Source organism: Dendrobates tinctorius, unplaced genomic scaffold (genome assembly GCF_039654945.1).
Source record: "Dendrobates tinctorius isolate UK_male_01 unplaced genomic scaffold, ASM3965494v1 ptg000173l, whole genome shotgun sequence".
Lineage (NCBI taxonomy): Eukaryota > Metazoa > Chordata > Amphibia > Anura > Dendrobatidae > Dendrobates > Dendrobates tinctorius.
The window spans coordinates 10206798-10314145 of record NW_027361840.1 but is presented as its reverse complement, the minus strand read 5'-3'; the positions used below and the strand labels follow the sequence as shown (position 1 = coordinate 10314145).

The 107348-nt window shown below is 45.6% G+C and overlaps 2 protein-coding genes across 9 annotated transcripts; both read left to right on the top strand.

The window, feature by feature from the left end:
• Window positions 1-13337: 13337 nt before the first annotated feature.
• Window positions 13338-29200, top strand: LOC141054053 (zinc finger BED domain-containing protein 6-like). Of its 2 annotated transcripts, none has more exons than XM_073551222.1 (2): window positions 13338-13516; window positions 25668-29200. In XM_073551222.1, the coding sequence occupies exon 2, from the start codon at window positions 25852-25854 to the stop codon at window positions 29104-29106; it is 3255 nt and encodes a 1084-aa protein (XP_073407323.1). In that variant the 5' UTR covers window positions 13338-13516; window positions 25668-25851; the 3' UTR covers window positions 29107-29200. The 2 variants fall into 2 exon arrangements, with proteins under 2 accessions (XP_073407323.1, XP_073407325.1); XM_073551224.1 differs by lacking the exon at window positions 13338-13516 and adding an exon at window positions 13518-13560.
• A 150-nt stretch (window positions 29201-29350) lies between these two features.
• Window positions 29351-80729, top strand: LRRC61 (leucine rich repeat containing 61). 7 transcript variants are annotated; one of them, XR_012221336.1, is made up of 4 exons: window positions 29351-36041; window positions 38007-48099; window positions 49017-53197; window positions 74551-74724. XR_012221336.1 is itself a non-coding variant. In XM_073551218.1 (2 exons), the coding sequence occupies exon 2, from the start codon at window positions 74720-74722 to the stop codon at window positions 75500-75502; it is 783 nt and encodes a 260-aa protein (XP_073407319.1). In that variant the 5' UTR covers window positions 40969-53197; window positions 74551-74719; the 3' UTR covers window positions 75503-80729. The 7 variants fall into 7 exon arrangements, 4 of the variants coding, with proteins under 4 accessions (XP_073407319.1, XP_073407322.1, XP_073407321.1 ...); XR_012221335.1 differs by having other exon boundaries at window positions 29351-48099; XR_012221337.1 differs by having other exon boundaries at window positions 29351-53197.
• The last annotated feature ends 26619 nt before the right edge of the window (window positions 80730-107348 follow it).

Genomic DNA, 107348 nt, shown 5'->3' with positions numbered 1-107348 from the left:
CAGAGATACATGGTAAGATTCTGTCTGCAGCCACCACTAGGAGGAGCTCCCTGTATACAGAGATACATGATAAGATCCTGTCTGCAGCCACCACTAGGAGGAGCGCCCTGTATACAAAGATACATGATAAGATCCTGTCTGCAGCCACCACTAGGGGGAGCTCCCTGTATACAGAGATACATGATAAGATGCTGTCTGCAGCCACCACTAGGGGGAGCTCCCTGTATACAGAGATACATGATAAGATCCTGTCTGCAGCCACCACTAGGTGGAGCTCCCTGTGTACAGAGATACATGATAAGATCCTGTCTGCAGCCACCACTAGGTGGAGCTCCCTGTATACAGAGATACATGATAAGATCCTGTCTTCAGCCACCACTAGGGGGCTGTATTCATATAGGCAGATTCTATATTAACCCCTTCATGACCCAGCCTATTTTGACCTTAATGACCTGGCCATTTTTTGCAATTCTGACCAGTGTCCCTTTATGAGGTAATAACTCTGAAACGCTTCAACGCATCCTAGCGATTCTGAGATTGTTTTTTCGTGACATATTGGGCTTCATGTTAGTGGTAAATTTAGGTCGATAATTTTTGCGTTTATTTTTGAAAAAATCAGAAATTTGGCAAAAATTTTGAAAATTTCGCAATTTTGAAATTTTGAATTTTTATTCTGTTAAACTAGAGAGTTATGTGACACAAAATAGTTACTAAATAACATTTCCCACATGTCTACTTTACATCAGCACAATTTTGGAAGCAAAATATTTTTTTGTTAGGAAGTTATAAGGGTTAAAAGTTGACCAGCGATTTCTCATTTTTACAACAAAATTTACAAAACCATTTTTTTTAGGGACCACCTCACATTTAAAGTCACTTTGAGGGGTCTATATGGCAGAAAATACCCAAAAGTGACACCATTCTAAAAACTGCACCCCTCAAGCTACTCAAAACCACATTCAAGAAGATTATTAACCCTTCAGGTGTTTCACAACAGCTAAGGCAATGTGGAAGGAAAAAATGGACATTTTAACTTTTCCAAAACAAATTTCCTTTCAGGATCAATTTTTTCATTTTCACATGGGCAACAGGATAAAATGGATCCTAAAATTTGTTGGGCAATTTCCCCTGAGTACACCGATACCTCATATGTGGTCATAAACCACTGTTTGGGCGCACGGCAGGGCTCAGAAGGGAAGGAGCACCATTTGACTTTTTGAATGGAAAATATGCTGGAATCTTTAACGGTTGCCATGTCGCGTTTGGAGAGTCGCTGTGTGCCTAATCACTGGAGCTCCCCCACAAGTGACCCCATTTTGGAAACTAGACCCCCCAAGGAACTTATCTAGATACATAGTGATCACTTTGAACCCCCAGGTGCTTCTCAAATTGATCTGTAAAAAAAAAAAAGTACTTTTTTTTCACAAAAATTATCTTTTAGCCTCAGTTTTTTCATTTTCACATGGGCAACAGGATAAAATTGATCCTAAAATTTGTTGGGCAATTTCTCCTGAGCACACCAATACCTCATATGTGGTCATAAACCACTGTTTGGGTGCAGGGCAGGGCCCGGAAGGGAAGGAGCGCCATTTGACTTTTTGAATGGAAAATTAGCTCCAATCGTTATCGGACACCATGTCGCGTTTGGAGAGCCCCTGTGTGCCTAAACATTGGAGCTCCCCCACAAGTGACACCATTTTGGTAACTAGACCCCTTAAGGAACTTATCTAGATGTGTAGTGAGCACTTTGAACCCCCAAGTGCCTCACAAAAGTTTATAACATAGAGCAGTGAAAATAAAAAATCATTTTTTTTCCCTCAAAAATGATTTTTTAGCATGCTATTTTTTATTTTCACAAGGGTAACAGGAGAAATTGGACCACAAAAGTTGTTGTCCAGATTGTCCTGAGTACGCTGGTACCCCATATGTGGGGGGGGGGCACTGTTTGGGTGCACGGCAGGGCGCAGAAGGGAATGAGCGCCATTTGATTGTTTGAAATGAAAATTAGCTCCAATCGTTAGCGGACACCATGTCGTGCTTGGAGATCCCCAGTGTGCCTAAACTTTGGAGCTCCCCCACAAATGACCCCATTTTGGAAACTAGACCCCCTAAGGAACTTATCTAGATGCATAGTGAGCACTTTGAACCCCCAGGTGATTCACAGAAGTTTATAAGGCAGAGCAGTGAAAATAAAAAATCTTTTTTTTTTCCTAAAAAAAAATTTTTTAGTCTGCAATTTTTTATTTTCACAAAGGTACCAGGATAAATTGGCCCCCAAAAGTTGTTTTCCAGTTTGTCCTGAGTACGCTGATACCTCATATGTGGGGGGAGACCACTGTTTGGGTGCACATCGGGGCTCGGAAGGGAAGTAGTGACATTTTGAAATGCTGACTTTGATGGAATAGTCTGCGGGCATCATGTTACATTTGCTGAGCCCCTGTGTGCCTAAACAGTAGAAACCCCCCACAAGGGACCCCATTTTGGAAACAAGACCCCCCAAGGAACTTATCTAGATGTGTGGTGAGCACCTTGAACCCCCAAGTGCTTCACAGAAGATTGTAACGCAGAGCCGTGAAAATAAAAAATCATTTTTTTCCCTCAAAAAAAATGATTTTTAGCCCGCAATTTTTTTTTTCACAAGGGTAACAGGAGAAATTGGACCCCAAAAGTTGTTGTCTAGTTTGTCCTGAGTACGCTGATACCCCATATGTGGGGGATGACCACTGTATGGGCACACGTCAGGGCTCGGAAGGGAAGAAGTGACGTTTTGGTATGCTGACTTTGATGGAATGGTCTGCGGGCATCATGTTACATTTCCAGAGCCCTTGACAGGCCCGGATTGGCAATATAACCAACCGGGCATATTCCCGCTGGGCCGCTGTCACGTGGGCCGCGGGCGGCAGGGCCGCTTGCCAGCTGCTGCGGCCACTGTTGCTCCTGCCGCCGGCCCTCTGCGGGCATGGCGGTGATAGTTTCCAAGTTCCTCCCGCACTGCAGGGAGATAAGCCGCCACGCCCCCCATCCTCGCCTTAGCATGAGACCCCCTCCCCCCCGCAGCCACTCACAGCGTCGCACTCGCTTGCCTGCTCGCTCTGTTCGCAGGACCTGTGATGAGGTCACAGGAGGGGAGGAGTCAGGGGGGTCACATGATCAGGAGCCTTTGTCCAGACCCCCGATCATGTCACCCCCTGACTCCGCCCCTCCTGTGACCTCATCACAGGTCCTGTGCGCTCAGCCTTGCCTCTACAGTCTGCAAGACTCTGCTTTGCTGTTGTCATGGTGCTGGTTGAGGTAAGTATGTGTGGGGTCAGGATTTACAGTGTGGATGTAGCAGAGCTGTGTGTGTACGAGGTGTACGGAGCGGAGCTGTGTGTGTACGAGGTGTACGGAGCGGAGCCGCGTGTGTGCGAGGTGTACGGAGCGGAGCCGTATGTACGAGGTGAACGGAGCGGAGCCGTGTGTGCGAGGTGTACGGAGCGGAGCCGCGTGTGTACGAGGTGAACGGAGCGGAGCCGCGTGTGTGCGAGGTGTACGGAGCGGAGCCGCGTGTGTACGAGGTGTACGGAGCGGAGCCGTGTGTACGAGGTGTACGGAGCGGAGCCGCGGGTGTACGAGGTGTACGGAGCGGAGCCGCGGGTGTACGAGGTGTACGGAGCGGAGCCGCGCGTGTGCGAGGTGTACGGAGAGGAGCCGCGCGTGTGCGAGGTGTACGGAGCGGAGCCGCGCGTGTGCGAGGTGTACGGAGAGGAGCCGCGCGTGTGCGAGGTGTACGGAGAGGAGCCGCGCGTGTGCGAGGTGTACGGAGCGGAGCCGCGTGTGTGCGAGGTGTACGGAGCGGAGCCGCGTGTGTGCGAGGTGTACGGAGCGGAGCCGCGTGTGTGCGAGGTGTACGGAGCGGAGCCGTGTGTACGAGGTGTACGGAGCGGAGCCGCGCGTGTGCGAGGTGTACAGAGAGGAGCCGCGCGTGTGCGAGGTGTACGGAGCGGAGCCGCGCGTGTGCGAGGTGTACGGAGAGGAGCCGCGCGTGTGCGAGGTGTACGGAGAGGAGCCGCGCGTGTGCGAGGTGTACGGAGAGGAGCCGCGTGTGTGCGAGGTGTACGGAGAGGAGCCGCGTGTGTGCGAGGTGTACGGAGAGGAGCCGCGTGTGTGCGAGGTGTACGGAGAGGAGCCGCGTGTGTGCGAGGTGTACGGAGAGGAGCCGCGCGTGTGCGAGGTGTACGGAGCGGAGCCGCGCGTGTGCGAGGTGTACGGAGAGGAGCCGCGTGTGTGCGAGGTGTACAGAGAGGAGCCGCGTGTGTACGAGGTGTACAGAGAGGAGCCGCGTGTGTGCGAGGTGTACGGAGCGGAGCCGCGTGTGTGTGAGGTGTACGGAGAGGAGCCGCGTGTGTGCGAGGTGTACGGAGAGGAGCCGCGTGTGTATGAGGTGTACCGAGCGGTGCCGCGTGTGTACGAGGTGAGCGGAGCCGTGTGTACGAGGTGTACGGAGCGGAGCCATGTGTGTACGATGTGTACGGAGAGGAGCCGCGCGTGTACGAGGTGTACGGAGAGGAGCCGCGCGTGTACGGAGAGGAGCCGTGTGTACGAGGTGTACGGAGCGGAGCCGTGTGTACGAGGTGTATGGAGCGGAGCCGTGTGTGTGTACGAGGTGGAGCCGCGCGTGTACGAGGTGTACGGAGCGGAGCCGTGTGTGTGTGTACGAGGTGGAGCCGCGTGTGTACGAGGTGTACGGAGAGGAGCCACACGTGTACAAGGTGGACAGAGTGGAGCCGTGTGTGTATGGAGTGGAGCCATATGTGTACGGGATGTACGGAGCGGAGCCAAGTGTGTACAAAGCATACAAAGCGGGCTTTTCCCACGGACACAGGAGTACACGGCAGAGCCCCGAGGAGCATTTTAAAACACACACATGACGTTCCACCTGAAGTGATGTGCTGGAAGCTGACCGGAAATGAGATAATTTCTTGAGGAGATTGTGACGGAACCAGGAATGCTTCAGATCCATCACCGTGTCCTCCTCCGACAGCGCAGACATCAGGATCGCCTTGGAATCGGGGATGCCGGCCATGTGAGCGGATCATGATAGGTCCTGCATCGGGAGGCTCAGGTGGGCACTACAATGGGAGCCGGGCTGCTATAGTATCTTTGTAGAATCTTTCTTTATTTCTTTCTCTCTGTTCTTTCTTTCTCTCTCTGTTCTTTCTTCCCCTCTTTCTTTCCTCTCTTTCTCTCTGTTCTTTCTTTCTTTTCTTTACTTCTTTCTTTCTCTCTCTGTTCTTTCTCTGTCTCTCACTGTTCTTTCTTTGTCTCTCACTGTTCTTTCTTTCTTTCCCCTTTCTTTCTCGCTCTCTCTGTTTTCTTTTTTCTCTCTCTCTCTGTTTTCTCTCTTCCTTAGTGCCAGTCAGTGTGCCCATAATGCCAGCCACTGTGCCGTCAGTACCAGTCAGTGTGATCAGCAGTGCTAAATGGGTGCGATTAGGTGTGGACATGGGTGTGACTAGTTGTGAAATGGGTGTGGCTGGGCGTGGCCAAAATTTGCAGCGGCGCGCTGTGCGCGCCGCAGTCTTTGTCCGTCTTTCCCTTCTTCAAAAGTTGGGGGGTATGATAGGGGCAGCTATGACCAGGGGGTCTGGTTGCCCAATAGAGAGCAGTTCTGCCAGGAATTCTGTCACCGTGCATACAAAAGGGGACAGAGATTTGGGAGGAGTACTGTACCTAAAAGCAATAAATAGGACTGAGCTGAAATACTGGGCACAGCTGTGACTACATGTTATATAGTCGTGTTAATCTCCTCTCACTTCTTGTAGCCTACAAGTGTACAAAGATATATAGTCACCATGTGACTAGTGGGCCTGCGTAACTTCAAATGCCAGGGCTGAATTTTAGTCCCAGTCCGGCCCTGGCCCTTGATGTTCCTAAACTGTGGAAACCCCCCACAAGTGACCCCATTTTGGAAACTAGACCCCATAAGGAACTTGCCTAGATGTGTGGTGAGCACCTTGAACCCCGAAGTGCTTCACAGAAGATTGTAACGCAGAGCCATGAAAATAAAAAATCTTTTTTTTTCCTCAAAAAATGAATTTTTAGCTCGCAATTTTTTATTTTCACAAGGGTAACAGGAGAAATTGGACCCCAAAAGTTGTTGTCCAGTTTGTCCTGAGTACGCTGGTACCCCATATATGGGGGGAACCACTGTTTGGGCACACGTTGGGTCTCAGCAGGGAAGTAGTGACATTTTGAAATGCTGACTTTGATGGAATGGTCTGCAGGCGTCATGTTACATTTGCTGAGCCCCTGTGTGCCTAAACAGTAGAAACCTCCCACAAGTGACCCCATTTTGGAAACTAGACCCCCCAGGGAACTTATCTAGATGTATGGTGAGCACCTTGAACCCCCAAGTGCTTCACAGAAGTTTATAACGCAGAGCCGTGAAAATAAAAAATCATTTTTTTCCCTCAAAAAAAATGATTTTTAGCCCGCAATTTTTTTTTTCACAAGGGTAACAGGATAAATTGAACCCCAAAAGTTGTTGTCCAGTTTGTCCTGAGTACGCTGATACCCCATATGTGTGGGGGAACCATCGTTTGGGCACACGTCAGGGCTCGGAATGGAAGTAGTGACGTTTTGAAATGCAGACTTTGATGGAATAGTCTGCAGTCGTCATTACGCTTGCAGAGCCCCTGATGTGCCTAAACAGTGGAAACCCCCCACAAGTGACCCCATTTTGGAAACTAGACCTTCCAAGGAACTTATGTAGATGTATGGTGAGCACTTTCAACCCCCAAGTGCTTCACAGAAGTTTATAATGCAGAGACATGAAAATGAAAAAAAAACATTTTTTTTCCACAAAAATAATTTTTTAGCCCCCAATTTTTTATTTTCCCAAGGGTAACAGGAGAAATTAGACCCCAAAAGTTGTTGTGCAATTTTTCCTGAGTACGCTGATACCCCATATGTGGGGGTAAACCACTGTTTGGGCACACGTCGGGGCTTGGAAGGGAGTGAGCACCATTTGACTTTTTGAACGCAAAATTGGCTGGAATCAAAGGTTGCACCATGTCGCGTTTGGAGACCCCCTGATGTGGCTAAACAGTGGAAACCCCTCAATTCTAACTCCAACCCTAACCCCAACACACCCCTAACCACAACCCTAACCCCAACACACCCCTAGCCCTAATCCCAACCCTAACCCTAACCCCAACACACCCCTAACCCCAACACTAACCATAACACTAACCACAAGCCTAACCCTAATTCTAACCCTAACCCTCTTTTCAACCCTAACCCTCTTTTCAACCCTAACCCTCTTTTCAACCCTAACCCTCTTTCCAACCCTAACCCTCTTTCCAACCCTAACCCTAATTCCAACCCTAACCCTCTTTCCAACCCTAACCCTCTTTCCAACCCTAACCCTAACCCTCTTTCCAACCCTAACCCTAACCCTCTTTCCAACCCTAACCCTCTTTCCAACCCTAACCCTAACCCTCTTTCCAACCCTAACCCTCTTTCCAACCCTAACCCTAACCCTCTTTCCAACCCTAACCCTAATGGAAAAATAAAAATAAAAATATTTTCTTTATTTTATTAGTTCTGCCTACCTATGGGGGTGATAATCGGGGGGTTCATTTACTTTTCATTTCATTTTGATCACTCTGAGAGTGATCAAAATGAAATAATGGAATCTGCAGCCGGCAGATTCGGGCGGGCGCACTGCGCATGCGCCCGTCATTTTCTAAGATGGCGGCGCCCATGAACCGGACCCGCCGGACACCGGGAGCGACGGGGGGACTTGGAAGGTGCCGGGGGCCGTGAGAGTGGGTGAGGGGAGAATCGGAAGCTGGCGGGGAGCGAAGGGAATGGGAGGGGGGGCAGATGATGACAGCGGCGGCAGATCGCCGCTGTCATTCAGTGGCAGGGGGGGCGATCGCCGGTGGGGGGGTCAAATCGGTGTCTCCAGCCATGTCCGATGCTACTGCAGCATCGGCCATGGCTGGATTGTAATATTTCATCAATTTTCATTGATGAAATATTACTATCGCTCTGATTGGCTGTTTCAGTTTTAACAGCCAATCAGAGCGATCGTAGCCACGTGGGGCGAAGCCACGCCCCCTGTGGTGAATTACAAAGCCCCCTGTATCTGCGGGTCAGGTGACCTTTCATTGACCCCGGTCACCCGACCCGCAGGGGGGCTTTGAATTCATGACACAGGGTATGCGTCATAGGTCGGATTGGCACCGACTTTCATGACGCATACGCTGTGTCACAGGTCGGGAAGGGGTTAAAGGGAACCTGTCACCAAAAATAACTGACACTCCAGGTATGTTGTGGCTGTCAGTCGGGGTCGCGGGTGCGGTTACAGTGGCTGATCTGTATTCTAAGGGCTCATACCCATTTGCAAGAATTACGGACGAGTGCAATCCGATAAAAAATCGTATTGCACTCTGACCAATGTTATTCAATGGGTGTCACCTCATCTGCGATTTTTTTTCCCAGCTGAAATCGGACTGCTGTGTATCTCGGACGAGACGAACGCAAGTCAATGGGTGCGAGAAAAAAATCAGACAGCACTCAGACTATGCGAGTGCTGTCTGATTTTTACGCACCGGTGTCCTTTGAAAAGTCGGCAATTCATGTCCGGCTACTGTAAAATCACACTGACAGGTTAGAAAACAATAGATAGAATAGATATATACACATAGAATACAGAGACACAGTATATATACACATACATGTCAGTGACACACACATATATACACTGCTCAAAAAACTAAAGGGGACACTTAAACAACAGAATATAACTCCCAAGTAAATCAAACTTCTGTGAAATCAAACTGTCCACTTAGGGTCTGTGCACACGCTGCGGATTCTGCTGCGGATCCGTACCATGTAAGTCTATGGGATTTACAATCCGCTGTGCACATGCTGCATTTTTTTCCCTGTGGAAAAGCTGCAGTTTTAAATCCGCAGAAAGAATTGACATGTCAATTATTTCTGCGGATTCCGCTGCGGTTTGACACCTATTCCATTGTCCAGGTGTCAAACCGCAGGGGAAAACCGCTGGGCAATCCACAGGTAAAACCGCAGGTCACTTTACCTGCGGCTTTACCTGTGGATCCGCACAAGAAAATCCGCTGGTGAATCTGCAGCGTGTGCACATAGCCTTAGGCCCTGTGCACACGTTGCGGATTCTGCTGCGGATCCGCAGTGGACTTGGCCCTGCGGATCCGCAGAAGATTCTCCTGTGGTGTACAGTACCAGTCTATCCTATGTAAAATAAACGCTGTGCGCATGCTGCGGAAAAATCCGCAGCAGATACATTACAGGTTCATTTCCGCAGCATGTCAATTCTTTGTGCGGATTCCGCAGCGTTTTACACCTGCTCCATTATAGGAATCCGCAGATGTAAAAATGCAGGGGAAATCCGCAGGAAATCTGCACTAAATCCGCAGGTAAAACGCAGGTCATTTTACCTGCGGATTTAGCAGAATCCGCAACATGTGCACATACACTTAGGAAGCAACACTGACTGACAATCAATTTCACATGCTGTTGTGCAAATGGAGTAGACAACAGATGGAAATTATTGGCAATTATCAAGACACCCTCAATAAAGGAGTGGTTCTGCAGGTGGGGAACACAGACCACATCTCAGTACCAATGATTTCTGGCTGATGTTTTGGTCACTTTTGAATGTTGGTTGTGCTTTCACACTCGTGGTCGCATGAGACGGACTCTACAACCCACACACAAGTGGCTCAGGTGGTGCAGCTCATCCAGGATGGCACATCAATGCGAGCTGTGGCAAGAAGGTTTGCTGTGTCTTGTCAGCGTAGTGTCCAGAGGCTGAAGGCGCTACCAGGAGCCAGGCCAGTACACCAGGCAACGTGGAGGGGGCCATAGGAGGGCAACAACCCAGCAGCAGGACCGCTACCTCCGCCTATGTGCAAGGAGGAACAGTAAGAGCACTGCCAGATCCCTGGAAAATGACCTCCAACAGGCCACAAATGTCCATGTGTCTGCACAAACGGTTAGAAACCGACACCATGAGGATAGTCTGAGGGTCTGACGTCCCCAGATGGGGGTTGGGCTCACAGCTCAATACCGTGGAGGACGCTTGGCATTTGCCACAGAACACCAGGATTGGCAAATTCGCCAATGGCGCCCTGTGCTCTTCACAGATGAAAGCAGGTTCACACTGAGCACATGTGACAGAGTCTGGAGACACCATGGAGGGTGATCTGCTGCCTGCAACATCGGTTTGGCAGTGGGTCAGTAATGGTATGGGGTGGCATTTCTTTGGAGGGCCGCACAGCCCTCCATGTGCTCGCCAGAGGTAGCCTGACTGCCAATAGGTACCGAGATGAGATCCTCAGACCCCTTGTGAGACCATATGCTGCTGCAGTTGTCCCTGGGTTCCTCCTAATGCAGGACAATGCCAGACCTCATGTGGCTGGAGTGTGTCAGCAGTTCCTGCAAGATGAAGGTATTGAAGCTATAGACTGTCCCGGCCGTTCCCCAGATCTGAATTCGATTGAGCACATCTGGGACATCATGTCTCGCTCCATCCACCAACGTCACGTTGCACCACAGACTGTCCAGGAGTTGGCGGATGCTTTAGCCAAGGTCTAGGAGGAGATCCCTCAGTAGACCATCCACCGCCTCATCAGGAGCATGCCCAGGTGTTGTAGGGAGGTCATACAGGCACGTGGAGGCCACACACAATACTGAGCATCTTTTCCTTGTCATGAGGCATTTCCACTGAAGTTGGTTTTCCACTTTGATTTTGAGTATAATTCCAAATCCAGACGCCCATGAAATATTAATTTTGATTTAAATTGATCATTTTTCTGTTTTATTGTTCTCAACGCATTCTACTATGTAATGAATAAAGATTTGCAACTGGAATATTTCATTCAGTGATATCTAGCACGTGGTATTTTAGTGTTCCCTTTATTTTTTTGAGCAGTGTATATGTATTTATATTACATAGACAGATAGATAAATAGAAGAAAAGCCGGTAATTCATGTTTGGTGTACAGTAAAATCACACTGACAGGTTAAAAAAGAATAGAAATATACACATAGAATACATGTATATAGCTAGATGTCAGTGAGACACACACATATATATATATATATATGTATTTATATTGTAGTAAAATCACTGCAGGATCCGACAGGACAGGAGACAAGGATTACATACAGTAAATACACATAGAATAGGTTGATATATACATGTCAGTGACAAATACAATTAGTACAGTGTGTGTGCAAATTACTGGACATGTATTTAATGGAGTGAGCTCCCCCTATAATTAATAGCTATGCAGACAGCTGAGGGCTGATATTAACAGCCTAAGAAGGGGCCATGGATACCGCCCTCCCTACAAACATCAGCTGTCAGCCGCCCCAGAAAAGGTGCATCTCTAAGATATGCCAGTTCTGGCACATAGCCTCTCTATTCCCACTGCCCTGTAGCGGTGACATATGGGGTAATAGTTGGGGGGGTTGATGTCACCTTTCAGGTGACATCAAGCTCCGAGGTTAGTAATGGAGAGGCATCATCTCCCGCCTCGACTACTGCAACCTCCTACTCTCTGGCCTCCCCTCTAGCACTCTGGCTCAGCTCCAGTCCATCCTACACTCTGCTGCCCGACTAATCCACCTGTCTCCCCGCTATTCCTCAGCCTCCCCCCTATGCCAGGCCCTTCACTGGCTTCCTATCGCCCAGAGGCTCCAATTCAAAACTCTAACCATGACATACAAAGCCATCCACAACCTGTCTCCTCCATACATCTGTGACATGGTCTCCAGGTTCCTACCCGCACGCAACCTTCGATCATCTCAAGATCTCCTTCTCCACCCCCCCCTTATCTCTTCTTCCCACAACCGCATACAAGACTTCTCCCGTGCTTCCCCCATACTCTGGAACTCTCTGCCGCAACACATCAGACTCTCACCATCAACGGAAACCTTCAAGAAGAACCTGAAGACCCACCTGTTCCGACAAGCCTACAGCCTGCAATGATCCTCTGTCTACTGAACCACAGCACGACCTGCTCTACCCTCGCCTACTGTGTCCTCACCCATCCCTGTAGACTGTGAGCCCTCGCGGGCAGGGTCCCCTCTCCTTATGTACTTGTGTGTCCCTTGTCTTACACATGTTTATTATACTTGTCTATATTTCCCCTTTTCACATGTAAAGCGCCATGGAATAAATGGCGCTATATAAATGCATAATAATAATAAGACGCCCCTATTACTAACCCCATAGTCAATTTGTAAAGAAAACACAGACACCCAGGAAAAAATCCTTTATTTGAAATAAAGACACAGACTCCTTTATTATTCTTAATTAAGCTACACTTACAACCGCACCTAATCCGTGCGAAGCCCTCGATCTCCTGTAATAAAAATAAAGCAGCAATATACCACACCTGTCCGTCATTGTGTCCCACACCGTAATCCATATCTAGGGATTTACATTTTTCAACCTGGACGGTGCTAAGATGCGACTGCCCCGGCTGTAAACCACTGGTGAATGAGGAGACGCTGGGAGCACAGCCGCAGTGATCAGCGGTGACGTCCCTGATGCTGCGCGCCCTGACTCCCTCACAGCCTGACCCGCGCTCATCTCTGGAGCGTGGGAAAATGCACTGGCATTCAGTTCACGGTTTCTTCGCGCCATTGTTTTTCTGCCTATGGGTCTGTACCCTCAGAGCGATCCCTGTATCGGCAGCGCCCCGACCCCATGATAATGTTATGCGCCTTCACATTCCCAGCACGTGATCATTGGTCGGGGACAAATACCGACAATACAAGGTCAGACGGTGTATTAGGGGTGAAGCCGCCGTGACTGAGGCCGCGCACAGGCAGAGTCACCGCATAGCTGCGGCTCATTCCTGGTGACAGGGTCCCATTAAGAACGCTGAGTGACAACCAGTACGGCGTCATCAGAGTCCTGTGCTGCAGCTCACACTGATGAGAAGTCAGTACACCCGCCTCATCAGCTCACACTGTATTATCACTGTGCAGGTTTACCAGTCAGGATCTAGGAAAGCTGGGTGACAGCCCCATGGTGGTGGTGGCCACATTACTCATCTGCGCGTCTACAGACACCAACTTCCCAAATACAAGCTTTATCCCAATTCTCTGCTGGGGAGAAACTGGTTAATATGAGAATGGTGGAATGTGCCATTATACCAAGATATGGGGGGGACGGAAGACTAGGATCACTGCCACTAATGAGGCTGCTGGACTGTACTATTACTGCCATCAGACAGTATAGGAGGAGGGTGAAGGACCGTACCATTACTGCCAACAGGGAGGAGAGGGAAGGGCTATACCATTACACAGAACAGCAAGGGGGGAATAGGAAACGCCGATTTCTCCTCTGTGAGACCAGGACACACAAACCTTTATGAAAACCTCTGTCATCTCACGGAAAATAGTACACTCCACCGGAGGGCGTGGCCTGAGCGAAGAAAGATGGCTCCACACTGACACTGAGCCTTCCCAGGTAACAACAAGCACCGGAACATCACATCATACACCAGCAGAATAGTGAGTGCAGCTCTGGAGTATAAGGCTGTGTGCACACGCTGCGGAAAAGGCGCGGATTTTGTACAATCCGCAGGTGAAACCGCAGGTCAAAAGACCTGCGGTTTTACCTGCGGATTGCTCTGCGGTTTTGCCCTGTGGTTTTTCATCTCCTCAATGGAGGAGATGGCAAACCGCAGGAGAATCCGCAGAAAGAATTGACATGTCAATTCTTTCTGCGGATTGAAAACCGCAGATAATCCGCGCGGAAAATTCCGCACCGTCTGCACTGCGGTTTTTGATTCCCATAGGGAATCATGGTACTGTACACCGCAGCAGAATCCGCAGCGTGCGCACACAGCCTTAGGGTATGTTCCCACGTAGTTTTTAGTCTCTGCGGATTTTGTAGAGAAAACCGCAGGAAATCCGCAGGACAAAGTGCTGCGGTTTTTCTGCGGTTTATCTGCGGATTATCTGCGGTTTTACACCTCATAATGGATGAGGTGTAAAACCGCAGCGTTTCTGCACCAAACAATTGACATGCTGCGGATTGTAAACCGCGCGGAAAAAAACGCAGCATGTGCACAGCTTTTTTTTATTTCCATAGGAAATAAAGGTACTGTACAACGCAGCAGAAACCGCAAAGTGTGCACATACCCTAATACAGGATGTAACTCAGGATCAGTAATGTAATGTATGTGCACAGTGACTGCACCAGCAGAATAGTGAGTGCAGCTCTGGAGTATAGTACAGGATGTAACTCAGGATCAGTAATGTAATGTATGTGCACAGTGACTGCACCAGCAGAATAGTGAGTGCAGCTCAGGAGTATAATACAGGAGGTAACTCAGGATCAGTAATGTAATGTATGTACACAGTGACTGCACCAGCAGAATAGTGAGTGCAGCTCTGGGGTATAATACAGGATGTAACTCAGGATCAGTAATGTAATGTAAGTACACAGTGACTGCACCAGCAGAATAGTGAGTGCAGCTCTGGAGTATAATACAGGATGTAACTCAGGATCAGTAATGTAATGTATGTACACAGTGACTGCACCAGCAGTATAGTGAGTGCAGCTCTGGAGTATAATTACAGGATGTAACTCAGGATCAGTAATGTAATGTATGTACACAGTGACTGCACCAGCAGAATAGTGAGTGCAGCTCTGGGGTATAATACAGGAGGTAACTCAGGATCAGTAATGTAATGTATGTACACAGTGACTGCACCAGCAGAATAGTGAGTGCAGCTCTGGGGTATAATACAGGATGTAACTCAGGATCAGTAATGTAATGTATGTACACAGTGACTGCACCAGCAGAATAGTGAGTGCAGCTCTGGAGTATAATACAGGAGGTAACTCAGGATCAGTAATGTAATGTATGTACACAGTGACTGCACCAGCAGAATAGTGAGTGCAGCTCTGGAGTATAATACAGGATGTAACTGAGGATCAGTAATGTAATGTATGTACACAGTGACCGCACCAGCAGAATAGTGAGTGCAGCTCTGAAGTATAATACAGGATGTAACTCAGGATCAGTAATGTAATGTATGTACACAGTGACTGCACCAGCAGAATAGTGAGTGCAGCTCTGGGGTATAATACAGGAGGTAACTCAGGATCAGTAATGTATGTACATAGAGGCTGCAGCAGCAGAATAGTGAGTGCAGCTCTGGGGTATAATACAGGAGGTAACTCAGAATCAGTAATGTATGCACACAGTGACTGCACCAGCAGAATAGTGAGTGCAGCTCTGAAGTATAATACAGGATGTAACTCAGGATCAGTAATGTAATGTATGTACACAGTGACTGCACCAGCAGAATAGTGAGTGCAGCTCTGAAGTATAATACAGGATGTAACTCAGGATCAGTAATGAAATGTGTGTACACAGTGACTACACCAGCAGAATAGTGAGTGCAGCTCCGGGGTATAATACAGGAGGTAACTCAGGATCAGTAATGTAATGTATGCACACAGTGACTGCACCAGCAGAATAGTGAGTGCAGCTCTGAAGTATAATACAGGATGTAACTCAGGATCAGTAATGTAATGTGTGTACACAGTAACTGCACCAGCAGAATAGTGAGTGCAGCTCTGGAGTATAATACAGGAGGTAACTCAGGATCAGTAATGTAATGTATGTACACAGTGACTACACCAGCAGAATAGTGAGTGCAGCTCTGGAGTATAATACAGGATGTAACTCAGGATCAGTAATGAAATGTGTGTACACAGTGACTACACCAGCAGAATAGTGAGTGCAGCTCCGGGGTATAATACAGGAGGTAACTCAGGATCAGTAATGTAATGTATGTACACAGTGACTACACCAGCAGAATAGTGAGTGCAGCTCTGGAGTATAATACAGGAGGTAACTCAGGATCAGTAATGTAATGTATGTACACAGTGACTACACCAGCAGAATAGTGAGTGCAGCTCTGGAGTATAATACAGGATGTAACTCAGGATCAGTAATATAATGTGTGTACACAGTGACTGCACCAGCAGAATAGTGAGTGCAGCTCTGGGGTATAATACAGGATGTAACTCAGGATCAGTAATATAATGTGTGTACACAGTGACTGCACCAGCAGAATACCCTCCATTTTGATACAGGAAAGATGTATATCTTTGTACCGTGTTAGCCAGTAGATAGAAAAATATTCAGGATTGAGAGTCCTCAGTGATTGATACCTTTTAATGGCTAACTGAAAAGATGGTAACACATTGCAAGCTCTCGAGACTACTCAGGTCTCTTCATCAGGCATTGACTAATACAAAATCTGAAGTCACATATTTATGCACAATACAGCCTAGAAAAAATGCAATAGATAAGACAAGTGACGTGAAGCAGAACTATCAATATGGGAGAGGGAGAAACATAAATATAAACATTGGACCAGTTCATAGATAAGGAGTCCGGATGTTTTATAGTCCTCTGATTGGGGTCTCCTAATGTGTTGTGATGCCCCCACACGGTTTTAAAAGGAAATTCCTTAATTGATGTAAAAAGACATAAATCCATACGACACATTCATTCCAGCACTGAGAGTGTCAAAGGCGTCATAAATTTGTACTCCCAAACTCGTCTCTCTCTCTGAGATGTGAAGTTACCTTTCAATACCAGTAATTTCATATCCACGCTGCTGTGATCAGGGATACAGAAATGTTTTGCAATGTTTATCCCTGATAATTATCCCTTGTTCTAAGCTTTTGCCCTGTTTTGCCTTAATCTCAGTACTGGAGTAGTTGAGTGTTAAATTGATGGTGGGATGAAATTGATTAAACTGTTCGTGGAACGTCTTTAGCTGTTGCTCAGACTCCGTCCAGATGATTAGAATATCATTAATGAAGCGGTAGTAGGCCAGGGGCCTGATGGGGCATGAGGACAAAAAGTCGCTTTCAAGCTTTGCCATGAAAAGATTTGCATACTGTGGAGCCATTTTACTTCCCATAGCTGTGCCAGTCTCCTGTAGATAGATCCTGTTGTCAAATTCAAAGTAATTGTGGGTGAGGATGAATTTTATAAGTTTCACCACAGCATCAGCATCAGTCCCTGTGTTTTCCATGAAGAATTTGCAGGCATTTAAACCATCTTGGTGTGGGATATTAGAGTACAAAGATTCCACATCCATGGTGGCCAGCATGGTTCCTTCTGGTAGAGGACCTATTGCTGCTAGTTTATTCAATAGGTCAGTTGTGCCCTGAATGTAGCAGGATGTATCCTTCACCAGTGGTTTAAGAATACCCTCTACCCATCCAGATACCTGCTCAGTGAGGGTGCCCACACATGAAATAATTGGTCTTCCTGGATTTCCAGATTTGTGGATTTTGGGAAGCATGTAGAATGTCCCTATTCTTGGAGTCTCTGGTATCAGGTCATCGCCAGCTCTTATGGACTGGTCAGGCAGACAAGAAACCAACTTGTTTAGTTCCTTGTAATAGTCCTGTGTAGGATCCGACTCCAATTTTCTATAGTAGTGTGTGTCCATAAGATGCCTGTTTGCTTCCTTCATGTAGTCTGACGTATTCATCATGACTATTGCACCTCCCTTGTCAGCAGGTTTAATGATGGTTTCTTTGTTGGTTTTTAAAGACTGTATGGCCTTTCTCTCCTGGGCACTGATGTTGGATGCTTGTCTCCTGTTAGTGTCTATGATTGTGGATTTTATCAAATGTCTGAAGGAGTCTATATTTTTATCCAAATGAGGGTTGCGTCCAGGTGGAGGTGTCCAGTCTGACCTTTTCCTAGTTGTTACGATCACTTTTCCTTCGGTCTGAGTGTTTTCTGAATCTTCTGTATCATTGAAATATTCCCTCAGGCGCAGTCTCCTGAAATACTGTTCCATATCACTGCAGAGTTCAGTTTTATCTAGGGCCTTAGTGGGACAAAATGAGAGTCCTCGAGAAAGCACGGCAAGCTCCACTGTGTTGGGTTTATAATCTGAGAGATTGATGACACAGTTAGACGCTTTTGTGTCTGGAATGGAGTGGTTGTCCAAGTTGTCAGGTTTTGTATTTGTTTTGTATCTGTTTGTATAGAGTCCTGAATTGAGACGCAGTCTGTGTAGTTTCTTTTCCTTGTTATGAACCAGAAAGGTCCGTAGTCTGTTGTAGTATTGTTGTAATTTTTGCTCTGTGCTTTCTGTAAGTGTTTTCCTCAGAGTTTCAAATTGCCCCTGGACTTTACTCCTTATGCTGTAGCAGACATGTGTGGTTCCTTAGTTTCTCAGAAGTCCTGTGACAAAGGTTTTGTGCATAATGGGTATTGTAGGTATGAAGAATTGGGTTTGTAATCCAGAGTCCTTTGGGAATTAGATTCTCCTTTTTGCATTTAGATAAGAAAAAAATGTCGCTGTCCATTTGTGCACGTTTCTTCAGAAGTGGTTTTAGTTCCATAAAGATGCGGTACATTCTGGTACCCTCCATTTTGATACAGGAAAGATGTATATATTTGTACCGTGTTAGCCAGTAGATAGAAAAATATTCAGGATTGAGAGTCCTCAGTGGTTGATACCTTTTAATGGCTAACTGAGAAGATGGTAATACATTACAAGCTTTCCAGACTACTCAGGTCTCTTCATCAGGCTAGACTAATACAAAATCTGAAGAATCACATAATTATACGCAACACAGCACAGAAAAAATGCAATAGATAAGACAAGTGATGTGAAGCAGAACTATCAATATGGGAGAGGGAGAAACATAAATATAAACATTGGACCAGTTGATAGATAAGGAGTCTGGATGTTTTATGGTCCTCTGATTGGGGTCTAGTTCTGTGTTGTGATGCCCCCACACGGTTTTAAAAGGAAATTCCTTAATTGATGTAAAAAGACATAAATCCATGCGACACATTCATTCCAGCACTGAGAGTGTCAAAGGCGTCATAAATTTGTACTCCCAAACTCGTCTCTCTCTCTGAGATGTGAAGTTACCTTTCAATACCAGTAATTTCATATCCACGCTGCTGTGATCAGGGATACAGAAATGTTTGGCCACAGGTAGATCCATTCTTATTTCTCTTATTGTGTGACGATGAGCATTCATCCTTGTTCTAAGCTTTTGCCCTGTCTCCCCCACATACAGACACCCAGTTGGACATTTAGTACAAATAATTAAGTACACCCCATTAGATGTAATGCAGCTGAAAGTACCTGGGATCTTGTAGTCCTGATGTGAGTTGGGGATCTTTATCGTGTCCGTGGTCATTATATATGGACAGGTTTTACATTTTTTCTTGTTGCAAGGAAAGGTTACTGCAGCTGTTGGGGAGGACAGGGAGCTTCTGACAATGATGCTTCTTAAGTTTGGGGGCTGCCTAAAACACAGTAGTGGGGGGCCTGGAAATATGGATTGTAACTGGTCATCTTTCTGTAGTAAAGGTTGTCATTTCCGTGCAGCTCCCCTTAGCACCTCCAGATTTGGGTTGTAGGTGACTACTAGAGGCACTCGGTTATTTTCTTCTTTAGCTTTGTAATGTAGCCGGTGATTCCTTGACAATCTGGTGGCTCTTGTAATTTGGTTTTCAATTGTTCTTGGATGGTAACCCTGATTCAAAAAGGTCTTTTTGAGGCGACCAAGGTGTTTGTCTCTATCAATGGGGTTGGAACATATACGATTGTATCTGATGGCTTGGCTATAGATAATAGAGTTCTTTATGTGTTTTGGATGGAAACTGTCCCATTTAAGGTATGTTGGACGGTCGATTGGCTTCTGATACAGGGATGTCTCTATTTCATTGTTTTTTAGCTTAATGATGGTGTCCAAAAAATTAATCTCAGTACTGGAGTAGTTGAGTGTTAAATTGATGGTGGGATGAAATTGATTAAACTGTTCGTGGAACGTCTTTAGCTGTTGCTCAGACTCCGTCCAGATGATTAGAATATCATTAATGAAGCGGTAGTAGGCCAGGGGCCTGATGGGGCATGAGGACAAAAAGTCGCTTTCAAGCTTTGCCATGAAAAGATTTGCATACTGTGGAGCCATTTTACTTCCCATAGCTGTGCCAGTCTCCTGTAGATAGATCCTGTTGTCAAATTCAAAGTAATTGTGGGTGAGGATGAATTTTATAAGTTTCACCACAGCATCAGCATCAGTCCCTGTGTTTTCCATGAAGAATTTGCAGGCATTTAAACCATCTTGGTGTGGGATATTAGAGTACAAAGATTCCACATCCATGGTGGCCAGCATGGTTCCTTCTGGTAGAGGACCTATTGCTGCTAGTTTATTCAATAGGTCAGTTGTGTCCTGAATGTAGCAGGATGTATCCTTCACCAGTGGTTTAAGAATACCCTCTACCCATCCAGATACCTGCTCAGTGAGGGTGCCCACACATGAAATAATTGGTCTTCCTGGATTTCCAGATTTGTGGATTTTGGGAAGCATGTAGAATGTCCCTATTCTTGGAGTCTCTGGTATCAGGTCATCGCCAGCTCTTATGGACTGGTCAGGCAGACAAGAAACCAACTTGTTTAGTTCCTTGTAATAGTCCTGTGTAGGATCCGACTCCAATTTTCTATAGTAGTGTGTGTCCATAAGATGCCTGTTTGCTTCCTTCATGTAGTCTGACGTATTCATCATGACTATTGCACCTCCCTTGTCAGCAGGTTTAATGATGGTTTCTTTGTTGGTTTTTAAAGACTGTATGGCCTTTCTCTCCTGGGCACTGATGTTGGATGCTTGTCTCCTGTTAGTGTCTATGATTGTGGATTTTATCAAATGTCTGAAGGAGTCTATATTTTTATCCAAATGAGGGTTGCGTCCAGGTGGAGGTGTCCAGTCTGACCTTTTCCTAGTTGTTACGATCACTTTTCCTTCGGTCTGAGTGTTTTCTGAATCTTCTGTATCATTGAAATATTCCCTCAGGCGCCGTCTCCTGAAATACTGTTCCATATCACTGCAGAGTTCAGTTTTATCTAGGGCCTTAGTGGGACAAAATGAGAGTCCTCGAGAAAGCACGGCCAGCTCCACTGTGTTGGGTTTATAATCTGAGAGATTGATGACACAGTTAGACGCTTTTGTGTCTGGAATGGAGTGGTTGTCCAAGTTGTCAGGTTTTGTATTTGTTTTGTATCTGTTTGTATAGAGTCCTGAATTGAGACGCAGTCTGTGTAGTTTCTTTTCCTTGTTATGAACCAGAAAGGTCCGTAGTCTGTTGTAGTATTGTTGTAATTTTTGCTCTGTGCTTTCTGTAAGTGTTTTCCTCAGAGTTTCAAATTGCCCCTGGACTTTACTCCTTATGCTGTAGCAGACATGTGTGGTTCCTTAGTTTCTCAGAAGTCCTGTGACAAAGGTTTTGTGCATAATGGGTATTGTAGGTATGAAGAACTGGGTTTGTAATCCAGAGTCCTTTGGGAATTAGATTCTCCTTTTTGCATTTAGATAAGAAAAAAATGTCGCTGTCCATTTGTGCACGTTTCTTCAGAAGTGGTTTTAGTTCCATAAAGATGCGGTACATTCTGGTACCCTCCATTTTGATACAGGAAAGATGTATATCTCTGTACCGTGTTAGCCAGTAGATAGAAGAATATTTAGAATTGAGAGTCCTCAGTGGTTGATACCTTTTAATGGCTAACTGAAAAGATGGTAATACATTGCAGCTTCCCAGACTACTCAGGTCTCTTCATCAGGCTAGACTAATACAAAATCTGAAGAATCACATAATTATACGCAACACAGCACAGAAAAAATGCAATAGATAAGACAAGTGACGTGAAGCAGAACTATCAATATGGGAGAGGGAGAAACATAAATATAAACATTGGACCAGTTGATAGATAAGGAGTCCGGATGTTTTATGGTCCTCTGATTGGGGTCTAGTTCTGTGTTGTGATGCCCCCACACGGTTTTAAAAGGAAATTCCTTAATTGATGTAAAAAGACATAAATCCATGCGACACATTCATTCCAGCACTGAGAGTGTCAAAGGTCGTCATAAATTTGTACTCCCAAACTCGTCTCTCTCTATGAGAATTGAAGTTACCTTTCAATACCAGTAATTTCATATCCACGCTGCTGTGATCAGGGATACAGAAATGTTTGGCCACAGGTAGATCCATTCTTTTTTCTCTTATTGTGTGACGATGAGAATTCATCCTTCTTCTCAGTTTTTGCCCCATCTCCCCCACATACAGACCCCCAGTTGGACATTTAGTACAAATAATTAAGTACACCCCATTAGATGCAATGCAGGTGAAAGTACCTGGGATCTTGTAGTCCTGATGTGAGTTGGGGATCAATGTCCAACTGGGGGTCTGTATGTGGGGGGGACAGGGCAAAAGCTTAGAACAAGGATGAATGCTCATCGTCACACAATAAGAGAAAAAAGAATAGATCTACCTGTGGCCAAACATTTCTGTATCCCTGATCACAGCAGCGTGGATATGAAATTACTGGTATTGAAAGGTAACTTCAATTCTCATAGAGAGAGACGAGTTTGGGAGTACAAATTTATGACGAACTTTGACACTCTCAGTGCTGGAATGAATGTGTCGCATGGATTTATGTCTTTTTACATCAATTAAGGAATTTCCTTTTAAAACCGTGTGGGGGCATCACAACACAGAACTAGACCCTAATCAGAGGACCATAAAACATCCGGACTCCTTATCTATGAACTGGTCCAATGTTTATATTTATGTTTCTCCCTCTCCCATATTGATAGTTCTGCTTCACGTCACTTGTCTTATCTATTGCATTTTTTCTAGGCTGCATTGTGCATAAATATGTGACTTTAGATTTTGTATTAGTCTAGCCTGATGAAGAGACCTGAGTAGTCTTGAAAGCTTGTAATGTGTTACCATCTTTTCAGTTAGCCATTAAAAGGTATCAACTACTGAGGACTCTGAATTCTGAATATTTTACCAGCAGAATAGTGAGAGTGCAGCTCTGGAGTATAATACAGGATGTAACTCAGGATCAGTAATGTATGTACACAGTGACTGCACCAGCAGAATAGTGAGTGCAGCTCTGGGGTATAATACTGGATGTAACTCAGGATCAGTAATGTAATGTATGTACACAGTGACTGCACCAGCAGAATAGTGAGTGCAGCTCTGGAGTATAATACACGATGTAACTCTGGATCAGTAATGTAATGTATGTACACAGTGACTGAACCAGCAGAATAGTGAGTGCAGCTCTGGGGTATAATACAGGATGTAACTCAGGATCGGTAATGTAATGTATGTACACAGTGACTGCACCAGCAGAATAGTGAGTGCAGCTCTGGGGTATAATACTGGATGTAACTCAGGATCAGTAATGTAATGTACAGTCATGGCCAAAAGTATTGACACCCCTGCAATTCTGTCAGATAATATTCAGTTTCTTCCTGAAAATGATTGCAAACACAAATTCTTTGGTATTATTATCTTCATTTAATTTGTCTTAAATGAAAAAACACAAAAGAGAATGAAGCAAAAAGCAAAACATTGATCATTTCACACAGAACTTCAAAAATGGGCCGGACAAAAGTATTGGCACCCTCAGCCTAATACTTGGTTGCACAACCTTTAGCCAAAATAACTGCGACCAACTGCTTCCGGTAACCATCAATGAGTTTCTTACAATGCTCTGCTGGAATTTTAGACCATTCTTCTTCGGCAAACTGCTCCAGGTCCCTGATATTTGAAGGGTGCCTTCTCCAAACTGCCATTTTTAGATCTCTCCACAGGTGTTCTATGGGATTCAGGTCTGGACTCATTGCTGGCCACCTTAGAAGTCTCCAGTGCTTTCTCTCAAACCATTTTCTAGTGCTTTTTGAAGTGTGTTTTGGGTTATTGTCCTGCTGGAAGACCCATGACCTCTGAGGGAGACCCAGCTTTCTCACACTGGGCCCTATATTATGCTGCAAAATTTGTTGGTAGTCTTCTGACTTCATAATGCCATGCACACGGTCAAGCAGTCCAGTGCCAGAGGCAGCAAAGCAACCCCAAAACATCAGGGAACCTCCGCCATGTTTGACTGTAGGAACCGTGTACTTTTCTTTGAATGCCTCTTTTTTCTCCTGTAAACTCTATGTTGATGCTTTTGCCCTAAAAGCTCTACTTTTGTCTCATCTGACCAGAGAACATTCTTCCAAAATGTTTTAGGCTTTTTCAGGTAAGTTTTGGCAAACTCCAGCCTGGCTTTTTTATGTCTCGGGGTAAGAAGTGGAGTCTTCCTGGGTCTCCTACCATACAGTCCCTTTTCATTCAGATGCCGACGGATAGTACGGGTTGACACCGTTGTACCCTTGGACTGCAGGGCAGCTTGAACTTGTTTGGATGTTAGTGGAGGTTCTTTATCCAACATCCGCACAATCTTGCATTGAAATCTCTTGTCAATTTTTCTTTTCCGGCCACATCTAGGGAGGCTAGCCACAGTGCCATGGGCTTTACACTTCTTGATGACACTGCGCACGGTAGACACAGGAACATTCTGGTCTTTGGAGATGGACTTGTAGCCTTGATATTGCTCATGCTTCCTCACAATTTGGTTTCTCAAGTCCTCAGACAGTTCTTTGGTCTTCTTTCTTTTCTCCATGCTCAATGTGGTACCCACAAGGACACAGGACAGAGGTTGAGTCAACTTTAATCCATGTCACCTGGCTGCAAGTGTGATTTAGTTATTGCCAACACCTGTTAGGTGCCACAGGTAAGTTACAGGTGCTGTTAATTACACAAATTAGAGAAGCATCACATGATTTTTCGAACAGTGCCAATACTTTTGTCCACCCTCTTTGTTATGTTTGGTGTGGAATTATATCCAATTTGGCTTTAGGACAATTCTTTTTGTGTTTTTTCATTTAAGACAAATTAAATGAAGATAATAATACCAAAGAATTTGTGTTTGCAATCATTTTCAGGAAGAAACTGAGTATTATCTGACAGAATTGCAGGGGTGTCAATACTTTTGGCCATGACTGTATGTGCACAGTGACTGCACCAGCAGAATAGTGAGTGCAGCTCTGGGGTATAATACAGGATGTAACTCTGGATCAGTAATGTAATGTATGTACACAGTGACTGCACCAGCAGAATAGTGAGTGCAGCTCTGGAGTATAATACTGAATGTAACTCAGGATCAGTAATGTATGTACACAGTGACTGCACCAGCAGAGTAGTGAGTGCAGCTTTGGGGTATAACACAGGATGTAACTCAGGATCAGTAATGTAATGTATGTGCACAGTGACTGCACCAGCAGAATGGTGAGCGCAGCTCTGGAGTATAATACAGGAGGCAACTCAGGATCAGTAATGTAATGTATGTACACAGTGACTGCACCAGCAGAATGGTGAGCGCAGCTCTGGAGTATAATACAGGATGTAACTCAGGATCAGTAATGTAATGTATGTACACAGTGACTGCACCAGCAGAATAGTGAGTGCAGCTCTGGAGTATAATACAAGATGTAACTCAGGATCAGTAATGTAATGTATGTACACAGTGACTGCACCAGCAGAATAGTGAGTGCAGCTCTGGAGTATAACACAGGAGGTAACTCAGGATCAGTAATGTATGTTTGTAGTGGCCGTCTCTTTATATAGATAAATTGTCTGTATAGAACTGATTGTGCCTTTAAGTTATAACATTAGTGGTATTTATTACATTTATTACAGTTTCCTCTCTTTTTACAGGTTTGTTCGTCTAAACATTACATGAAAATAATTCTGAAAATTCCAGTTCCCGTCTTAGTTTGAAGAATCAGCTTCCAGAATAATCATTAAGATCGAATGTTTGAACTTACAAAAACCAGAATGATGCCCCAAGAAACCTGCAGTCCACATAGCGTTGTATAGTGGATCCACTGTTCGTGTCGTCATGTCAGAAGACCTTAGTGGACACCTTGTAGGGAGTGACTCAGTCCAAGAGCCGCTCCCTCAAGCAATGGATGCAGACAATGTTGAGTTTTTGGATAAAGATTATTCAGAGTGTGAAATAAGTGAAATGAAAAAATCACAAACAGAAACGGTTTCCGAAATCGAAATCAAGTTAGAATCCAGCGATGATGATGTTTCTTCATGGTCAATATCTTTTCCGAGGAAAAGAAAAGGAGCAAACCTAAATGCCTTGGTTTTGGGGGCTCATCCAGAAAAATGTCAAGGTGACGATGAAAGGTCTCTGAATATGATCAGTGGTTCTCAGTACGCTACTCCTTTAGTTGTCCGGCCAACCAGGAAGAGAAAGTCCACATCTGAAGTCTGGCAATTTTTCTGCCGCGACCCTACCATTATCTCCAGGGCTATTTGTAGCCTCTGTCGAATGAGTGTCAGCCGGGGTAAGCTAGGGGGCAGGTTTGGCACCACTGCTCTAAAACGCCACTTGGAGAGTAAACATCCCCAACAATGGGCACAACGAAGGTCTATGAAAATCCAAAAGTTGGATGGAGAAGAGGAAGAAGAGGAAGTTTATGAGGATGAAGATGAAAAAGAAGAGTCTTACCAAAACCTGTTCAGTGTGGGCATTGCGCAGTTACTTTATCAAAGGCGTATGTCAAGTAGGAAAAATCCTCTAGTGTGGCCTGAAGCTCATGGCTCCCCCAAAACATATGAGATCATTGACTCTAGCGATGAGGAAGAGGAGAAAGAAAGAGGAGAAAGCACTATGGTGGAATTTGGAGAAGAGATGAACATTAAAAAGAGGAAGGGTGAGCAGGTTACCAGCTTTGACAATTTTGACTCCGACTCCAATTTTCTCATTGATACCAGAAATCCTTCCAACCCCTCACCTGAGCTAGAGAAGACACAACGCCTAGTCTCACAGACCTTCAGCTCTACAGAATATTCTCCTGTCCCAGCAGGAGCTCGTCGACGAAAGTCCGCTTCTGCTGTATGGCGGTTCTTCTCCCTTGACCGTACAAACATTTGCCGAGCTATTTGCAATATGTGCCAAGCAAGTGTTGGTCGTGGAAAACTAGGAGGTCATTTTGGAACTTCAGCTCTTATGAGACATCTTGAAGGAAAACATCCGTTAGAGTGGAGCAGAGGGAAAATTAGTAAGCCTAAGAGCTTCAGTGTGATTGAAGACGAGGATGAAGAGGCGGATGATCCAGTTGTGTATCCTCAACCATCTTTTGGTCAGTTTGGGTCATCTAGTTTCAGTATGTATCCTCCTGAGATGTCAGGAGACCTTAACCCAATGCTCCACACTGTGCCTATAGAGTTTGACAATGAGAACGAAGATGCCGAGAGGTCAAGTAGTAATGGCATTTCTTTTAAGGAAACTATTCTGGAACCAACTAGCATTATTCTGAAAGCAAATGGAAAATACCCTTCCGATCACCCCAAGGCTCAATCCTGGAACCGGAATATCACTGAACTAATGTGTGAGATGACCCTCCCCTACTCGTTCATTACCTCTAAAGCATTTCAGAAGTTTATGGCACAGGCAGACCCACACTACTCAGTTCCTACAAGATCCTTCTTGTCTGGAAAGGCCGTTCCTCAGCTTTATGAGGCAGTGTGTGAGAGGATAGTTAGTGATTTAAAGATGTCAGGATGTCCTCAAGTCCACATCACGGCCCATGTGTGGTCCAGTGACTTTACCATGAATTATTTAGCCTTAACAGCCCACTGGGTGATTTTAAGACCAGATGCCGATCAGTCTACAGAGAGGATGTATGCTGTCATATGCATTAAACGCTTTCCCAAAGAATATACAGAGGGCAATATCCAACAGGAATTAGTTCGACAAGTTAGTTTGTGGCTTGCGCCCAATGCTCTCTGCCCCGGTTTCTTTGTCTCCAGCAGAGATTCCAGTCTTATCCATGCAATTAGAGGAGCAAATTACACATATGTACCTTGCTTTACCAATTCACTAAACCTGCTGGTTATGGATTTCCTACAAAATAATCGCTACATTGCAGGAATGCTCACCATGGCCAGAAAAGTGTGCAGCCACTTTAGCATCTCATCCAGAGCGAGAAGAATCCTTAGTGATCTCCAGTTCCAAAATAATCTGCCCAAGCATTCTCTAAAATTTGAAACTCTGTCTAATTGGACCTCGACTTTCTACATGTTGCAGCGACTCCTAGAGCAGCAGAGAACTGTCCAGGAATACTTAGTGATGCATAAAGTGGAGACTGTTGACATTCATCTAAGTTCTTGTCACTGGAACCTCATGGCATCACTGGTGGATCTTTTACAACCCTTCGAGATGGCCATACGAGAGGTCAATGCCAGTCATTCGTCAATAAGTCAGGTGTTGCCAGAACTTCGGTATCTTCATATCTTTCTGAAACAAATTAGAGGACATTTTGAAAGCAGAGGAGATGCTAACGGGGTTGTTCTTGCTGATAGTTTTGCTTTTAAACTCTCTACGGACTATGGTATCAATGAAATGTTCCAAAAGGAAGAGTTTGTTTTGGCCACCTTGCTGGATCCACGTTTCAAAGGAAGAATTGAAGCGATATTGCCTCCTGACTCAGATATTGACCATTGGAAGCAAGTTCTTGTTAAGAAAGTAAAAGAGGTCATGTCTTCATCTTCTATTTACTCGTCCTCCCAGGTAAATCACTCGGCCTCTCAAAGTAGAGAGGAGACTCAGTCTCATGTATTAACCAGTAAACATTTTGACTTGGAGTCCAGTGGGATGACTATGGCTCCACAATGGAGGAAAAACATGGGGTCTCCACCTTTAATCCACAAGGAGAAATCATTAATTGAACATTTGGAGAGTGTTGGCCTCTTGGCCTCCAAGTCAACTGGGGCTTCCTTGTCAACGGAGAGCCATTCTGCATGCGTCATGGTGGAGAGATATTTCCAAGACAATAAAACCATTGGAGCAAAGGTTGACCCTTTAATCTACTGGCAAAAACGGTCATGTCTTTGGCCATCACTAACGAAATTGGCCATTATGTACCTGACATGTCCTCCTTCAAGTGTGTTTGCAGAATCAGTCTTTAAAGCTCCACGGACCTTCATGGATGCCCAACGTCGACCAGACGTCATGGAGGGGATGGAACACATTGTATTCCTGAAGGTCAATCTGGAGAATTTCCCCAATTATAATCCACCACCTCTTATCTTCTCCTCTGACATCGAGATGGAGCAAAGTGACAGTGATGAGGGATTCTAGACTTGTGTATCATATGCTCAAAAGTCTAAGATTATGAAAATACAAGATATAATAAAGTCCTGAATCTCATGTCTGTGGTAAAGGAATAACGTGATATGTTTGAAAACTACTTTGTTCTCTGGATCACAGCTTGTGTCTATGAGAGGAGCGTTTGTGTCCCTATGACAGTACTTCTCGTGAGTTTGGCACCTTAGTGTTATCATAGTGTTTCCAGCTTTCATTTGATTTGCATGGTTGTATTTGGGCTGTCGTGTTTGATAACACTGAGATGCCATAGTACAGGACAGGGAGTGGTACTGTGCAGTGTATATATACAGGACAGGAGGAGTGGTACTGAGCAGTGTATATATACAGGAGAAGTGGTACTGTGCACTGTATATATACAGGACATGAGGAGTGGTACTGAGCAGTGTATACACTCACTGGCCACTTTATTAGGTACACCATGCTAGTAAGGGGTTGGACACCCTTTTGCCTTCAGAACTGCCTCAATTCTTCGTGGCAGAGATTCAACAAGGTGCTGGAAGCATTCCTCAGAGATTTTGGACCATATTGACATGATGGCATCACACAGTTGGCGCAGATTTGTCGGCTGCACATCCCTGATGCGAATCTCCCGTTCCACCACATCCCAAAGATGCTCTATTGGATTGAGATCTGGTGACTGAGGAGGCCATTTGAGTACAGTAAACTCATTGTCATGTTCAAGAAACCAATCTGAGATGATTCGAGCTTTATGACATGGCGCATTATCCTGCTGAAAGTAGCCATCAGATGTTGGGTACATTGTGGTCATAAAGGGATGGACATGGTCAGCAACAATACTCAGGTAGGCTGTGGCGTTGCAACGATGCTCAATTGGTACCAAGGGGCCCAAAGAGTGCCCAGAAAAAATTACCCACACCATGACACCACCACCACCAGCCTGAACCGTTGATACAAGGCAGGATGGATCCATGCTTTCATGTTGTTTACGCCAAATTCTGACCCTACCATCCGAATGTCGCAGCAGAAATCGAGACTCATCAGACCAGGCAACGTTTTTCCAATCTTCTACTGTCCAATTTCGATGAGCTTGTGCAAATTGTAGCCTCAGTTTCCTGTTCTTAGCTGAGAGGAGTGGTACCCAGTGTGGTCTTCTGCTGCTGTAGCCCATCTGCCTCAAAGTTCGACGCACTGTGCGTTCAGAGATGCTCTTCTGCCTACCTTGGTTGTAACGGGTGGCAATTTGAGTCACTGTTGCCTTTCTATCAGCTCGAACCAGTCTGCCCATTCTCCTCTGACCTCTGGCATCAACAAGGCATTTCCGGCCACAGAACTGCCGCTCACTGGATTTTTTTTCTTTTTTGGACCATTCTCTGTAAACCCTAGAGATGGTTGTGCGTGAAAATCCCAGTAGATCAGCAGTTTCTGAAATTCTCAGACCAGCCCTTCTGGCACCAACAATCATGCCACGTTCAAAGGCACTCAAATCACCTTTCTTCCCCATACTGATGCTCGGTTTGAACTGCAGGAGATTGTCTTGACCATGTCTACATGCCTAAATGCACTGAGTTGCCGCCATGTGATTGGCTGATTAGAAATTAAGTCTTAACACACAGTTGGACAGGTGTACCTAATAAAGTGGCCAGTGAGTGTATATACAGGATAAATGGTACTGTGCAGTGTGTATATACAGGAGAAGTGGTACTGTGCAGTATATATATACAGGAAGAGTGGTACTGTGCAGTGTATATATATATATATACAGGAGAAGTGGTACTGTGCAGTGTATATATACAGGAGGAGTGGTACTGAGCAGTGTATATATACAGGACAGGAGGAGTGGTACTGAGCAGTGTATATATACAGGACAGGAGGAGTGGTACTGTGCACTGTATATATACAGGACATGAGGAGTGGTACTGTGCACTGTATATATACAGGACATGAGCGGTACTGTGCAGTGTATATACTGTATACAGGACAGGAGGAGTGGTACTGTGCAGTGTATATACAGGACAGGAGGAGTGGTACTGTGCAGTGTATATATACAGGACGAGTGGTACTGTGCAGTGTATATATACAGGACGAGTGGTACTGTGCAGTGTATATATACAGGACGAGTGGTACTGTGCAGTGTATATATGCAGGAGGAGAGGTACTGTGCAGTGTATATACAGGAGGAGTGGTACTGTGCAGTGTATATATGCAGGAGGAGTGGTACTGTGCAGTGTATATATACAGGAGGAGGGGTACTGTGCAGTGTATATATACAGGACAGGAGGAGTGGTACTGTGCAGTGTATATATACAGGAGGAGTGGTACTGTGCAGTGTATATATATACAGGACGAGTGGTACTGTGCAGTGTATATACACAGGACGAGTGGTACTGTGCAGTGTATATATGCAGGAGGAGGTACTGTGCAGTATATATACAGGAGGAGTGGTACTATGCAGTGTATATATGCAGGAGGAGTGGTACTGTGCAGTGTATATATATACAGGAGGAGTGGTACTGTGCAGTGTATATATACAGGAGGAGTGGTACTGTGCAGTGTATATATACAGGAGGAGGGGTACTGTGCAGTGTATATACAGTATACAGGAGGAGGGGTACTGTGCAGTGTATATATACAGGAGGAGTGGTACTATGCAGTGTATATATACAGGACAGGAGGAGTGGTACTGTGCAGTGTATATATACATGAGGAGTGGTACTGTGCAGTGTATATATACAGGGCAAGAGGAGTGGTACTGTGCAGTGTATTACAGGAGGAGTGGTACTGTGCAGTGTGTATATATACAGGACAGGAGGAGTGGTACTGTGCAGTGTATATATAAAGGACAGGAGGAGTGGTGCTGTGCAGTGTATATATACAGGAGGAGTGGTACTGTGCAGTATATACACAGGACAGGAGGAGTGGTACTGGGCAGTGTATATACTGTATACAGGACAGGAGGAGTGGTACTGTGCAGTGTATATACAGGAGGAGTGGTACTGTGCAGTGTATATATACAGGAGGAGTGGTACTGTGCAGTGTATATATACAGGAGGAGTGGTACTGTGCAGTGTATATATACAGGAGGAGTGGTACTGTGCAGTGTATATATACAGAACAGGAGGAGTGGTACTGCACAGTGTATATATACAGGAGGAGTGGTACTGTGCAGTGTATATATACAGGAGGAGTGGTACTGTGCAGTGTATATATACAGGACAGGAGGAGCGGTACTGTGAAGTGTATATATACAGGACAGGAGGAGCGGTACTGTGCAGTGTATATATACAGAACAGGAGGAGTGGTACTGTGCAGTGTATATATACAGGAGGAGTGGTACTGTGCAGTGTATATATACAGAACAGGAGGAGTGGTACTGTGCAGTGTGTATATACAGGAGGAGTGGTACTGTGCAGTGTATATACAGGAGGAGTGGTGCTGTGCAGTGTATATATACAGGAGGAGTGGTACTGTGCAGTGTATATATACAGAACAGGAGGAGTGGTACTGTACAGTGTATACAGTGCCTACAAGTAGTATTCAACCCCCTGCAGATTTAGCAGGTTTACACATTCGGAATTAACTTGGCATTGTGACATTTGGACTGTAGATCAGCCTGGAAGTGTGAAATGCACTGCAGCAAAAAAGAATGTTATTTCTTTGTTTAATTTTTTTTTAAATTGTGAAAAGTTTATTCAGAGGGTCATTTATTATTCAACCCCTCAAACCACCAGAATTCTGTTTGGTTCCCCTAAAGTATTAAGAAGTATTTCAGGCACAAAGAACAATGAGCTTCACATGTTTGGATTAATTATCTCTTTTTCCAGCCTTTTCTGACTATTTAAGACCCTCCCCAAACTTGTGAACAGCACTCATACATGGTCAACATGGGAAAGACAAAGGAGCATTCCAAGGCCATCAGAGACAAGATCGTGGAGGGTCACAAGGCTGGCAAGGGGTACAAAACCCTTTCCAAGGAGTTGGGCCTACCTGTCTCCACTGTTGGGAGCATCATCCGGAAGTGGAAGGCTTATGGAACTACTGTTAGCCTTCTACGACCTGGACCGCCTTTGAAAGTTTCCTCCTGTGCCGAGGCCAGGCTTGTCCGAAGAGTCAAGGCTAACCCAAGGACAACAAGGAAGGAGCTCCGGGAAGATCTCATGGCAGTGGGGACATTGGTTTCAGTCAATACCATAAGTAACGTACTCCACCGCAATGGTCTCCGTTCCAGACGAGCCCGTAAGGTACCTTTACTTTCAAAGCGTCATGTCAAGGCTCGTCTACAGTTTGCTCATGATCACTTGGAGGACTCTGAGACAGACTGTTTCAAGGTTCTCTGGTCTGATGAGACCAAGATCGAGATCTTTGGTGCCAACCACACACGTGACGTTTGGAGACTGGATGGCACTGCATACGACCCCAAGAATACCATCCCTACAGTCAAGCATGGTGGTGGCAGCATCATGCTGTGGGGCTGTTTCTCAGCCAAGGGGCCTGGCCATCTGGTCCGCATCCATGGGAAGATGGATAGCACGGCCTACCTGGAGATTTTGGCCAAGAACCTCCGCTCCTTCATCAAGGATCTTAAGATGGGTCGTCATTTCATCTTCCAACAAGACAACGACCCAAAGCACACAGCCAAGAAAACCAAGGCCTGGTTCAAGAGGGAAAAAATCAAGGTGTTGGAGTGGCCTAGTCAGTCTCCTGACCTTAACCCAATTGAAAACTTGTGGAAGGAGCTCAAGATTAAAGTCCACATGAGACACCCAAAGAACCTAGATAACTTGGAGAAGATCTGCATGGAGGAGTGGGCCAAGATAACTCCAGAGACCTGTGCCGGCCTGATCAGGTCTTATAAAAGACGATTATTAGCTGTAATTGCAAACAAGGGTTATTCCACAAAATATTAAACCTAGGGGTTGAATAATAATTGACCCACACTTTTATGTTTAAAATTTATTAAAATTTAACTGAGCAACATAACTTTTTGGTTTGTAAGATTTATGCATCTGTTAATAAATCCTGCTCTTGTGTGAAGTTTGAAGGCTCTAACTTATTTGCATCTTATCAAACCTGCTAAATCTGCAGGGGGTTGAATACTACTTGTAGGCACTGTATATACAGGAGGAGTGGTACTGTACAGTGTATATATACAGGACAGGAGGAGTGGTACTGTGCAGTGTGTATACAGGACAGGAGGAGCGGTACTGTTCAGTGTGTATACAGGACAGGAGGAGTGGTACTGTGCAGTGTATATACAGGACAGGAGGAGTGGTACTGTGCAGTGTATATATACAGGACAGGAGGAGTGGTACTGTGCAGTGTATAGATACAGGACAGGAGGAGCGGTACTGTGCAGTGTATATATACAGAACAGAAGGAGTAGTACTGTGCAGTGTGTATATACAGGACAGGAGGAGTGTTACTGTGCAGTGTATATATACAGGAGGAGTGGTACTGTGCAGTGTATATATACAGGACAGGAGGAGTGGTACTGTGCAGTATATATACAGGAGGAGTGGTACTGTGCAGTGTATATATACAGGACAGGAGGAGAGGTACTGTGCAGTGTATCTATACAGGAGGAGTGGTACTGTGCAGTGTATCTATACAGGACAGGAGGAGAGGTACTGTGCAGTGTATATATACATGAGAAGTTATACTGTGCAGTGCATTTATAAAGGACAGGAGGAGTGGTACTGTACAGTGTATCTATACAGGACAGGAGGAGAGTTACTGTACAGTGTATATATACAGGAGAAGTGATACTGTGCAGTGCATATATATGGGACAGGAGGAGCGGTACTGTGCAGTGTATATATAATAATAATATAATAAATACATGGCACATGCACAGGAGGAGTGGTGCTGTGCAGTGTATATATACAGGAGGAGTGGTACTGTGCAGTGTATATATACAGGAGGAGTGGTACTGTACAGTGTATATATACAGAACAGGAGGAGTGGTACTGTACAGTGTATATATACAGGAGGAGTGGTACTGTGCAGTGTATATATACAGGACAGGAGGAGTGGTACTGTACAGTGTATATATACAGGAGAAGTGATACTGTGCAGTGCATATATATGGGACAGGAGGAGCGGTACTGTGCAGTGTATATATAATAATAATATAATAAATACATGGCACATGCACAGGAGGAGTGGTGCTGTGCAGTGTATATATACAGGAGGAGTGGTACTGTGCAGTGTATATATACAGGAGGAGTGGTACTGTACAGTGTATATATACAGAACAGGAGGAGTGGTACTGTACAGTGTATATATACAGGAGGAGTGGTACTGTGCAGTGTATATATACAGGACAGGAGGAGTGGTACTGTGCAGTGTATATATACAGGAGGAGTGGTACTGTGCAGTGTATATACAGGAGGAGCAGTACTGTGCAGTGTGTATACAGGACAGGAGGAGCGGTACTGTGCAGTGTGTATACAGGACAGGAGGAGTGGTACTGTGCAGTGTATATACAGGACAGGAGGAGTGGTACTGTGCAGTGTATATACAGGACAGGAGGAGTGGTACTGTGCAGTGTATATATACAGGAGGAGTGGTACTGTGCAGTGTATATATACAGGACAGGAGGAGTGGTACTGTGCAGTATATATATATATACAGGACAGGAGGAGTGGTACTGTGCAGTGTATATATACAGGACAGGAGGAGAGGTACAGTGCAGTGTATATATACAGGAGGAGTGGTACTGTGCAGTGTATAGGACAGGAGGAGTGGTACTGTGCAGTGTATATATACAGGAGGAGTGGTACTGTGCAGTGTTATCTATACAGGACAGGAGGAGAGGTACTGTGCAGTGTTATCTATACAGGAGAAGTGATACTGTGCATATATACGGGACAGGAGGAGTGGTACTGTGCAGTGTATATATACAGGAGAAGTGATACTGTGCAGTGCATATATACAGGACAGGAGGAGTGGTACTGTGCAGTGTATATATACAGGACAGGAGGAGTGGTACTGTGCAGTGTATATACAGGAGTGGTACTGTGCAGTGTATATATACACAGGACAGGAGGAGTGGTACTGTGCAGTGTATATACAGGAGGAGTGGTACTGTGCATTGTATATATACAGGACAGGAGGCGTGGTACTGTGCAGTGCATATATACAGGAGGAGTGGTACTGTGCAGTGTATATATACAGGACAGGAGGAGTGGTACTGTGCAGTGTATATATACAGGACAGGAGCAGTGGTACTGTGCAGTGTATATACAGGACAGGAGGAGTGGTACTGTGCAGTGTGTATATATACAGGACAGGAGGAGTGGTACTGTGCAGTGTATATATATGGGAGGGGTGGTACTGTGCAGTATATATATATACACAGGAGGAGCGGTACTGTGCAGTGTATATACAGGAGGAGTGGTACTGTGCAGTGTATATATGAAGGACAGGAGGCGTGGTACTGTGCAGTATATATATATATATATATATACAGGAGGAGGGGTACTGTGCAGTGTGTATATATACAGGAGGAGTGGTACTGTGCAGTGTATATATACAGGAGGAGTGGTACTGTGCAGTGTATATACAGGAGGAGTGGTACTGTGCAGTGTATATATACACAGGACGAGTGGTACTGTGCAGTGTATATATACACAGGACGAGTGGTACTGTGCAGTGTATATATGCAGGAGGAGTGGTACTGTGCAGTGTATATATGCAGGAGGAGTGGTACTATGCAGTGTATATATACAGGAGGAGAGGTACTGTGCAGTGTATATATACAGGAGGAGTGGTACTGTGCAGTGTATATATACAGGACAGGAGGAGTGGTACTGTGCAGTGTATATATACAGGAGGAGTGGTACTGTGCAGTGTATATATACACAGGAGGAGGGGTACTGTGCAGTGTATATATACAGGAGGGGTACTGTGCAGTGTATATACAGTATACAGGAGGAGGGGTACTGTGCAGTGTATATATACAGGACAGGAGGAGTGGTACTGTGCAGTGTATATATACAGGAGGAGTGGTACTGTGCAGTATATATACAGGACAGGAGGAGTGGTACTAGGCAGTGTATATACTGTATACAGGACAGGAGGAGTGGTACTGTGCAGTGTATATACAGGAGGAGTGGTGCTGTGCAGTGTATATATACAGGACAGGAGGAGTGGTACTGTGCAGTGTATATATACAGGAGGAGTGGTACTGTGCAGTGTATATATACAGAACAGGAGGAGTGGTACTGCACAGTGTATATATACAGGAGGAGTGGTACTGTGCAGTGTATATATACAGGAGGAGTGGTACTGTGCAGTGTATATATACAGGACAGGAGGAGCGGTACTGTGAATTGTATATATACAGGACAGGAGGAGCGGTACTGTGCAGTGTATATATACAGAACAGGAGGAGTGGTACTGTACAGTGTATATATACAGGAGGAGTGGTACTGTGCAGTGTATATATACAGAACAGGAGGAGTGGTACTGTGCAGTGTACATACAGGAGGAGTGGTGCTGTGCAGTGTATATATACAGGAGGAGTGGTGCTGTGCAGTGTATATATACAGGACAGGAGGAGCGGTACTGTGCAGTGTATATATACAGAACAGAAGGAGTGGTACTGTGCAGTGTGTATATACAGGACAGGAGGAGTGTTACTGTGCAGTGTATATATATACAGGAGGAGAGGTACTGTGCAGTGTATATATACAGGAGGAGTGGTACTGTGCAGTGTATATATACAGGACAGGAGGAGTGGTACTGTGCAATGTATATATACAGGAGGAGTGGTACTGTGCAGTGTATATATACAGGACAGGAGGAGAGGTACTGTGCAGTGTATATACAGGAGGAGTGGTACTGTGCAGTGTATCTATACAGGACAGGAGGAGTGGTACTGTGCAGTGTATCTATACAGGACAGGAGGAGAGGTACTGTGCAGTGTATATATACAGGAGAAGTGATACTGTGCAGTGCATATATACGGGACAGGAGGAGTGGTACTGTGCAGTGTATATATACAGGAGAAGTGATACTGTGCAGTGCATATATACAGGACAGGAGGAGTGGTACTGTTCAGTGTATATATACAGGACAGGAGGAGTGGTACTGTGCAGTGTATATATACATGAGGAGTGGTACTGTGCAGTGTATATACAGGAGTGGTACTGTGCATTGTATATATACAGGACAGGAGGAGTGGTACTGTGCAGTGCATATATACAGGAGGAGTGGTACTGTGCAGTGTATATATACAGGACAGGAGGAGTGGTACTGTGCAGTGTATATATACAGGACAGGAGCAGTGGTACTGTGCAGTGTATATATACACAGGACAGGAGGAGTGGTACTGTGCAGTGTATATATACAGGACAGGAGGAGTGGTACTGTGCAGTGTATATATATGGGAGGGGTGGTACTGTGCAGTATATATATACAGGAGGAGCGGTACTGTGCAGTGTATATACAGGAGGAGTGGTACTGTGCAGTGTATATATGAAGGACAGGAGGCGTACTGTGCAGTATATATATACAGGAGGAGGGGTACTGTGCAGTGTGTATATATACAGGAGGAGTGGTACTGTGCAGTGTATATATACAGGAGGAGTGGTACTGTGCAGTGTATATACACAGGACAGGAGGAGTGGTACTGTGCAGTGCATATATACAGGAGGAGTGGTACTGTGCAGTGTATATATACAGGACAGGAGGAGTGGTACTGTGCAGTGTATATATACAGGAAGAGTGGTCCTGTGCAGTGTATATATACAGGAGGAGTGGTACTGTGCAGTGTATATATACAGGAGGAGTGGTACTGTGCAGTGTATATATACAGGAGTGGTACTGTGCAGTGTATATACAGGAGGAGTGGTACTGTGCAGTATATATACAGGACAGGAGGAGTGGTACTGTGCAGTGTATATATACAGGAGGAGTGGTACTGTGCAGTGTATATACAGGAGGAGTGGTTCTGTGCAATGTATATACAGGAGGAGTGGTACTGTGCAGTGTATATACAGGAGGAGTTGTACTGTGCAGTATATATACAGGACAGGAGGAGTGGTACTGTGCAGTGTATATATATATATATATATACAGGACAGGAGGAGTGGTACTGTGCAATGTATATATACAGGACAGGAGGATTGGTACTGTGCAGTATATATACAGGAGAAGTGGTACTGTGCAGTGTATATATACAGGACAGGAGGAGTGGTACTGTGCAGTGTATATATATATACAGGAGGAGTGGTACTGTGCAGTGTATATATACAGGACAGGAGGAGTGGTACTGTGCAGTGTATATATACAGGAGGAGTGGTACTGTGCAGTATATATACAGGAGGAGTGGTACTGTGCAGTGTATATATACAGGACAGGAGGAGTGGTACTGTGCAGTGTATCTATACAGGAGGAGTGGTACTGTGCAGTGTATCTATACAGGAGGAGTGGTACTGTGCAGTATATATACAGGAGGAGTGGTACTGTGCAGTGTATATATACAGGAGGAGTGGTACTGTGCAGTGTATATATACAGGAGGAGTGGTACTGTGCAGTGTATATACAGGAGGAGTGGTACTGTGCAGTGTATATATACAGGAGGAGTGGTACTGTGCAGTGTATATACAGGAGGAGTGGTACTGTGCAGTGTATATACAGGAGGAGTGGTACTGTGCAGTGTATATATACATGAGGAGTGGTACTGTGCAGTGTATGTACAGGAGGAGTGGTACTGTGCAGTGTATATATACAGGACAGGAGGAGTGGTACTGTGCAGTGTATATATACAGGAGGAGCGATACTGTGCAGTATATATACAGGACAGGAGGAGTGGTACTGTGCAGTGTATTTATAAAGGAGTGGGACTGTGCAGTGTATATACAGGAGGAGTGGTACTGTGCAATGTATATACAGGAGGAGTGGTACTGTGCAGTGTATATATACAGGAGGAGTGGTACTGTGCAGTGTATATACAGGAGGAGTGATACTGTGCAGTGTATTTATACAGGAGGAGTGGTACTGTGCAATGTATATACAGGAGGAGTGGTACTGTGCAGTGTATATATACAGGAGGAGTGGTACTGTGCAGTGTATATACACAGGACAGGAGGAGTGGTATTGTGCAGTGTATATACACAGGACAGGAGGAGTGGTACTGTGCAGTGTATATACACAGGACAGGAGGAGTGGTACTGTGCAGTGTATATATACAGGAGGAGTGGTGCTGTGCAGTGTATATATACAGGAGTAGTACTGTGCAGTGTATATACACAGGACAGGAGGAGTACTGTGCAGTGTATACAGGAGGAGTGGTACTGTGCAGTGTATATATACAGGACAAGAGGAGTGGTACTGTGCAGTGTATATATACAGGAGGAGTGGTACTGTGCAATGTATATACAGGAGGAGTGGTACTGTGCAGTGTATATATACAGGAGGAGTGGTACTGTGCAGTGTATATACACAGGACAGGAGGAGTGGTATTGTGCAGTGTATATACACAGGACAGGAGGAGTGGTACTGTGCAGTGTATATACACAGGACAGGAGGAGTGGTACTGTGCAGTGTATATATACAGGAGGAGTGGTGCTGTGCAGTGTATATATACAGGAGTAGTACTGTGCAGTGTATATACACAGGACAGGAGGAGTGGTACTGTGCAGTGTATACAGGAGGAGTGGTACTGTGCAGTGTATATATACAGGACAAGAGGAGTGGTACTGTGCAGTGTATATATACAGGAGGAGTGGTACTGTGCAGTGTATATATACAGGAGGAGTGGTACTGTGCAGTGTATATACACAGGACAGGAGGAGTGGTACTGTGCAGTATATACAGGACAGGAGGAGTGGTACTGTGTAGTATATATATATATATATATATATATATATATATACACAGGACAGGAGGAGTGGTACTGTGCAGTATATATATACAGGACAGGAGGAGTGGTACTGTGCAGTATATATATATACAGGACAGGAGGAGTGGTACTGTGCAATGTATATATACAGGAGGAGTGGTACTGTGCAGTGTATATACAGGAGGAGTGGTACTGTGCAGTATATATACAGGACAGGAGGAGTGGTACTGTGCAGTATATATATATACAGGACAGGAGGAGTGGTACTGTGCAATGTATATATACAGGACAGGAGGAGTGGTACTGTGCAGTATATATACAGGACAGGAGGAGTGGTACTGTGCAGTGTATATATACAGGGGGAGTGGTACTGTGCAGTGTATATACAGGAGGAGTGGTTCTGTGCAATGTATATACAGGAGGAGTGGTACTGTGCAGTGTATATACAGGAGGAGTTGTACTGTGCAGTATATATACAGGACAGGAGGAGTGGTACTGTGCAGTATATATATATATACAGGACAGGAGGAGTGGGACTGTGCAGTGTATATACAGGAGGAGTGGTACTGTGCAATGTATATACAGGAGGAGTGGTACTGTGCAGTGTATATATACAGGAGGAGTGGTACTGTGCAGTGTATATACAGGAGGAGTGATACTGTGCAGTGTATTTATACAGGAGGAGTGGTACTGTGCAATGTATATACAGGAGGAGTGGTACTGTGCAGTGTATATATATACAGGAGGAGTGGTACTGTGCAGTGTATATACACAGGACAGGAGGAGTGGTATTGTGCAGTGTATATACACAGGACAGGAGGAGTGGTACTGTGCAGTGTATATACACAGGACAGGAGGAGTGGTACTGTGCAGTGTATATATACAGGAGGAGTGGTACTGTGCAGTGTATATATACAGGAGGAGTGGTACTGTGCAATGTATATATACAGGAGGAGTGGTACTGTGCAATATATATATACAGGAGGAGTGGTACTGTGCAATGTATATATACAGGAGGAGTGGTACTGTGCAATGTATATACAGGAGGAGTGGTACTGTACAAGGTATATACAGGAGGAGTGGTACTGTGCAGTGTATATATACACAGGAGGAGTGGTACTGTGCAATGTATATACAGGAGGAGTGGTACTGTGCAGTGTATATACACAGGACAGGAGGAGTGGTACTGTGCAGTGTATATACACAGGACAGGAGGAGTGGTACTGTGCAGTGTATATATACAGGAGGAGTGGTACTGTGCAATGTATATACACAGGAGGAGTGGTACTGTGCAGTGTATATACAGGAGGAGTGGTACTGTGCAGTGTATATACAAGAGGAGTGGTACTGTGCAAGGTATATACAGGAGGAGTGGTACTGTGCAGTGTATATATACTTCCCTCGTACCTGGAACCAAGGCCTCATCACACCCATCCACAAGAATGGGGACAGGTATGACCCAGCCAAGTACAGAGGAATATGTGTCAGCAGCAACCTGGGAAAACTGTTCAACAGCATCCTGAACAAGAGGATCCTCAGTTTCCTCACCGAGCACAACGTCCTCAGCAAGAGCCAAGTAGGGTTCATGCCAAACCACCGCACTACCGACCACATCCACACCCTGCACAGCCTCATTCAGAGCCACGTCCACAATACAAAGAACGGGAAGATATACGCCTGTTTCGTGGACTTTAAAAAGGCCATTGATTCGGTGTGGCACCCAGGCTTATTCCTGAAACTGCTGGAGAGCGGAATAGGAGGAAAGACCTATGATGTCATCAAAAGCTCCTACACCGAGAACCTCTGCAGTGTGAGTGTGAACGGCAGAAGAACGGCCTATTTCCAGCAGAGCCGGGGAGTCAGACAAGGCTGCAGCTTAAGCCCAACGCTCTTCAACATTTACATCAACGAGCTGGCCACCGCTCTGGAATCTTCCACAGCACCAGGTCTCACCCTCCACGACGCGCAGGTGAAATTCCTGCTGTATGCAGGTGACCTGCTGCCAGGGCCGGCTCCAGGTTTTCATGGGCCCCGGGCGAAAGAGTCTCAGAGGGCCCTTTAACATATACCACAATTCATGATGCACAGATACAGCAGAGAAAAATAGGTATAGTACAATGCCAAAGATTTCACTTGTTACATTACATGAGTGATATCTATTGTAAATTCTACAATAGCTCAGAAACCCAACAGTATAGTCCTTCATACAGTATAATGAGCCCCATATAATGGTCCATACAGTATAATGAGCTCCATATAATGCTCCATACAGAATAATGAGCCCCATATATTGCTCCATACAGAATAATGAGCCCCATATATTGCTCCATACAGAATAATGGACCCCATATACTTAGAGAACAATGAGCCCCATATATTGCTTCATACAGTACAATGGTCCCCATATATTGCTCCATACATAATGGGCCCCATATAATGCTCCATAAATGATGGGCCCCATATAATAATCTTTAAATAATCTTTATTTTTATATAGCGCTAATATATTCCACAGCACTTTACAGTTTGCACATATTTTCATCACTGTCCCTGATGGGGCTCACAATCTAATTTCCCTATCAATATGTCTTTGGAGTGTGGTAAGAAACCGGAGTGCCTGGAGGAAACCCACGCAAACACAGGGAGAACATACAAACTCCTTGCAGATGTTGTCCTTGGTGGGATTCGAACCACTGAGCCACCGTGCTGCCCGTATATATTGCTACATATATAATGGACAGTGCAGTGTATATATACAGGAGGAGTGGTACTATGCAGTGTATATATACAGGACAGGAGGAGTGGTACTGTGCAGTGTATATATACATGAGGAGTGGTACTGTGCAGTGTATATATACAGGGCAAGAGGAGTGGTACTGTGCAGTGTATTACAGGAGGAGTGGTACTGTGCAGTGTATATATAAAGGACAGGAGGAGTGGTGCTGTGCAGTGTATATATACAGGAGGAGTGGTACTGGGCAGTGTATATACTGTATACAGGACAGGAGGAGTGGTACTGTGCAGTGTATATACAGGATGAGTGGTGCTGTGCAGTGTATATATACAGGCCAGGAGGAGTGGTACTGTGCAGTGTATATATACAGGAGGAGTGGTACTGTGCAGTGTATATATACAGGAGGAGTGGTACTGTGCAGTGTATATATACAGAACAGGAGGAGTGGTACTGCACAGTGTATATATACAGGAGGAGTGGTACTGTGCAGTGTATATATACAGGAGGAGTGGTACTGTGCAGTGTATATATACAGGAGGAGCGGTACTGTGAAGTGTATATATACAGGACAGGAGGAGCGGTACTGTGAAGTGTATATATACAGGACAGGAGGAGCGGTACTGTGAAGTGTATATATACAGGACAGGAGGAGCGGTACTGTGCAGTGTATATATACAGAACAGGAGGAGTGGTACTGTGCAGTGTATATATACAGGAGGAGTGGTACTGTGCAGTGTATATATACAGAACAGGAGGAGTGGTACTGTGCAGTGTGTATATACAGGAGGAGTGGTACTGTGCAGTGTATATACAGGAGGAGTGGTGCTGTGCAGTGTATATATACAGGAGGAGTGGTACTGTGCAGTGTATATATACAGAACAGGAGGAGTGGTACTGTACAGTGTATATATACAGGAGGAGTGGTACTGTACAGTGTATATATACAGGACAGGAGGAGTGGTAATGTGCAGTGTGTATACAGGACAGGAGGAGCGGTACTGTGAAGTGTGTATACAGGACAGGAGGAGCGGTACTGTGCAGTGTGTATACAGGACAGGAGGAGTGGTACTGTGCAGTGTATATACAGGACAGGAGGAGTGGTACTGTGCAGTGTATAGATACAGGACAGGAGGAGCGGTACTGTGCAGTGTATATATACAGAACAGAAGGAGTAGTACTGTGCAGTGTGTATATACAGGACAGGAGGAGTGGTACTGTGCAGTGTATATATACAGGAGGAGTGGTACTGTGCAGTGTATATATACAGGACAGGAGGAGTGGTACTGTGCAGTATATATACAGGAGGAGTGGTACTGTGCAGTGTATATATACAGGACAGGAGGAGAGGTACTGTGCAGTGTATCTATACAGGAGGAGTGGTACTGTGCAGTGTATCTATACAGGACAGGAGGAGAGGTACTGTGCAGTGTATATATACATGAGAAGTTATACTGTGCAGTGCATTTATAAAGGACAGGAGGAGTGGTACTGTACAGTGTATCTATACAGGACAGGAGGAGAGTTACTGTACAGTGTATATATACAGGAGAAGTGATACTGTGCAGTGCATATATATGGGACAGGAGGAGCGGTACTGTGCAGTGTATATATAATAATATAATAAATACATGGCACATGCACAGGAGGAGTGGTGCTGTGCAGTGTATATATACAGGAGGAGTGGTACTGTACAGTGTATATATACAGAACAGGAGGAGTGGTACTGTACAGTGTATATATACAGGAGGAGTGGTACTGTGCAGTGTGTATACAGGACAGGAGGAGTGGTACTGTGAAGTGTGTATACAGGACAGGAGGAGCGGTACTGTGCAGTGTGTATACAGGACAGGAGGAGTGGTACTGTGCAGTGTATATACAGGACAGGAGGAGTGGTACTGTGCAGTGTATATACAGGACAGGAGGAGTGGTACTGTGCAGTGTATATATACAGGAGGAGTGGTACTGTGCAGTGTATATATACAGGACAGGAGGAGTGGTACTGTGCAGTGTATATATACAGGACAGGAGGAGTGGTACTGTGCAGTGTATATATACAGGACAGGAGGAGCGGTACTGTGCAGTGTATATATACAGAACAGAAGGAGTGGTACTGTGCAGTGTGTATATACAGGACAGGAGGAGTGTTACTGTGCAGTGTATATATACAGGAGGAGTGGTACTGTGCAGTATATATATATATATATATATACACAGGACAGGAGGAGTGGTACTGTGCAGTGTATATATACAGGACAGGAGGAGAGGTACAGTGCAGTGTATATATACAGGAGGAGTGGTACTGTGCAGTGTATATATAGGACAGGAGGAGTGGTACTGTGCAGTGTATATATACAGGAGGAGTGGTACTGTGCAGTGTTATCTATACAGGACAGGAGGAGAGGTACTGTGCAGTGTTATCTATACAGGAGAAGTGATACTGTGCAGTGCATATATACGGGACAGGAGGAGTGGTACTGTGCAGTGTATATATACAGGAGAAGTGATACTGTGCAGTGCATATATACAGGACAGGAGGAGTGGTACTGTGCAGTGTATATACAGGAGGAGTGGTACTGTGCATTGTATATATACAGGACAGGAGGCGTGGTACTGTGCAGTGCATATATACAGGAGGAGTGGTACTGTGCAGTGTATATATACAGGACAGGAGGAGTGGTACTGTGCAGTGTATATATACAGGACAGGAGCAGTGGTACTGTGCAGTGTATATACAGGACAGGAGGAGTGGTACTGTGCAGTGTATATACAGGAGGAGTGGTACTGTGCATTGTATATATACAGGACAGGAGGCGTGGTACTGTGCAGTGCATATATACAGGAGGAGTGGTACTGTGCAGTGTATATATACAGGACAGGAGGAGTGGTACTGTGCAGTGTATATATACAGGACAGGAGCAGTGGTACTGTGCAGTGTATATACAGGACAGGAGGAGTGGTACTGTGCAGTGTATATACAGGACAGGAGGAGTGGTACTGTGCAGTGTATATATATGGGAGGGGTGGTACTGTGCAGTATATATATACAGGAGGAGCGGTACTGTGCAGTGTATATACAGGAGGAGTGGTACTGTGCAGTGTATATATGAAGGACAGGAGGCGTGGTACTGTGCAGTATATATATATACAGGAGGAGGGGTACTGTGCAGTGTGTATATATACAGGAGGAGTGGTACTGTGCAGTGTATATATACAGGAGGAGTGGTACTGTGCAGTGTATATACAGGAGGAGTGGTACTGTGCAGTGTATATATACACAGGACGAGTGGTACTGTGCAGTGTATATATACACAGGACGAGTGGTACTGTGCAGTGTATATATGCAGGAGGAGTGGTACTGTGCAGTGTATATATGCAGGAGGAGTGGTACTATGCAGTGTATATATACAGGAGGAGAGGTACTGTGCAGTGTATATATACAGGACAGGAGGAGTGGTACTGTGCAGTGTATATATACAGGAGGAGTGGTACTGTGCAGTGTATATATACACAGGAGGAGTGGTACTGTGCAGTGTATATATACACAGGAGGAGTGGTACTGTGCAGTGTATATATACAGGAGGAGGGGTACTGTGCAGTGTATATACAGTATACAGGAGGAGGGGTACTGTGCAGTGTATATATACAGGACAGGAGGAGTGGTACTGTGCAGTGTATATATACAGGAGGAGTGGTACTGTGCAGTATATATACAGGACAGGAGGAGTGGTACTAGGCAGTGTATATACTGTATACAGGACAGGAGGAGTGGTACTGTGCAGTGTATATACAGGAGGAGTGGTGCTGTGCAGTGTATATATACAGGACAGGAGGAGTGGTACTGTGCAGTGTATATATACAGGAGGAGTGGTACTGTGCAGTGTATATATACAGAACAGGAGGAGTGGTACTGCACAGTGTATATATACAGGAGGAGTGGTACTGTGCAGTGTATATATACAGGACAGGAGGAGCGGTACTGTGAAGTGTATATATACAGGACAGGAGGAGCGGTACTGTGCAGTGTATATATACAGAACAGGAGGAGTGGTACTGTACAGTGTATATATACAGGAGGAGTGGTACTGTGCAGTGTATATATACAGAACAGGAGGAGTGGTACTGTGCAGTGTACATACAGGAGGAGTGGTGCTGTGCAGTGTATATATACAGGAGGAGTGGTGCTGTGCAGTGTATATATACAGGACAGGAGGAGCGGTACTGTGCAGTGTATATATACAGAACAGAAGGAGTGGTACTGTGCAGTGTATCTATACAGGACAGGAGGAGAGGTACTGTGCAGTGTATATATACAGGAGAAGTGATACTGTGCAGTGCATATATACGGGACAGGAGGAGTGGTACTGTGCAGTGTATATATACAGGAGAAGTGATACTGTGCAGTGCATATATACAGGACAGGAGGAGTGGTACTGTTCAGTGTATATATACAGGACAGGAGTGGTACTGTGCAGTGTATATATACATGAGGAGTGGTACTGTGCAGTGTATATACAGGAGTGGTACTGTGCATTGTATATATACAGGACAGGAGGAGTGGTACTGTGCAGTGCATATATACAGGAGGAGTGGTACTGTGCAGTGTATATATACAGGACAGGAGCAGTGGTACTGTGCAGTGTATATATACAGGACAGGAGCAGTGGTACTGTGCAGTGTATATATACACAGGACAGGAGGAGTGGTACTGTGCAGTGTATATATACAGGACAGGAGGAGTGGTACTGTGCAGTGTATATATATGGGAGGGGTGGTACTGTGCAGTATATATATACAGGAGGAGCGGTACTGTGCAGTGTATATACAGGAGGAGTGGTACTGTGCAGTGTATATATGAAGGACAGGAGGCGTACTGTGCAGTATATATATATACAGGAGGAGGGGTACTGTGCAGTGTGTATATATACAGGAGGAGTGGTACTGTGCAGTGTATATATACAGGAGGAGTGGTACTGTGCAGTGTATATACACAGGACAGGAGGAGTGGTACTGTGCAGTGCATATATACAGGAGGAGTGGTACTGTGCAGTGTATATATACAGGACAGGAGGAGTGGTACTGTGCAGTGTATATATACAGGACCAGTGGTACTGTGCAGTGTATATATACAGGAGGAGTGGTACTGTGCAGTGTATATATACAGGACAGGAGGAGAGGTACTGTGCAGTGTATATATACAGGAGGAGTGGTACTGTGCAGTGTATATATACAGGAGAAGTTATACTGTGCAGTGCATATATAAAGGACAGGAGGAGTGGTACTGTGCAGTATATATATACAGGAGGAGTGGTACTGTGCAGTGTATCTATACAGGACAGGAGGAGAGGTACTGTGCAGTGTATATATACAGGAGAAGTGATACTGTGCAGTGCATATATACGGGACAGGAGGAGTGGTACTGTGCAGTGTATATATACAGGAGAAGTGATACTGTGCAGTGCATATATACAGGACAGGAGGAGTGGTACTGTGCAGTGTATATATACAGGAGAAGTTATACTGTGCAGTGCATATATAAAGGACAGGAGGAGTGGTACTGTACAGTGTATATATACAGGAGGAGTGGTACTGTGCAGTGTATCTATACAGGACAGGAGGAGAGGTACTGTGCAGTGTATATATACACAGGAGAAGTGATACTGTGCAGTGCATATATACGGGACAGGAGGAGTGGTACTGTGCAGTGCATATATACAGGAGGAGTGGTACTGTGCAGTGTATATGGGAGGGGTGGTACTGTGCAGTATATATATACAGGAGGAGCGGTACTGTGCAGTGTATATACAGGAGGAGTGGTACTGTGCAGTGTATATATGAAGGACAGGAGGCGTGGTACTGTGAAGTATATATATATACACAGGAGGAGGAGTACTGTGCAGTGTATATACACAGGACAGGAGGAGAGGTACTGTGCAGTGTATATATACAGGAGGTGTGGTACTGTGCAGTGTATATATACAGGAGGAGTGGTACTGTGCAGTGTATATATACAGGACAGGAGGAGTGGTACTGCGCAGTGTATATATACAGGACAGGAGGAGTGGTACTGCGCAGTGTATATATTCAGGAGGAGTGGTACTGTGCATTATATATATACAGGAGGAGCGTTACTGTGCAGTGTATATACAGGAGGAGTGGTACTGTGCAGTGTATATACACAGGACAGGAGGAGTGGTACTGTGCAGTGTATACAGGAGGAGTGGTACTGTGCAGTGTATACAGGACAAGAGGAGTGGTACTGTGCAGTGTATATATACAGGAGGAGTGGTACTGTGCAGTGTATATATACAGGAGGAGTGGTACTGTGCAGTGTATATATATATATATATATATATATATATATATATATACACAGGACAGGAGGAGTGGTACTGTGCAGTATATACAGGACAGGAGGAGTGGTACTGTGCAGTATATATATATATACAGGACAGGAGGAGTGGTACTGTGCAGTGTATATATACAGGAAGAGTGGTCCTGTGCAGTGTATATATACAGGAGGAGTGGTACTGTGCAGTGTATATATACAGGAGGAGCGATACTGTGCAGTATATATACAGGACAGGAGGAGTGGTACTGTGCAGTGTATTTATAAAGGAGTGGGACTGTGCAGTGTATATACAGGAGGAGTGGTACTGTGCAATGTATATACAGGAGGAGTGGTACTGTGCAGTGTATATATACAGGAGGAGTGGTACTGCGCAGTGTATATACAGGAGGAGTGATACTGTGCAGTGTATTTATACAGGAGGAGTGGTACTGTGCAATGTATATACAGGAGGAGTGGTACTGTGCAGTGTATATATACAGGAGGAGTGGTACTGTGCAGTGTATATACACAGGACAAGAGGAGTGGTATTGTGCAGTGTATATACACAGGACAGGAGGAGTGGTACTGTGCAGTGTATATACACAGGACAGGAGGAGTGGTACTGTGCAGTGTATATATACAGGAGGAGTGGTGCTGTGCAGTGTATATATACAGGAGTAGTACTGTGCAGTGTATATACACAGGACAGGAGGAGTGGTACTGTGCAGTGTATACAGGAGGAGTGGTACTGTGCAGTGTATATATACAGGACAAGAGGAGTGGTACTGTGCAGTGTATATATACAGGAGGAGTGGTACTGTGCAGTGTATATATACAGGAGGAGTGGTACTGTGCAGTGTATATGTACAGGACAGGAGGAGTGGTACTGTGCAGTGTATATATATATATACACAGGACAGGAGGAGTGGTACTGTGCAGTATATACAGGACAGGAGGAGTGGTACTGTGTAGTATATATATATATATATACAGGACAGGAGGAGTGGTACTGTGCAGTATATATATACAGGACAGGAGGAGTGGTCCTGTGCAGTGTATATATACAGGAAGAGTGGTCCTGTGCAGTGTATATATACAGGAGGAGTGGTACTGTGCAGTGTATATACAGGAGGAGTGGTACTGTGCAGTATATATACAGGACAGGAGGAGTGGTACTGTGCAGTATATATATATACAGGACAGGAGGAGTGGTACTGTGCAATGTATATATACAGGACAGGAGGAGTGGTACTGTGCAGTATATATACAGGACAGGAGGAGTGGTACTGTGCAGTGTATATATACAGGAGGAGTGGTACTGTGCAGTGTATATACAGGAGGAGTGGTTCTGTGCAATGTATACTGTATACAGGAGGAGTGGTACTGTGCAGTGTATATACAGGAGGAGTTGTACTGTGCAGTATATATACAGGACAGGAGGAGTGGTACTGTGCAGTATATATATATATATACAGGACAGGAGGAGTGGTACTGTGCAGTGTATTTATAAAGGAGTGGGACTGTGCAGTGTATATACAGGAGGAGTGGTACTGTGCAATGTATATACAGGAGGAGTGGTACTGTGCAGTGTATATATACAGGAGGAGTGGTACTGTGCAGTGTATATACAGGAGGAGTGATACTGTGCAGTGTATTTATACAGGAGGAGTGGTACTGTGCAATGTATATACAGGAGGAGTGGTACTGTGCAGTGTATATATATACAGGAGGAGTGGTACTGTGCAGTGTATATACACAGGACAGGAGGAGTGGTATTGTGCAGTGTATATACACAGGACAGGAGGAGTGGTACTGTGCAGTGTATATACACAGGACAGGAGGAGTGGTACTGTGCAGTGTATATACACAGGACAGGAGGAGTGGTACTGTGCAGTGTATATATACAGGAGGAGTGGTACTGTGATTTGTATATATACAGGAGGAGTGGTACTGTGCAATGTATATATACAGGAGGAGTGGTACTGTGCAATGTATATATACAGGAGGAGTGGTACTGTGCAATGTATATACACAGGAGGAGTGGTACTGTGCAATGTATATATACAGGAGGAGTGGTACTGTGCAATGTATATACAGGAGGAGTGGTACTGTACAAGGTATATACAGGAGGAGTGGTACTGTGCAGTGTATATATACACAGGAGGAGTGGTACTGTGCAATGTATATACAGGAGGAGTGGTACTGTGCAGTGTATATACACAGGACAGGAGGAGTGGTACTGTGCAGTGTATATACACAGGACAGGAGGAGTGGTACTGTGCAGTGTATATACACAGGACAGGAGGAGTGGTACTGTGCAGTGTATATATACAGGAGGAGTGGTACTGTGCAATGTATATACACAGGAGGAGTGGTACTGTGCAGTGTATATACAGGAGGAGTGGTACTGTGCAGTGTATATACAAGAGGAGTGGTACTGTGCAAGGTATATACAGGAGGAGTGGTACTGGGCAGTGTATATATACTTCCCTCGTACCTGGAACCAAGGCCTCATCACACCCATCCACAAGAATGGGGACAGGTATGACCCAGCCAAGTACAGAGGAATATGTGTCAGCAGCAACCTGGGAAAACTGTTCAACAGCATCCTGAACAAGAGGATCCTCAGTTTCCTCACCGAGCACAACGTCCTCAGCAAGAGCCAAGTAGGGTTCATGCCAAACCACCGCACTACCGACCACATCCACACCCTGCACAGCCTCATTCAGAGCCACGTCCACAATACAAAGAACGGGAAGATATACGCCTGTTTCGTGGACTTTAAAAAGGCCATTGATTCGGTGTGGCACCCAGGCTTATTCCTGAAACTGCTGGAGAGCGGAATAGGAGGAAAGACCTACAATGTCATCAAAAGCTCCTACACCGAGAACCTCTGCAGTGTGAGTGTGAACGGCAGAAGAACGGCCTATTTCCAGCAGAGCCGGGGAGTCAGACAAGGCTGCAGCTTAAGCCCAACGCTCTTCAACATTTACATCAACGAGCTGGCCACCGCTCTGGAATCTTCCACAGCACCAGGTCTCACCCTCCACGACGCGCAGGTGAAATTCCTGCTGTATGCAGATGACCTGCTGCCAGGGCCGGCTCCAGGTTTTCATGGGCCCCGGGCGAAAGAGTCTCAGAGGGCCCTTTAACATATACCACAATTCATGATGCACAGATACAGCAGAGAAAAATAGGTATAGTACAATGCCAAAGATTTCACTTGTTACATTACATGAGTGATATCTATTGTAAATTCTACAATAGCTCAGAAACCCAACAGTATAGTCCTTCATACAGTATAATGAGCCCCATATAATGGTCCATACAGTATAATGAGCTCCATATAATGCTCCATTCAGAATAATGAGCCCCATATATTGCTCCATACAGAATAATGAGCCCCATATATTGCTCCATACAGAATAATGGACCCCATATACTTAGAGAACAATGAGCCCCATATATTGCTTCATACAGTACAATGGTCCCCATATATTGCTCCATACATAATGGGCCCCATATAATGCTCCATAAATGATGGGCCCCATATAATAATCTTTAAATAATCTTTATTTTTATATAGCGCTAATATATTCCACAGCACTTTACAGTTTGCACATATTTTCATCACTGTCCCTGATGGGGCTCACAATCTAATTTCCCTATCAGTATGTCTTTGGAGTGTGGTAAGAAACCGGAGTGCCTGGAGGAAACCCACGCAAACACAGGGAGAACATACAAACTCCTTGCAGATGTTGTCCTTGGTGGGATTCGAACCACTGAGCCACCGTGCTGCCCGTATATATTGCTACATATATAATGGACACACACTAGCCATGTCATCACAGCCTCTGATCTGAAACATCACAAAGTCAGAAAATGTGGAAGTCGCTGCAGAGGAGGAACGGGAAGAGGTAAGTATTACAAGTACCATGGCCCTGAGCAAGGGACGGGGGCTCACTTGCAGGTGCTGGCACTAGACCTTCATAGCACGCGGGTGTCCCCGACAGCAAATGAGACATCCAACCTGCTCAAGGCCCCGGCACTTGCCCGGGTGCTGATACCGGCCCTGATAAGGCCTAAGAGCAAGTGTGAAAACAGAAAGCTATCTGATTTTCTTTTTTGCCTATATAGATAGCAAATTCCATTTAAGGGGATTATTTCCCCTGGATCATTTTAATCAATAGATCTTGTAATAATAATAACTTCCCCAATTGGACATGTTTAATAAAATGTTCCTGTGCTGAGATAATCTTTTAAATGTGCCCCTGCTGTGTACTATGTAATGGCCGTGTCTGACCGTGCAGAAACATGGCCTGAGCATACCACAGCTCCTTGGGAGGGGAGGAAGAAAAAGAGAGTGTACAGACATTACAACAAGGGATCACAGCTGCTTTCTGTGAGGTCAAACATGTCTGAAAACAGAACTGTTTCACCTCAGAGAAAGAATCAGCTGTGATAATTTAGGGCCCGATTCATTATTGTATTGTGTCTTTTTTGTTTAGGGTTTGCCTGTTTTTTTTTCTATTCACTGTTGTGGATGCGATTTGGAATTTTCAGATGTTCCAATTCATCAATTACAACTTTATAAAAAAATTGAAAAACATTTTGCACCAATTTTCCCAAGTTCCCCTTGGGGGAATTTTATTACATCTTCATTTTTTACACAAATGTGATATTTTAGCAGAAGATGTGACTTTTTGTATCCCCAGTTAAGGTAGCGCTTATTGACAGGAGGCTTCTATGGCACACAGAAAATTTGACAAGTTTTCTGGAAATCTAAGGGGTTTTCTCTTTTCATGGTTGTTCCAGTAAAGTTGACAAGGGGCAGCCTCATTCCCCACACATTTTTATTTTTTAGCCAAATCTAAACCAAAATCTGCATGAGATCTCTGTGGATTTTCCTACATTTTTTTCCTTACATTCAGATTTGTATAGAGAAAGGGCTCCATCACGGGGCTCTGGGCATCACACTGTTGCGGATCCCACAAGCATCACAGGGCTACGTGCACCGCAGGGCTCCAGAAACTGCAGGGCTATGGACATTACAGGGCTATGGGCACCACAGGTATCAGTGCGCGGGCACTTCAGAGCTACAGGCATCACAGAGCTACAGGCATCACAGGGCTACGGGCATCGCAGGACTATGGGCATCATAGGACTACGGGCATCGCAGGGTTACAGCTATGGGCACCGCAGGGCTACGGGCACCGCAGGGCTACAGGCATCGCAGGGCTATGGGCACCGCAAGGCTACGATTGCCGCAAGGCTATGGGGGCTGCAGGGCTACGGGCATCGCTGGGCTACAGGCATCGCAAGGCTACGGTCGCCGCAAGGTTCCAGGCATTGCAGGGTTCCAGGCATCACAATGCTATGGACACCACAGGGGGCTATGGGCATCGGAGGGCTACGAGCACAGCAGCGACATCAGCTTGCAGTCCTGTGATTGGCCGAACTAAAACTTTTGCTCTGTTTCTCAATCTGGGGTCACTGTCAGATTATGAGCAATTTTTGTAAAACCCTCACATGACAGAGAATACGCCCTGTGTATATAATATATGGCGCCTCACCTTGGTTTATACTTTGCATTAATTGCGACTATTTCTATCTCTATAAATACATGCCAACATCCCATCAGTGTCTCCACACCAAACACACAGGGAATGTGAGTGTTAGGCCGGGGTCACACTAACCGACGCAAAATACGGTCAGTATTTTACATGCGTAATACGGATGAATGGCCCCTAAACAGTGCTCCGTATGTCATCCGCAATCAAGGTGTCGCGTATTTTGCGCATGTCAGCATCCGTATGTAATCCGTATGGTGAGATTTTCTCGCAGGCTTGCAAAATGGACATATAATGGAGCCCTATGACAGGGTTTACAACAGAAACCAAAGAATAGATATAGACACATAGAATACATATATATATATATATATATACATACATATTCTATGTGTCTATATCTATTCTTTGGTTTCTTTATTACACCTGTCAGTGTGAGTTTACTGTATCGCGCACTGAATTGCCGGCTTTGCTAAAAGACACCGGGTGCGTATTTCTCGCAGGTCACATGTGTGTTCCGTGTGTAATCCGTATTTTTTGCGCACCCATAGACTTGCATTGGCGTACTACAGCCGTAGTACGCTGACAGTCCCAGCATGCTGCGATTGGCACGGAGCGTAGAATACTGAGGAGAAATATACGGCTGTTGGGAGGAGAATCATTGGTCCGTGTGTAATGCGTGCTTTTAGCGCCTCTCACTCGGCCGTATTCCTCTCTAGTGTGACCCCGGCCTAACTCACACATATAGAAATCACTCCCATGCAGTAGTGTCAGCTCCCGTCTATCCCATCACTCACCACTTTTCTTGGGACCATTGGTCAGGTCTCCACTGCCTTCGCAGGTGGTCGGTTGCTCCCCTGGGGGTGAGTGACTGTGAGGGGCTGCTCGAACAGCCCATGGTTCCTCCAGCGGCGGCAGGGTTAATGAGACAAGCTCCAGCTGCAGAGGTCACATCCAGCATCAGGTGAGGGAGGACCTCAGAGAAGCTCATAAGAGGCACTGCAGCTGCCCCTGGAGCAGTAGTTTTGCCCTCACTCAGCAGGACAGTGATTACTTGCACCCAGCGGGTTACCATAGGAACAACAGCAGCGATCAGAGGAGTTCTGCAGCTGCTGCACACAGGACAGGGCAAGCAGAGGCAGCTTCACTATGCATACGTCAGCAGCCAGGGTCTGTGACTGTACCTCACCACCATCACCGATGGACTGAATACAACAAGGAAGTGGTGGGCCCACCCCCGGGATGCAGGGGAAAATGAATACAGGGCTGCGGCGCGCTGTAGGTATCCCAGACAGGTGAGTGGGCCCCCCTGTCTCGCCAGGGCCCCGGCACTTGCCTGGGTGCGCCCGGTGCTGACGCCGGCCCTGCCTGCTGCTTCTGTCACCAACCGAGAAAGGCCTCCAAGACAACCTGAAAATCTTAAGAGAAATTCAGCTCCACCTGGGCACTACCAGTCAACCTAAAGAAAACCTACATCATGGTGTTCCAGAAGAGAAAATCAGACCAGCACCCTTCATTTGTCCTCAACAACTGCACCCTTACAGGAACGGAGAAATATACCTATCTGGGCCTAGAGATTCACCGGTCAGGGAGCTTCAAACAAGCCATAGAGACCCTGAAAGACAAGGCATGCAAAACCTTCTATGCCATCCGAAGGAAACTCTACCATCTGAAGCCCCCAGTGAGGGTCTGGTTAAAAATCTTCGACCCTATCATCACCCCAATCCTCCTGTATGGCAGCGAAGTCTGGGGTCCTCACACCTACCCAGACTGGTCAAGGTGGGATTCCAGCCTAACAGAAATATTCCACCTGGAATTCTGCAAGCACCTTCTCCAAGTCCATCGGAGTACCTCCAACAGTGCTTGCCGGGCCGAGCTGGGCAGATTCCCTCTACACCTAACGGTTCTAAAGAGGGCACTGTCATTCCGGGCTCACCTACGTAGGAGCAATCCAAGCTCCCATCACCATAAGGGTATGTGCACACGCTACGGAATGCTCTGCGGATTTGGCCGTGCGGTTTTACCTGCGGATTAGCCTGCGGTTTTTCATCTCCACAATGGAGGAGATGGCAAACCGCAGCGGAATCCACAGAAAGAATAGACATGTTAATTCTTTCTGCGGTTTTGAAACCGCAGCAAAACCGCGTGGAAAATTCCGCAGCGTCTGCACAGTGGTTTTTGTTTCCATAGGTTAGAATGCTACTGTACACCGCAGCAAAAACTGATGCGGATCCGCAGCGGCAGAATCTGCAGCGTGTGCACACACCCTTAGGCTATGCGCACATGTAGTTTTTTGGGTGTGCGGATTTTGGAGAGAAATCCGCAGGACAAAAGTCCTGCGGTTTATCTGCGGTTTTGCCCTGCGGTTTTACACCTCATAATGGATAACTGCAGCGTTTCTGCACCAAGCAATTGACATGCTGCGGATTGTAAACCGCAGCAAAACAGTGCGGAAAAATCCGCAGCATGTGCACAGCGTTTTTAATTTCCATAGGACATAAAGGTACTGTACAACGCAGCAGAATCCGCACCGTGTGCACATACCCTTAAGCCCTGACACATGTAGGTGAAAGAGAAAAACCAGGATCCTCGGAACAGCCAACCCAAACCCAACCTGACCAGAACACCAATCACAGCAACCTGACAAAAGCCGGAATCAGGAAGATGGTAGACGAAGGCCAGGAGAGGTACGTAAGTGACTGGAAGAACGACATCATCAGCGCACAGAAACTGACCATGTACCGGAGTCTACAGAGAGACTACAGACTGGCCCCATATCTGGAGAAACTCCCGGACCCCAGAGACCGCAAGATCCTGAGCCGGTATAGACTCAGTGCCCACAGTCTAGCCATCGAGGTCGGCCGACACAGGCAGAGCTACAAGCCCAGGGAGGAAAGACTGTGCCAACACTGTGACCAGGAGGCCCTGGAGGATGAGACCCACTTCCTGCTACACTGCTCCAAATACTCAGCAGTGAGGGACACTTGTGGCGCCCCCAGGAGTATGGCCGCCACAGTGGCTTTGCCTTCCTCCAGGAAAGAGTGAGGAGTTAGTCTGCGGAGGGTGAAGTGTGTAGAGAGAAGCTGGAGGTTGAGCTAGGAAAGGAGAGCTCCCTCAGCTGAGAGCGCACGAACTGGAGCCTGGTCTCCACGGCTGTATGGATACTAACGGTCCTACAGCAGATACCAGAGGAGTAGGAGGCTGTAAATGCCCTACTCCCATCTAAGACTTGAGGCACAACAGCAGCTTGGATAGAGAGCCAGGACTCAAGAGAGAGGAGCCCCCGAGAGAGGCTACAGCTGTCTGCCGTGCAAGTGAGGTTCTTGGGAACATCTGTCAGGAGGAACTTCAGAGTAACTGAGTACTGGAGTACTTCATTCAAACAAGCGCTAGGAAGGAGACTGCACAGCCCGTCTGCTGAGAGAGAATCCCTGAGTTGCTTCCAGGCTAGCCTGCTCCGTTACCATCTGTAATCAGGACCCTGAACTGCAGTTATCAAGTAAAGGTACAGAAATTGCACCCCGCTGTGCCTTGTCTGCTTTCTACCTTTCCGGCACTGCAACATCCGCGCGCCAACCACATCTACACTGCCCTGGGACTACAGCTTCACCTGTGGGGAGCTTTTACAACCTTGCTGCACCATACCATCAGTCCCAGCGGATCTGCATGCAGCGTCGGCTTAACACCTCCCTTGCCGAGCAACACAGGTCACGAACTATTCCATTCCATTAACTACATTCCCCCATTACTTGGGCGTCCAGGGCCACAGTCCGGGTCACCGCTGCTGTGACACATCCCACTGACACCGGCCCGGTACCGAGTATCCCACAGCCCTGGGAAGGCGACCCACACTCACTTCAGGAGACTCTCACATCTCTTCCCAGATTTCATCACCATGAAGGAGGAAGAGAAAACATATATCCTGCTGGGGGAAGAAGAGAGAGCAGTGGAGATAGCAGCGCAATATGTGAGCGAATGCCATAGACTGCGAGAAAGAGAACTATGATATGCCATGGACTTCTATGGCTCCCACCCTGGATCTACCCCCATCCACCTTTCCTACAGTCCCTACCCAACATCCCTACAGTCCCTATCCCTATTGCCTTTTGTACACTTGCTTTGGCAAAACTAATGTGTATTTAGTCCTGCCAATAAAGCTTCTTTGAATTATACAGGAGGAGTGGTACTGTGCAGTATATATACAGGAGGAGTGGTACTGTGCAGTGTATATACAGGAGGAGTGGTACTGTGCAGTGTATATACAGGAAGAGTGTTACTGTGCAGTGTATATATACAGGACAGGAGGAGTGGTACTGTGCAGTGTTTATTTGCAGGAGTAGTGGTACTGTGCAGTGTATATATACAGGAGGAGTGGTACTGTGCAGTATATATACAGGAAGAGTGTTACTGTGCAGTGTATATATACAGGACAGGAGGAGTGGTACTGTGCAGTGTATATATACACAGGAGGAGTGGTACTCTGCAGTGTATACAGTATATACAGGACAGGAGTAGTGGTACTGTGCAGTATATATACAGGAGGAGTGGTACGCTGCAGTGTATATATACAGGAGGAGTGGCACTGTGCCGTGTATATATACAGGAGGAGTGGTACTCTGCAGTGTATATATACAGGAGGAGTGGTACTGTGCAGTGTATATACAGGACAGGAGGAGCGGTACTGTGCAGTGTATATATACAGGAGGAATGGTACTGTGCAGTGTATATATACAGGAGGAGTGGTACTCTGCAGTGTATACAGGACAGGAGGAGTGGTACTGTGCAGTATATATACAGGAGGAGTGGTACTGTGCAGTGTATATATACAGGAGGAGTGGTACTGTGCAGTGTATATATACAGGACAGGAGGAGTGGTACTGTGCAGTGTATATTTGCAGGAGTAGTACTGTGCAGTGTATATATACTGGAGGAGTGGTACTCTGCAGTGTATATATACAGGACAGGAGGAGTGGTACTGTGCAGTATATATACAGGAGGAGTGGTAATGTGCAGTGTATATATACAGGAGGAGTGGTACTGTGCAGTGTATATATACAGGACAGGAGGAGTGGTACTGTGCAGTGTATATATACAGGAGGAGTGGTACTGTGCAGTGTATATATAAAGGAGGAGTGGTACTGTGCAGTGTATATACACAGGACAGGAGGAGTGGTACTGTGCAGTGTATATATACAGGCGGAGCGGTACTGTGCAGTGTATATATACAGAAGGAGTGGTACTGTGCAGTGTATATACAGGAGGAGTGGTACTGTGCCGTATATATACAGGAGGAATGGTATTGTGCAGTGTATATATACAGGACAGGAGGAGTGGTACTGTGCAGTGTATATATACAGGCGGAGCGGTACTGTGCAGTGTATATACAGGAGGAGTGGTACTGTGCCGTGTATCTATACAGGAGGAGTGGTACTGTGCCATGTATATATACAGGAGGAGTGGTACTGTGCAGTGTATATACAGGACAGGAGGAGCGGTACTGTGCAGTGTATATATACAGGAGGAGTGGTACTCTGCAGTGTATATATACAGGAGGAGTGGCACTGTGCAGTGTATATACAGGACAGGAGGAGCAGTACTATGCAGTGTATATATACAGGAGGAGTGGTACTGTGCAGTGTATATATACAGGAGGAGTGGTACTGTGCAGTGTATATATACAGGAGGAGTGGTACTGTGCAGTGTATATATACAGGAGGAGTGGCACTGTGCAGTGTATATACAGGACAGGAGGAGTGGTACTGTGCCGTGTATATATACAGGAGGAGTGGTACTCTGCCGTGTATATATACAGGAGGAGTGGTACTGTGCAGTGTATATACAAGACAGGAGGAGCGGTACTGTGCAGTGTATATATACACAGGAGGAATGGTACTGTGCAGTGTATATATACAGGAGGAGTGGTACTGTGCAGTGTATATACAGGACAGGAGGAGTGGTACTGTGCCGTGTATATATACAGGAGGAGTGGTACTCTGCAGTGTATATATACAGGAGGAGTGGTACTCTGCAGTGTATATATACAGGAGGAGTGGCACTGTGCAGTGTATATACAGGACAGGAGGAGTGGTACTGTGCCGTGTATATACAGGAGGAGTGGTACTGTGCAGTGTATATATACAGGAGGAGTGGTACTCTGCAGTGTATATATACAGGAGGAGTGGCACTGTGCAGTGTATATACAGGACAGGAGGAGTGGTACTGTGCCGTGTATATATACAGGAGGAGTGGTACTCTGCAGTGTATATATACAGGAGGAGTGGTACTGTGCAGTGTATATACAGGACAGGAGGAGCGGTACTGTGCAGTGTATATATACAGGAGGAATGGTACTGTGCAGTGTATATATACAGGAGGAGTGGTACTCTGCAGTGTATACAGGACAGGAGGAGTGGTACTGTGCAGTGTATATATACAGGAGGAGTGGTACTGTGCAGTGTATATATACAGGAGGAGTGGTACTGTGCAGTGTATATATACAGGACAGGAGGAGTGGTACTGTGCAGTGTATATTTGCAGGAGTAGTACTGTGCAGTGTATATATACAGGAGGAGTGGTACTCTGCAGTGTATATATACAGGAGGAGTGGCACTGTGCAGTGTATATACAGGACAGGAGGAGTGGTACTGTGCCGTGTATATATACAGGAGGAGTGGTACTCTGCAGTGTATATATACAGGAGGAGTGGTACTGTGCAGTGTATATACAGGACAGGAGGAGCGGTACTGTGCAGTGTATATATACAGGAGGAATGGTACTGTGCAGTGTATATATACAGAAGGAGTGGTACTCTGCAGTGTATACAGGACAGGAGGAGTGGTACTGTGCAGTATATATACAGGAGGAGTGGTACTGTGCAGTGTATATATACAGGAGGAGTGGTACTGTGCAGTGTATATATACAGGACAGGAGGAGTGGTACTGTGCAGTGTATATATACAGGAGGAGTGGTACTGTGCAGTGTATATATACAGGAGGAGTGGTACTGTGCAGTGTATATATACAGGAGGAGTGGCACTGTGCAGTGTATATACAGGACAGGAGGAGTGGTACTGTGCCGTGTATATATACAGGAGGAGTGGTACTCTGCCGTGTATATATACAGGAGGAGTGGTACTGTGCAGTGTATATACAAGACAGGAGGAGCGGTACTGTGCAGTGTATATATACAGGAGGAATGGTACTGTGCAGTGTATATATACAGGAGGAGTGGTACTGTGCAGTGTATATACAGGACAGGAGGAGTGGTACTGTGCCGTGTATATATACAGGAGGAGTGGTACTCTGCAGTGTATATATACAGGAGGAGTGGTACTCTGCAGTGTATATATACAGGAGGAGTGGCACTGTGCAGTGTATATACAGGACAGGAGGAGTGGTACTGTGCCGTGTATATACAGGAGGAGTGGTACTGTGCAGTGTATATATACAGGAGGAGTGGTACTCTGCAGTGTATATATACAGGAGGAGTGGCACTGTGCAGTGTATATACAGGACAGGAGGAGTGGTACTGTGCCGTGTATATATACAGGAGGAGTGGTACTCTGCAGTGTATATATACAGGAGGAGTGGTACTGTGCAGTGTATATACAGGACAGGAGGAGCGGTACTGTGCAGTGTATATATACAGGAGGAATGGTACTGTGCAGTGTATATATACAGGAGGAGTGGTACTCTGCAGTGTATACAGGACAGGAGGAGTGGTACTGTGCAGTGTATATATACAGGAGGAGTGGTACTGTGCAGTGTATATATACAGGAGGAGTGGTACTGTGCAGTGTATATATACAGGACAGGAGGAGTGGTACTGTGCAGTGTATATTTGCAGGAGTAGTACTGTGCAGTGTATATATACAGGAGGAGTGGTACTCTGCAGTGTATATATACAGGAGGAGTGGCACTGTGCAGTGTATATACAGGACAGGAGGAGTGGTACTGTGCCGTGTATATATACAGGAGGAGTGGTACTCTGCAGTGTATATATACAGGACAGGAGGAGTGGTACTGTGCAGTATATATACAGGAGGAGTGGTAATGTGCAGTGTATATATACAGGAGGAGTGGTACTGTGCAGTGTATATATACAGGACAGGAGGAGTGGTACTGTGCAGTGTATATATACAGGAGGAGTGGTACTGTGCAGTGTATATATAAAGGAGGAGTGGTACTGTGCAGTGTATATACACAGGACAGGAGGAGTGGTACTGTGCAGTGTATATATACAGGCGGAGCGGTACTGTGCAGTGTATATATACAGGAGGAGTGGTACTGTGCAGTGTATATACAGGAGGAGTGGTACTGTGCCGTATATATACAGGAGGAATGGTATTGTGCAGTGTATATATACAGGACAGGAGGAGTGGTACTGTGCAGTGTATATATACAGGCGGAGCGGTACTGTGCAGTGTATATATACAGGAGGAGTGGTACTGTGCCGTGTATATATACAGGAGGAGTGGTACTGTGCCATGTATATATACAGGAGGAGTGGTACTGTGCAGTGTATATACAGGACAGGAGGAGCGGTACTATGCAGTGTATATATACAGGAGGAGTGGTACTGTGCAGTGTATATATACAGGAGGAGTGGTACTCTGCAGTGTATATATACAGGACAGGAGGAGTGGTACTGTGCAGTGTATATATACAGGAGGAGTGGCACTGTGCAGTGTATATACAGGACAGGAGGAGCGGTACTATGCAGTGTATATATACAGGAGGAGTGGTACTGTGCAGTGTATATATACAGGAGGAGTGGTACTCTGCAGATTATACAGGACAGGAGGAGTGGTACTGTGCAGTATATATACAGGAGGAGTGGTACTGTGCAGTGTATATATACAGGAGGAGTGGCACTGTGCAGTGTATATACAGGACAGGAGGAGTGGTACTGTGCAGTATATATACAGGAGGAGTGGTACTGTGCAGTGTATATATACAGGAGGAGTGGCACTGTGCAGTGTATATACAGGACAGGAGGAGCGGTACTATGCAGTGTATATACACAGGAGGAGTGGTACTGTGCAGTGTGTATATACAGGAGTGGTACTGTGCAGTGTGTATATACAGGAGGAGTGGTACTGTGCAGTGTATATATACAGGAGGAGTGGTACTGTGCAGTGTATATATACAGGAGGAGTGGTACTGTGCAGTGTATATATACAGGAGGAGTGGTACTGTGCAGTGTATATTTGCAGGAGTAGTACTGTGCAGTGTATATATACAGGAGGAGTGGTACTCTGCAGTGTATATATACAGGACAGGAGGAGTGGTACTGTGCAGTATATATACAGGAGGAGTGGTACTCTGCAGTGTATATATACAGGACAGGAGGAGTGGTACTGTGCAGTATATATACAGGAGGAGTGGTACTGTGCAGTGTATATATACAGGAGGAGTGGTACTGTGCAGTGTATATACAGGACAGGAGGAGCGGTACTATGCAGTGTATATATACAGGACAGGAGGAGTGGTACTGTGCAGTATATATACAGGAGGAGTGGTACTGTGCAGTGTATATATACAGGAGGAGTGGTACTGTGCAGTATATATACAGGAGGAGTGGTACTCTGCAGTGTATATATACAGGACAGGAGGAGTGGTACTGTGCAGTATATATACAGGAGGAGTGGTACTGTGCAGTGTATATATACAGGAGGAGTGGCACTGTGCAGTGTATATACAGGACAGGAGGAGCGGTACTATGCAGTGTATATATACAGGAGGAGTGGTACTGTGCAGTGTATATATACAGGACAGGAGGAGTGGTACTGTGCAGTGTATATTTGCAGGAGTAGTACTGTGCAGTGTATATATACAGGAGGAGTGGTACTCTGCAGTATATATATACAGGACAGGAGGAGTGGTACTGTGCAGTGTATATATACAGGAGTAGTAGTACTGTGCAGTGTATATATACAGGAGGAGTGGTACTGTGCAGTGTATATACACAGGACAGGAGGAGTGGTACTGTGCAGTGTATATATACAGGCGGAGCGGTACTGTGCAGTGTATATATACAGGAGGAGTGGTACTGTGCCGTGTATATATACAGGAGGAGTGGTACTGTGCAGTGTATATATAAAGGAGGAGTGGTACTGTGCAGTGTATATACACAGGACAGGAGGAGTGGTACTGTGCAGTGTATATATACAGGCGGAGCGGTACTGTGCAGTGTATATATACAGGAGGAGTGGTACTGTGCAGTGTATATACAGGAGGAGTGGTACTGTGCCGTATATATACAGGAGGAATGGTATTGTGCAGTGTATATATACAGGACAGGAGGAGTGGTACTGTGCAGTGTATATATACAGGCGGAGCGGTACTGTGCAGTGTATATATACAGGAGGAGTGGTACTGTGCCGTGTATATATACAGGAGGAGTGGTACTGTGCCATGTATATATACAGGAGGAGTGGTACTGTGCAGTGTATATACAGGACAGGAGGAGCGGTACTATGCAGTGTATATATACAGGAGGAGTGGTACTGTGCAGTGTATATATACAGGAGGAGTGGTACTCTGCAGTGTATATATACAGGACAGGAGGAGTGGTACTGTGCAGTGTATATATACAGGAGGAGTGGCACTGTGCAGTGTATATACAGGACAGGAGGAGCGGTACTATGCAGTGTATATATACAGGAGGAGTGGTACTGTGCAGTGTATATATACAGGAGGAGTGGTACTCTGCAGATTATACAGGACAGGAGGAGTGGTACTGTGCAGTGTATATATACAGGAGGAGTGGTACTGTGCAGTGTATATACAGGACAGGAGGAGTGGTACTGTGCAGTATATATACAGGAGGAGTGGTACTGTGCAGTATATATACAGGAGGAGTGGTACTGTGCAGTGTATATATACAGGAGGAGTGGCACTGTGCAGTGTATATACAGGACAGGAGGAGTGGTACTGTGCAGTATATATACAGGAGGAGTGGTACTGTGCAGTGTATATATACAGGAGGAGTGGCACTGTGCAGTGTATATACAGGACAGGAGGAGCGGTACTATGCAGTGTATATATACAGGAGGAGTGGTACTGTGCAGTGTGTATATACAGGAGTGGTACTGTGCAGTGTGTATATACAGGAGGAGTGGTACTGTGCAGTGTATATATACAGGAGGAGTGGTACTGTGCAGTGTATATATACAGGAGGAGTGGTACTGTGCAGTGTATATATACAGGAGGAGTGGTACTGTGCAGTGTATATTTGCAGGAGTAGTACTGTGCAGTGTATATATACAGGAGGAGTGGTACTCTGCAGTGTATATATACAGGACAGGAGGAGTGGTACTGTGCAGTATATATACAGGAGGAGTGGTACTCTGCAGTGTATATATACAGGACAGGAGGAGTGGTACTGTGCAGTATATATACAGGAGGAGTGGTACTGTGCAGTGTATATATACAGGAGGAGTGGTACTGTGCAGTGTATATACAGGACAGGAGGAGCGGTACTATGCAGTGTATATATACAGGACAGGAGGAGTGGTACTGTGCAGTATATATACAGGAGGAGTGGTACTGTGCAGTGTATATATACAGGAGGAGTGGTACTGTGCAGTATATATACAGGAGGAGTGGTACTCTGCAGTGTATATATACAGGACAGGAGGAGTGGTACTGTGCAGTATATATACAGGAGGAGTGGTACTGTGCAGTGTATATATACAGGAGGAGTGGCACTGTGCAGTGTATATACAGGACAGGAGGAGCGGTACTATGCAGTGTATATATACAGGAGGAGTGGTACTGTGCAGTGTATATATACAGGACAGGAGGAGTGGTACTGTGCAGTGTATATTTGCAGGAGTAGTACTGTGCAGTGTATATATACAGGAGGAGTGGTACTCTGCAGTATATATATACAGGACAGGAGGAGTGGTACTGTGCAGTGTATATATACAGGAGTAGTAGTACTGTGCAGTGTATATATACAGGAGGAGTGGTACTGTGCAGTGTATATACACAGGACAGGAGGAGTGGTACTGTGCAGTGTATATATACAGGCGGAGCGGTACTGTGCAGTGTATATATACAGGAGGAGTGGTACTGTGCCGTGTATATATACAGGAGGAATGGTACTGTGCAGTGTATATATACAGGACAGGAGGAGTGGTACTGTGCAGTGTATATATACAGGAGGAGTGGTACTGTGCCGTGTATATATACAGGAGGAGTGGTACTGTGCCGTGCATATATACAGGAGGAGTGGTACTGTGCAGTGTATATACAGGACAGGAGGAGCGGTACTATGCAGTGTATATATACAGGAGGAGTGGTACTGTGCCGTGTATATATACAGGAGGAGTGGTACTGTGCCGTGTATATATACAGGAGGAGTGGTACTGTGCAGTGTATATACAGGACAGGAGGAGCGGTACATTATATATACAGGAGGAGTGGTACTGTGCAGTGTATATATACAGGCGGAGCGGTGCTGTTCGGTGTATATACAGGAGGAGTTGTACTGTGCAGTGTATATATACAGGAGGAGCGGTACTGTGCAGTGTATATATACAGGAGGAGTGGTACTGTGCAGTGTATATATATACAGGAGGAGCGGTACTGTGCAGTGTATATATACAGGAGGAGCGGTGCTGTACAGTGTATATATACAGGAGGAGCGTGGCTGTGCAGTGTATATATACAGGAGGAGTGGTACTGTACAGTGTATATATACAGGAGGAGTGGTACTGTACAGTGTATATATACAGGAGGAGCGGTGCTGTGCAGTGTATATATACAGGAGGAGCGGTACTGTGCAGTGTATATATACAGGAGGAGCGGTACTGTGCAGTGTATATATACAGGAGGAGTGGTACTGTACAGTGTATATATACAGGAGGAGTGGTACTGTACAGTGTATATATACAGGAGGAGTGGTACTGTACAGTGTATATATACAGGAGGAGTGGTACTGTACAGTGTATATATACAGGACAGGAGGAGCGGTACTGTACAGTGTATATATACAGGAGGAGCGTGGCTGTGCAGTGTATATATACAGGAGGAGTGGTACTGTACAGTGTATATATACAGGAGGAGCGGTACTGTGCAGTGTATATATACAGGAGGAGTGGTACTGTGCAGTGTATATATACAGGAGGAGTGGTACTGTGCAGTGTGTATATACAGGAGGAGTGGTACTGTACAGTGTATATATACAGGAGGAGTGGTACTGTGCAGTGTATATATACAGGAGGAGTGGTACTGTGCAGTGTGTATATACAGGAGGAGTGGTACTGTACAGTGTATATATACAGGAGGAGTGGTACTGTACAGTGTATATATACAGGAGGAGTGGTACTGTACAGTGTATATATACAGGAGGAGTGGTACTGTACAGTGTATATATACAGGACAGGAGGAGCGGTACTGTACAGTGTATATATACAGGAGGAGCGTGGCTGTGCAGTGTATATATACAGGAGGAGTGGTACTGTACAGTGTATATATACAGGAGGAGCGGTACTGTGCAGTGTATATATACAGGAGGAGCGGTACTGTACAGTGTATATATACAGGAGGAGTGGTACTGTACAGTGTATATATACAGGAGGAGTGGTACTGTGCAGTGTATATATACAGGACAGGAGGAGCGGTACTGTACAGTGTATATATACAGGAGGAGCGTGGCTGTGCAGTGTATATATACAGGAGGAGTGGTACTGTACAGTGTATATATACAGGAGGAGCGGTACTGTGCAGTGTATATATACAGGAGGAGCGGTACTGTGCAGTGTATATATACAGGAGGAGCGGTGCTGTGCAGTGTATATATACAGGAGGAGCGTGGCTGTGCAGTGTATATATACAGGAGGAGTGGTACTGTACAGTGTATATATACAGGAGGAGCGGTACTGTGCAGTGTATATATACAGGAGGAGCGGTGCTGTACAGTGTATATATACAGGAGGAGCGGTGCTGTACAGTGTATATATACAGGAGGAGCGGTACTGTGCAGTGTATATATACAGGAGGAGTGGTACTGTACAGTGTATATATACAGGAGGAGCGGTGCTGTACAGTGTATATATACAGGAGGAGCGGTGCTGTGCAGTGTATATATACAGGAGGAGCGGTACTGTGCAGTGTATATATACAGGAGGAGCGGTGCTGTGCAGTGTATATATACAGGAGGAGCGGTGCTGTGCAGTGTATATATACAGGAGGAGCGGTGCTGTACAGTGTATATATACAGGAGGAGCGTGGCTGTGCAGTGTATATATACAGGAGGAGTGGTACTGTGCAGTGTATATATACAGGAGGAGCGGTGCTGTGCAGTGTATATATACAGGAGGAGTGGTACTGTGCAGTGTATATATACAGGAGGAGCGGTGCTGTACAGTGTATATATACAGGAGGAGCGTGGCTGTGCAGTGTATATATACAGGAGGAGCGGTGCTGTGCAGTGTATATATACAGGAGGAGCGGTGCTGTGCAGTGTATATATACAGGAGGAGCGGTGCTGTGTGAACATTACTGTGGCCTCCAGGCTTTTCTTTGCAGGCACTGTTCTGTTGCCATGGTTACAGTGTTGGTTTACACTAGGCCTCATCAGCCAGGAGGAGATCCCAGTCCTTGTTGTGGGACAGATTTCGGAGCCTCTCTGTAGCAGGTGGGTGCCATTGACCCCTTATGTTCCAGATCTGTGAGATAATAGGTCAATCAATTATCTAAGTAATATGATACGTCATTATTATTATTATACATAGGTGATAGGATTAGCTGCAGCAGCTCAGAGCAGGATCACACATGGTAGGATCAGATACACGGCTAGTTTTTGGCAAAGTGGAGTCGTAGACAAAAATGAAAAGTGGGGCCCCAAAGGCGGACATATTTGACCCTTCAGTCCTTTAGGGCGTGAACTGATTTCTTACCGTTAGACGATCGCACTGAGCTGTACTCCAGTCGTTCTGCGCTCGTCTCCCGCACTCAGAACGACTATTGATCGCCCCATTCCCCTACAGGTGTTATCGGCAGCACATTTGTGGACACCGGGCGATGTGCCATCGTGTTCCTGCATAAACGATATGGCGGGAGACAGCAGCTCTGCAGATCATGTAAGAGATGACAGAGACACCGTAGATGGGGACTTATGGCCGACGTTTCTTCACTTTTCCATCTTGTCCAGACCTCCAGGACTTCCTCAGCAGCGAGCGGCTGTAGACTTTATCCTCTCCTGTTCACATTTCCAGCATCGTCCCCATCTATTCTCCGACGACACAAACTCCTCATCCTGCTGTCACCCCGACACTGAGCTGCTGCCCCCTATTATTGCACCTGCTCTGTGAGGTGGTAACGGCGCCCCTCTTACTGCCCCAAATACTAATGCCTGCCACTGTGCCCCTTGTATATCAGTAATGCCCTCTGTGAGGGCTCTAGAAAGTAATAATGTCTCTTGTGTGCCCCGGTTATAAGACTCTGAGTGCCCATATTATTTAATACCTCTTACGTGCCCACTTAACATTTAATATTCTCAGCTGAGTGCCCCAAAAAAGTAATAATGTCTCCTAATGCCCCAACAGCCCCCTGTACACAATACAGTATGATGGTCCCCCACAGCTCCCCTATATACAGAATGATGTCTCCCACAGCTCCCTATACACAGTATGGGATCCCAACAGCCACCTATATATAGTATAATACACCTATGGTTCCCATATATACAATTTGATGCCCCCACAGCTCTCTATATATACAGTATGGGAACACCACATCTCCGTCCGTACAGTATGATGTCCCCACAAGCTTCCTATATACAGTATGGGGCTCCATAGCTCCCTATATACAGTATGATGTCCCCCAAGCTCCCTATATACAGTATGGGGCTCCATAGCTCCCTATATACAGTATGATATCCCCCTAGCCCCCTAATACAGTATATTCAGTTTTGGCCCCACAGCTCCCCTATATACATTATGATGACCCCACACAGCACCCTATATAAAGGATATTGGCCCCACATTTCCTAATATACAGTATGATGGCCCCCACAGTTTACTATATACACTATGGGGATTCTACGACTTCTTACACATAGTATGTAATCACAACACCTCTGTAGGGAAACTGACTTCTTACCCATGCACCCAGCGTGGTTTAGGCCTCAAGTGTAAAAGGGGTAATGGAGGGAGACCCTGTCTCTCTGCTCTACCACAGAGTGTACCTCTATCGGCATGTTGTGCTGGTCGCTCGGGGAAGACATGGAGTACTACCACCTTGTGTTTCTTTATTGACGGGGCCCTCGCATGGATGGGGACCTTGTGCAAGAGCCTAGTCTGACGACCATCACACCCCATCCCAGGCCTGTGCAGAGCTCAGCAGAAACTATCACACAGGAGAGGATTAGATACACGGCTCAGCAGTCAGTATCACACAGGACAGGATTAGATACACGGCTCAGCAGAAACTATCACACAGGAGAGGATTAGATACACGGCTCAGCAGTCAGTATCACACAGGATAGGATTAGATACACGGCTCAGCAGTCAGTATCACACAGGAGAGGATTAGATACATGGCTCAGTAGACAGTATCACACAGGATAGAATTAGATACACAGCTCAGCAGCCAGTATCACACAGGAGAGGATTAGATACACGGCTCAGCAGTCAGTATCACACAGGAGAGGATTAGATACATGGCTCAGCAGTCAGTATCACACAGGATAGGATTAGATACATGGCTCAGCAGTCAGTATCACACAGGATAGGATTAGATACACGGCTCAGCAGACAGTATCACACAGGATAGGATTAGATACACAGCTCAGCAGACAGTATCACACAGGATAGGATTAGATACACGGCTCAGCAGTCAGTATCACACAGGAGAGGATTAGATACACGGCTCAGCAGTCAGTATCACACAGGATAGGATTAGATACACGGCTCAGCAGTCAGTATCACACAGGATAGGATTAGATACACGGCTCAGCAGACAGTATCACACAGGATAGGATTAGATACACGGCTCAGCAGTCAGTATCACACAGGAGAGGATTAGATACACAGCTCAGCAGACAGTATCACACAGGATAGGATTAGATACACGGCTCAGCAGTCAGTATCACACAGGAGAGGTATTACACATCTCAGGGGATACACAGCTCAGCAGAGCGGATAGTCAGTGACGTGCTATGGGGGAGTCTGCTCAGTGTTCGGGGGGGTTGCTTTGTAGCTGGATGTTCTCAGCCGCGGCTCCATCCTTGTCTCACTGTGAGTGTGATATGTAGGTCAGTACGCTATCTATAGGGTATCACACGGTGATGGGGAGGATCGTACATGTAATGTCACCCTGTGTATTATCTATAGGGTATCACACGGTGATGGGGAGGATCGTACATGTAATGTCACCCTGTGTATTATCTATATGGTATCACACGGCGATGGGGAGGATCGTACATGTAATGTCACCCTGTGTATTATCTTTAGGGTATCACACGGCGATGGGGAGGATCGTACATGTAATGTCACCCTGTGTATTATCTATAGGGTATCACACGGTGATGGGGAGGATCGTACATGTAATGTCACCCTGTGTATTATCTATATGGTATCACACGGTGATGGGGAGGATCGTACATGTAATGTCACCCTGTGTATTATCTATAGGGTATCACACGGTGATGGGGAGGATCGTACATGTAATGTCACCCTGTGTATTATCTTTAGGGTATCACACGGCGATGGGGAGGATCGTACATGTAATGTCACCCTGTGTATTATCTATAGGGTATCACACGGTGACGGGGAGGATCGTACATGTAATGTCACCCTGTGTATTATCTTTAGGGTATCACACGGTGATGGGGAGGATCGTACATGTAATGTCACCCTGTGTATTATCTATAGGGTATCACACGATGATGGGGAGGATCGTACATGTAATGTCACCCTGTGTATTATCTATAGGGTATCACACGGTGATGGGGAGGATCGTACATGTAATGTCACCCTGTGTATTATCTATAGGGTATCACACGGTGATGGGGAGGATTGTACATGTAATGTCTCCCTGTGTATTATCTATAGGGTATCACACGATGATGGGGAGGATCGTACATGTAATGTCACCCTGTGTATTATCTATAGGGTATCACACGGTGATGGGGAGGATCGTACATGTAATGTCACCCTGTGTATTATCTATAGGGTATCACACGGTGATGGGGAGGTTCGTACATGTAATGTCACCCTGTGTATTATCTATATGGTATCACACGGTGATGGGGAGGATTGTACATGTAATGTCTCCCTGTGTATTATCTATAGGGTATCACACGGTGATGGGGAGGATCGTACATGTAATGTCACCCTGTGTATTATCTATAGGGTATCACACGGTGATGGGGAGGATCGTACATGTAATGTCACCCTGTGTATTATCTATAGGGTATCACACGGTGATGAGGAGGATCGTACATGTAATGTCACCCTGTGTATTAACTATAGGGCATCACACGGTGATGGGGAGGATAGTACATGTAATGTCACCCTGTGTATTATCTATAGGGTATCACACGGTGATGGGGAGGTTCGTACATGTAATGTCACCCTGTGTATTATCTATAGGGTATCACACGGTGATGGGGAGGATCGTACATGTAATGTCACCCTGTGTATTATCTATAGGGTATCACACGGTGATGAGGAGGATCGTACATGTAATGTCACCCTGTGTATTATCTATAGGGTATCACACGGCGATGGGGAGGATCGTACATGTAATGTCACCCTGTGTATTATCTATAGGGTATCACACGGTGATGAGGAGGATCGTACATGTAATGTCACCCTGTGTATTATCCATAGGGTATCACACGGTGATGGGGATACAGTGGCAATAACACACATGGATTTAGCAGCTCAGTAGACAGTATCACATTTGAGTCAGTTCAGGAAATGTTTACCCCGACAAATAACTGTAATTTTTTTTGTATTTTTCAGGCATTTGTGGACCATCGTAGAAGTCATGTGACGCATTCTTGCTTCTGGAACACAGGTTGATAAATTAGTATATGAGACGTCTCAACCACATCTTGTCCGAGGAGACGTCTTGAGCCAGGACAAATTTAGTGGATTGAACTAGTTGAAGTTTTAGAACATTTTTTTGGTCATGGAAGCCAGGAACAACAAAGATCAGAACCCAGAGCATGCCAGGATCACCCCCGAAATGCTGAAGTCTAGAACTGGGGAGTTTGACCTGGAGTCCATCCTGTTTCTCAAGTTGAGAGGCTTGGGACTGCAGGAGTTGGGTTGTATAGGAGAATGCTTGAACCTGGAACGTTTAGACCTGTCTAATAACCACATTGCACACCTTGCTCCATTGTCCTCTCTCAAACAGATGGTGGCCCTAAATCTTTCCTGTAATCGGATCTCTTCCTTGGAGCCTCTGGCATCTTGTGACTACTTGCAGACCTTAAATGTGGCGGGGAACCTGCTATGCAACGTCGAGAACCTGCAGTGTCTGAAGGGTCTTCGTAGGCTTGAGAGCATCCGTCTTCGAGACCCTGTGTATAACTTGAGCAATCCGCTTTGTGCCAATGGGTCATACAGACATGCCCTGTTGGACATTATCACTAGCGTCCGAGTCATTGACGGTGAGAGGGTGACCGGTTCCGGGAGTGACCTTTACCATCTTTGTAAAGACATTGATAATTCCTTAAAGAGATTCATTGGCAATGGAGCAGTGGAGGTCTCTGGGGCCATCAAACCCTGGGTAGATGAAGGCTTTTGGGAACTGAAGCCCTCACACAGCTCCATTATTGAGGAGACCTATAAACAATTTAATGATATCCTACAAGAGTGCAAGGAACTGAGCAAGAGGGCTGACAATGCCATTGCCCAGGCTGAAAGAACGCTCAACATAAGAAGTGACACCAGCTCCTTTGTCTTCTGAGCCTGGATTTGGTCTGGCTGCACCTGTTTAGATTGCTTCTCCTTGACCCCTGAGTCTCCACTGTTTGCTGAGTCTCCACTGTTAAACATCGAACTTCAGCAACCCCACAATTCTTCACTGACCTTCCATCTTTAAGACTAAACTCTTGAAGGACTTAGGATACATCCACATAGGGTGAAAACCCTGCTGATTTTTCATCTGGATTTGCAGAAGGAAAATCAACATTGGGATAAATTAGCAGCAAAGTGGACGAGATCTGAGCAAATGTCAACTTCTGCTGCAGAGAGAAGACAGATTTCTGCTGATTTTTGCCATTGATTTGCAGCTTCCATGGTGTCATGTCTGTGGTCTCCAGCTGGTACCGGTTCACTGGCACCTTCTAATGACAAGTAATTTCGATACGTAACTGCTGCAGCCAATCACAGGCTTCAGTAGTCACGTGCCGAAATGTCATCGCTGTGCGTATTGGGATTGCTCAGCACGTGTGGGAAAAACTCGACTTGGGAACACACCTAACTGGGCGAACCCTGTATGTATGAGCCCAAAGAGCTTCTTAAAGGGACACTAATCTTAAAAATGAGGTTCATAAAAGTAGATTTTTTTTTTTTGCTGGACAATCTTGGAAAAACACTACAGTCAGCCGCTGAGATAACTTATAACATAGAACAGTAGATTGCATTCAACTGAACATTAAAGGGGTTAAGTTGTGGTGTAGAGTCCCTTTTATACTTGCCAACTTTCCTTGGCAATGACCCATGAGGAGAAGACATTTGTAATGGCACAACTTTATGGTATTTATTGCCACAATAGTGGCCGCCCCTTTCCCACTTTCCTATCCCCCATGCCCCATCCCCCATAATGTCCACTCACTGCCAAGCTCGTGGACACAGTTTAATCTGTAATATGGTCACATAGCGCCAAGTGAAGGACCTCAGAAACCGCACCCGATCACTATGCAAGTAGCATTTCTCACAGGTCCCCTGTTCTTGGTTATGTAATGACATTTCCACCTATTTTCCTCCTGCATTACCTGTGCGTCAGTCCGCAGTGAAGTCTGGAAAGGTTAAAAACAGAATCTAGTTGTTAGTGTGAATGTAGAATACACAATGAACCCAACACTAAACCTCCTATATGATGCTGCATTGGTGGCCGCCTGTGTCTATGTATAAACCCTAAATAAAGGATTAGGGTGGGATTTTTAAAGGAAACCTGTCACCTTGAAAAGTGCTATTTTCCTGCAAAATATAGGATGCATCGGCAGGTAAATAGCGCTACAATGCTGATGAATTGTTTTCTCCCAGGAGCCGCCGGCTTTCAGTCATGTGGTCGTGCATGCAGTGATTACAGCCATCGCTCACAGAACCACTTACAATACTGTGAATGTACGCGCACTTTGATTAACAGCTTGCAGTGCACAGATGACCTACAGATCTGGTGGTCCATTAAAGTTCCAGGTTTTGCTTACAGCCGCTGCTCACAGAAAAGTGACAGGTGCTGAGAGCGGTGACCGTAGCGGCTCTGTGAACCCCCATGACTGAAAGCTGGCGGCTCACGGGAGGAAATAAGTTAATCTTCTCCCGATTAGCTGCACTTTCAGAGAGATCTGAGTTGTACTTTATGTTAATGGTAAGTTTAGGTCAATAAAATTTGCATTTATTTATGAAATTACTGAAAATTTTGTGAAAATGTTGAAAATTTAGCAATTTTTAAACTTTGAATTTTGATGCCCTTATAGCAGATAATCACACCAATCAAAATGGTTAACAAACAACATTTCCCATCCATAAGTCTATGTTACACGAGTATCATTTTTCCAGTGATCTTATATTTTGTTAGGATGTTAAAAAGGTTAAAATTTTAGCAGCAAATTTACATAAAAAAAAAAATATTTACAAATACTATTTTTTTTATCTATTTATTTAGGTTTTTTAGGAACTTTGAGGGGTCTATTAAAGGGAAGACCCCCAAAAGTTATAGTATGTAAAAAAAAAATATACATACTTCAATGTATTCGAAAATTCTGTCAAATTTAAACAATATGAGATAAAAAAAAAAAAATCAACTTTTACTACAATAAAGAAACAGGACAAAGGCGAGTAAGGAAGGGAAAGAAAACGAAGGTTAGGTACGGGAAGGGAAAATGTGGGTAGAAAGGGAATTGGATAGATGGGAAAGGGAGAGAAGGAAAGGTCTAAAACAAGATGGGGAGAAATAAAAAAGGAAGAAAGGAGTTTAGTAATATTTATGGAGATTAACTGAAATCAAATAAAGATAACGTTCACTAGAATTATTGATACTGGGAGTCATTTCATCTCATATTAATTAGTTGTCATACCAGTCGCCTGAGAGATACATAACGTACAATAGTTATAAAACAATTGGAACTTTTTTGTTCCAGAGTGATCGATTCCTTTCATATTTCACAGTATTGAACGTGTTCATAAGATGTTAAGTGCCGCTACTCTCTCAATAATAATTCCTAATGTAGGGACTTTTTTTTTATTACAAAATGTTATTAGTTTGTAGTAATTAAAATATGTGATATAATAAATTGATGTTCTTTTGAGGGTTTATTGATAGCCAGTGATAGTAATAACTCCATTAATGCCTCGAACGAGCGGCGGTGATTGTATTACATTCCTGAAACAGATGCTTGAGATGTCCGATATACCCACATTCTCCCCAACGTCGGGGAGATCGGGAGGGAAAAATTGTGCAATCTTGAAGGCGTAAGGTACCAATGACAGAACTGTAGAAAAAGACATGAAACGCACCTCCAAAAATCATACGTAGCTCTAAGGCCGCTGGGCAAAAATGTACAAACTGAACATGAGGTTCTTAGTGTAACATTCTGACCAGACTGATGAAGCCCACGGCCACGCCATGGCAAACCTCTCAGTGGGTCCCTAGCCTAAAGTACCAACGAGTATTTAGTGTGTAGCGTGTCTCGTGTAGAGTAACACACGTTTGATGCGTAAGTAATTTTTAATGCCTTTTGCCATTCTTCCGGTTCCAAATTTATTCCAAGGTCTTTTTCTCAGTCATTGTTAGTGGATTTATATATATATATATACTAAAGGTGGGCCCAATGCAGTGTGTGTGTGTGGGGTGTGTGTCTTTCCTGCCGGCTGTGACTGCACAGAGGTGGGTGGGCAGGCCGCCCCGGAACCCGGTGCCTGTTGTCAGGCGGCAAGAGGTCCTAGCGGGGGTCCAGCGGCAGGTCCGGAGGTGGGTTCTAGCTGGCGGGTTCGGTGTCGGATTCTGGCGGCGGGTCCGATGGGGGGGGGGGGGTCCGGCGTGGATGTCCCGGCGGTGTCCCGCTGGTGGTACTGCGTAAGGGCCTGCTACCACCAGCAGGTGCAATATTGAAATACCCATCACTTGGGTATTCCAATATGGCGGTCGGCGTACTTCCGGTGTGGCGCGGTGAATTGTGGGATTCGAGGACGTCCGTACAGAAGTGGATGACATACAATTTTAGGTAAGTATATAATATATATGTGTATATATATATATATATATATATATATATATATATATATATATATCTCCATAGTCTTCCAATTAGGTTATGAGGTTCCTTTAAAAGGGCGTATATCGCAGGCTCGGACTGGCCCACAGGAGAGCAGCATAATCCTCCGGTGGGCCACCACCCTCTTATATGAGCAGTACTTGATATAATAATACACTTCATTTCCTAGGTACAGACAAAGGCTGCATCTTATTTAACAATCAACCCACTTTATTCTATAGAAATTTGTGAATGAGGATAAAGTCATATTAGCCCCGGGGTTGATGTTTCTGGTGGCACCCCAGTCCAACACTGGTATATCGGCTTTGGTATGGGAGATTTTTAGAATTTCTTTCTCTTATTAAAATTGGTCACATATCTCTTTATATCTACGTCAAGTACGAAATCCGAATCATCAAACTTAAATTTGTCTTGGAGGAGTTAACAGGGGCCTACTTCTTTGTTGTGGTCTAAAACAAGATTTGAAATAAATTTGATTACTTTTAGTTTCCATTCTTTGATTCGCAGGTGTGGTAAGATTATTTATCGGGGGTTTTATCGAAATTTCTATATCGCAGCTAAAAGGAGACAATTTTAAAGACTTTTGTAACTTTCTCCATGTGTGAATAGTGATAATCATAGATGGAGATTTTGGAAGGGTCGAGTTATTATCTATGAAGTGTGCCAAAATGAGAGTTTTCAGATGATTATTTTTGATAGATGCTTCCTCCGGGAGCCCCCAACCGGAGGTTATGTCAGGTAAGGTCCACTGATGACTTTGTTTAATCAAAGTCGCTAAATAATAATTCCAAAATGTTCTGGACTCCAAAACCACCATATATTTGCTTCCTTTGAAGTGTCAAAAAGTTTGTTAACTCTTCTGGCGCTTCACATAAATAAATGCAAAGTATAATTTAAAAAAATAAATAAATATTTTTTTTTCTGACTAAAATATTTATTTAGTCCTAATATTTCATTTTCACAAAGGGTAATAGGAGAAGATTAACCCCTCAATTTATTAAGTAATTTCTCCCAAATGCAGTTGTGGTGCCCTGCGTCTTTACCGCCACAAAAAGGTTAAAATGTACTGTTTTGTATGTGTTTTGTGAGCAATGGGAGTTATGCTTTCTCTGCTAGAGACCACAACACACACACACAATTCACCTCACTCCCTCACTTGTCTGAAGCTTAGAGCTTTGCAAACATGCCCTAACTGGGAGGGGGAGGAGCAGACTTGTTGTTCTCAGTGTGAAGAAGGAGGAAGAACGGGGCTCTTGGGAACCATGATGACATGTGGTCCCTCCAGGAGTAAAGCTAATAAGAAGCGTCAGGGAATCAGCCCCTAGGCCATCCATGCTTTCAGAGCAGGGTGGTAAGCTGAGAGACTGTGTGAGTTTATACAACCAACAGCGCAGTCTTTTCCCCCGGGAAGGCTGCAGCTAACTAGGATCAGTGAGGATTGTACAAGAAGGAACGTGAACTTCACACAGGATCCATGCTGCAGGTTGCCAGCGGAGAAATACACAGTAGAGAATATACTAGAAGTTACAAACTCTGGGAAGCCTTGGTCCCAGAAGGGATTAGAATAGCAGGAAGCTTACACTGAGTCACGGCAGAGGAAGGATAACTCCCATTCTCCAGAGCAGACTGTAACCTGGTGAGAGTTGTAATATCTCCTCTGAACTGCACCTGAACTACAGTAAATGATAAAGTGACTTTCCTTGTCTCCTGCCTTATTACTCCGTGCCTTCTACTTCCATCACAATCTCTGGGGGTCTGCCCTGGTTGGACAGGGTTTAACATCTGCACTGCCATCACCATCTACTCCCCCAGGGATCATCTGCAGTGCCAGCTATACTACAGTCGAACACTCCAACTGGCGTCACGAATCACTACATAAATTTTATCCCCATCCAATTCTACTCTGTTGTGAATTCTCTCTCTTGCTTCCCTCTGGTGAATGCTGAAGATAGTGGAGCTGGTCAGATTGAGAGTTCTCTTTTTGGGCTCCCTCTGGTGGTTACTGGAGGTAGTGGAGCTGATCTCATTGACAGAGGCTTTCCACCTGATAATGAGGAAGATGACTGGAGATCTGGTGCTTCAGATTGGGATTTAAGACAGCCGACTCCCTCTATCCCTGCTGGTGATTTATTTCCTGTGCCGCCTGATATCTAATGTCTCCTGCTCTTTCCCTGCATGTTCAGCTAAGTGGTTCATTTGCTATTCAGTTTGCATTTGATCTGGTTTTGTCTATCTCTGCTTTGTGCAAGTCAGCTAGCTCCGGCTGAGGCTGTGCTGAATCTCCGCCCATATGTTACTGCATGTGCCAGTTTATTTTGTCCCCTTTTATATTGGTCTCTTTTTGCTTTGCTTTCAGAATATACCAGAGTGCTGATATAGTGGGGGGGCGAAGTCGTGCGACTTCAATATTTTTGCATCAGACGTGTTGGACCTTTTTGCAGGTTTTTTTGCGTGATTGCAGACAGTATCTTTCCTGTCCTGTCTAGTCAGTGTGGGCCCCATCGTTTGCTCAGTCTATTTTTCTGCCTGCGTTTATGTTTTCATCTTGTCTCACTGACAATATATGTTTGGGGTCTGCTCCGGGGCAGTTTAGATTTCCCCTTTCTTGCTTTAGGCTTAGTTAGCTCTCCGGCTGTACCGAGGCATGTAGGATCATCGTAGGTACGCTCCACGGCTACTGCTAGTTGTGTGGACAGGATCAGGGATCTGCAATCCGCTTAGTTACCAACCTCTCTGGTTTTCTGTGGCTTAGCCTGGGCCTGCTCTCCTCCTCGGTGACCCAATCATAACAGAATCACCAGCCTAACTGTAGACTCTAAAGCAGGAAAGAATTTAAAAAAAAAAATCAGAATTTTTTTTTTTTCATATATTTTTCCTCTTTTTTTTCTGGGGCTGTAGGAGGATATTTTTTGTCTAAATGGAGACTAAGCAATTGTCTGATCGTGTTGAGCAGCTCGCTGCTGAAGTGCGGCGGAATTTCTGCCTATCTCGCTCAATCATCTGCTGTTGAACTAAAAATCCCTACTCCTGATGTGTTTTCTGGGGATCGGTCTAAATTTTTGAATTTTAAGAATAATTGTAAATTATTTCTGGCCTTGAAGCCTAATTCATCTGGGAGCTCTGTGCAGCAGGTTAAAATTGTCATCTCCCTGCTGCGCGGCGATCACCAGGATTGGGCCTTTTCTTTGATACCCGGAGATCCTATTCTGGCTAATGTGGACGCATTTTTTCAAGCCCTGGGGTTGTTGTATGATGAACCTAATGCTATTGATCAAGCTGCCTGCCCTAAACGAGAAAAGCGTTTTGCTCACACATTTGCGGTGAGCAGTGTACAGCCTAAGTTCCTTTTGGTGATTACCCTGATCTGCTCGTCTACATTTTCCGCTAAGGCTTTTGTAGATTCAGGAGCAGCTTTGAATCTGATGGATTTGGACTTTGCTAAACATTGTGGTTTTCCCATGATACCCCTGAGGACGCCTATTCCTTTGAGGGGTATTGATGTTACTCCTTTGGCGGAGAATAAACCCCAGTTTTGGACCCAGGTGATAATGCGAGTCTCCCCGGACCACCAAGAAAATCGTAAATTTTTGGTGTTGCACAATTTGCATGATACTATTGTTCTGTGTTTCCTTTGGTTGCAACTCATAATCCTGTTTTGGATTGGAAATCTGTGTCTGTGGTGAGTTGGGGTTGTCAGTATGTTCTTGGTGACACTCCTGTTTTCTCCACCTCTCCCCAGTCTCATGATATTCCTGACTATTTGGCTGATTTTTCTGATGTATTTAGTGAGAGTAAGTCTGTGTCTTTGCCTCCTCATAGGAGTTATGACTGTGCAATTGAGTTAATGCCTGGGGTGTAAATTTCCCAAGGGTCGGCTTTTCAACTTATCAGTACCCGAACATGATGCTATGCGATCTTATATCAAGGAGTCATTGGAGAAGGGTCATATTAGACCATCCTCTTCACCTTTAGGTGCTGTTTTTTTTGTGGCCAAGAAAGATGGTTCATTAAGGCCATGTATTGACTATTATTCCCTTAATAAGATCACTGTTAAATATCAGTACCCGTTACCACTGATTTCTGATTTATTTTCCAGAGTTAAAAGTGCCTGTTGGTTTACCAAGCTTGACCTCAGGGGGGCGTATAATCTTATTCGCATCAAGCACGGGGATGAATGGAAGATGGCGTTTAATTCTCCGAAGGGACATTTTGAGTACCTGGTGATGCCTTTTGGGCTCACTAATGCCCCTTCTGTCTTCCAGTCTTTTATGAGCAATATTTTCCGGAACTTTGTGGATAAGTTTTTGATCATTTATCTGGATGACATTTTAATCTTTTCCAGTGATTGGGATTCTCATGTGGAACATGTCCAAACTGTGTTCCAGATTTTGAGGGAAAATTCTCTGTATGTCAAGGGATCAAAGTGCCTCTTTGGTGTACAGAGGATTTCATTTTTTGGATTAATTTTGTCCCCGTCGGCTATTGAAATGGACCCGGCCAAGATACAGGCCATTTATGATTGGGTTCAGCCCACTTCTTTGAAGGCTCTTCAGAAGTTTTTGGGTTTTGCTAATTTTTTCTACCGTAAATTTATAAGTAATTTTTCTGGTATTGTTAAACCACTGACTGATTTGACCAAAAAGGGCGCTGATGTGGTGAATTGGTCTCCAGAGGCAGTCTCGGCATTTCAGGAGCTTAAGCGGAGAGTCACTTCTGCTCCGGTTCTACGGCAACCTGATGCCTCACTCCCATTTCAGGTGGAGGTAGATGCTTCTGAGATTGGTGCAGGAGCTGTTTTGTCCCAAAGAGATGCGGTGACTTCTAAGATGAATCCCTGTGCCTTCTTTTCTCGAAAATTCTCCCCATCTGAACGTAACTATGATGTGGGGAATCGGGAATTGTTGGCCAGGAAATGGGCATTTGAAGAGTGGAGACATTGGTTGGAGGGAGCTAGACATCAAGTTGTTTTCCTCACCGACCACAAGAATTTATTATATCTTGAATCAGCCAAGCGCTTGAATCCTAGACAGGCTAGGTGGGCCATGTTTTTCACGCGTTTTAATTTTGTGGTCTCTTTTCTTCCGGACACTAAGAATGTTAAGGCGGACGCCCTTTCTAGGAGTTTCTTTGCGGATTCTCTTGATGTGACCGAGCCTACTACCATTCTAAATGAGGGTGTAGTTCTTTCCGCCATCTCACCCGATTTGAGACGTGCCCTGGAGGAATTTCAGGAGGACAAACCTGAACGTTGCCCTATGGGAAAATTGTATGTCCCTGACCAGTGGAGGAAAAGAGTAATGTCTGAAATTCATTGCTCCACGTTGGCTGGTCATCCAGGTATTTTTGGTACCAGAGATTTGGTGAGTCGGTCTTTTTGGTGGCCTGCCTTATCTCGTGATGTCAGGAATTTTGTGCAGTCCTGTGGGACTTGTTCTCGGTCCAAGTCCTGTTCTCCTTCTAGTGGGTTGTTGATGCCCCTGCCAGGCCACGGACTCATATCTCAAAGGATTTTATTTCTGATCTTCCTGTCTCTCAGGGAATGACTGTTATCTGGCTGATCTGTGATAGATTTTCTAAGATGGTCCATCTTGTACCACTCCCAAAGCTGCCATCTTCCTCAGAGTTGGTGCCCTTGTTTTTACAACAGGTGGTTCGGTTGCTCGGGATTCCTGAGAACATTGTGTCGGACAGAGGAGTCCAGTTTGTTTCCAGATTTTGGAGAGCTTTTTGTTCCAAACTGGGAATTCAGTTGCGGTATCTTTCTCCTCTGCATTTCATCCTCAGACCAATGGGCAGACTGAGAGAACAAACCAGACTTTGGAGTCCTATTTGAGATGTTTTATATCTGCTGATCAGGATGACTGGGTCTCATTTTTGCCCTTGGCCGAGTTTGCGCTAAACAATAGGGCTAGTTCTGCCACTGTAATGTCGCCGTTTTTCTGTAACTTTGGGTTTCATCCTCGATTTTCTTCAGGGCAGGTGGAATCTTCCGCCTGCCCAAGTGTGGATTCTGTGGTAGAGAGAATGCAGCAGATTTGGGACCAAGTGGTGGATAAGTTGTCACTCTCTCAGGAAAAGGCCCAACGGTTTTCCAACCGGCATAGGACCATGCGTCCCCGGTTTAAAGTGGGTGATATGGTTTGGTTGTCTTCAAAGAATATTCCTATGAAGGTTGCGTCTCCAAAATTCAAGCCAAGATTCATTGGACCTTATAAGATTTTGGAAATCCTTAATCCTGTTTCTTTCCATTTGGCTCTTCCAGTTACGTTACGTTTAAGATTCATAACGTGGTCCATAAATCCTTGTTGAAGAGGTTTGTAGAGCCAGTAGTTCGCATGGCGGCGCCTCCTGACCCTGTATTGGTTAAAGGTAATTTGGAGTATGAGGTAGAGAAAATATTGGATTCTCGTTTAGAAGGAGACTCCAGTACCTGGTCAAATGGAAGGGTTATGGCCAGGAGGATAATTCTTGGGTCTCTGCTTCTGACATTCATGCCGAAAGATTGGTTCGTGCTTTTCACCGGGCCCATCCTAACCAGCCTGGTGGCGTGGATGAGGGTTCGGTGACCTCTCCTCAAGGGGGGGTACTGTTGTGAATTCTCTCTCTGGCTTCCCTCTGGTGATTACTGAAGATAGTGGAGCTGGTCAGATTGAGAGTTCTCTTTTTGGGCTCACTCTGGCGGTTACTGGAGGTAGTGGAGCTGATCTCACTGACAGAGGCTTGCCACCTGATAATGAGGAAGACGACTGGAGATCTGGTGCTTCAGATTGGGATTTAAGACAGCTGACTCCCTCTATCCCTGCTGGTGATTTTTTTCCTGTGCAGCCTGAGGTCTGATGTCTCCTGCTCTTTCCCTGCATGTTCAGCCAAGTGGATCATTTGCTATTCTGTTTGCATTTGATCTGGTTTTGTTTATCTCTGCTTTGTGCAGGTCAGCTAGCTCCGGCTGGGGCGGTGCTGAATCACCGCCCATATGTTACTGCATGTGCCAGTTTGTTTTGTCCCCTTTTATATTGGTATCTTTTTGCTTTGCTTTCAGAATATACCAGAGTGCTGATATAGTGGGGGGGGGCGAAGTCGTGTGACTTCAGTGTTTTTTGCATCAGACGTGTTGGACTTTTGCAGGGTTTTTTGCGTGATTGCAGACAGTGTCTTTCCTTTCCTGTCCTGTCTAGTCAGTGTGGGCCCCATCGTTTGCCCAGTCTATTTTTCTGCCTGCGTTTGTGCTTTCATCTTGTCTCACCGACAATATATGTTTGGGGGATATCTATTCCTTTGGGGTCTGCTCCGGGGCAGTTTAGATTTCCCCTTTCTTGCTTTAGGCTTAGTTAGCTCTCCGGCTGTGCCGAGGCGTCTAGGATCATCGTAGGTACGCTCCACGGCTACTGCTAGTTGTGTGGGCAGGATCAGGGGTCTGCATCCGCTTAGTTACCAACCTCTCTGGTTTTCTGTGGCTTAGCCTGGGCCTGCTATCCTCCTCGGTGATCCATTCATAACACTACCCCTTTTACATGACTGGCTGGGGCCACCGCCACTGTGACACATCCCTTTAAGACGACCGGCCCGGTATTGAGTATCCCACGGCCTCTGAGGCGCATCACAGTATTACCCGTGTGTGGCCAGAAATTACTATTTTGACACGCAGCAGGACTTAGATGAGAAAGGGCACCATTTGATTTTTGGAGAAAACTTTTGCCTGGAGTAAGTTGAGCAAGTCATGTCAAATTTACTGTGCCGTGGAGATCCCCGAAACAGCATAAAACAACATAAGTGACCCCTTTTCTCCTGAAAAATGTTGCTTCAGCCCTAAATTTTTAATTTTCACAAAGGGTAAGAGTCCATAGGCAATGTGTTCATATTTGGTGAAAAACTGCTTTTTAGGCGCTCGGCCGGCTCAGAAGGGAAAGACGGCTAATGTAGCTGGAGTAAACTGTGGATGTCATGTCATATTTGCTGAGTCCCTGAGGTGACAAAACAGCAGAAATCAGGGAAACAAGTGATCCCATTTTGGAAACTAAGACTCGCATGAAATTCACACAGGGGTGTACTGAGCATTTTCAACCCACTTGTGCTTCACAGAATTTTATAACTTTGAGCTGTAAAAATAAAAAAAATTTGTTTTTCAACTAAAATGTTACTTTAGAATCAAATTTTATTTTCCTCAAGGTAAAAGGAGAAAGAAGACACGACAACTTGTGCAATTTCTCCTGAATGCAGCGATATCCCATACATAGTGGGACACTACTGTTTGGCCACACGCAGGGCTCAGCAGGGAAGGAGCGCCATCTGACTTTGGGAGGGCAGATTTTGCTTTAATAGATTGCGGGCACCATATGCAGAGCGCCCGACACACCAAGACCACAGAAAAAACTAAAGTGACACCATTTTGTAAGCTACACATCTCAATAGGAGCAGTATTATAGTAGATATTCTTGTACATAGGGGCATTATTATAGTAGTTATATTCTTGTACATAGGGGCAGTATTATAGTAGTTATATTCTTGTACATAGGAGCAGTATTATAGTAGTTATATTCTTGTACATAGGGACAGTATTATAGTAGTTATATTCTTGCACATGGGGGCAGTATTATAGTAGTTATATTCTTGTACATAGGAGCAGTATTATAGTAGTTATATTCTTGTACATAGGGGCAGTATTATAGTAGTTATATTCTTGCACATAGGGCAGTATTATAGTAGTTATATTCTTGTACATAGGAGCAGTATTGTAGTAGTCATATTCTTGCACATAGGGGCAGTATTATAGTAGTTATATTCTTGCACATAGGGGCAGTATTATAGTAGTTATATTCTTGTACATAGGAGCAGTATTATAGTAGTTATATTCTTGTACATAGGAGCAGTATTATAGTAGTTATATTCTTGCACATAGGAGCAGTATTATAGTAGTTATATTCTTGCACATAGGAGCAGTATTATAGTAGTTATATTCTTGTACATAGGAGCAGTATTATAGTAGTTATATTCTTGCACATAGGAGCAGTATTATAGTAGTTATATTCTTGCACATAGGAGCAGTATTATAGTAGTTATATTCTTGTACATAGGAGCAGTATTATAGTAGTTATATTCTTGCACATAGGAGCAGTATTATAGTAGTTATATTCTTGCACATAGGAGCAGTATTATAGTAGTTATATTCTTGTACATAGGAGCAGTATTATAGTAGTTATATTCTTGCACATAGGAGCAGTATTATAGTAGTTATATTCTTGCACATAGGAGCAGTATTATAGTAGTTATATTCTTGCACATAGGAGCAGTATTATAGTAGTTATATTCTTGCACATAGGAGCAGTATTATAGTAGTTATATTCTTGTACATAGGAGCAGTATTATAGTAGTTATATTCTTGTACTTAGGATCAGTATTATAGTAGTTATATTCTTGTACATAGGATCAGTATTATAGTAGTTATATTCTTGCACATAGGGGGCAGTATTATAGTAGTTATATTCTTGTACATAGGATCAGTGTTATAATAGTTATATTCCTGTACATAGGAGCAGTATTATAGTTGTTATGTTCCTGTACACAGGGGGCAGTATTATAGTAGTTATATTCTTGTACATAGGGGCAGTATTAGAGTAGTTATATTCTTGTACATAGGAGCAGTATTATAGTAGTTATATTCTTGCACATAGGAGCAGTATTACAGTAGTCATATTCTTGTACATAGGAGCAGTATTATAGTAGTTATATTCTTGTACATAGGATCAGTATTATAGTAGTTATATTCTTGTACATAGGATCAGTATTATAGTAGTTATATTCTTGTACATAGGATCAGTATTATAGTAGTTATATTCTTGCACATAGGGGGCAGTATTATAGTAGTCATATTCTTGTACATAGGAGCAGTATTATAGTAGTTATATTCCTGTACATAGGAGCAGTATTATAGTTGTTATGTTCCTGTACACAGGGGGCAGTATTATAGTAGTTATATTCTTGTACATAGGGGCAGTATTATAGTAGTTATATTCCTGTACATAGGAGCAGTATTAGAGTAGTTATATTCTTGTACATAGGATCAGTATTATAGTAGTTATATTCTTGCACATAGGAGCAGTATTGTAGTAGTTATATTCTTGTACATAGGGGGCAGTATTATAGTAGTTATATTCTTGTACATAGGGGGGCAGTATTATAGTAGTTATATTCTTGTACATAGGGGCCAGTATTATAGTAGTTATATTCTTGTACATAGGGGCAGTATTATAGTAGTTATATTCTTGTACATAGGGGCAGTATTATAGTAGTTATATTCTTGTACATAGGGGCAGTATTATAGTAGTTATATTCTTGTACATGGGGGCAGTATTATAGTAGTTATATTATTGTACATAGGAGCAGTATTATAGTAGTTATATTCTTGTACATAGGGGCAGTATTATAGTAGTTATAATATTGTACATAGGAGCAGTATTATAGTAGTTATATTCTTGTACATAGGGGGCAGTATTATAGTAGTTATATTCTTGTACATAGGGGGCAGTATTATAGTGGTTATATTCTTGTACCTAGGGGGCAGTGTTTAGTATATCTAAATTATAACAAGTCTTTCTCCTGATTCTTGCTCTGTTAGCTGTTGCTTTTTGTCTGTCTGTTCCCCATAGTCTCAGTGTTTGTAGCTTCCTGGAATTCTTTAACATTTCTGACAATAAGGAAATGAGAATATCCATTACTGCTTCTGGCATCGTCAGTGTTTGTTGCCTGCTGTCTTCTTTTCAGCTAATTCTGGGTTTAGTTCCCCTCTGACTCTGGTAATAGTAAATTTATGATTTCTAGGGGCATCACTCATCAGTGATCAGTGAAAATCAGAAATCCCCTAATATCTTATGCAGCACTAAGAATTAAAGTAAGGTGCTTGCTCCATTATCTACTCAAACCCCATTTCTGCACCTACGTGTGTTTCGCCTTCCCCTTCTTCAGGAGGTCACTCGTGTAACGTTCTCTCCTGTAATTACCTGCTCCAACTGACAGTGGCCCCGCTAGTTGGTGTGGTGCAAGCGTGGTGAAACCAGTGCCATAACTCTGTCCTACAACCCCCCGTTACACTGAGGTGTACGTTAGTAGAGTGATGTCTCCAAATTATATCACAGGCGTGTGCACCTGGCACTGAGCGAAACACCATGCATGTGCAACAAATAGGCATTTTATTGTGGCCCCTGAATGTCTCCATATTGTCTGTGTATGAGTAATATTTCTCATTGTTAATACTCATTCCTAAAATCAATATGTGGTCTGAGTTCTCTGTACATACACAAGTGATAAAAAAAAAAGTGATTATCACTCTCAGCACAGGCTACTGTGCTTTTAAATCTGCACTGATCTGCAGCTCTCACCCCTCTCCCACCATTGATTTCTTTACCCTCCATTGCCATTGGCTACATCCTCCAGTAATACTATTGCCGTTGACCTTGACTAATAAAACCGTCTCTCATCACTGATCAGGCTGCCAGGTTGTAGCACAGATCAGCTGTGCTAAGCTCACCTGAGCTATGTTTTGCCAGCAGGAAGAAAATTGATACTGCCCAGAAGATCCCACAGACACCAGCTGCAGCTGTATCGATAAACAGATGCATCTAATGACCCTGTCTAATAAAATTGTCCCAAGATGCCCTCACCACATCCTCATTGCACTGATAACCAGTTTGCTGCACAGCTCAGCTACGCTGTGCTTAGCTCTACTATGCATGCAGTGCAGAGCATGATCTGCTGTGAAGAAGATCCCCATGAAACTTCAATGAAATGTGGAGTTTGCAAATAGCAGTGAATGTTGGCCACAGTGGGTCATAAGTCAGTACAAGCCAAACTAGCAGTGGTCACCTCATCCATATTCCAGCCTTTTCTTGCTGTTTACTATCACAATGATTATTTCATGTGAATATATATATATATATATATATATATATATATATATATATTTAACAAATGTAACCTTATGAAATTTTTATATAATCATGTTTATACTAATAGCAATAACCTGGTACAATAACGAGTCTTCTACACTGTTTCTGTCTTTCCCTCTCACCTCTTTGTATTTCTTTCTTTTGTTCTTTCGCTCTGTCTCTCCGATTCTTATTCCTCTGTTTCTGTCTTTTGTCACTCATCCTCTCATTTTCTCTCTTGTTTTCTGTCTTTCATCTCTTTTTCTATATCATGAGATCAATTTTGCTGTATGTGGTCATAAACCATCAATGGTGATAACATGAATATATACAGTTGTTCTCAAAAGTTTACATACCCCGGCAGAACTTTTGCTTTCTTGGCCTTTTTCAGAGAATATGAATGATAATACCAAACCTTTTTCTCCACTCATGGTCAGTGGTTGGTTGAAGACATTTATTGTCAAACTATTGTGTTTTCTCTTTTGAGATCATAATGACAACCCAAAATATCCAAATGACCCTGATCAAAAGTTTACATATCCTGGTGATTTTGGCTTGATAACATGCACAGAAGTTGACACAAATGGGTTTGAATGGCTACTAAAGGTAACATCCTCACTAGAGTTGAGCAAAACAGGTCGTTCAGATTCAAAAGTCGCCCACTTTCGCCAAAGTCGGGTTTCATGAAACGAAACCCAACCACAGTGTGAAGTTGGCCATGCGGTTGGCGACCCAAGCGCCAAAGTCGGGTTTCGCCGAATGCTTGCACGTGACTTTTTTCAGCCAATGAGAGAAGCGGAGCGTAGCGTAGCGGGAACGTAGCTGGAGTGGGAGAGAGAGAGAGAGAGAGAGGGAGAGAAGAGAGAGAGAGATTTCGCCGCCTCTAGGGTTAAAATTCATGCCAGGTGTGTTTACAGTCCTCCACTCACTGCCGACTTTTCTCCCCATTGACTTGCATTGGGTTTCGTGTTTCACGACTTTTCCCTATAGTCGGCCGATTTCGTTCGACTTGACTTTAGAGAAAGTCGGGTTTCATGAAACCCGACTGGACCCTAAAAAAGGCAAAGTCGCTCATCTCTAATCCTCACCTGTGACCTGTTTGCTTGTAATCAGTGTATGTGAATAAAGCTGAGTGAGTTTCTGGGATCCAGACAGACTCTTGCATCTTTCATCCAGCCACTGATGTTTCTGGATTGTGAGTCATGGGGAAAACAAAAGAATTGTCAACAGATCTATGGGAAAAGGTAGTTGAGTGTATAAAACAGGAAAGGGATACAAAAAGATATCCAAGGAATTGATAATGCCGTGTAGCCTAATGTGACGTCCGCCTGCGGGTCTGGGCTGCAGCCAGGCAACACCCCGAGAAACACTGATACCCTTTACCCCTATACAGGGATCTGGATTTATAGCAGAGCCCAGGAGGCGCTGTCTGAATAGGAGCAGTGACCAGAGCAGGACGGTCACCAGAAAGGTGTTCCAATACGGGACACAAACGTGGAGATATGCGAGTCTAAACCAGTCGGGCAGCAATGGTACAAAAACGGTAGACAGAAGCAGAGTCAGATTCAGGCCGAGAGTCATAAACCAGGAGAGTAGCAGAGGTACAGAATCGTTAGGCAGAAGCAGAGTCAGATTCAGGCCGAGAGTCATAAACCAGGAGAGTAGCAGAGGTACAGAATCGTTAGGCAGAAGGAGAGTCAGATTCAGGCCGAAAGTCATAAACCAGGAGAGTAGCAGAGGTACAGAATCGTTAGGCAGAAGGAGAGTCAGAAGTCCAGGCCAAAGTCAGTCAGTCAGAAAGCAATTCACACAGTAACACACAGGGGAACCAAGAATATATCCGGCGGCTTGCAAGACCAGTCCCAAGGTATTTCAGGGATCAGGTCACCCCTCATAGGTTCCTGGACTGATGATGTCATCAGTACCGCCCCCAGGACCAGGCCAGATGGAGATGCAGTAACCTCTTGATGACTGACAGAGGGGTGGAGCCTGCGTCCACCAGATGCCTGCGCAGGTGCCCTTACTCTGTCAGCACCATAACTCCCGGGCGAGCCATGGCGCCTCCTAGTGACCGCGACAGGAGCAGCAGACCCAGAATTTAACGGCGACGTGACAGACCGGCGCCTCCTAGAGGCTAAAGCTGGGACAGTAGGCTCTGAGCCTGACGTGACAGAACCACGGCCCTGTCCAGTGGCCGAGGCAGGAACAGCCGTCCCTGAGTCTGACGATAAAGTGGCGGTCCGGCGCCTCCTAGAGGCCGCGACCGGAACAGCAGGCCCTAAGTCTGGCGGAAACGTGACAGTACCCCCCCCTCCAAGAGGGGCCTCCGGACCCTCAAAACCCAGTTTATCAGGGTGAAGGAGGTGAAACCTTCTAATCAACCCCTTGGCATGAATGTCACTAGCGGGGACCCAGGACCTCTCCTCTGGGCCATAGCCTTTCCAATGAACTAAATATTGCACAGACTTTCTCACTAAACGGGAATCAAGGATGCCCTGGACTTCGTACTCCAAGGCACCCTTGACCAAAACTGGAGGAGGAGGGGACTGGACGGGATGAATTGGGGAGCGGTACACCTTGAGAAGGGATTTGTGGAAAACATTAGGAATTTTAAAAGACTGAGGGAGCCTTAAACGAAAGGCTACCGGGTTAATTACTTCTAATATCTCGTAGGGACCAATAAACCTGGGCCCCAGTTTGGCAGATGGCACCTTAAGCTTAATGTTTCTGGTAGACAGCCAAACTTTGTCCCCAACTCCTAGGTGCGGCCCCGTGGACCTCCGTTTATTTGCGGCCGAAGCCTGCCTGACCTGGGACCCTTTCAAGTTTGTGTTCACCTCCGACCAGATTGTCCTTAAGTGACGTATGGAATTCTCTACTCCCGGAAGCTCCGACATCTTGGCCGAAAATGAACCAAAACGTGGGTGCAAACCATGATTGCAGAAGAACGGGGTGGTTTTGATAGATTCCTGGTACTGGTTATTTAGAGCGAACTCAGCTAATGGGAGATGTTCCGCCCAATCAGACTGATGTTCCGAGACATAGCAGCGAAGATGTTGCTCTAGAGCCTGGTTGGTACGCTCCGTTTGACCATTGGTCTCAGGGTGGTAAGCGGAGGAGAAGGATAATTCAATACCAATACGTTTGCAGAATGCTCTCCAGAATTTGGAAACAAACTGGGTACCTCGGTCGGACACGATATTCTCTGGAGCGCCATGCAGCCTTATTACATGAACAATAAACAACTTACTCAGAGTTTCTGAATTAGGTAATCCAGAGAGGGGAACGAAATGACATTGCTTACTGAACCTGTCCACCACCACCCAGATACATGTCTTCCCCTCTGAGGGTGGTAGGTCAGTAATGAAGTCCATGGAGATGTGGGTCCATGGACTCTCTGGAGCGGGCAAGGACTGGAGCCAGCCGGCAGGCCGATTGTGAGGGGACTTGGCACGAGCACAGATTTCACAAGCTAGTACATAATCCTTGCAGTCCTTAACTACCGTTGGCCACCAAAAACTCCTAGTCACAAGCCTGGCGGTATTATTGACCCCAGGATGGCCTGCCAGGACGGAGTCGTGCGACTCCTTCAGAACTTGTAGGCGAAACGGCGCTGGAACAAACAATTTCTGGGGGGGCGTCGAGTCAGGGGCTGGTTCTGGGGACCTACGGATCTCCTCCAGAAGGTCCAGAGACACAGCCGACACAACAATACCATTGGCCAGTATTGGAACTGGCTCCGAGTCCTCAGCCTGTGAGGGGCAGAAACTTCGAGAGAGAGCATCAGCCCTCACATTTTTGGTACCAGGACGAAAGGTTATTAAGAAATCAAACCTAGAGAAGAACAAGGCCCACCTCGCTTGTCTAGGATTTAATCTTTTAGCTGACTCCAGGTAAGTCAGATTCTTGTGATCTGTAATCACAGTGATCTTATGTTTGGCGCCTTCGAGGAAGTGGCGCCATTCCTCGAAGGCCCATTTGATCGCCAATAACTCCCGATTACCTATATCGTAATTCTTCTCAGTGGCAGAGAATTTGCGGGAGAAAAAGGCACATGGGCGAAGCTGAGTGAGTGATGCAGTGCCTTGCGACAGCACTGCTCCAACTCCGACCTCAGAGGCGTCCACCTCTACAATAAACGGGCGGTCCAGATCAGGCTGAACCAAAACTAGGTTGGCTACAAAGCACTCTTTTAACGTAGCAAAAGCCTGAATTGCCTCAGGGTTCCAATTGGTCACGTCTGCCCCTTTTCGGGTCAAATCCGTGAGTGGTTTAGCAATTTCAGAGAAACCCCTGATGAATTTTCGGTAATAATTTGCAAACCCTAAAAATCGCTGCAGCGCTTTTAGCGACTTGGGTTGCACCCAAGTTTTAATAGGTTGGATCTTGGCAGGATCCATACGGAAGCCTGTGCTTGAAACCACATATCCTAAAAATTGTACCTCCTCCGCAAAAAAAAACACATTTCTCCAGTTTAGCAAACAGGGAGTGTTCTCGCAGTCTCTGCAGTACAGAGCGAACGTGCTGAGCATGTGTCACAGGGTCAGCAGAATAAATCAAAATGTCATCTAAATACACGACGACATACACCCCACAAATGTCCCTGAAAATGTCATTTACAAAGTGCTGGAACACGGCAGGTGCGTTACTGAGTCCGAAGGGCATTACCAGGTACTCAAAGTGGCCAAGAGGGGTATTAAAGGCTGTTTTCCACTCATCCCCGTCTCTTATGCGGACTAGATTGTATGCCCCCCGGAGGTCCAGTTTAGTAAACCAACGGGCTCCCATTAGCTGATTAAAAAGATCAGGGATGAGTGGAAGCGGGTACTGGTTCTTTACAGTGATTGCATTCAATTCCCGGTAGTCAATGCAGGGTCTGAGACCACCATCTTTCTTTTCTACAAAGAAGAAGCCAGCTCCAACTGGTGAAATGGACGGTCTAATAAACCCCTTTTTTAAGCTATCTGCTATGTACTCGTTCATAGCCTGACGCTCTGGACCCGAGAGATTAAATATTCTCCCTTTTGGGAGACGGGCATCTGGAATCAGATCTATAGGGCAATCATACTTTCTGTGAGGGGGTAGCTTTTCAGATTTTGCAATAGAAAAGACATCCTCAAAATCTCTGAAGGCAAACGGTATGTGGAGGGGTTTAACTTTAACTTGGTTTACTGTTAGCGACATGCAGTTTTCCTGACAGTGTGAACTCCAGCGTATAACATCGCCTAGGTGCCAGTCGATGACAGGATTATGCTGGCGTAGCCATGGCATCCCCAAAATGACTGCAGCAGACAAATTATCCATCACAAAAAATGACATAACCTCGGTATGCAATGCTCCCACCGACATAGTGATTTTGTCAGTAACAAATTTAACCCCCTCCTGGACAATAGATGTGCCATTAATAGCCGTAGTTTTTATAGGGGCATTAAGTCTTAATAGGGATACACCGAGACTTTTAGCAACCAAAGAATCCATAAAATTCCCTTCAGATCCACAATCCACATATGCGTTCACACACTGAGATTTCTGACCAAAAGAAAGGGCAATAGGCAATAAAACTTTAGCCGCATCTGCGGGCAATACCTGTGCCCCTGGGCAACCATAGCCAGAGTTGCCCAGAGGCCGATGTCTCAGTAGTATGGATCTCTGACGCTCAGCTCTCTCTCTGAAGGCTCCAGACTGCAGCATACTGGTGCAGGAAGATGAAAGTGCTCCTTCAGGCTGTGCACTGAACCAGGTGTTTAGGCCAGAAATCAGCTCAGTCAGAAGAAGGGAGAGAAAAAAAAAGTTCAGGGAGACTGCTTTTGTATATGCTGGATATATACACAAGAAGCAGTTTTTTTTTTATATGGCCGGATATAATGTGACGTCCGCCTGCGGGTCTGGGCTGCAGCCAGGCAACACACCGAGAAACACTGATACCCTTTACCCCTATACAGGGATCTGGATTTATAGCAGAGCCCAGGAGGCGCTGTCTGAATAGGAGCAGTGACCAGAGCAGGACGGTCACCAGAAAGGTGTTCCAATACGGGACACAAACGTGGAGATATGCGAGTCTAAACCAGTCGGGCAGCAATGGTACAAAAACGGTAGACAGAAGCAGAGTCAGATTCAGGCCGAGAGTCATAAACCAGGAGAGTCGCAGAGGTACAGAATCGTTAGGCAGAAGCAGAGTCAGATTCAGGCCGAGAGTCATAAACCAGGAGAGTAGCAGAGGTACAGAATCGTTAGGCAGAAGCAGAGTCAGATTCAGGCCGAGAGTCATAAACCAGGAGAGTCGCAGAGGTACAGAATCGTTAGGCAGAAGCAGAGTCAGATTCAGGCCGAGAGTCATAAACCAGGAGAGTCGCAGAGGTACAGAATCGTTAGGCAGAAGGAGAGTCAGAAGTCCAGGCCAAAGTCAGTCAGTCAGAAAGCAATTCACACAGTAACACACAGGGGAACCAAGAATATATCCGGCGGCTTGCAAGACCAGTCCCAAGGTATTTCAGGGATCAGGTCACCCCTCATAGGTTCCTGGACTGATGATGTCATCAGTACCGCCCCCAGGACCAGGCCAGATGGAGATGCAGTAACCTCTTGATGACTGACAGAGGGGTGGAGCCTGCGTCCACCAGATGCCTGCGCAGGTGCCCTTACTCTGTCAGCACCATAACTCCCGGGCAAGCCATGGCGCCTCCTAGTAACCGCGACAGGAGCAGCAGACCCAGAATTTAACGGCGACGTGACAGACCGGCGCCTCCTAGAGGCTAAAGCCGGGACAGTAGGCTCTGAGCCTGACGTGACAGAACCACGGCCCTGTCCAGTGGCCGAGGCAGGAACAGCCGTCCCTGAGTCTGACGATAAAGTGGCGGTCCGGCGCCTCCTAGAGGCCGCGACCGGAACAGCAGGCCCTAAGTCTGGCGGAAACGTGACACCTAACTGCTGTACATATTAGACTACTACCGCGCTGAATCGGCTGCACCCAGGACTTGATGTCTGCACGATTCCTGCTGCCCATAGACGACTGGGGGAAAGATGTCATGAGATAATTAAAATATTGCACTAAATTTATCAAAACGGTTATTGCAAAATAATGCGCTTACATGCCGATGACAGTGCATAAACTGTCCTAGACGTATAATTTCCCCTTCTGCATGTACTCATGGTTTTTTTTTCCCCCTGCACTCTTTATTCCTATTCTTGCACTTTTTATTTAGTCAATCCCCTCCGAATATTTTTGGACTTTCTGTCTTGTAATTCGGAAAGTCCCTTTAATTCGAGCAGTCACAATGACAAACCCAGTCACATGAAAGGTTTTACAGTGAAAAGGTCCAAAAACTAGTTACGACATGTTACCGAGGTTTGTTACATTGTTTCACTTTTCGTATCCAAATATGGCTATTGCTGAGTAAGCTCCTGTGTACGGGCCAGATGTGGTCATGTCATAATGTATGGATGGATTTTGGAAAAACCCTGGGTGATCTAATATTTTTGTAGATATGGTTAGATTAATTTTTTTTTTCTTTCTGTTTATTTCCCACATAGACTTAGTCTTTATGAGCCTGAACAGGGAGGTCTTTCCCCCCCAGTACCAGAATTTATACTGGCCGCTTGAAACTTCTCATATAAAAAGGTGAATTTGCCGAGGTCAGCATGAGTTTAGTCTGTTCACAGTTCATCTTGTGCCTTCAGCCCTGGGGAAGTATTCAGCCGCTCCCAATGTCTCATTAGTCATACTGACCGATCCCTGATCCTAGTCTTCATGTGATGGTAGACAGCAGTCATCTGCTTTTTTATCTCCTCCATTTAGTTAATCCTGTCAATCTAGAGATTAAATAAATCTAAATGAATAATGTAATAATGATTGAACCTGGTGGGCAGCCATGCTGGATCCATAGGACACAATAATGCTGCCCATGTCCTATGCTGTGTCTTGGTTTTGTTATGTGTTTTCTTGCTAAGCAGCTATTGGAGAAGCAGGATTCTTTGCTGGTCATAGGGTTGTGGAAAAGACAACACCCATGTGGACGACATATTGGAGCCAACTTGTAAGAGGTCTTGCTTTCTATAAATTTTGGGACTGGGCAGCAAGGTGGGTGCCCCGACAGGAATATGCGTTACACCAGTGACAGTTCAAAAAACCTAAGATAAAAACAAAATGAGCATATACCCTGTAGTAAGTAAATAGTAAAAGTACATGTAAAGAACATAGGGGACTTACTTAACACTCTTCTGATCAAAAAAGCATAAAAGCCATCCCACTGCGACAAGGTGACCCAATTGTGATGGTTCTATCCTCTAATATGAATCTGTCACCTCTTGGATGTATGTAACCTATTAATATGGACATACAGGCTATAGAATAGTTAAAATACGGTAATTATAACTGTATGCCTCCTGCGCCAAAGAAAGTCGAAGTCAATGTCCATAGAAGGGCATAAACGTCAAATGTAATTGCATTATTGCAGGGCGCAGGCGCGGGATTCCAGGGGGCAGCAATACACGTCACAGGGCACTGTGACGCTGATGGGAGGCGGCTGGTAGGCTAGTGAAGACTGAAGGCAGCGTTTTCTTCCAGACGCCGCACACCCCAGAGCATGGAAGAACTCATTACCATAAATGAATGACAGAGAATTTCCCCACAACAAGACCGCAGATATGAGAATACAGGTATGACTATTTTAACCACTCTATAACCTGTATGTCCAGGCTCGGTCTGGCCTGGCGTGGTACCGGGTAAATGCCCGGTGGGCTCCGAGGGTTGCGGGGGCCTTTTAAAATTGCTGCCCCTTTAATGATGATGGTGATGGCCCTTTAAGAGCTGCAGCCTCGCGCCGCGTGCGTGCACATACCATAGCGCGCGGTCGGGCGGCGACCCCCTGGTTGGTTGGCTCCGGCTGGCTGCGGCTCCTGGCTGTGATGACTCACCCGCTCACCTTGTCTGCAGCGCCGCAGCGTGACCTTCAGCGGCCTGTTCTTGATGGGCGGTTACAACTGCCACGCGCGACTGAGTTCCCGTTCTGTAGCTGGCTGCTGCTGCCTGGCTAATAGCAGCACCAATGTGGGAGGAACGGCCCCTGTCGAGTGTCCGGGCCGGAACCGAGGGAGCCGTCATCCGGGTTCCGGGAGAAACTGTTCCCGGGGGACAGAATTCGAGGATGGACCGTTTTGACAGACAGATGGGCTGGGGGAGGGACCAGTATAAAGGAGGCGGGGAATTCCCCGAACGATGAGTCAGCAGACCGGGACAGAGACTGCAGGAGAGCGTGGGAGCGACGGGAAGCTAGAGCGACTAACCAGTGCGAGAGAGGACGCTCACTGAGCACTCCAGAGGGACGGTGCCAAGGGGATCATCCAAGACTTGCTGCCCCGCTCCAGCCCACGACCACAGCGGCCCCAGTCCAACCCGCGGCCGCTGCCGCCTCTTCTCAGCCCGCGGCTGCGGCCTGCCCCCGGTCACCCGTGGCTGCTGCCGACTCTCCTCTGCCCGCGGCTGCGGCCTGTTCCCTGCCACTCGCAGCCACCCCGTGCTCGCCCATGGCCGCAGCAAGTAGCGTGCCGTCGGCGGTCAACACCGTCCCGCTCAGGCCCGCAGCAGGGGCCGGGCCTTTGCTGACCGCGGACTCCCCGTCGCAGCCACTGGCTGCGCAGGTGGCCTGCCATCCGTCACCGCACATCGCTGCCGCTGGCCCCTGTCTGGGGGCTGCGGCCCACCCGTCCAAGGACTTCGCTGGGCCCTGTGAGGCCCCAGTGTCGCCTGCGCGCCGGAGGGCGCGAAGACTCCGACAACGTCTCAGCAACTGGGCCCAGCAACTACTACGCTGAAAGACCACCAACCCGAACAGCGACGGACGTCTGGACAGCAGCTAAGTTGACTTTTCACTTAAGGACCCGTAGTCGGCCAAACCACGGCCCTATAGTGACCGGCTATTGCCGGAAGTAGTCGTGTTCTACTCTTTGGTGTTTGCTTGTTTAGAGCCCCTGCGAGGGCAACACATGTTACTGGGTCGCACTCCCAGGGCTGTGGGGTACTCGGTACTGGGCCGGTGTCAGGAGAATGTGTCACAGCGGCGGTGACCCGGTCTGTGGCCCTGGGCACCCAAATCAATGGGGGAATGTAGTTAATGTGGAATGGAATAGTTCGTGACGCCACCTGTGGTGCTCGGCAAGGGAGGTGTTAAGCCGACGCTGCAGACAGATCCTCTGGGACAGATGGTGTGGTGCAACAGTGATTGTATAGCCCTCCACAGGCAGGGCTGTTGTCCCAGGGCAGTGTAGTTGTAATCGTGGCGGAAAGGCGCAGGCAGTGTAAAGAATGGTACCCAGATGTAGCGGTGCTGAGCAGGTTGGCGCAAGAATGAATGGAAGACACCAAGGCTTGCAGTTTCAAAGCTTTACTCACAGTCTGTGGTACACAAGGGAGCCTGCCTCCGAGCCATGTCCTCCGGATCAGAGACTCAGCCAACCTCCAGGCTAGATGGAAAGCTCCTCTCCAACACTCCGCCAACATGTACCTTTCTGAACAACTCCTCTATTGCGCCTTAAAGTGTGAAGAGCTCCAGTACCGTGGTACTCTGAAGTTCCTCCTGTCAGATGTTCCTAACAACTCTACTTGTATGACAGACAGCTGTAGCCTCTATCGGGGACTCCCTTCTCAGAAGTCCTGGCTCTCTATCCAGTTGCTGTTGTGCCCCAAGTCTTAGATGGGAGTAGTGCATTTACAGCCTACTACTCCACCGGTGTCTGCTGCAGAACCATAAGTATCCATACAACCTCGGTGACCGGGCCCCGGCCTTGCGCTGAGAACCTATAGGCAGGGTTCCTCTTCCAACCCACAACTCCTCTCTGTTCTCCTACTCCTTTGTTCTGCGCTGTTCCTTTTCTCTCTTATGGAAGCTTAGGTTGCAGTTCTACGTCTTTCTCCTTCTCTTCTATTTATTTCTATTCTCTTCGATTTATTATTCTGGAATCATCCGCAATTTCTCATGGACTCCCCTTCTTGGAGCATGATTGCTAATTCAACAATTGAGTACATAAAATCCATTACTTCTGTGAAACCTGTAGAGGTGTACTGCAAGAGAGGTAGGAGAGCAGGCGTCCTGGCACGCCTTCGGAGGAGAGGGTTCAGAACAGCTCTTCCTTCACTCCACTTGGCTAATGTCCGTTCCTTATCTAACAAAATGGAGGATCTGAGCTTACTTTGTAACATGAGATCTGATATGGCCAATTCAGCTGCTCTTTGTTTTACTGAGACCTGGTTGAATGAGACCATCCCTGATTGTAGTCTGGATCTACCTGGTTTTGTTATCTACAGAGCTGACCGTGTAGCTTCAGGTAAACAAAGGGGGGGTGGGGTATGTCTCTACATCAACACTAGCTGGTGCTGTGATGTTAACATACTGGGAAAAGGTCTAGAGTACCTTGCACTCAATTGTAGACCATTTTATTCTCCAAGAGAGTTTTCATCTATGGTTCTGGTTGCAGTATATATTCCCCCTCAAGCATCTGTTAAAGCTGCTTTTGGTGAATTAGCTTGCAAAATATCAGAATGGGAGAAAGGATCTCCAGAAGCATTTGTGATCGTAATGGGGGACTTTAACAAAGGAAAACTCAACCTGGATCTCCCCAAATTTACTCAACATATAAACTGCTTCACGAGAGAGAACAATACGCTTGGTCACTGCTATACAGTCATAAAAGGGGCCTACAGGGCAGTGAGGAGAGCAGCAGTGGGCTTTTCAGATCATTGTCTAATTCATTTAATTCCAGCCTACAGGCAAAGGTTGAAAACATCCAAACCTACAGTTTATACAAAGAAGACATGGTCTGAGGAGGCAAAATTGCAACTACAAGCATGCTTTGAATGCACGGACTGGGAGGTATTCCAGGAAACATGCTTGGGTCTGGATGAATGGGTTGATGCAGTGTCCTCATATATCCGTTTTTGTGAAGACACGTTTATTCCATCCAAATCTGTCCACTTTCGGGAAAACAACAAGCCGTGGTTAACAAATAAAGTCAGGTTGATCCGTAAGAGAAAAGAGGAGGCTTATAAAGCAGGCAATATTACTGAATTCAAGAAACTTAGGAACTCGCTATCTAAAGAGATCAAGTTAGCCAAACATGAGTATGCAAAGATTCTGGAGGAAAGGTTCTCATCAAAAGATACTAGATCTGCATGGAGAGGATTAAGAGATGTCACCAATTATAAAAGCCACCCCACTATAGTGAACCCCAGCAGAAGTCTGGCAGCAGAGTTAAATGAATTCTACAGCAGATTTGAGGCAAGCTCTACACACAGTGGCTATTCATCTCTAAGCTCCTCAGTCTGTTCATATAAAGATCATTCATTGTGCAACACCCAAGTAGTGATCTCCGAGGCAGAGGTGATACGCATCCTAAAGGGACTTAAGGTCAAAAAGGCACCTGGCCCTGATGGTGTATCTCCAATGTGTCTGAAAGTATGTGCTACCCAGCTTGCCCCTATACTGACAAATATATACAATGTGTCACTGAAAGAGTGCGTTGTACCTCACTGTTGGAAAAGTTCCACAATTATCCCTGTCCCCAAGAAAGTGGGATCCTCTGAGTTGAACGACTATAGACCAGTAGCACTCACATCTGTAGCTATGAAAGTCTTCGAAAGAATTATGATGTCCCACCTGATAAAATTCACGCAGAAGCTATGGGACCCGCTTCAGTTTGCCTATAAGGAGAATCGTTCAGCAAACGACACTGTCAATCTGGCACTGAAGTACATTTTGGATCATACAGATGAACTGCACTCATATGTCCGGATTCTTTTCATGGACTTTAGCTCAGCGTTCAATACCATTGATCCGAATTTACTTCATAAGAAAATGGTAGCTCTTGGAGTCCTCCTCAACTTATGCTTGTGGATTTATAACTTCCTGACAGCCAGGATACAGAGTGTAAAAGTTGGACCATTCACTTTGGACACCTTGGTCACAAACATCGGGGCACCTCAGGGGTGTGTTTTGTCCCCGTTACTGTTTTCTCTCTATACGAATGACTGCATCTCTTCAGCAGACTCAGTAAAAATCTTGAAATTTGCCGATGATATGACACTGATTGGTCTCATCAGGGGAAATGCTGAAGACTTGTATCGGAGTGAGGTGGAAAGAATATGTGACTGGTGTAAAGCCAATAATCTTGTACTCAACACTAAAAAAACTGCTGAGATGGTTGTGGATTTTACGAAAGATCAACATGAGATACTTCCAATCTACATCCATGACGAAGTGGTTCTTAGGGTCACAGAGACCAAATTCCTTGGTGTTATCATCTCTCATGATCTTAAATGGGGGAAAAACGTGGATGCTGTTATAAGAAAAGCACAACAGAGGATGTTCTTCCTGCGTCAGCTGAAAAGATATGGTTTGTCTAAGAATCTGCTGATCTTATTCTTTAATGCTGTCATCAGATCTGTGATTTGTTCCTCTCTGATAGTCTGGTATGGGGGAGCCACTGCGCATGACAAACTCCGCTTACAAAGGACTTTCAGAACAGCAGAGAGAATTATAGGTTCCCCCCTGCCTAAAATCCAGGATCTTTATGATAAGAGTATTCGATCCCACGCATTGAAAATTTCATCCGATCCCTCTCACCCGGGACACTCCTCATTCCAACTACTCCCTTCAGGACATCGCTTCAGAGTCCCCAAATGCAGCACCAACCGCCATATGAACAGCTTCTATCCACTCTCTGTTCAACAATTAAATCGTCATGTGTAGACTATATACTGTATCTGTCTTATTAGATGTTACTTGTTGTATCTGTTGTTATATATTATGTTGCCTCTTTGCCACAAAGAATTCCTTGTATATATGTAATATGTACTTGGCGATAATAAATTTGATTTGATTGATTTGATTTGATTCTCTTTCCCATGCCAGCTGGCTCAGATCACTGAGGCAGCTGCAGCACTCCTTCTAAACTGAACTCAAAACTGAACTCAAAACTCACTTCAGAACTGAACTCCTCTTTCTCTGGGACTCACCCCAGACTGACCTGCAATTCTAAACCTTCCCTCTCTTTTATACTAACCCCACCCACCTCCCAGCACATCTCGTGTTACGAAGCAGGGTTCCACGAAGGGTGCTCTGCTACCCCCAGCCTGAAGCTGCTATGTGGACCTACTGAACTATCCTGTGTGTGGGATGCAGATGTTGGAGTGTGGAAAGGAGTTCCCAAATTACCTAGGCGATGGGGCACTACACCTTAGGAGAAGGTGCAGTACCTCTGTGGTGACTGAGCCTCGGGGCGCCACATACTCCCCCGTTAAACACAGCATGTCCGCGGGCTGCAAGATAACAAAGCAGACAGCAAAGAAACATACAAAAATTTTGTTATGCATAACAAACTTTTCTTATACTAATCTTATAATTATACTATAGAAGGTACTCATCTTGAATGTTACAAACAATTCTATCTCAAATCCTATCTAAAATTTTCTTAATTCTAAGTGCAATTCTCAATTCAAAGTACTATTCTCTGTAACACATTTTCTCTCATTTTCTTCTCTAGTACACATTTATTTTTCTACTTTCACTGTCTCTTCTAGACGCAAGACGCTGACCGCAAGTACCTGGTCCGTCACCTGTCTACTTTTAATTCTTTATTCACATCACTCATCTCTAGATCAGACATTCCTAATTCTTCTATAAAAGTCATTTCTCAGTTACTAATATTCTTATAAAACACATTATCAATACTTCACAGTAAAACATTCAACAGTTATTCTTGTAAGTGCTGGACACCGCTCCCAGCCGGGATTTCTTGCAGTGTCCTTTGAGGTAGACATCATCTTCGAAAAGTGTCCATGCAAAAACATTATCTTCGCAAAATGTCTCTACATGTAAAACTTGACATTTTCTTCGCAAAGTGTCTTTATATGTAAAACTAAGAAAGGGCACCTAAAGAGGCGCAACTATTTACAATAAAAGTTTTTGGATCACTCCAAGTTCATGATCGCTAGTTCAAATTGGGAAAACGCTGCCATTGCAAAAACTTAGACAACAAAAGTGCTACCAGAAAAACAAAAACATGATAGCAAATCAAGGCACAACTGGTGCAAACAAACCCTCCTGGGTAACGAGATTTGAAAAGTATTTCTTAATTGTGGTCCCCTCCTGGGGTTCTGGAAGAACTGGAACTGTCCTCACCCTGATTTTGGTTTCTCTCTAAAGGACCTTGAAGCTGTGGCAAATGGAACCCATGATGTATCTCAATGCCCATCAACTGCTCCTCCACAATAGATGACTCCGTTGCTCTGGTACGAGGTCTAGCTCCTAGGGCTTCTACATCCTGGCGGCGCTGACAAGCAACTGCCTGGGGACTTGGCAGTGAAAGGATCCCGAGATCACCATCCCAAAACGATTCAGACCCACCTCTGGCCTGTAGATGTCGGATCGGGCACGCCGGCTCCAACCGTACTCCCACCAGCATGGTCCTCCTCCTCCTCCCCATCAATCCATTAGGAAGGCCGGGGTATATACCTGGGAGTTCCCGACAGTGCGGCCTCTGCTCCGGTGCAGGCGTGGTGGCAATAGGCGCTGTCCGGTGAGACACCGGGGATGGCGGTGGAGCCAATAGCAGCTCCGGTTCCACGGGGGTCGCTGGCGGGACCTGCGTCGCCGTGCCAGGTCCAGGCAGGGGCTCCTCTTCCTCCGCTTCAGCTCCCTGGGCTGCATACAACTCCTCCGGTATCAGAGGCAAAGAGGGGACAGAGTACGCTGCTGGTGGCATGGCAGCGGCTTCAAGCTCCGCAAAGTCTGCCAGGAGAAGATCCGGTGCAGCAGCGACGGGTACCGGTGTCGCGGGTACCGCAGGTGTAGGCCCCTCCGGGGCGCGCTGCTGGCTCAGTCTCCCCAAGGCCTCCTGCCGCAGCCGGGTGGTCAGCGTGACTATTTCTTCTTCCAAATGCCGGCGGTTCATCTCGTAGATCGGGTTGGAGCCTTCAGCCATGGCGCCAGGGAGATCCGTTTCCCCACGCATCGCAGGCCTCCTTCCCTCACTCTCCAAAATGGCGTTCTGGCGTTCTTCCTGCCTCGGCCCCTTTCCCGCCACTGGCTTCTTCTGCCCCTCCTTCCGGGGGCGGCGTCTTCCAGCGCCTCCATACCAAGCAAGTATGCGAACCCCTCGGGGGGTGGGCCATGTCGCTGTCACATAGTAATTCCGGCAGGGAAGGCCCAATACTCTTCGCAGTCTTTTTCTAGGACCGCCCGTCTCTTCACGCCCTTCTTCTCCGCGCCGGCGGCCATTTCTAATGTCCATTTTACAGTCTATTAAATCTGGTCTTCTGCACATTTTCTAAAGCACAAAGTCTCACAAATTTCAGGTGCACAGAACCCGATGGCATCGGGTCTCGTCATCCTGTTCGTGACGCCAA

Coding starts and splice junctions, on each gene's coding strand:
- LOC141054053 (XM_073551222.1), top strand. CDS start 25,852: ATGTCAGAAGACCTTAGTGGACACCTTGTAGGGAGTGACTCAGTCCAA.
- LRRC61 (XM_073551218.1), top strand. CDS start 74,720: ATGGAAGCCAGGAACAACAAAGATCAGAACCCAGAGCATGCCAGGATC.